This window comes from Phoxinus phoxinus (assembly GCF_949152265.1).
Source record: "Phoxinus phoxinus genome assembly, chromosome: 4".
Lineage (NCBI taxonomy): Eukaryota > Metazoa > Chordata > Actinopteri > Cypriniformes > Leuciscidae > Phoxinus > Phoxinus phoxinus.
In genome coordinates this window covers 33,155,865-33,279,483 of record NC_136879.1, presented here as the reverse complement: position 1 = coordinate 33,279,483, position 123,619 = coordinate 33,155,865, and the positions used below count along the sequence as shown (strand labels likewise).

The window sequence follows — 123,619 nt, the reverse complement described above, 5'->3', positions numbered from 1 at the left end:
GCCGTTTCCAGGCCCTCATAATACAGTATACCAAAATGACCTTAAATCCCTTGAACAGGAATGTCCTGGAAGTTAATGGTGGGAATTCTAGTGTTTAGGCTTTAGATTTCGAGTGCACTGTTGATGTGAATGAGAGGCCTTTAATCTGGCCTGACAGGAAGGGACATGCATACTGTATCCAGGCTGAGCGGAGACTCAGAAAACTGATGAAAGACTGCTGACATAAAGCCCACACATATTGGCTCTGGACCGATAGAAAGCTGTATCTGTAGCTGCCTGCCATGTGTGACATTCATGTAAATATTTTTCACAATGTGTTACTTCCATAATGAGACATATTTCAGAAAACTGTTGGAGTAGGAGTTTATGTATTTTCAGTCTCCGGAGAGACGATACTGTTTTTGACTAAATTAGATCAAGTGGGATTACTGAAACAGTTTTGTTGTCATCTGTCTGTTTAAATTCCATCATTGATTTCATAAATGCTGCTGTCAAGATTCTGAAGTCAGGTCAGGTGCAGCTGATGATCATTATTGTTTTAAGTGTTATTTATTTTCCTGTTTCATCTTGCACAGTCAGATTCGACCATCATAATTTGTCAAGGTCAAAGGACAAGCTCTGAAGCGCTCACCCCAGGACTGCGATACGCTGTTGTAACCACATCATGGCTTCGACTGCTAAGCTGTGCTAATCCTATTACACACACTTTCATCATAACCAAAACATCTCTGTTAGATCTCTCTTTTATAGCACCTTTCCTCACTGCCAACAAAAGAGATTTGCCCTCTCAAGCCGTCAGATGAGGAATATCAGTAAAACGCTGCGATTCAGTAAAAGTTTTTTATTTTATTTTTTTCAGATGTTGGGAACATCTCCAGGTATTTCTTTAGACACTTGAAAACTCTATTGTTAGAAATATCTATTTAAAGGTGAAGTGTGTCATTTCTGTGGCCCTAACATCACCACCCATACATCATGTTTCTTTTTTTACCAAAATATATTTGAAACATACTATAAATATTTCGTTAACAACATGGTTGAAAGAAATATATTTTCCAAACAGTATATTTTTGTTTAAATCTTCAGATTAAAAAAAAAAAAAAAAAAAAAAGAACTACCTGGCAATAATTGTTATATTTATATTATATTCTTAAAATTATGTTTTAGACAATATTTAGATTTTAAATTGTGCAAAAATTGTCAATTTATCTGGTAAAATAAATAACTAAAATATGGTTATTAGTATAAATATTGTACAATAAATATTAGCAATATATTTTCTCGTTTTATTTTTTGTTATCAAAATGTTCAAATGAACTTGAAAAAAAAAAAACTGTTTCAAACAGGTTTCCCCAAAATGATGCCATCGGTTGAGCCAAAGCCGCTTGGGATATTAAAACCACACAGCTATGAACTGTCTTGAAAATGGAAGCTTATTTTAATTAGTCTCTGCATACATGTTAAGCTGAGAAAGCAGAAAGTTATATATATATATATACAGTACTTAAAAGTAATGGGGTTTTATATACACATATATGATTTTATTTATTTATCAAAATGTGTCATTGACTTTTTATCTATATATTTTTACATATAGATGGTTTTATATATGACTAGTAGTAGATTTTGAAAAAAAAAAGAAGAAAGAAATTCGGTTGGGGTGGCACCTGGTGTTTGTATGAATGCCATTTGTCTGTTCTCTCATAAAAGCTCACAGATTTAGTTATTAAAAAGAGGCCAAACAAACAGTGAGAGTGGAAAATCTGCAGCAGATGGTCAGTGGAAGATTATGCATGAACACTTCACAGCTGACCTCTCCACGCCGCTCACACAGCTTATCGGAGAGTAGTTTTAACATGACCGTCAACACATTCTCTATGAAACTGCTGAGCTTGCACTGTAATTTCTGTATGTGTATTACAGCACTGACGGTTTCCACTAGATGCGTCTGTGTGAGAATATTCATCACCTCCCTCTGTTGTGTCAAATGATTGTCTGTGCCACAGATCAAATAACACTGCGTGCACTCCAGACCGTCTTTACCTTGTTCTAATCTTCATTTGTTTTAAAACAATGTAGGGAAACCATGGAAAAATTAGGTCAACAAAAAATATTAATATTAATAATAAAAAACATTTAAAACGTTAAAAAGTCAATGTTGCTATTTAAAACACTATAACATCCAAATGAATAATTGTATAAAATATAGGTACAGGAACAATGCATATAAAACAGAGATAATCTAAACCGGTTGTCACTATTCCCATACATTATGAATTGAATCAGTGTGGAGATTGTGCTCATAAAGTTTGATAACGTCCCACTCAACAAATTAGCAGGATTTTTCTTTGCCTGAAAAATCCATGGAAAATCTTTTCTTTCAGAGAGGCAGAGAAACCAGTTACCGCCTCTATGTTAAAGAAATGACGAGTCACAGTTGAGAGCACGTGCTGTTATGACTGTCTGCCTGTGAGAAAACCTGCCAACAGGGAAAGGTAGAGAGAAGCGGTTGCCAGGGTGAGGAGACTCTTTTCCATCAAGCTTGCTTCTGATTGGCCGGGTCCTTGTCTGAGGGAAAGGAATTCTGCCAATTGGAAACAATCAATGTCTTGTTGCTGGGTCTAAGCCATTCCACAAAGCTGACATTTATTGGCAAAGGGTTTTGCCCCATAAGTTTAAAACGAATACACTCAGACTCTTCAGCTTATTAGCGGAATTACTTTTCCAGTAGGAAACCTACAAGAGTCTATGAGGCTTTGGGAATACAGGGGCTCTTTTACCTCGCAAAGTGATTTAAAAATCTGTTTGTTTTTTACTGAGTTTGGCCCTTTCTGATAGCCTAGATCTAACTTCGAATTCAGTTATAGACTATACAGAGCTTGCAACTATGAATATTTCCTTGGATACTCCGTAAAACTAGCTTGAAACATTTATTGGGACATTCAGTGTCAGCATAAGTAATGCTGTCTTTATCAAATCTAAATTTAGTTATTGCTTGTTAAAAGATACGCTTTAAAGGGGTAAGTAAACCGCTTTGCACTTTAGTTACAAGTGAGGAATATTGGCTCTGTTTACATATTTTATTGAACTGGAGCCACATGACAGACAAACCCTCCCTCATTTAAAAAACCGAGCATGAATAATAGTCTCCTTTGGGTTAGTGTTTGATGTCACATGACTCTTTCTCTGGCTGCTATGTATTGCTTGTTGACAGACTCTTGTGCTGTCGTCTGGGCTGCTGTGGTTAGACAGCCATGCTGATGAAGAACAATGCGTTTTACAAGGCCTTTTGTTGGCTGACCCCCAACATCCCGCTTTCCATTTTTCTTAATCTTAGCACAACTTTGACTGTATTTCTTGAGGGAGACCACCAAACACTTATAAAGACTATATTTACAGGTGAATCTGACACAGGCTGTCAAGAGTATGTCTAGGTCATATTTTATTTCCTAATAAGAAAATGTAAAAAACTATGACAATAATGTCATTTTCATTGGCATTATCTTCATTATCTTCCCCTTCCCTGAAATGTAAACAAAACAAAACAAAACAAAGATATTTTATTTAAGTTTGTATATATGGTTTAAATATAAAGTATATAATCATTGTACTTGTAGTATTTGTAAAATGAAGAAACAAGACTTATCATTAATGTCCTGCAGTAATGAGAATCTAATGAGAAGAATCCTTACCTCGGCCCTCCCGTTTCAGTGCCATATGTTGTCAATCCACGTGGACGTTGAAGTGTACAGCTATTTCGTTGTGTCACAGTGCAGAGTGCAGACGGATGATAGCAGACAGCATTTTAGCGTCAAAATAAACCAACACTGACTGCATTTGTCTGGCTGTCATTTTAGCCCCCTGGCTGCTCTCTCGCTCCGAGACAACGACAACTACGATTACATGATGTTGAGATAGAGCGCCCACAATTATGCAGCACATCTCCAATCAAATGTGGTCTATGCGGATTACTCAATGCAAAAGAAACCTTCCAGGAACCAAAACTGACAATAAGTAAACAAGCTTTCATATTGTAATGAATTAATAAGCAGTAATCTTGGTCTAATGTGAGATGACAGTGTATCTAAATGTCACCCACACTCATGCCCAGGGCTACCAGACTGAAACTGCCAGTTGGGCATGAGTAATTGAATGGGGGGGAAAGATTTGAAACAATAGATTTTAATTGCATTAATCCGTTGCCTGTGACAACAATGAATGGGGGGCCGGGAGATGGAAATGGGCTTCCCTACATTTATAATTACACTTAAATCAGAAACGTTGGCCTATAATTAGGCAGCAGAATTAAGGTTATAAAGGCAGACCTCCAATTAATCCAATCCGCAGGCAGCGTGTCATATTCGCTAATAGGGAAGGTCTTATTATGGCAGGTCAACAGCGTTTGAACTAATATGATGCCATATATCAGTTCATTCTTGGAGGGTCTGATGTTTTTATGAGACTCTGCTGTTGTAATTCTGTCATCTGAATGAGCTGCACATGTGCACAAGTCACGTGGAGGGTGGGTGCGTTTGTGGATTGAGTGAGCAGGCCGGCCTCTGTTTTGGGACCATTGTCTGTGTGTGTGTGTTTTTGTGTGGGTGGGATCTGTAGATCCAAAGACGGAGTACATCTGGAGTTGTGGCCACATAGCGGAGCCAGGCGCCAGAGCTTCTATCCATCTGCCCTTCCCTCTGTCTGTTTTCTTGCCTCACATATGCTTGCACATGCAGGACTGCCTGCAACACGCGTGCTCTTTCCATGCAATAAACCAAATCCCTCAAGAGGCTTGCAATGAGTGTGTGAAACAGATTTCAGGTGATGCCGCTTGGAAAGGTAATGTCACTATCGAAAGGGCTGGGAATGTCCACAAGAAAGAACTATAATCTTAGTCAGTTTTTTTAAAAATCAGGCTTTGGTAAATCATATTTATGACATAAAATATCAAAATGATGACATACCAAGATATTTATTAGATTATTATTTTAAATAATTATGAGTTTTTAAAAATATGTATTTTAATTTTTCATAACTATCTTATTATTTAAACTTCAATTTAGACAATTTCAACTGTTATAATTATGATTTAGTATGTCATAGGCTAATTTTCACTTTTTTGTCTTTTTTCCCTAAATGGGCTTCCATAGGCTCGAAGAAGCATAAAGAAATTAGCCTCACTAAAATAATTGTATTATTAAAAATAAAACTTTATTAATTAAATAGATTAGAAAATTAGCATAGTATTTCTCAGAAGAAGTTTTCACAAAACTGATTATAAATATTTGAAGAGAAAAAACAGTTTTTTTCATTAAGTCATTCATAAATTAGATGGGTACATTTACACTCATTATTCAAGGTGTAAGGAAAATATGTCATTACATGTTACTTCATAGTTTCACCACATGACATCCTTAGAGTCATTAAATGTAATGTATCTTAAAAATTATAGTTTTTTCAAAGCAACATGAAACCAATATTAATACAAAGAGCTTTCATATCACACATGGAAAGAAAGTAAAAAATGTCTCTAAATATTTGACAAAGCTCAAACGTTTACTTTCAGCCTGGCGCATATGCCTGCTAATTGTTCACAACTTTTTTAATCAATTCTGACTGAGTTTTGGGAACAGATCCAGTCCGTCTGTTTCTAATTAAAACCCATCCACGTGTTTCTGAGTGGATCTGCAAGAAATCCATGGACGGCCAAGCCCACACTATTGTCCTGAGTGACAGGCTGAAACCTCCATCTTTTACTTCGGGAGCTATGATTACAGTTCATTTGCCTTTGCTGCACAGACATAATGTGATTATGAGAGGGACTGTAATCATTGTCATGGAAAACTTGGCCAAGATTTCCATGTAGTGAAGAAATAATGAAAAGTTCAAAAGTAGTTCTGCACTGGTGTGACACATATTATTCTTTTAACTCACATTATTCTAGGTGCCAGCATTAACTGGGCTCATATTTGTCTCTTCTTTGAGTCAGCAAAACCAAAACAGAGGAAGTCACTGAATGCTCAGTGGGGCAAAGAGGAAATAGTCGGAATGTGAAGAAGAAAAACCCACAAGGGGAGAGTAAATTACATTGAGGATCCTTCCAGAACCATCTCTCAGGATGAGCACATTTAAGAGGCAACTGGGAATGTCATGATGAAGAGGAAAACTATCATGCTATACTAAGCTGCTCTGTGGCTCAACTCAGACAGGCAGCTCTAAATCACTGGCCTTTAGTGCTTCTCATGTCCAGCTATAGGACTTTTGGAGGGGGTGAGAGAGACGGGTTGCAGTTTAGTAAGCTAGGGTGGAGGAGAGGGGTTACTCCACGTTTTGGCCCCATGCCTAGGGCTCAGGAGGAAACCTTCCATCACCAGTGTGCCTCTCCATACTGCTGTGCCTCAATGCACAGTGTCGGATTTCAACACATGGAGCACATTATCCCCTGCGCTGACACAAACCTCCATGCCCAGTTATGCCCCACCAAACCTTTTTGTGTCGTTTGGGGCTTTTCATTGTTTTCTGTGCAAACAAAGATTAAATTGAATGTTTTGAGTGGCAGGAAAGGGCAAAGGTTTACTGGTGACAGACAGTAGTTGCAGACAGTGAAGTTAGTCAACAGACTGGCCGAGACAATAATTCGCAATAATGGGAATTCCAACTGCTAAAAGGGAGTATCTTGTTTCAAGTGTCACAGCACTGGGACTCTCTCAGACTGTGCATCAGCAAAAACTACATCTCAAAGCAGTGATTCTCCTTTTTAAGGCCTGGACCTAGACCATTATTCTATACAATATTGGATAATTTATTCTGATACTTCTATTGTAATCATGACAAAACTGCTTGTTTTTGAGTTTTTAGTTAAACATGATTACTTTCATGATTCAAAACGTTTTAACAATTGCATGTTCTTCAAATAAATACAATAGCATATATAAAATACATTTTATTTTATCATAAATGCTGTACATCTTTATTTTATGTTTTTTATGTTATTTAATTAAAAATAATTGTAATAATCGTGCGCCCTCTTGGAAGTCTTCCGAGGACCCCCTAGTAAGCATCAGACCACTGGTTGAGAACCACTGTCTTAAAGAATGTAAGCAAAGTGGTATTAATGTAACAATAAATCTGGAAACTAGCACATTTGTTACATATGATACAGTTTTAAAAACAATATCAGGACACTTGTCCATAGTAGATTATGCACTTTATTATTACAGTAACAGGCTATAACCCTTACTCAAAACTCAACAAAAGAAGTTTGTGATCTCAGTAACTCTACACCTTTGTTTCTCCCACTTGAGATTAAAATGTAAATGTGCCCCTAGTGTCAGCAAACAGAATTACAAAAATAATGCTTTCAAAGTTTTTTCTGAACAGATCTCACTGACTATTGGTTGGATAGTCCAATTCCAAACTGAGGAAGTGTTGCTGTGTCCGTTTTTGCTCAAACAAACAGAACAGTGTTTAAATGGATAAACCGAAAGACAGACAGACAGAAAAAAATGGATTTACAGACAGAAAGACAGATAGATAAACAGACAGAGATATATATATATATATAGAGAGAGAGAGAGATATTTAGACATATAGATACATAGACATATAGAGAGTCAGACAGACATAAAAGATATATAGAAAAACGGATAAACAGTCAGACAGATAGACAGACAATGAGATAGGCAGGCAGACAGAAAATTATATATATATATATATATATATATAGATAGGCAGATATATTAATACAATAGATAGATAGATAGATAGATAGATAGATAGATAGATAGATAGATAGATAGATAGATAGATAGATAGATAGATAGATAGATAGATAGATAGATAGATAGATAGTAGGGGCACGAGATCTCGCAAGACTAAAATGTGGAGTATGACCCGTGAGGGTGAAATTAGCATAGAATATGCCATCGCAACATTCCTCCACTGTCGTTTAGCTGTTTTTTTGTAAACTATTGTAAATGTCTGCTCTGCTCATCCTGCACGAGTTGCAGTGGCACAGTGCAGCAGGAATCACAGTTCACTGATCGCGTGACGATGGCGGAGGATTAATTGTGCAACAGAGCCTAAGCATCTGACAAATGTCTTATCTTGTAGAATGCACGCTCAGCACCGCCGCTCCCTGTACACAGAGTATGTGTGATCGCGAATCCGAAAGTGAAAGTAAAACGCGAGCTCCCTGATGCGGTCAAATTAGGCTGCATACATACAATAGCCTGTCTCCCAATATCAAACCTATCTCTGGACTGTGTAGTTGTGGCTATGGTCTCTGTTTTGGTCTCTGTTTGCACTTTAAATATTAAGAGAGTACTTTTATTATGGTTGCACTTACACTTATTGTTGGCACTTAATAAGACTAAGAAAATGTATTTTTGTTATTTATAATGATTTTATTTCTATGATTAATTTGTGGAAAAGGAGTTAAATTAGGAGGTCACACTCAGCCAACCAGAAGTTCTGGAAGCTCATAATTTATGTTCAGTGTATTCATGTACAGTAAGGTATGAAGAGATTCATCTGAAATCACACAGGAGAGAAGCCAGTCAGTTGAGTTTGTGGCAAAACCTTTTCGGTGCTTGTATATTGTTGTTCTTCAATGCATTTGATAATTCAACTGAAATGACATTCATTACAAGATGATTAGTTAAAACATTTCAAAATGCACCTGGAGACTATTTTTCCAATCTTGAATTTTGGATTCTAAGGATTTCTATATTTAATATTGTGCAATATCTCGTCTCTTCTCGTTCTCGTGAACCCAATCTCGCGCAATAAGTGTCTCGTCACACTCCTAATATATAGACAGACAGACAGACAGACAGACAGAAAATGAGATTGATAGACAGACATCACAACACCTGTCTGTAGGCTGAGGGTCATGAAGGCCCTGCGGGGACATAGTTCTCTTTCACCTCTCTCTGTGTAATAAGAGGTGTGGTGTTTGATGTAATCAGTCAGCACAGAATGCAGTCTACTGTAGGTGACCGTGGGAGAGAACAGCGGTGAATGCTGCCGCTGCCAGGACTCTCACTCAGAGTGAAGTGCAAAACAATCCGGGTGCCATCTTTAATGAAGGCAGGGGGCGGCCGGAACGCCGGGATAAAATGAGGAGGATACAAAAGTGATGGACGTCATCTGCTCAATGCTCATGAAGCGTGTAATTATACCAGCAGTCTGCTAATGCCAAACTCCTGCAATTACTGCCATTGACAAAAACAATCATTTAGAGAAAAAGCGGAAAGACACTCACCTGTGAGTGAAGGATTTTTTTCTCAACCTGTTTCCTCCTGTTATACATCTAAGTCCTGTATCCTGTTTCCCTGTGTTCCCCACCTCTGAAAGACTTAGAGAGAATACGCTCTGATCCATATATGACATGCTGCCACAAGTAAGGAGCAGACATGCATATGTTAACATAAAATCCAGCAACATGAAAAAAGTCTTAAAATATTTTGGTTGATTGATTTGTAATATTTATAACTTATTATTTCATTACTTTTCATGGACCTTTAAAAAAAAAAACTCTTAATGTATTTTTACTACACACATATATAAACACACACACACACACACACATACACATATATAAGCGTGCGTAAAAATGTATATACTATACATATTGAAATGGCTAGTGACTATTTCACTCTTAACATCTTAGGCAAGGTTAACAATTAAATAATATATAAAATGCATTTGAAAAGTAGCAAATCGTATAGATATGCTTATTTTCTATCTGATTGTTATGTGGTAATATGGCCTTTTCACTATAGAGTTTAAATGCATGGGTGTAAGTGTGTTTAGACTGGCTGCATTGACAATGGAGCTCACTGAAAAATAAGCTAGCATGACCAATTTCACTAAGTTATTTTTACTGCCGTTATGTGTTGTTTGGAGCGAAATCCACTGTAAATGATATGATGGTGTGCAGTAATAGGGATCACCTTACCTCACGTGTAAGGCCTTGCAGATTTTACGATCTGCCATTTGATATTTAATGACCACCCCCTCATAACAGTATACTGGGATCAGAAGGGTCACTGTGCTTGCAGAACAACATATTAAACAAACTGCTAACAATAAGCTGTCTTTTTTACTTTACATTTGCGATGCAAAAAAATATTCAAAATAAAAAAATATTCAATATTATAATCTTTATGGAATGCACTGCTTTAGCAACTGGAGAATAAATTCCTTTATTTTATAAATAAATAAACACAAGCTCTTGATCGTGATAATCACTTTCTACGGGGTAAATGAGAAGATCCAATAAACAGATAAATTCTAAAATGTTAAAGCCTATTTTCTGTACATTAAGCAACAACAAAAGCAATGCACATAAAAAAGCTGTAATGAGTTTGAGTGTAATGAGTGTTTTGCCTAATATTATGTGACATCACCCATATAATCTGAATATCAAAGAAAGTGGTTGCAGTAAATGCTGATTGTTTTTCCACTGGACCAGCATGAAACCAGTTGTGCAGCTTTACGAAAAGTGAAAAAGAACAGCACTTATTCGAAAGAGAAATCTTTTATACTGTCGCTTTTGTTTAATTTGAATGTTATTTCTGAATACAAGTATTCATTTCTTTTCTTCTTTTTTTTTTTTTTTGCTTTGAATGGTAGTGTACTTTTTTGAGCATTGTTCCATTACAGCATGACAGAGTAACACAAACGATGCAGAACACTTCTGATATCAGATTTCAAAGCCAGAAAAGAGTGAAACAAAAGAAATGTGCCTGATTGCCGTCCGGTGCGCCCGGCATCTCTGCTTACGTGACCTGTGTCAGCTGATCTTATCTGTGAGATACTTGATGCTCTCAATAAGTGATATGTCAAGGACCAGTGAGAAATGGCACCACAAGACTCTAATGGCCCCGAGGGGGTGTAAATTTCAGCTTGATGGAAAGGGGGGTCTGGGCTTCTAGTGAGCTGCTGAGGTTGTAGTTAGGAGCTCTGTGTAGAAATTGAATGATTTGAGAAGAAGAGCAGTAGTGGTGACAAACCCCTCCCTTTAATCAGCCATTACCCATATTCCTCCTGGAGGGGTCGAAGGTGACGTGTTCACATGGCCCCAGAGACAAATAGGCCCATCCAACAGTAGGCCTTGAGCACACGAGCTCCACAATACCGTCCTCTTCTCTCGGAGTCCCGGGCCAATAAAGTTTGTCTGCTCAAACAGAAGTGTTTACAGATTTGAGCCAGTTCCAGTAGTTCTCGCCACCCACAGAGCTCTCACAATAAGCAGAAGGTGTTGGGAGCCACAGGGCAGGAGAGAGTGACGTAACCTGATCTGCTGTTCGCCAGCACGCAGGCAGATTGATTTCAGCCTGCAGATGGACAAAGTGCTCCATCAATGAAAGGCCTTCCGTCCAGCTGGCCGCCGCTGACCCCTCACCCCCAGCGAGGACACTCGTCTTTGCCTTAACACTTCTTAGAGAAGTGGCACATACATACAAACTCATTAGCATAGCCACAGGCTATCCCTTTATTAGCAACAAGTAAAGCCTTATTTTCTGGTTTTGGAAAAGTTCTGCTTATCTTGTTTCAGGTCTGCTACGAACTTCCTAACCCAGCTGGAATGGATGAGGGGGTGTATTTCTGGAGAATAGTACCCTATTGCAGTAGTTTTCGAACTTTTGACAAGGACCCAAATATGATGATCACCTTGCAAAGGGACCCTCTTTTTAAAATATAGAGGCAGCAATATATTTTATGACTTATTAAAAATAGTATGTGTGCTCTTGTGAAGACAACATTTGGTGTTTACATTATAACTGAAGAAATGGCAAAAAAAGTATTTAAAATATTATCTGGAAAATTATTATTACCGGTAACTAAAATTAATTAAAAAAAAATATATATATTTGCTCCAGTGGACATGTATGGTAATTGATCAATGTCAATGGGTTGGGGATTCAATGTCAAATGGGGAAAACCCCTTTGGTACATTTAGAATGTATCATTCTAAAAATGGTGAGAATTGAGGGACGTAAAAGTGATGCAGAGATGACGCTTTTATTATTTAGGAGTAAGATATTTTATTGAACAGATAAATTGTATGTAGCTCTCTAAGAGTTGATTGTAAAGCATTAGCTATTGTAAAGGCTCATTTTTTTATGGTTGCTGTAACCGCTGTGCTGGAATTCATTTTCAAGTTAGTACAGTGTCTATTAAAGGTAAAGCTACAGTAACGTCTTCAGCTAGTCAGCTTGAGATCCTTTCTAAACTGGTTATCTTTTAAGCCTAGTTGTGAATGTTTTATGAGCAGTAGGAAAACCAGTCATGCAAAGCTGAGGCACAACCAAAACAATGATTTTTAACTGCTGGAGCGCCAAAAGTGTACCTTTTTAAAGAAATGTTGTCTGAACTTTACATTGATCAAAAAAAATACACGTCACAAAAAATGTATCACAGTTTCCACAAAAATATTAAGCAGCACAACTGTTTTCAACATTGATGATAATACGTTTTTTGAGAAAATCATCATTCAGTCAGCATTAGAATGTTTTCAACTTTGCCATGACATTACATTTTAAATATATTAAGATAGAAAACAGTCATTTTAAATGGTAATATTTTACAATATTGCTGTTCTTTATTGCATTTGCACCTCGTGAGCATAAGAGACTTCTTTCAAAAACATTAAACAGTTTACCGGCACCAAACTTTTGAACGTGTGTGTGTGTGTGTGTCCTCTCTCCCAAATAGAGGGAAATGACAGGGATAAATTGGATGATGACAGTAAGTGACAGTTGCAGATTTACCTGTCTCTCTCTAGTCAGCTGTAACTGATGAGAAAATCGAATCAGTGATAGTGAAATGGGCAACTGTGGTGAACTGATTCATGCTGAAGAGAGGCTGGACATTTACTGGCATATTTAGATGCACCTTTACACCCTGCAAGTCTATGACTCAGCTTTTGAATGCTTTGAGATTTATCCTGAACTCAGAATAAATCAAAGTAAAAGATGAATTGATGATAGTGAATCTCCATCACACCACTTCATGTAAAGCCATGTGCACTGTAGAAATGATATTCTCACCATACAGTGTTGTTTTCTACCACATATTCTGACTTCTGCTGTATCTAGTCACGCATTCATCAATCAGTTCTGTACTGTAGCACACTCGATAAGTGCTGGGGGTGTGATGAAGATTCGCTTCTGAACTGCTTCATGAATAAAATACAGAAACATTAAAGCCCCAAAAGGCATTAACTTCATTATGCCAAACACACATTTTTTGGCAGTTGTGTTTTTCAAGCTTCAGGCCAATTTCTTTTGAAATAAAGCTGCAATCCACCAAAAACTACATCATTTATTACCCTTAATAATGGCCATACATCCCAGAGCCTCTTGGAAACATTCACGTCAACTGCAATCTCAGCACTACACCCCCTCCCTCCCCCATGTATAGCAATTTTCCACACATTATTTTTCTTTCTTTCCCTGTGCTTCTTCTGAAAAACTAAAATACAGATAAAAAATGATGTGTAGTGAAGCTTGCAACAGCATTACCCGAAGGACTTGGCTGTGCTCCAGAGACAATTCTGATGAATTAGAGTGCAGTGAGAGAAACTGCATGGAGGAAGAGGAGTTCCTCTTCTTCTGTTCCTCACAGATATTGCTCTCCAGTGTTGTTCTTATCAGTGCTGTATTTTCTTATGTTAGAGGGAAATTTCTGTAAAATAAAAATGGTTGCTTTGCATTTTTATCCATGTAGGTTGTGATCTATGTATTGATGATGTGATGAGACTGAGTCTGTGGACTCTGGGCTCTCTGCCTCAGGAGCATTTGGAGGAGCTTTAGGAATGCGCTAAAGGATGCCAGTCGGGCCAGTGCGTTCAGTCAGATCCTTCAGGTCTGCGCCAGAAGCACTTGGCAAAAACTCATAGTCTGCTTGCACAGAGTCCAAACTGAACCCCTCTTTCTGCTTTAGATAACTGGTTAAGGCTTAGAATTTCAGGGCGCAGCACTATAAACTGCTTCTGAAAGGGATATATTTATATATCAGAAATACAGCGAGAGATGTTTGCGTGCTTGAAACTGATTTGAGTTTAAGCATTGTGATCTCAACGCCCCTCAGGGTCAGTGAAGGTGGAGTGTGAATTTTGCATGTTACTCACTCATTACAAGGCAGAAAATCTGCACGCCTTAATATGAGCTGACAAGTGAGTCATTGTGTGTGTGTGTGTGTGTGTGTGTGTGTGTTTTCCCTACAGTCTTTGTCCACTCAGAGAGAAAGTGAACTTGATCACCCTTTAATCCTATAAGCATTATAATGGCCTATTAGAGGTGAAGACACATGATTGTTATTGTCATTTGAGACCAAGGAGGTCCACAATACCTGTCCGTTAGCATTTTTAATGCTCTGTAAACCCTAAAACTTTTTTTTATATTAAGACTTACTAATACAGTACGTCTGCATGTTTTACTAATTCGTTCCCTCGTTTTAAGTGAATCGTGCACACAATATATTAATTTGTTCCGTCGATTTACCAAATCGCAGCCACGTTGTAATAATTCGTTGGCTTGTTTTAGTTAAAAGTTTTAAATGAACTTGTTTTAGTTCTAGATCTGCTGAAACTCATTAATTTTAAGTTCAGCTTAATATTAGATAAAATAAGATTAGATTAGATAACTTTATTAATCCCTGTAACGGGAAAATCATTTTTCACCATTGCGCATTACAAACAACACAAATAGACAATTGAACATTAAAAACAACAACGAGTACATACAAAAAATACACAACTTCATTAAAAACTGCAGTAGGAATACAATACCTTCTAAATCGCATTGTAGAACACTTGAGGCATTACTAATCGTCCACTAAATGAGCTTTAAAGTCCACTGAAGATACAGTGCAGTGGATGAACTTTGTAAAATTTAATCATTTTTTATTTTGCCCTTGTTCTCTTTACCACAATGACCTCAAGTGAATCAGGATTAAGGCCAATAACCAAACCAGCCTTTCTAATCAATTTATTAATCCTATTTTTATCATCTATTCTACTGTACATCCCCAGCAGAGCAGAGCACTGCATAAAACAAAACCATGACCATGATTCCTTGATATAAAAAACACATAAAGAAGCTTCCTACTGACACGGAACTCAACTTCCTCAAAATATATTAATTTATGTAGTTCACATAACGTTTTCTATCCAATACTATGACCTTTTAATAATATTTGAGTGAAATTAACTAATTTCATTTAGTTATTTGCACTGTTCGGTTTTACAGTCTGGCCAACAATGGAGAAAGACGCTTTGCGCCCCCATAACAGTGTAGTTACAGTTTCTACCAGCAGGGGCGAACTTGTTTGAGACAATATGAAGTATTGTTTTGTATTCCAATATGAGGTATCATCAGATACACATCTGAGTATATCCTCACGTTACATCTGTGGTGCTGAGTGAAGTTAATGTGCCTTCCTGCAATCAGGACCATTCAGGAAGTCTCGAGAGGTCCGGCAGGGCTGCAGAAACTGAGCACAGGAAGTGAGTGATTGATGAAGTGTGCTTTAACGTGGAGAGAATCTAATAAACACTCATTCGCCGCAGCACACATCCTGCACTTCACACAACTGTGGGGGCCGCTGCGAATAGACAGGAGAGCTGAGTGGACAACTTTTGAAGCTTTATCACCCATGCCAGTAAGAAGTGCCTAAGTAAGACGAAGCTAAAGCAATCATTCTCCTCTCTGAAGATCAGATTGGATGGACTGGCTTTGGTGTAATGGAATGACACTGAGTCAGTGAAATCTCGGAGAGATCAGTGCGGTTTCCCAGCTCGTGGTGGTCTGTAGATCACAGGCACTTGTGTAGCTCAGCAAAGACAGGTGCTGTTAGCGATAGCTCAGGACGCTGCATCTGTGCTGACAGGGAAACTGTCCCGCTCGGCTGTAAACCTGGAGCAGGTTTGGAGGCTCCACTAGCAGGATATGAATAGGGCAGGAAGTTGTAATCCTAGATCACAAAATTGCCGGAGTCGAATCTGACCTGTGAACTCAACAGTTCTGACAGACAGAGGGTTAAATGACAAATGGAGGGTAGCTGAGTCATAGTGAGTGACGTAAATGGAACGGTTAAGGTAGTCGTGTGTTTAACCATTTGCCAACTAAACCTTCATAATAGTTCATTTACTCTGTCTGTCTACCGTTAGCGTACAGCACAAGTCAAGTATGGGAAGTTGTATGTCATTGGTTGTATGTAGACTGATAAATACAAACAAAGAGTGAATTTTAATTTTTATTTTTTTAAAGAAGTCTCTTATGCTAACTAAAGCTGCATGTATAAACAATTTACAATATTTCAACAATATTTAAAATGAGGGTTTCCTATTTAAATATATATTTTAAATTACTCCAATCTTCAGTGTCACATGACCCATCAGAAATTATTATAATATGCTGATTTGCTGCTCAAGAAACATTTCTCATTATTATTATCATCAATGTTGAAAACGGTTGTGCTGTTTAATATTTTTGTGGAACCCATGATAATTTAAAGAATATAAAGAACAGCATTTATTTAAAATAGAAGTCTTATGTAACATCATAAATGTCTTTGCTATCATTTTTGATCAATTCTGAATAGAACATTATTATTTTTCTACCCTGTTACACCTCTTAATCAATTGTTTATTTAATTTTGATGTTTATGTCATATTTATTGTCAGAAAATAAAATTTTCTAACAAATTTTGTTAACAGGGTGGCAAAAAATTAAGACCTCATAAACATAAATGTAAAACAAAAATATAAATAAATCTTTAATAATATTTTCATGCCACTTTTGATTAATTTAATGCATCCTTAAATAAAGGTCATTTCTTTTTTTTTAAAAGAAAGAAAAAAGAACTGACCCCAAACTTTTGAATCGTAGTATACATCTTTGTACAAGTGGTGAACTCACTTTACCCACTAATAAAGTTTTATGAAAAGTGTATTTGGTTACCAAGGAGACCGCATTATCGGTGAGGAGCTTAAGATGAAATATGAGATTTTTGATGTGTGAAGGAAAATCAAGAATAAAAAAAAAAATCATGAATTAAAAAAAATATATATTTTATTAATTTAATTTGCATCATCGAGCTGTAATGTGTCAACTTATGCAAAAAGTGTGAAAATATTTTTTAATTTTGTGTATTTAGGATACATTAAAATCTAGCTATGAAAAAAGTCAGTAATTTTACTCCAAAGATGTTCATGTAATTTCCACCACCATCATTTCCACCACAGTCAATGATGACTTGGGATGTGGGATAAATAACATTTGTTTATGATTATGCAATATGCATAGAAATAAATTAATATTCTCCTTTGATTCATGCGTCTTCACTTTTGGACCTGTTAGTAGACAAATGAAATAAACTTATAAGAGTGTTAAAAGTGGATTTTAAGGGAATTTAATTCTATAGCGCCAATATTAAAGATTCCATATAACTTGTTTTTTTTTTAAGGAAAGACATTTCTGGGTCATAAATGTATTATAAAATGATGTAAAGACTTCAGTAATGCTAGTCTTGGCACCTTCAGAACAGGGTGCCACATCTTTAATGAGCTCATTACAGCCGTGATCTGACTGACGACCATACGCTAAGCTCATTTAACCAGTAACTTCAACTAGCTTTATCCTTCGTGTCAGCCAGAAAACAGGCCTCGCTAAACACACTCGCACAGCCAATCCGCTGCTGCCGCTGATGTGTTGCATCGTGGCAGAGTGTGCAGAAGCATTCATAATTACTTCAGGAGTTAATTAATTAGCATAAGGGCCAGTCTAGTGGGCGGAGGTGGCACTCTGCCTGTCACGGCACTGAGGCGAATGCTAGCGACTGCAGCGTGCTGGTAATGAGCTCTCTGCTACGGAGAGATAAGCCGGTTACAATTCACCCAATTACACACTGGAAGAGCATGCGGAGGGTCTGGGCTGTTGCTCTAACACCTCGTGTGCGATCTCGCAGGCTAGTGTCCTCTGCACCCTTCTTTGGGACGTACGGAGGGAGCGCATGGGCCACGCTGCTACCGTCTGTGATCCCGTCATTAAACATGTTAGCATTCACCTTAGGCGCAGGCGGTGCATGTGCCCTGTCATGATGATGCTATGATATTTATAGACTTGGAGAAACCAGAACGTCAAGCAACATCATTAGGATGAGTCACGGGAAGAAGAGACGAGAAGAGTAAATGTCAGTGGACACGAAGGATGTGCAAATAAAATAAAAATTTCAAACGATAAACTATTTCTTTGAGTTTACTTGTGGATTCACTCTTACTTTGTGGATTAGGTATTATCCAGGATGCTTTACTGAATAAAGATCTCATATACTACTTCCATAACATTGAATTTTACTCCTTTCAGAGAAATAAAATAGATACAAATAAGATATATTTTAGATGTGTTCATAAGGTATGGTTCTAGAGCACATACTGTACGTTTGCGTTGACATTGAAACGGACATTATTGACAAGATTTTACTATAATTCAAAAATATCTGAATTATTCAAAGACAATGACAAGAACAAAATAGTTTAAAATATAATAGTCGAAGGTTACTAAACAAATATATTTATAATTTAAATATAATGTAAATAGATTGTTAAAGATTTTTACGCTTCTGTAGCTTTTTAAAGAAATTATAATACTTTTATTCAGCAAGGATGAATTAATTTGATCAAAAGTGACAAAGATAAGATTTCTGTTACAAATAAATGCTGTTCTTTTGAACTCGCTATTCTCAAAGAATCCTGAAAAATATTAAGCAGTACAGAACTGTTTTGAACATTGATAATAAGAAATGTTTCTTGAGCAGCTAATCAGCATATTATGATTTCTGAAGGATCATGTGACACTGAAGACTGGATTAATGATACATTTGAAAATATATTCAAGTAGAAAACAGTTATTTTAAATTGTAACATGATTGTATTTTTGAGCAAATAAATGAAGCCTTGGTGAACAGACTTCTTTCAGAAACATTCAAAAATCTTACAGACCCCAAACTTTTGAATTGCACTGTACGTAGCCTATAACTTTGTTTAAAATGCTATCAACATGTCCATGCTTGAATGTTTTAGACATTGAAACTATTACATAAATCAGGACTCTATAGAGGAAGCTTATATGTGAGATTACTAGGGCTGAGAAGAGGGAAACATTTGGGATTCTCATTTGGGATTTCTCTCTCATATGGGCAGGACAGCACAGTTTGAGACATTAAGACCTCTTCTGAAACTCTGGAGGAGGCTCATTTGAGATTACTAGGACCTTTTTCTCAGGAGACGCATCTAAGCGGAAGAGTTTTCTCTCCATTTAATCTAATTTCTGACTAGGAGAAACAACAAGATATTGAGAGATCTAATTTGAGCTTTTTCCCCCCCTACTTCAAGGACTTTTATTAAACTTTTCTGTCTATTGTATCATGTTCCCACTTGTAGCATTGGATTAAAGAGTACTTATAGCCCAGACAAGTGCGGGATTTGCTGTCTAGCCACTCAGTGGGACACACACACACACACACACACACACACACACACATGTGGACACACAGCTGCAGCAGTGCTGATATAGCTGGCCTCTTCTCTGCATGTGATTCAGTGTTTCGGGCTGATTAAACCGTCTAGCTTATGTTTCATTGTCACAATGCGTGAAACACAACTCTTCAACCACACACAACTTATGTTTTCATTACTGTATTGCAGACACGGTTAAATCCCAAATGGGGACTTGGCTGAGATGAATCATTTACTTGAAATTCAACAGGTTACATGGTTAGCCTTTTCAGGCGACAGATTTTAATTTAGACAAAACTGCAATGGGAGGCTCATGGACATGCACAATGATGTTTCAGGATGGTCATTTGTTCATTTGGCATCAAACGGTTTGCATTTCAGTGACTACAGTATGTGAAGCCTGCAAATTAACCTTAAAACCACTGCAATATATTATTCCAGAATAGATTCAACATGTGTGTGTGTAGGAGGAGGGACCTCCTCCCTTCAGTCAACATCAGTCTTGGCCCCTTAACTTCAGCACTTGGTTATGAAATAAAGGCAGAGAGACTCATAAATGGAGCATTGCTGGCAGCATGTTACACAGCACACCTGCTGCCCGTTGGACCTTGTCATCATTGTCATAAATTAACTATTGTGTTTTCCCGTTTCGCTGATTGCACTCATGACGTGTCCTAGAGTTTTTGTAGCCTTTAAGGTAACACAGCTGCTTTAATATAATAGTTCAATAGACAAGAAATTAATTCTTGAAATATGCGTGCAACAATATCACAACAATATTGCCAGCTACTTTATTTTTGCTCCACAAAAAAAAAAAAGTTCCTAACAAAGCCAATGAAGAATTACACGTTGTGTGTTTTGTTCATGTATTAATCAGTGTTTTTGAATGAATTGGTTGAGTAAATGATTCAACAACTCACTCTTTTTCTTGTTTCTAAATTGGTAAATCAGAAGATCAATGAATCAGTGTTTATGAATGAATCGGTTGATTTGAACGATTCAAAGACAGTAATTTGCCATCAAGAAAAGTTGCCACCTACAGGAATATGGAAGCCAATTTGCGCCATATAAGAAAAAAAATGCTTTGGTAAATCATTATTGATAATAATAATTGAAATTGAGATACTAAGTCATGAAATTGTCATAATTATAAGAACAAATTATGATGAATATGAAATTATGAGAAAAAGTCATGACAAATATTTGAAATTATGGAATAATTCAGAAATAAAAAGTCAAATGTGAGATACTAGATTCATAATTGGGATAAAAAGTAAAAACTGACGTACTAAATCATAATTATGAGATGGTTGACATTGTTTGGCATTAATATGACTTTTTATCTCATAATTATAACATATTTCATAATTTTGACTATATATGTCATTAGTTTTTTTGGCAAAAATTGGCTTCCATATAGTCATAAGGATGTGAACTACAAAAAGTGTCGCTGAAGTGTCGTCTTCGTGTGTTCTTGCATTTCTGTTCTCCTGCGTTTGAATAGAAGTGAATGAAGCACGAGGCTATGCCCAATTCACCCTGTTACTCAACGACCGTGACCCATTTTGTAGCACTGTCACTTCACATCCCATTTCCTGGATACTTTTATCCCATTCAACACCTTTAATTTGCAGTTATTTTGACGTATAAAAGCTTGAGGCACATAATGTGTCTGTCCTCACTGTGTTATGACATAAAGTTCAAATCAATTTCCAATCTATAGCTTCCTAATCAAACACGCTCTCTTTTATATTCCACTCAGAAAACATCTCAGGTTGTTATTATGGCAGTGTTTTATATTTGAGTAATGCTTGAGTTTATATTGAGAAACTGGTATTTAATTGCAGAATTTGGTATTTGAGCACAGTTGAAAAATTGACATTTAGTTCACACTTGAGAATATTTTTTCATAAAAAATTACTATAGTAAGCTAAAGTGTACTTTTTTTGTGACAGTGTAAGACAGATTGATTAAAAGAACCTGAAAACTTAAGATAAATTAGCAAAACTCATTACTCTCAGTGTAATCTCATTGCTGTACAGGAGAATCTTTTTTCATAAATTAAATGTTGCTGTTGTCATGATGCTCTGCACATTTTCTTTCGGCTGTCCTTGAGAATCAACAAATATTTGTAAAAAATAATAAGCATCCTTTGCATGGTAGCACACCTGAGGCTAAAATTATCTACAGGTTTGAAATAATTTAAAAAATAGCTTAAAATTGCACTCTGATAAACCCACAGCACTCAGAACTACACAAACCTCAATACTGAACATCTCCGCGCTCCTCCATCAACATTACACACACCCACAGGAGTGATCTAATTCTTTTGTGTCTGCAGTTTGGTCCTGCTGCAAATCAAATCTGAATGCTTGGAGGCATTATCTAAAATACTTTTCAATAACAATGGGCGTCAATCATTTCTCATCATGTAGATGTTGTCGTGGGTTGTTGGAGGTATTAAACCAGCTTGAGAGAAGTAATTTCAGTGATTGTACTGGATGCTAAGCTTCTTTTCAGTACTATATGAGGAAAAAAAATGTATTTATATATTATGTGTAGCTGGAGCCATGGTGTGCTCACATTTGGCCTGTTTTCGGATCTGTCTGTAGTTTCCCTCTTGGCAAAGTGATAAAGATAAATCTGTCAAAAATCATATTGTGTTTTTCACCATTTAGGCCAAAGGCTGTACATTACAAAAGCTTGGCTGTGGGTTCAAGAGTGAGGGCCATGTGTTCACTGTGTTGCATCAGCCATGTAATGCGCAGCAGCAGTTTACTTAAAACAAACTATAAAATGACTGTTTAGGGTGTCTGTAATGTTCTCAGCCCTCTTACTGTACATGCAAACACATACAGAACACAAACACAGAGTCAAATGACTGCAACATGTGGTTCTGATCAGCATATGGTTATACTGTAGCCATTAAAGGGATAGTTCACCCAAAAATTTAAATTAGCCCATGATTTACTCACCCTGAAGCCATCCTGCTGTAGGTGAATATGACATTCTTCTTTCAGACGAATACAATCGTAGGATCGAGAATGTTTGAAGCCCAAAAAAGTTGCAGGGGGTTAATAAAGGCCTTCTGAAATGAAGCCATCCATTTGTGTAAGGAAAATACCCATATTTAAAACTTTTATAAACTATAATCGATAGCTTCCGGCAGACACCACACACACACACACACACACACACACACACACACACACACACACACACACACACACACACATATATATAAATATATAAATAAATCTAAACTACCGGTACTAGCCATATATAAAACCATCTATATGTAAATATATATAGATAAAGAGTCAATTACACATTTTGATATACTAAAAATAAATCTTTAAGGAAATAAAAAATTACTATTATTAAAATTGACAAACTTCTTCGGACTACTTGAAGGCAGAATCATTAGAGTAAAATACTTTATCCACAGTAGATCTGAATGACTGTTCATAGTACTTCTTTGCACTTTCATTTCATTTCATGATTAGTATTTGCACTTATACTTACAATTCTGGCAGACTGCTGACACCAGCAAAATGAATTATTTTTACAGAAAAAATCATGAGATGGTGTTATGTGTGTTTGTGGCATCCTGACAATTTGAGTCCAAAATGAGAAGGTATAAGAAGAAAATATATGAGTTGGACCTGATGCATTCTGGGACATGTCATCCACAAGTTCCCTGTTACTGTCAGAGAAGAGATGTCATCCTGCTGAGATGTCATCTCTCATCTGACTCCACAGCCTACAGCGTAATGACAGAGCCTGTGAATCCATTAGTGCTGCCGATACCGATAGACTGCACTGACAAATGAGCATGTGCTTGATATGAGCGCTTGGATGCCAGAATCTGTCCAAGTGAAACACTACAGCTCATCTGTTACATTTGCATTTGCATCATTAACTGCTGTGGAAGTTTAATTCTTCATTCAACTTTCTTTTAAAAGACTGTTCTAGGTTCAATACAAGTCAAGCTCTGTAGATGATGTCGATAGCAGGAAACCACAGAAAATCAATTTGTAAAACCCGAGCACAAAAACTGTTTTTGCAAAGTTCATGACCTCATGCTTTAATAAACAGTTTAATAACAGTTTTGGAAGAATCACAAATGACCAGACTTGTCTCTTAAAGTTGGCAGATGCTTGAAGAACGAATCAGGGCCGTTTCTTTCTGACCAAACTCGCTCCCTATTCACATGTGCTTGTTAATCTTAAATTAACCCAAGCATACAGTATATTCAATTATTAGGGCCCAAGCCCTGAAAGGGCGCAGAGCCCTATTGTTCTTCTAAGGGTTTTTTCTTTTTCTTCTTCTTCTTCTTCTTCTTCTTCTTTATAATAAATTTTTTTTCAAGGTTTTTGCCACTTTTGGGGGCCTTAACGTGCTCAAAAACTCTTGAAACTTTGCACACTGTTCAGAACCCGCGGCCATTACAGCCGGACTGAAGCTGGTACCCGGGCGTGGCAGGGGGGCTCGACAGCGCCCCCTGGAACGGGGTCCGAAAACTTGGTCCATAAATCAAACACGCTTGCATGAAATAATATGAAACTCGGTACACTTATAGATCTCATCGGTTCATATATCCTTCATGCTCTGACTTTTTACCCCAGCCCAACAGGAAGTCGGCTATTTGGCGTAGTTTAAAAAACACATGCAATGGAATTTAAAATACTCCTCCTAGACGATTCAAACAATCACCACGAAACTCGGTGTGCATGAAGTCAAGACATGGAGGATGAAAAGTTGCGAGGGGATTTTTGATATCTCGAACGGTTTGGCCGTGGTGAGGAAACAAATTTATGGCAAATATTGGAAACAGGAAGTGTGTTATAACATCCTCATACATTAATTGATCTTGATGAAACTTCAGCAGTGTGTTCGCTGTAAGAGGGCGATCACATGGATGTGACTATTGTGAGTCAAAGTTATAGCGCCACCAACTGGCAGCAGGAAGTGTGTCACTTTCAAAATGCTTTGAAATCACCCTCTTATTTTTACCCGATTTGCTTCAAACTTCATCTGTATAATGTAAACACACGACAGATGTAGACCTGTGAAAGGATTATTGATATCTTTAATACTGTCGCCATGGCAACGCTTTAAATTTTTATATTCTTTTTGGATGCATTTGAGGCTCGTAACATGCTTCAAATTACATGAAACTCAACATGCATTTGACATTTATTGTGTAATAGACATGTGCGAAGTTTCAGAAACGGGTGTGGTAAGGGGCTCAGTAGCGCCACCTTTAGTCAAAAATGGGGTATTAGTTTTACCTACAGTAACCAAACTCGGTACGTATATTCTTCTCTTCGATCCGGACAACTTTCTAATTTACAGTCATTAGCTCCGACCAACAGGAAGTCAGATATTTTGGTTTGAATGTGTACTGTTTGGAGCATTTTCCCTCTGCCCCTCTGTGTGTGTGTGTGTGTGTGTGTGAGGAGGGGGGCTAGTTTAGTTTAACCATTTCTCTGCTGTGTGCAAAATCTCTGGCACTTTTGAGGGCCTTAACATGCTCGAAAACTCTTGAAATTTTGCACACAGGTCAGAACCCGCGGCCATTAGAGCCGGACTGAAGCTGGTACCCGGGCGTGGCAGGGGGGCTCGACAGCGCCCCCTGGAATGGGATTCGAACACTTGTCCGTATATCAAACACGCTTGCATGAATTAATATGAAACTCGGTACACATATAGATTTAATCGGGCCGAACAACTTTCCCTGGGTCAAGTTTTACGCCAGCCCAACAGGAAGTCGGCTATTACGGGTTGATTGGAGAACGCTTGCTCTCGCATTTGAAACACTTCTCCTAGAGAATTCATCCGATGACCACGAAACTCGGTCAGCATGAAGTCAAGACATGGAAGATGATAAATTGCCAGGGGATTTTTGATATCTCGAACGGTTTGGCCGTGGCGAGGAAACAAATTTATGATTAAAAAAGGATGCATAAAGTGTGTTATAACTTAGTTATAGTTTTACCTACAGTAACCAAACTCGGTACGTATATTCTTCTCTTCGATCCGGACAACTTTCTAATTTACAGTCATTAGCTCCGACCAACAGGAATTCAGATATTGTGGTTTGAATGTGTATTTTCTCTCTCTCTGTCTCTCTGCCATTCTGTGTGTGTGTGTGTGTGTGTGTGTGTGTGTGTGTGTGTGTGTGTGTGTGTGTGTGTGTGTGTGTGTGTGTGTGTGTGTGTGTGTGAGATTTTGGTTGGGTGACAGTTGTAGGTTACAGTTTGACAAGAGTTTATAGTTTAATAAAAGCACAATGTTGTGTTTCATTGCGAGTGTACACAAATATAAGGAAACACTTTGCATTTTGAATGATGGTCTGTATGAACAAAATGACGGAGTATGTTTTTATGTCTCCATTGTTCGATCGAGCCTCACACACACACACACACACACACACACACACACACACACACACACACACACACAGCATTCCAGCATTGCAATCTTGACATCGCAGCATGTTCATTATAGCCTTAATAAAATATAATAATAAAATAGTCAACCTTACATATAACAATTACACTGCTCTGTTTAAATAGTCATTTGTACAGTTTGTGCCGTTCATAGTAAGCACCGCTCCACTGTGATGTTTCCAAGCACATTTTTGCGCATTTGAAGAGGATAATTTTTCTATATTGGAACGTGAGTGTACAAAGTGTACAAAGTACAAAGCCTATAAAAAGAATAGTTTAGCATCCAAAAATGTTAATAATATATATATTATTATTATTATATATATAATAATATATATGTTAAAAATAGGGGGGAAAAAGAATTTACATAATATATATATATATATATATAATTAAAGCTGCAAGCAGCGATGGAGGGCCCAAGCCGGTGGCACCGCCACCCGGTGCCTTTAGTTCCACTAAAGGCACCAGGGTGGCGGTGCCACCGGCTTGGGCCCGCAATCGCTGCTTGCAGCTTTAATTATATATATATTTGTTTAGTAATATTACTTAACATTCTTAGGAAATTAATTAACGAAAACAAAAATATCACATACTGTAGCTAATGCCTTTTTGCCAAAGATTTTTCAAAAGAAAATTGGCCAAGACGCTCTCAAAGAAAGTCTCTAAAGCTCACCTAGGTTGCAAAAGTACAGTAAAATAGTAATATTGTGAAATAAATATTATTATAATTTAAAATAACTATTTTCTATTTTAATGTATCACAGGAATGAGTCATTTACTCCTGTGAGGCAGAGCTGGATTTTCAGCATTATTCCAGTCTTCAGGGTCACATGATCCTTCAAAAATCATTCTAATATGCTGATTTGCTGCTCAAGAAGACATTTATTATTATTGTTATATATGTTGAAAATGAGCTTTGCACCGCTTATTTAAAGCATCTTTGCTGAATAAGACTATTAATTTAATTTAAAAAAAATCTTACTGACCCAAAACGTGTGAAAAGTAGTGTAAATAATATTCTAAAATGAGTGAAGAGCAATAAATACTTATACAACAGACTGTAAAAAAGTAAAATTAAATAATATTTTATGGCACAGGGTGTTACATGGTAAAGTGTGCTGTATAGATGCAGTTCTTGACAAAGAGTCGCTAACAACTCGGTTATTTACATCATATTCCCTCGCTTATTATGTACTGTAGATGTCAACACAGAGGTAAAAAAATAATACTGGCCCCTGGCATGAAGATTTCGAAAAAAAATATTATTCGCTATACTTGTGAAAATAATCAATGGATTCCATGTTTTCCAACATTTATAATTCAAAATTGATGCTGTTTACATTCTGAAGTCTTGACGTATAATGTTTCCACTTGAGTCTCCATTAGCTGCTCTGCTCATTTTAGAAGTTGGGAAATCATCATTGCAAAGAGACGTTTGAAGTGATGGCGACACCCAGTCAGATCTTCTGGGTCTTTGTGTACGCTCGGACCATTGACTGCCAGCAGTTTGTTAACAGACATATCACACAGTCAGGGACAGGCGGCCCCAGACAGCTGTCTCATCCGTCTTCAACACTGTTCCAGCACACATCGCTGATGTCCGATCTCCCTTTTCCCAGGACACATGCCTACAACTGAGGGAACTGCTTGTTAGACCGGTGTGTGAGACAATCTGCTGTGTGGTAGAAAGTGAGCGGGTCAAAGGGTCGAGACCTTGTGGCTGACCAGCAAGTGAATGTTTCACTCGGCACAGTTGGACTCTCAGCAAGTTTCATCTCTTATCTTTTGCACTTTCTCTGACACACTCGTTTTTAGGGGCCAGGTGGCTGCCAGAAATATTGTCTTTCCTGAGTCCCACTGTGGCATTTACATTTGTCATTGAGCACAAGGGTTCGGTTTTCAAGCATAGTGCGGTCTTTATAGCTATTAGGGGATTATTAGGAATAAACTACAAATGAAGGATGCAAATCCGAGCAGATCTCACATTTACATTTTAGCCATTTTGAGGCAAATTTGTATGAATTTATAAATAAAAAAAATTCATGAAGTAAAAATTCATAATGAGAACATACAAATTAAAGAAAATTTTGAAACCATGTAAAATACTTAAGAATTGCCACGAGTGTTGAAAAGAGAGTGGCTGTATCCGAAATCCCACATCCGCTTGAGTAGGTACTTATTTTGAATAAACAATTACTTTGCCACAGCTAAAAAAGTATATTCTATATAGTATGAATATGTGTAGTATGAATGTAATCTGGACGTAGTACATTCACCATGTTGTCATTATCATGTGACCTACCGCTTCACTGCCATTCACAAATGATAGTAAAGTGTCCATTGTATGCACACTTTTCAGAATCTCGCCGGAACTAGTAGGTCATACAGGTACGTTTTCCCTACTCTTTTATGAGTACTGTGAATTTGGACATACAGTACTACTTTTGTCACATACTGTTTTTCGCCTACTATGTAGAAGATAAGTATGCAATTTCGGATGCAGCCAGTGTGTGTCGAATTGCCATGAGAGTGTGTTGAACCGAGCCGTTCTGAGTGACAGAAAAAAATGTGAGATGCTGGGCAGTGGAATAAATAAAAAAAGCACAAGATCTAGAGAGGCTTTTTTTTTACTTTACACCACATTTTTAAAATGCATGTCATGCGCAAGACGCCGCAAAAGAAGTGTGCACAACAGTCAAACGCGCCTGTTATTGTGTATGTCTACATAGAAAAACAATGGGAAAGCAGTGCATGTGTAATGAACAGACCCTAACTGAACTATTTAATCAATGATCATGTTTTTGCATATTTACTGAATAAATATTCTGCAGTGGCTTTACTGTGTGAGTTTTTAATTCGTAGGCCTACACTTTTACTTTTTTCCTTCCAGTAAAATATCTAAAAATCCTTAAAGATTGATTTAATGAAGAAGCAACACTGCATAAGACATTAATATGGTAATTACTTCAAATTGATTAGATGTTAAGGTGAGTACATTAAATATACCCTGAAAAAAAACTGGTATAGGATTTACTTTGAAACACTCAGAAATTGCTAGAAAATGTCACAAATAATTGCAGAGAAATGGTAAACACATTGAATTAAACATGACATTTTGAAATAGAAAAACTGAAATAGTATTTTCTTGTAAAATATTCTCTGAAAATTTTAGTTTTATTTACTAAAACTTAAAAAAAACACATGTTTCTGTATTCTTTCATTTTCCACTTGTTTTTAACTTGTTTATTATGTAAAACAATTGAAAAAATGCATTTAATACACTGGTATTAAAGATATATTCCTTGAAAATAAGTATTAATTTATTAATAGAAATGCTTAAGTGACTGATGCTGTATAAACGATTTTCAGTCTTTTAAAAAAGTTCTTAATCGGCCTTGATGGTTCGAAGAACCCTCTTTTGGAACCTTTATTGTTAAGTGCGTAGATTTTTTACTGAAAAATAAGACAAAAATACTAAGACTATGGTTTTATTTGACATTGTACAGTGCATAGTAATGGGAACATGATCTGTACATCAGCAGATGAGGGTAGGGATGGTATCTAGACAGTGTACCCTGTTTTGAGAAATGAGACACTGATGTCTGGGCAAATACAACAACTCAGTCTGTCTATCCCAGTTTTCCAGAGTGTGTGTGGGAATGCGGGTATGTGCGAACGATCACAGACGTGGTCGCTGATACGCCTTGACAGTGTTTTGGCAGAACAGTTCTGCCATGAGCAAACACATTGAGCTTCAAATGCGGGGCCTTTGTGCTCTCTGCAGGGCCGTTCCTCGCTTTTTTGTGTTTCTAGTGCTACAGGCTGTTCAGGCCCGTCTAGATGTGCTCTCATCAGCAGATCTGGCTCCTGCTATCAGTCCAGCTCCTTTCAATTCTGTCTCTGTTTTTCTCATCCGTCTCAGGCCTCCAGCTGATTCACAAAACTCCCGCCCACCGGGCCCAGCTTGGCCAGCACGAGCGGCCCAATAGCCAGAGGCCCAGCGGCCCTGCGGTATTTCCGCTCTCTTTAGTGAGGTATGACACATGTTTTTACATACTGCATGAGAAAGTGCTCGGCTCAGTGTGGGAAACACACATTCCACACCCTGTTGTTGACCTGCACGAACTCACACACATACACATGTCTCAGCATTGACTTCAGCCAAAGGAAGAGGAAGTCTGACCTGCTCAGCTGACAAGGTCACACACACACACCCACACACACATATATAGACATACACGTTTATGTGCTGGGAACACAGATGCAAAAGCCCCTGGACACATGTGAGACCGGCCATGTGTTCAGTGTGGAACATGATACACAAAGCGTGAGAAGATTGAGACCAATCTAGACATCGCAGAGGCTTAGGAGACAAAGGATTTAAATTGTTTGTTTGTTTTTTTGTTTAAAAAAAGTGTTATTTTACATTTAGGTCTAATTATTACATTTCTGTACCTGAATACTACAGTTAGACCTAACTTTATTTGTAACTTTGTTATATTGTATTTATCTTTTATATTATACTTTTTTTATTGCTGATCCAAAAAATAAACCGATCCGTGACTCAAAAAAAAACATAATATCACCCGAACCATGAGCTTTGTGATCCATTGATTGAACCACTACCACCAGGCGAAACTCTTGATCGAATCACCAAGCACACTCTCCATGATTTTAGGCATCATTCATATCTGTATATCACAAACAATGTGGAATTAATATTTATATGCAAAAGTTTGTTCAAAGCGAAGTCAAGCAACAGCAGGCAGATTGTGCATGCTAACAAGCTACACTAAAACAGTTTTAACTGACTAGGAAAATCATACAAGTTTAATTTCTTATAAAAACAAATAACTTTTTTGTTAAACAAATAACAAATAATCTTCATGAGTTATTGCAAAATGTGTGCTGTTAATGCAGCCATTAATAGCAGTGCATTAAAGCGCTCAGTCACGTCATCATTTTGGCTTCTGAAGGCAGGCAGATGGACTCTGAATGACTGTAGGTGATGATGCACTGAAATGAATCTCACCCTCAGCAATACTGCAAATGAACAATTGGCCAAGACGCTCTCATATTTTCCCTTCTTTGACAGTATGATCAGTACGCCACTAATAATCTGCAGAAAAAGGTGTCAACAGATCAATTCAGAAGTGTTTTTATTGCGCCTTTCAAAAGCACCAGTAAGAACAAAAGCTCTGTGGCACTGAGGAGTGTTGTTGTGTAACGAACAATGATGAATTAAACATTGAATCAAATGAATCAAAAGTGAATTAAACACTGACAGCCTCAGATAGAGCTGTGTGCATTAGAATGAGGTCATTTCTGGCAGAGGCACGAATTCAGATATGTTCAGTTGTGCGATGTGTGGAGAGAATTGCACGAACAGAACTTCACACGTAAAGAAACGCTCTCTCTATTCCTCCTCGACTCACGCTGTGCATTAACCAGCATCTGGCCTTTAATTAGACCCATCGGCCAGACGGATCCAGGTTCTTTAATAGAGGGCGAAACCTGCCTTTACTGTGATCTTAACGCAATTATAACTGACAGAAGCACTTTATCGCAAATGTAAGAATGACAGAGGCTGATGCAATAACTGTAAACATTTAAAGGAACAGTACACTCAAATGAAATGCTTTGGCAGGCCCTGGAAACTACATGCTTTCATTATATAGAAAAGAACAGTTCAACACTTGAGCATAAAAAAATGGTTGACTTTAAAAGAATATACTTAAAGGACAAGTTCGGTATTTTACACTTAAAGCCCTGTTTACAGATCGTATCTGATGAAATAGAACGGTTAAGATTAAACTTTGGACAGATGCTGCTGTCGCGAGAATTTTAGGTTTATATCGCTTTCCCCCCTCACCCCCACAATGGTTGTCTATGTGCACTGGAAGATTCCTTCCTAAAACACATTAAACTTTCGTTTACAAAGACGTGAAACTCACCGAGTGGTCAGGGGTGTTCACTGATACGGTTCCAAAAAAAATCGCTGAAAAAGATGCATTCCAACAGGTTTTATCGTAGTTTTTGTCCAACTCCATGACTTGTATTGAATGTGCTGTGTGAGGTGCGGTATTACTCCGCCGCTGGAGTGTCTATTATTCAAGCTCTCAACGGAAGAATCACGGGTGTGACACGTTTGGCAAAATAGGTCCACAAAAGCTAAATAAACCTAAAATTCTCGGGACAGCAGCATGTGTCCAAATTTTAATCTTAACCGTTCTATTTCATCAGATACGGTCTGTAAACAGGGCTTTAAGTGTAAAATACCGAACTTGTCCTTTAAGTGCGAACTGAATGTAATGTTTTGGGCACTTATCTGTAATTAAATAAATAAATGTATTATAGTTTAAATGTATATTTAAATATGTTTGTAATTACACATTTGTAATGATGAAATTACAAAATATATTTACTTTAAATTAAATATCAAATTACATATTACACACATTTTACACATTAAATTTTTAACCAGGTACTTTTACATGTGCTTTATTATGTTAGTCAACACATAAAACATTTATTCTTTGAAGAATAATTAAAACATGATATAAAATGTACTTTTAATTTGACATATACGACAAAATTAACTTTTTTAACTGTGTACTTACGGCACCATTTTCAGCAAAAAACAGAAAAGAATGTATGCGTTTTGACTCGTTTGGGGGCCTGAAAATGCAAACTTTTGAAAGCGGTCTCTGTGTAAACTCAAATAAGCGACAGGTACTATAAGATTTTCTTCTTCCTGTTCCTTTTTTTTTGTTCGTTCATGCACGTCATGAATGAATGAATGATTAAACATTTATATATGACTTGTGCAATAAATAAACAAATAAATGTAAAGTAAACTACTAAAACGCGCATTTTTGAAAACGGTGACGTCACACATACGTATTATATGTTCAGTTCAGTCTACAAGTGTGTCTTTACAAAGTGACAACACTAACTACAGCAGAATACTGCATTTTTAGTCTTTTTCACGGATCTGTTTGAACGAGGATTGTTTTGACAACGTTTTCGCCTGTACGCTACAAACGCAGTAAAAACGTTGCCGTTTTTTAGTACATCATTGTTGTGTAAACGTACCCTTAATCAGAAACTGAATACATGGTTATACACAAGTGAATAGAAATTAGTCAGATTAAGAATAAAAAAATCACTTGGTAATAATATACATCTAAATGCAGTAAGCAGAATATGTTAAGTCAAGTAAATAAAGTAAGATAAATTAAGTTATCCACGTTGTGATTAGATCAGCCCTGTTTAGGTTTTAGTTTGAGTGACAGGCTCTTCTCGTTTCATTATTTTGCACGTAAATAGGAAAAGCTTTCATATTAATTTGCCAAAATAGATAAACCTTTACATAAATACATCTGGATGGCCACCGGGCAGAACGAGTGCATATGCGAGTTCGAGTATGAGGAGGAGAGTTTGGCAGCAGGCCCTGATGTCTCCAACTGACCTCATTCATCAGCGCAGACAGGCAGCCGAATGCATTAGTGATGTCATAGTGGCATTACGCATCACTGCTGCAGGGAACCAATGAGGCACAGAAGTAAGAGGAATGAGATCATAATCAGGGATAATATATGATCAGCCCTCTTTCTTTATTCCATACTGTGCTCTTTGACACTGAATGTGGCACATGATGCATCTTAACCAGCTGAGGACTCATTCCTTGACGTATGGCTCCACCTGATGTGCCTAATGATGCAGGACTCATAAATGAGCTCTAATGCAAAAAAGAGTATTATTATTTTTCATGGGGTCTTTAGGCAGTGTGGGAAGACAAATTTTGATTTGCATTGCTCGGAATTCGTTTTCTTCAATGTTTGAAGAAATTATATATATGATTTTTTTTTTTTACACATGAAATTCCCTAATTGCCAAACTGTGCAGTATACAACAGAGACAACAGTACTGTATCCCACAATGCATTTGGTATTGCATTTTCATTAACACACACACACACACACACACACACACACACACACACACATATATATATATATATGCAAAAGCCTCTAAAAGCGTATATATATATATATAATTTCAGATCTATTGAATTTTCTATCCATCAAGGACCAATGATAATAATAATAATAAATGTTTCTTGAGCCCAAATCAGCATATTATTATGATTTCTGAAGGATCATGTGACACTGAAGACTGGAGCAATGATGCTGAAAATTCAGCTTTGCATCACAGGAACAAATTACATTTTAAAATATATTAAAATGAGAAGCATTAAAAAATAAATATTAAATTGAATTATTATAACTGGGTTTTTTTAATAGTAATAATCATTTATGTTATGTTTTCCTATATTTTTCATCAAATAAATCTAGCCTTTGTGAGCATAAACATTACAAAAATCCCAAAATTATAATTGAATTATAACAATATTATTTAAAATACATAAATATAAATATGTTTTTAATAATAAACATTTATTTATAATAATAAAGACTATACTTGGTGAATGAAATGTAAAGTTGCATGATCCATTTGTAACACAGCCTCTGCTTTTAAAAGGGCACCCACAGAGACATATAGCAGATGCTCTCTTTTCATCTTTGGGGCCCCATTGGGAGAGTCGGGATGGAAGGGGAGAGTGAGAAACAAAGCACGAGGAGGGGGGATGTATGTATTGTGTTGTGTCATGGGGTGATGGTTGTGGGGGCAGGATATATTTTGATGATAATGTGGCACACTTCTTGTATGGAGCGACCCCAGTCTTAGATCAGTACAAAAGGGGCCCGAACCCCACCGGACTGTGTCTATCAGACCCTTTACAGGCAGAGGGCGGGTCACGAGCCAGCCGGTCCAGGGCCCAGAGGCACGGAGTCCCACCGCTCTGCCTTATGGGCCTCCGCGTGTCTCTCTGTGATTTGCATCATAGCTTTTGTTTGTTGCTCCCCCGTGTATAATTTGTGCTGCCATTATTCAGCGTCTAGATTTTGGTAATTCTAGAACACAAGACTGTTAGTGTAACGGACAATCGGCTGACACATGCACAGGTCTCACTAAAGCAAATGTATAACACATCTGAGTGCAGTGTGGTATGTAGACCTACACTCTTAAAAACTTCTAAAAGAGGGTTTTCGCAGTGATGCTAGAATCTGTTAGGGTTCCCAAAGAACCTTTGAGTGAACAGTTCCTAATAGAACCAAAGTATGTTAAAAGTTCTTCATGGAACCACAGATGCAAATAAAGAACCTTTATATTTAAGAGTGTATAGCGAACGCATATATGCATCTGACTACGTTTAAAACCGACGCTGGGTATTCTTCAAGCAGTGATGTCATTAGTGGCTATGTTAACACATCAAAGACCAGTCAATGGTTTTAACTAGCATATGCCAACAAAGCCAAAACTAGGACTGAGACTTAAATAGCAATTTGCATAAAAGTTATTAAGCGTCATATATTAGGAACCTTTCTTTGTTTGGAAATCAATAGTGCGGCTATAAGATCACACTTGGTAGCAGCTGGTAAAAGTGTGAAACCTTTCCCTGAGGATCTCCCAGCATCCCACTGGGAATGTCTGGTGCCAACCGCCCTCTCTATCGCCCTCTTGTGGCGGGAGGAGATAGAGACCCTGTAGAACAGAGTCCAGTTCTTTATGTGCCTTTATTTTTTTTAGCATAATGGGATTGTGCCTTTTTCATGATTGTGTCTTTTCTATATGCTCTTGTGTACATCTATGGTGGAAATAAAGCTATATATGTGTTGTGTACATACTTTGTCACAACGAGTGGTGCAAGATCATCACCTAGTGTTGTGAGATGGAAAGTTTTAAATGTTAAAGTAATAGTTCACTTAAATGAAAATCCTGCCATCATTTACTCCCCCTCAAGTTGTTTCAATCCTGTATGAATTTCTTTCTTCTGCTGAACCCAAAAGAACATATTTAGAAAAATGTTGTTAATCAAACCGTTGATGGACCCCATTGACTTCCATAGTAGGGGAAAAAATACTATGGAAGCCAATGCAGATGGTATAATATTATTGAAATTAAAGGCCACTTAAGTGTACTTAAAGAGAGTATACCTCATGACTGTCTCTTAACAGTTGCCTACAGTACATAATCTGCATATAAGTTTCTGCTTTCTCTGTACAGATGTATAGGCTACTACCTACTTATTAACTATTGTTTTACATTTTATATTTCTTATTTTGGTACGTTCTTACTGCTTAAGGAAGTTTATGCTGAATGTCACACAGATATTGTAAGTTTACCGCAGACAGTAATTATGAAACTATGCTGTTCAATAAATGAGTACAAATATGACTCAGTATGAGTCAGTATGAGTGCAAGCAGCGTTCTCTGTAGAGTAACCCGGATGCGTTGAGAATAAGAATTGAGGAGGTAACAGTTCAGCCATGACACGTGGAAAACAAAGGGTAGCCTACTTTATGTGAAATTTTATATGCACAAATTGCAGAATAAGAACATATTTTCTTTGTGAAGTAAAGCCGAATCCTACAATATTGTCAAGCTGAACTTCCCTTTATATATTGAAAGGGTGTGTGTTGGGGGGTTTTGGTAGTGTGTGAAAGCGGGTTAGCATTAGCCTGTGCATCTGGTGTTGTGGGCAGGCCACAAGTTTCTGTTTGTTTTGCAAAACATGATCATCATGTGGAAGAGTGGTGAAAAAAGGAACAATGTTTGAGTACTATCTAGTTCGTTTAAAAGTAGGTTACTGTGGAAGTCATTTGCAAGACAAATATGTGGGATGGAGGACCGCAGATCGATCCGACTCACTGGTGGCTTCTGGATAGTTTAGTATAAATATTGGAATGCTACGGTCATTCTTAAGAAATGTTTTAGTAATTGGAATTATTACTGATCCTAAGAAAATGTTGCTTATCAGTTCTCCACAGAATTTCACTAATTTACCTCTATTTTTTCTCTTCTTTTCAGGTCCCAGTTCAGTGTGAAGACACTGATAAAGTGCGTATGATTTATGCAAATAGAGAACTATTAAATATTTGCTTGAACGCTATATAGACAATGTGTTATTACTCTGCAGATTTCAATCCAGTGTCAGGATGACCAATTCGGGCTGAATGCTGAAGTGGTTTATGAAAACGAATCATTTCCCTTACGGAGGTGCACTCCATTTGTGACTGGCTCATATCATGGGTAAACCTTTGACATTTACCTGACACAGATACACATGTTGTAGATGTTCAGTTTTAAGCCTATTGATTGTGTATGGTACAAAATATTCAAGTGTAATTAGTTATTTTCCCCATAATCATTTGTAGGGTAAGAGTTACTGGGCAGAATCACACTGGTAAGTAAATTCAATATTTAATATTCTCTCTCTCTCTCTCTCTCTCTCTCTCTCTCTCTCTCTCTCTCTCTCTCTCTCTCTCTCTCTCTCTCTCTCTCTCTCTCTCTCTCTCTCTCTCTCTCTCTCTCTCTCTCTCTCTCTCTCTCTCTCTCTCTCTCTCTCTCTATATATATATATATATATATATATATATATATATATATATATATATATATATATATACATACATACATACATACATATATACATACATATATATATATATATATATATATATATATATGTATATATATATATATTTAAATTTTCTATATATTATATTTTACATGACATTTTGATAACTTCAAAGTAAATATTATATATAAAGTAGTAGTAATATATTAAATCTAAGTAATAAAACTGGTGAGTAAATGAATTATTTAATATTCAATATATAATTGTGGCGAGCATGACGAGGCCGAAGGCCGTGAGAGAATGTCGCGAGGCCGGTGGCGTGATTACTAATGAGCGACACCTGCGCGACGCACCGGTCTCGATCTCCACTGTCGTCGCTCCTCCTTTTATGCTTCCGCTCCTCCGTGAGAGATACGAGACCGGTGCGTCGTGCAGGTGTCGCTCATTAGTAATCCCGCCAACGGCCTCGCGCCATTGGTCCTGTCCCAAACGGCACACTCCGGACTTGTGGACTTCCTCAGAGTCCACACTTTGGTGATGTCATGTAGTGCAGACCTTTAGGGCCCTTGGCGCGAGTCCAATATAGTTCCCACGTCCCTGTCTGGTTGTTGTTGGACAGGAGAAATCAAATTTTTCACACTCTTGACGTCTTATTTCCATGTCAACTACACAGCCTGCTTTAACAGTTCTATATTTCGATATTGTGTATGCCACCTGGGCATTAGACAATAGATACATCTTGCTTATTTAAATGATGTATACAGTTGTACATAATAATACATAATGTTCCATTTGAACTAAGATTACAATTTTAACTCATAATGAAAATGTGCATGAGTTTCAGAAGAATTTACAGGTTTCAATATTCACACTTCGTTTAGCCTACATTTGACTCAGTAAAGCCCTGACATCCGGTTCTGTTTATTTAATGATTCATAATGTGATCGTATTATTCAACGCGCTATTATTATGTTTGATTCTTTCATGGCCCTCGGCCTTGTCCTGCTCGCCACAATTATAATATATAATATTAAACATATATAGAGACTGTATATATAGTACTGGTCAAAAGTTTGGAAACATATTTTTTTTTAATGTTTTTGAAAGAAGTCTCTTATGCTCATCATGCCTGCATTTATTTGATCAAAAATACAGAAAAAACAGTAATATTGTGAAATATTATTACAATTTAAAATAATGGTTTTCTATTTTAATATACTTTAAAATATAATTTATTTCTGTGATGCAAAGCGGAATTACTCCAGTCTTCATCATCACATGATCCTTCAGAAATCATTCTAATATCAAATGTCAAATCTTTATATATATATATATATATATATATATATATATATATTAGTTTTAAAATAATATATTTAAGTTAAAGTAATCTTGAATTAAGTTAATTTATAAATATGTTGTTCATTGTAAATTCAATTTAATTAATGTTAATTTATACAACTTGGAATATTAAAACATATTGGTAATGAATATTATCTTAAATTCTATACAACTTCTTTTAGTTGCATTAACTAATGTTAACAAATCAAACCTATAATAAAACATCTTTGTGTCCTGAAGAAAATCTTTTATTGTAGGCCTACATTTTGTGTGTACTATACGTATTCTTGTGGTATGTATTGTTTCCATTTGTTTCATGTTTCCTCAGCTGCTGGTCAAGTGCAGGATTCATTTGCTGTGAATGGACAAATCAGTGCAGCTGCAGGCTTCTCCACAAACACAGATGATATGGGTGCCGCCAGCCAAACGTTCACAGACGGTGAGAAATGTCTCAAAGTCCAAACTATCAAAATGCAACATAAAACACTTTATATTGATGTGATTTGTATCAAAGACTCAATAACAAAAAGGCTTGATGTACCTTGATGTGGGTATTTCTCCAGGATTCTTGGCATCCGATGGCATTGGAGACAACGGCCATGAGCTGATGAACGGAGATGAACGCTATGAAAAAGAGAAGCGTGTGTATCCAAAGGGAAAGAAGAAAAAGCCAAAGAGAGGGGGAAGAATGTATCAAATTCACAATTAGAGTAAAAAAAAGCTTAATGTAGCATACAATATGTATGGCTACTCTATTTCTATAAGCTTAAGTAGTTAGTCAAGCTTTAAGACTTTACAAACTTTTAATCTATAACGCTAACTATCAATTCTACTGTATCTAAAATGATTAAATGTATAAATAAATAAATAGTAAAAGTGACAATGCATGCTGTCATTCATTATTGAAAAAGCATGAACTGATACATACAGTCACTCCTATTACTTATGAATGAGAGAAACTACAGCGCGCAATATGGCGTAATACATAAATATGGCCTTCTAAATCACCATTGGCTGGTCTAGCCTGAAAAATAAGCTTTTAACACTATTTGAGCATAAGAAACAACATTTATGGGACAGTTCATTTCAGATTTTGTTGCTGATTTGAAATATGTTATTTATTAGTGAGTTGATGAATAGGTGTATAGTAGATTTTCTTCTGCAGATGCGGTCTTTCACTTCTCTATTAGGCAAATTCCACAATGAGTCGTTCGCTGGGCTTGGTTACTATAAAAGCTGTTTTTGGACGAATAAGGAAGTTTTCAGTTCTGACATTTACAGGATATTATTAAAGTTATGACCTCTTATATGTCAAAAGCTCAAAGAAAATTGTATTGCTCTATTCATGACCCCTTTCAGAAATAACTCCGCAACATGGGTCTACTGTCAATTTAATTGAACTCTTACCGGAAAATATCTGCACAGTTTGTTTACTTATATAACTGATCATAACAAGTCAGCAGGAATGCATCACTTTATTTGTCAGTCAAAACAATAAATGCAAATAAGCAACAAACTGGTTTTGACAGAGGAACAGAAATCGAAAATGTAAATGACCCAGCCTATCATTCTCAGATGAAGCCATCTACTGTTCACTGGAATGCCATTATTATTTATTAAGAGTACAGGGCATATTTCAAGCAAAAGTGTTTATTCTGTTTACTTCACTGTGGTTTGGTTAGACAGGAAGGGATGGGTGAAATAGGGAGGTTTTCTTTTCCTGTTTGTTGGAAAGGATGTGTTCTATTCCACAGCATAAGGAGAAGCGGAGGAAGAGACCGGCATGAAGCGAATATCAGTCCCGAATGGACGTAAATGAAGTGAACTTAATAGAAGTGAGTGAACTTTTCAGAAAAGTTACAAGAGAAAAACAAATTCCGTTGAGTATTCGTTTCGGAAATGGAAAGCTGTCCAGATCCAGCTATGAGAACTTCCCGTTATGCCACTTGTCGCAGAAGGTAGGAGAAAACGCAACGGCAAATACTTCTTATTCATTTAGTGTCATTAGAATATGAGAAGATAACAGTGATTTAATTTGTATTGTAAAACAATGTATATAATATAATGTTGATGAGGGAATCACAAGTGAAAGTTAAATCACGACTTGACGTCACACACAACGTAATGACGCATCACGCAAATACTTCTAAGGATAGTAACACAGAAAAATGGCGTCTCCAAATAACCGCAATGAAAAGGTAAAATTTGAATACAACCATGTAAGCTTACAAATTTGTTTGTTTTTTCAAAATTGGAGGAGGAAGGCCTATTGCAAATCTGGCCCTAAATCTTTTCTTTAGGGCCCGAGCACAGATGGTGTGAATTGGAGGAGGAAGGCCTATTGCAAATCTGTTCTTAAACGTGTAGGAAATGACCGGTATTTTAGCGTTAGATGTCTTCAGTGTGGCGTATACATGACCTTGACTGTCAATACGCATGGTCTCTGCCGAGTTAACTGCAAGGTTTTAAGTCTCTGGGTAATGTTAAAAGTGATGATAACTATTGTTATGAAGCCATTTTATTTGTTATAGTCAAGACGTAAGAGGTACTAACATATTTAATTTAATATTAATTTATTTTATTATTTTATAGTAAATAAAGCAATAGAAAAATTATTGTCAAAACTAATCATCAAACATTTATGACAACTACTCCATTTGGTTCATTCCTTCTGAAGCATCACAACAAACATAGTTGCAAACATTGTAGCTTTAGCATTATAGCATTTTAGATGCCGTGACCTTCAAATGACGTTTATATTTTGTAAGGCACCTATTTTATTTTATTTTTTAAATTATCTTTTCTTTAGGGCCCGAGCACAGATGGTCTGATTCCCTATTGAAATTGCTTAGTTTATTTATTATTTTGGCTATGATGTCTTGGATGATGTCACTAACATTGCACGCGCAAAAATTGTCGTCTGTAATAATAGGGCCTCAAATATTAAGAGCAACACAAGTTTTGGAAATCATAGAGTAATTCATTTTTAAATATATACTTTTAATCATCGTTTTTTTTAACTTTATAAAGTCTTACTTTCTGCTTCAAAAAGTTCTGAAATGTGTCTTTGTGTTATGTATACATTATCTATTATTTATTGTCCGTTAGTACTGAAAACCAACCTAATTCCATAGGCTGCTGTAAATTGAAGGGCTTTGTATGTTTGTGCTTCATTAAAGGTTTCAGTTCAGTGCAAGGATAATCCAAATGGCTATGGTGGGGTGGTGGTGATAGGAGATGAAACATTTCCCTTGGCCTCAAGCTGCATCCCAGTTATGACTGGGTACAATCAGTACATAGCCAGGTAAGCCTTTCAAAATTCATTGAAAAGATGCCTTAAGACCTGTTTACTCCAATAGTGTTAGCTATAAAGATAACTATATTAGCATCCACACCAGTGGATAATAACATTCTGTTTAGTGTTTATTACTGTCAATGTTTTTATTGTTTATCAGTTGAAAAAAAAAAAACTTTCAGAAAAAGTGATTCCAACAATATCGTTTCTGTGCCGTTTTAGTTGTGGTGTGGACTCTATTCTTTTATATTTATAAAAAAATATTAGAACTATATCTTTATTGTTATTGTTATAGTTATCATCCATTGTGTAAAATGAGCCTTTATAGATTTATCTGATGCAGGCTATTCTACAAACCACCATAGTATCATCATGTATTACAAACAGTGCTCAAGTGTTTAAAGGCTTTAGGGGGGATACCAAGGCTAAAAAGCAGATGTTACAGTGTGCAATATATGCTAATTGCAAAATATTTGCTTTCTGATCCTTTCTGTTTTCCAAAGAATGGACTATGAATGAACTTAATTTTTTTGTGTTTTCAACAGGTGTGGAAATCAGTCCCGTGCTGAAGTCTTAATGCAGAGAATCGGAATGATGATAAGATTCTCATTTATTTATCGGTTTGTTTTCTTTAATGACTTTAGCTCTTAGAAATGTCCAAGTCATTTCAAGTGCATGTCTGTTCACTATATATTTGTAAACACTTGTAATAAAAAGCACCTTATCTGTTCCATTTCAGCTCGAGTTTCTTCCAATGACTCACATTCAACTATAGTTCACATGGTCCCTCTTTCAAGGTGGAGAAGAACGTACGACTGAAGGGGGGAAATAAAAAGTCATTTCATTAGAAATGCACGTACGAAAGATTCCCTGTGCTGTTTTCAGTACAGGCAACATGCGAGAAGTGGCGGTACGCAAGAGCACTGGTTCCAGTCAACTCCTGAAAATAAAAACTATATAAAAAAAATACTCTGTGAACTGTCTTTCTAATAATGCAATGCAGTGATTTACAACCACCTGTGGTCTCCCAGTGGCTTACATTATTGACAGTATAATGTTGAAATTAAATTTCATGAAATTAAAATTATGTCTTCATTTACTCACCCCCAAGTTGTTCCAAACCTGTATACATTTCTTTGTTCTGCTGAACACAAAGAAACTAAATGAGACTGAATATATTCCCTCAGGAATCGGTCATACATGACTAAAATCAAATAATTTAAGAAGGTAAAGTTCGAAAACATTAAAAGTGTAGGCCTAAGCATACATAAATAACAGACTGACATACAGCTTGGATCATATCATACGTCGTCATCCGCAACGACGTAGGCCTTACGACTGTCTTCTGATGGGATAGTGATGAAGCTAAAATATCTGGGATGGTATTTGTACTAGTGCAAAATATAGGTTTTACACCCTGCAAGTTCAAAGTATAAGTTTAATTAGTAGCTACACACTTGAAGGGGATTGTAAGTAAGCTACCATATGTTTTTGGGATAAAAAGCATCAGTAACATGAAAAAAAGAATTACGCTGACAGACTGACTAGAAGGCCTTTTGACTCATCTAAACAAGTGCCACGTGCGCGCAGTCTGTCATCACGCAGGTGCCGCTGGGGGCGCTGTTGCCAAAAGTAATTTCCCCTCCTCATGGGATGTTCATTGAACTGCATAGAACGACAGAAGTGTGTGTTTACATTCTCAATATTGTGTTAAATACAGAATACATTTTGTTTTCACTCATTCCTTTAAAAAAAAGGTATGCTTAATCCCTGTAACCGTTGAGTTGTACGTTAACCTATTCATCAACAGGAAAAAAAAACATAAACATCTCTCAACAACTGCGTTAAAAACGACATCAAAGAAGAGGAAGGTTGTACATTTTTCCTGATCAGACATCATCTGCAGCATGGATCGTCTGACGTCTTTTGGAAGTAAGTAACGTTACCTTGTTTAGCAAATCTTCTTATCGAGGGAATATAACGTAATAACTAACGTTACCTACATTTTTACGAAAAAGAAACAGTTCGTTCGCTATTAAAAATGACTGAGGTAACGTTAACGTTACTACCATTGTTGTTGGCACTGGACAATACCGTGTTTTTTTTACCATGCTGTTTGAAATACCTTGGAGTATGTAAATACCATGTTTTATGAATATAGTTAGTAATCATCCACCACCACCAAGGTTTATATTAATGTACCATGGCATCTGACACCATCACTGTGCCATGGTGACACCCCAGTATTTGCAAGATAAGTTGTAACACATAAAAAAAAACGTTAGTGCATTAAAATGAAAATTATATTTGAAAATAAAATTAAAGTAAAATTAAATTCCACACAATTCTCATATATATATATATATATATATATATATATATATATATACATATATATATATATATATATACATACACATGTTGTTGATGACTTCATTCTGTGAATCATGCAGATGATCCTTTCGATAAGCCTCCCTGTCGTGGATGTTCATCATATCTAGTGGAGCCGTACATTAAGTGTGCTGAATGTGGACCGTCACCTTTCCTCCTGTGTCTGCAGGTGGGTCACTGGATCGAGAGTCCCACTACCGTCTGACTGAATACCTCACATACTGCACACACTGTTACTTCATTGTGTACTATATGATTTGATCTTTCTGTTGCAGTGCTTTACAAGAGGATATGAGTATAAAAAGCACCAGAGTGACCACAAGTATGAAATCATGGTAAAGAGCAGTTTGGATTAAACTTATTACATGTAATATAAAATGTTCATATGTAAATAAACATTTAGATTTAAGATAGAAATTATTAGTTGTTTTTTTAATGTTGGTTAAACTGTATATGTACTAATCTTTTTTTTGTTGTTGATCAAATTGTTTAATTCAAGTTTTAAATGGAACATTCCGGCCCCCATAACTAGTATCCTGTACACTCTTGTGTTCATAAATGACATCTTTACTGTGATCTGCTTTCTTCTAGACCTCCGATTTTCCTGTGTTAGACCCTGGCTGGACCGCGCAGGAGGAGATGGCTCTTTTAGAGGCCGTCATGGACTGTGGTTTTGGCAACTGGTCAGTCTAGTTATTTTTCTTATATCTCCAACTCTACTAGGGCGCATTTAGGTATTAATGTTGTTGATCAGTGTTGTTTTTTTGCTTAAACTGTTCTTCAGTATTTAATGTATGTTTGAATATGCCATTAAAGAGTTATTAAATCATTCTTATAAAAAGTGCAATTTAAACTGTGCAATTTAAATGTTTGTATACAAATTTGTGGTTAACCTTTAATATTATAATAACGTAGCCTACCAACAGACAAGGTTCCCTATATAGTTTACAGCTTTTGTTGAGAGAGATTGTTTTTCCTTGAGAAAAAATGTATGTACTGTATCTGATATATTCAGATGAATCGGCATTGAACCAATATTGAATTGCAAGCTTGTGAATCAAAATTTGAATGCGTGTCAATACCCATGCCTACCAATGACCTCTCTGGGTGTTTCTTCAGGCAGGATGTGGCTTACCAGATGCGCACCAAGACCAAAGAGGAGTGTGAAGGCCACTACATGAAGAACTTCATCAACAATCCTCTGTTCGCCTCCACTCTGCTCAATCTCAGACAGATGGAAGATCATCTGTCCCGGTCAGCAGACACTGCCATTCCTTTTAAGCGTAAGTGAGCACCAGAAACAAAGTTACTGTTGTGTTAAAATATGCACACACACAAGGTATAAACAAACTAAAAGTCTAATCAGTCCAGTAAAATTTAATTAAAGGTACACTATGTACAATTATCGATAGTGTCAATACATCATCAGTCCTTATTCTAAAGCGTGTTTTTGTCTTTACCCTGATTCACTATGGTAAGCCTATTATACGTGTTTACATTTTATGCTGGTTTTCGTGGGAAATTGTGTACATGTCTCTCGTCATATCTGTAAATAGAGAAGAGTTGCTCTGGCTACTTTAACCCGTGTATGGTGTGGTAGTCGCATAGGTATGTTGTCACAACGAGCGAGAACGGTTGAGATGGAGACACTAAATCTTGAACCTTTGGGGAATCACCCGTTTTAAACAAACGCATAAGCAATGTAGAGATGGTGGGTTGTTGTTTTTTACTCAACATTATTTTATTGAACAGATAAATTGCCATATGTAGCTCTCTTCTAGAGTTCAGTGTAAAGCATTATCTATTGTGAAGGCTCACTTCTTTATGGTTGTTGTAACGCTGTGCTGGAATTTATTTTCAAGGAAGTACAGTGTCTATTAATGGGTAAAGCTACAGTAACGTCTTCAGCTAGTGATCCTTTCCATCTAAACTGGTTTTATTTCTTAAGCCTAGTAGTGAATGTTTTATGAGCAGTAGGTTAATATCTTTCACTTTTTAAAGTTTATTAAGAACCATATTTATCCGCAGGCGCACAGTCACACAGAGCCGAAGCACAACCAAAACAATGTTCTTCCACAAAATACATCGATACTGACTTTTTATGGAGATTTTGAATGTAATATTTACTCTTTAATGTCACCCTGATCTTCTTTTAATACACTTAATAAAACACTGTGTGCAGGTGAAAAGTCTCAGAGCTCAACAGCCCATGCAGGCATTGATTTATCACTTGTTTATCAGACTTTGGCCTGGCAGATGAACAGCATAAATTCTAGATGTGCTTGTCTGTTTCATTTGGTTTATAAGATGGCAAACAAACACACACACAACATTCTGCAATGTTCAAATTGTGGCGATGATGTTTATTTATAATATATAAAATATATTTTTAGGTAAGGGTTTCGTCTTGTCTCTTTCAGCCACTGATGATCCTCCAAGGCCTTCATTCGACTCTCAGCTGTCTAGAGATATGGCTGGATACATGCCGGCGCGAGCTGACTTCATGGAGGTGAGTGATCTACAGTTAATGTGCTGTCTGTTGAGAACAAATTCATTCATACATTATTAAAAGCAGCCTCACTCTTTTCTCTTTGTCTCTAAAATTAGGAGTTTGATAATTATGCTGAATGGGATTTGAAAGATATTGACTTTGTTGATGATGACTCTGATATTCTTCATAGTAAGTGCAACAATACAAAAATATGAATCAATTCTCTCATTTTACTGAAATGAAATGTGGTTCTCACAGTGATGCGCTATACACTCCTTAGCGACGATCTATCTATCTATCTATCTATCTATTATATCTATCTATCTCTATCTATACACATACATACTAGCATTCAAGTTCGGGGTCAGCAAGATTGCGCAAAAATGCTATAGTAATATATATATCAAGACAGAATTTGCATGGATTAATTAGTTTATCTTTTTGCAATGTTAATGAAATCACAGTGTAGTTAAAGCTGAGTTCTTGTTAATTTCTTTTTACCATGTTTGTGTTTTTCAAAGCACTCAAGGTTGCAGTAGTGGATATTTATCACTCCAGACTGAAAGAGAGACAGAGGAGAAAAAAGTAAGTAGGAAAAACACACGTTGTACTGCCATAAAAAAACCACTAGAGGGCCACATTAGACTATTACATTATATAAAAAAATCAAGCATTCTTTATATTTCCATTTAAACATATGTTTTTCAATAAACAGAATATTTATAAACAAAAATATATGCTATACTGTTACAAATTGAAGAATTGAATCAAATTATCACATGCACATACAATTCACTGAAATGCATTCCTGGAATTTATCTGGTGTGTTATTATGAAACCTAATCCATAGCAACTGATCAGCTATCCTGATTCTTAGCACAACACAAACAGCTCTAGTGGTAACAGTAACGGTGTGTAAATCAGCATTAATGAGCCCGGCTTGTGGTATGTGTGCGACTGCGAGGCGAGCTTGACCTCAGTCGTGTACTGAACTGGAGCCGCAGCTGTCGTCTGAGATCTCCTGCAGAGCGGCAAACAGACCAGTGACCCGCCGCTTCCACACAACATCTGAGACCACCACACCAGACACGCACCACGAATGAGATGCTTTTAATAAAACATAGCCCTAAGCTGAGAATGCCAAGCGGGGTTCAATAAAGCGGCAAACCAAGGCTGTGCATTACAGTGATTTTACCATGGTTAAGTAAATTTGATTGCCTTCCCAATGCAATTAGTTCTTTATGTCTGTAAATGCCGAGAACAATATACTGTACATGACACTTTAATCAATAACATGGAATGTATTTAGAAGTGTTTTAGGCACAATGTGAAGCTCCCTAATGATGGTAAAGTCACTAATGCACAGCCTAAAGTGGCGTGTTACTTTAATAAAAGGAAGGCAACACCAACATTGCATTAATTAATTTAATAACAATAAACAATTCTACCACTAAGTAATATACAAAGGTGCCAAAAACTACAGCATGAAATATGTCTCCTACATCATCTTTTACAAGTAGGAATAGGTCTAATAAAATATATTTTTTATTATGATGTTAACATCTATGATTAATTACTGAAAAAAATAATTATAATGTATATTGGGGTTGGTATATTGCCATTTTTTATGTCAAGTCTCTTCTACTCACCAAGGCTGCATATATTTGATCAAAACTATAGTAATATTGTGAAATTCTTAAAATTTTGTATGGTACTATATTATTTATTTGTGTGATGGCAAAGCAGAATTTTCATAATCATATACAGTTGTAATCGAAATTATTCAACCCCCATTGCAAATCAGGCTTATTGGCAAAATGTACAGACTTCCAGTTTTTTGCAATGAACAAATCAAACAAAAGTAATTGAAATAGATCAACACAACAAATGTTTCAAGTGGTTTCCCTAAATTCAACTGAAAACTGCTACTTTTAATGCAGTTTCTAAGTTATTCAACCCCTTCATGGCAAACATTTTTAGTACTTTAGAACACCCTTTTGCTGTTATGACCTGCAAACGAGATGTATAACCAGACAGCGGCTTCTGACAGCGTTTCTGAGGAAGCTTAGCCTATTCCTCATGGCCTCCGGCTCAGTAATATTCTTGGGTTTGCGTGCTACAACCGCATTCAAATCCCAACAGAGATTTCCTATGGGGTTCAAGTCAGGTGAATGTGATGGCCACTGTAGACTCTTCCAGGACTTCTTCTGCAACCAAGCCTTGGTGGAATTTGAGGATTGTCCTGTTGGAAGGTCCAATGACACCCAAGCTTCAGCTTCCTCATTTACGGCATGACTTTTTCTCTCAGGATTTCCTGATACTTCAATAAATCCATCTTGCCTTCCACACGCTGCAGGTTCCCAGTAGCCTACCAGAGGATGCAACACAGCCCCAGAGCACCACCATACTCAACTGTAGACAGTGTTCTTTTCAGCATATGCTTCATTCTACTTCCTCCAGTCATACCTCTGATCCATAGGGCCGAAAAAGTTCCAGTTTTGTTCCTTCTCTCCACAGAACAGAATCCCAAAAACTTATGTGGCTTATTTATATGATTTTGAGCAAATTGGATACGAGTCAGCCCACTTTTCTTGTGCTTTTGGGTCAGTAGTGGTGTACGTCATGTGTTCTAGCTCAAGCACACCTGGTGCAACTAATGAAGCCCTTGATTAGTTGCGTCAGGTGTGCTTGGGAGAACACCTGTTTTGCAGATTTGTGTTTTTGAGAGGGATTCTATTCAGAGAGTCGAATAATTTTGAGACTGCAGAAGTGATTAAAAGTTGCATTTTCAGTTGAATTTGAGGAAACTACTGGAAACATTTGTTGTGTTGAGCTATTTCAATTACTTTTGTTTGATTTGTTCACTGCAAACAGCTGAAAGTCTAAAATTTGCCATAAACCTGATTCGCAATGTGGGTTGAATGATTTCGATTACATATGTATGTATGTATATATATATATATATATATATATATATATATATATATATATATATATATATATAATTTACGCACACACACACACATATACATATATATATACTTAGAGTTAGTAATGTTTAAATTGTTGTCTTTTAGGATCATTCGAGACCATGGCCTAATCAACCTACGCAAGTTTCAGAGTAAGACTTCTTTTTTAAATTCATGCTGTTGTGCATCATATTAAAGGGGTCATGACATGAGAAACCAAATTTGCCTTGATCTTTTGGTATATAAGAGGTCTTTGTACCATTAAAACGTCCTGCAAGTTTCATAGCTTAAGACGTCCTCCCCATTATAAACGAATCATTTATTTAATCAAGCTCTAAATACAGCTCGTTCTGGATCCATGGTAAGAAGTGACGTCACGGTACGAAGTGACGTACCAGCGTTTGCATAATGACCGCCTCCAGCACAAGACAGTTACGCTTAAAGCGCAAGACAACTACGCTCACTTCGTATATCGTTGTCGCGCCCGCGCGCCGCGCGCCTCACAAGTGTTCAGTGGACGGACAGCGAGTGGGTCTGTGTACAGGGAAATTACGATGCCGCAGATGTGCTGTTCCTGGCTGTGGACAAACCGTTTATATACTGTCTATGGGACAAACAACATCTTTGAATACGCTGCGAAAGATCCAGTCGTCAGGGAAAAATGGATGCACTTTATTTTTTGTTATTTTTTGCGGACGTCTCAGTCACGGCAGTGTTAGTTTAAGCGTTTGTTCTATACATTTTAAGGATGACTGTTTTGAGCTTTGCCAGAAAACTGTTGCTCAAAGATAAGTCCGTGCCGTCTATTCTGGGCTCAACAACGACGACGCAAACTGTAAGTAATGTATTTAAAACTTTAAACTACTTTTTAAATACGCTGAAAGATCCAGTCGTCAGGGAAAAATGGATGCACTTTATTTTTTGCGGACGTCCCAGTCACGGCAGTGTTCTATACATTTAAGGATGACTGTTTTGAGGAAAAAATCCCAATATGATGCTTGGCTTTGCCAGAAAACGGTTGCTCAAAGATAAGTCCGTGCCGACTATGGGCTCAATAACGACGACGCAAACTTACTTTTTACCATGGCTAATATAAACACATTTGTATAAGAGAATCTTGAAAATATGTCGCCTTTCTAGTAGGCCTACATGTGATAGAAAATTAAAAATGTTGCCTTTATCAATGCTGCATCTTCTAAGATGGCCTGTCTGTGCATGCATTTTTGTCCGTGGTACACCCTATCATTTCATTGGAATCAGTTAAATAATGTTAAACTGTTAGCAAATGAAGCTATTGGATAATTATGCAACAATAATCCGTTTTCAAGTGTCTCGGGTTAATTTTTTTTTATTAATTCAAAATAGTTTCACTTTCCATGTGGACACGGGCTGATCCAGTCTTCGTTGTTGTGGTGATGGTTCATTTTCCTCTGATTCTGGCTCAAACATAATAAGGTTTTATCATTGCCAGAGCCATCGCTTCGCATGCATCACCCGCTATTAAACAGTTGCGCCGAATCCGCAAACTTTCTGGCTGGGGGCGTTAATATTGATGCATAGGCACTGACGTTAGCCAATCATAACAGTGGGCGTTAACACTGAACTCTTAAAGGGGAAACACCCCCAAAACAGACTGTTTGAATCAGAGGATGAGAAACAGGGTGGGAAAAGGTCATAAATCACTACATTTTAAAAGTTTTTGGTAAAAAAAACTATAGTAATACTATAATTGCACCTAAGGGAACATAATAATAAAATAAAAAAAAACATGTCATGACCCCTTTAACCAAACGCTCTTGCCATCTCTTGTACTTCATTTATATGATCAGTATGTGAGGCAATGTTCAGAAGTATCTGCCACAAGATAACTCTCCCTGACCCCCAATAACATGAGCCATCTGTGTAAAATGTTTACAATGAATGCCCGAAATACTGCGATCCCAGATCAACACTGATCCCAGAGCTGTTTTTGCCAGCTGTGATTGCTCCCCTATGAATAGTTTGGCATGAAATGAACATTTCGAATGTAATGACAAAGGAGATTGCATCTTTCGAGTCTTTATTGATCCAGGCCCTCTGCGCACTGTGTGGCTTCTCTCAGTAAATAGAAGCCCATCCCTGACTATTTCCCACTGGACATTACGGTTGGCCAGCTGGTTTCGATAGGAATACTCTTATCCAATTATTTCCTCTTCACGCAGCGAAACAAACTGGGAAATCCAATCGGGTTTGCGTGTTTTCCTGAGTCGTATTGAGTATTCGTGATGCAAGCAGAGCTTTAAGTCGTTTTTATTTATCTATCGTCTCCCAGCCGCCCTCCTCGTCTCCATGCACTCTCAAGACAAAAGCGAGGCGATAGCTACCGTGGAACTGCAGCCTTGTTGTCATGGAGACTGCAAGAAAGTGTGTGTGTGTTACGAGTGATAATGGAAGCAGTGGCCAAGACCTGATGGCTCGCAGCGGTGTTGGTTTATCCCCAATTCAAGAGAGCAAGACAGCTTGACCTGGCTGTGCGCACACCAGCCAGTCTCGTATCCCATCAGCCACTGCTGCATGGAGGGCACTGATATTGTAGTCTGATACATCTTTAGTGATGTATATACGTGTGTTTATGTGTATATATATATATATATGTATACAGTATATATATAAGTGACAGGCAGACGTGTATGCGCTTGTTTCTTGGTAACATCACACCATAGTGGAGGCAGAATATCACACCTCACGCTCACCCACATAGCAGCTTTCTGTTTCTCTCGCTCTCGCTCAGTAGCAGCAGGATTGATCGCTGATAGTGCTGCTTACTCAACCCCTTTCAAGGGAGCTGAGCTTCAGTGGTGGGTGAAGAACCATCAGGGAGACTTTCACAGGGCCGCGTGGCACAGCTGGACTCTTGATACATCGCTGTTGGCATTTGCTTCTCGAAGAAAGCCAATCAAACGCAGTTTTTCTGATGTAGCAGATTTGCTCTGTTCCAAAACCACAAAGTCCTAATAACGAGTGGGTAAACCTGGATTTTCTTTAAACCTTATGTTTTCGAGTTGGTGGCATATCAGTGAGAAAACATATTGGACACAATGGATGCAGTGTCTGTATTGATGGTACATTTTTTATAATTAGTGATTTTATTTTCCATTAACAATAAATCTATCTAAGTCGCATGTACAAAGTACTATATATAGTATTGTACATTGTAACACAATATATAGCGATTCCATTTACAGCACCTTCATAAATTGAATAAAAACATAAGCAAAAACACACCTGACCCAATACGCATTCTTCATACATCATTTTGTAGGTCTTGTTGAATTTTATGCAGAAAAGGTTCATTGCCATCTTGCTCCAACATTTGAACGTAATAGACTTTCTGATTAAAGGACAAGTTCGGTATTTTACACTTAAAGCCCTGTTTACAGATCGTATCTGATGAAATAGAACTGTTAAGATTAAAGTTTGGACACATGCTCCTGTCCCGAGAATTTTAGGTTTATTTCGGTTTCCCCCCCCACCTCCACAATGGTTGTCTATGGCCACTGGAAGATTCCTTCCTAAAAACACATTAAACTTTCGTTTACAAAGACGTGAAACTCACCGAGTGGTCAGGGGTGTTCACTGATACGGTCCCAAAAAAAATAGCTGAAAAAGATGCATTCCAACAGGTTTTATCGTAGTTTTTGTCCAACTCCATTGACTTGTATTGAATGTGCTGTGTGAGGTACGATATTACCATAGACAGTATATAAGATGGACACAGCGACCCCATAGACTTCAACGGAGAAAAGTGAAGCCCATTTGAAGCACTCACTTCCTGATCGCCAGGCGAACTGCGCAGGCTCAAACTGAGCTTGAACACGTGAGCAACGTGTCTGACAGCTGTCAGTCTTCTAGTAGCTGTGCGGAGAGAAATCTGAATCATTCCCTTCCGAATCTCGCAGAGACGGAGAGCGTGAGCATTAGCTGTCCATGAGCTAGCAGTAGGATCAACTTTATCACTCTCTGTGGGCTTCTCCCTTGACTTTATCGGACTTAATGGCTCCACGTCCCCCCGATTGCCTGCGAGCTTCTCCGCCGGTCTATACGGTAATTTCTCTACAGTGCGACAGAGAGTCGCGGGAGTTATGACGCAATCGTTAGCCTATTTTTACAAAAACGGCTTCTACGGGGCCATAACGTAAGGTACAAGGTAATGGAGCCTTTTATACATTGTCGAGTTTCTTTAGAAATAAATAATGGACAAATGGAGTCTTTGGACGCCTCAGATGTAAAGTTATTCGCTGTCAAAGTGACGCAAAAATGAATGGGAGTCAATGGAATGCTAACAGCGGGTGAAGTTCTGCTACAATGGCGGCGCCCGCGGAGGCTTCAGTTTCCGGCGGATGGATTACCCCCTTGGATATTACTCCGCCGCTTCTTCTTCTGCTTCTTCTGTGTATTCAATGAAATGCCAGCGGTTTGCTTGCAATTGGCAAAGGTGCATTATCGCCACCAACTGGGCTGGAGTGTCTATTGTTCAAGCTCTCAACGGAAGAATCACGGGTGTGACGCGTTTGACAAAATAGGTCCACAAAAGCGAATTAAACCTCAAATTTTTGGGACAGCAGCATGTGTCCAACTTTTAATCTTAACCGTTCTATTTCATCAGATACGATCTGTAAACAGGGCTTTAAGTGTAAAATACCGAACTTGTCCTTTAAGACTTCCTAACTCATAAATACAAACTGCATCTCTTATTTTGTCAGTTCTGGAGAGGCGCTATCCCAAGGAAGTGCAGGACCTTTATGATGTCATGAGGCGCTTTGCACGTGTGGTGGGACCCATAGAGCACGACAAGTTCATCGAGAGTCACGCCTGTGAGTATTTAATCCTCTTTTTGCGCACTTGATGTATAGGATGTCATCAGTTTGGTCTATACTTACTAGACTTTAGTTTTCTTCCTCAGCTGACCTAGGATCAGTCTAGCCCTGTGTTTTGTGGTTTAATGAGCATGTGCAGGACAGTTGGGGTTAGATGAACAAGCCCCCATGTCATTCATGAGTTCAGTCTGTCCGCCCCAGTATCTGATCTCTCTCTCTCTCTCTCTCTCTCTCTCTCTCTCTCTCTCTCTCTCTCTCTCTCTCTCTCTCTGTCTCTCTCTCTCTCTCTCTCTCGTTGACAGTGGAGTTTGAGCTGAGGAGGGAGATCCACAGACTGCAGGAGTACAGGAGAGAGGGAATTCAGTCCTTCTGTGGTAAGATGGAAGTTCATTCAAAAGCAACACAGCAATGATTTAGCAGAGTATTTTACCATAAAAAGGATTATCCATATTAGCTAGTCAGATTTGCAATCTGATCTGACCCGTGTCATCTGGACTGTAGGTGCTAAGGTGTATGAGAGAGTGAAGCGCACTCGAGAGGACGAGCGCAGGAAGAGGAACGTGCTGTGTGACGTCCTGCAGTACATTCACGATGCCCGTGCTTGCCAACAGTGGCTGCACAAACAGGCTGCCATGTAAGATCACTTCCTTACTGCCACCTTACTCACTCAAGAAATAATACATTAAAAGTAACTAAATAATTAAAAAAAACTATTCTGCTACCAATCCAAAAAAAATTACATCAGAATGTTGTCCTGTCTGTTTTTGTCCTGTCTACTATTTTATACCAAAGTACTTGTCTTTTTTTCTCTTATTATCAATCTGGGCGGCAGTTATACATTTTAATGTATTCCATCTGCCTATGTTTAACTGGATAACTGGACTAACCAGCTGACCAATTTCATGCACATCATCTCAAATGATCATTCTGAAATGCCTGAGCCATGATTTGGTTTAGTTCCCTCCTAGAAGCGTCTTACCAATTGAGTTCACAAACACCATCATCTGAACGCAAGATAACATGACAGCTTTTATTGTGTTTCATCTACGCGCTCTAAGTATTTTATGATAGAGGGGGAAAAAGCCACAGTGGCTTTCTTGATTGCAGCTACTTGCATTTTTATTGCAGATATTCTGCGCCAATTTTCCTGGAAGTGACGATTTTGGTCACTTAAACACGAGATTGAAGCTCCTTTATTCACAAATGTTTTATGCAATATTTTGCACACTAGTTCAATTCGCAACTTTGAATGAACACATAGCATCATCATTTACAGCATCATTACTCCAGTCTTCAGAGTCACATGATCCTTTATAAATCATTCTAATGTGGTGATTTACTGCTCAAGAAACATTTCTGATTATTATCAATGTTAAAAACAGTTGTGCTGCTCAATATTGTTGATACAGAATGTTCAAAACAACAGTATTTAATTGAAATAGAAATGTTCTTTTTCGACATTATAAATGTTTCACTGTCACTTGTGATCAGTTTAATTCATAATTTCTGAATAAAAGTATACATTTCTGTCAAACAAACAAAAAACCTTACTAACCCCAAACTTTTCAACAGTATTGTGAGACATATCAAAATATATATATAAAAACAGTTTTTGTTATTTGTATAATAACTGTCATTCCAGCATGACACGATAACTCATACTCAGTTCTACTACTTTATTGCTGCCATGAGGGCTCTGCTGTTTATTTCTAGTGTTCTTTCTTCTGCTGTTTTATTGGTATCACACATGTGATTCATGTCTCTACCTGCCTACTAGTCCACAGTGTATTCTCATTCAAACAGCTTTGGCTGTCAGTTTGTTTGTGTTTTTGTAGCTCCAGCGGTAGCTTCACAAAATTTGATGTAGATATTCAGCAAAAGTAGACAAAGTAAAAGTGAATGATGAATCAGGCTCTCTATTTATATTTTATTTAGCTGAGAACCCCAAGAGCCCCAGCCCGTCTTTCAGAGATGTTTCAAAAGCATTTGTGTGAGGATGTTTTACTTTGACTGTGTTTCTCTCTCACAGCGACGCTGGAATCACTCCTGTGGTCACCACTATCACTACCTCAGGTACAGTGCTGCCTATTTCCTCCATTTTTCACGCTATGTCTCCTCTCTTCCACTCAGGTCTCTTGTTGCAATCTTTGCGATGTCCTCTTCAGCCGTGAAGCCGCAGGCTCAAACACATTAATCTTTTCTCTGAGATGCACTGCTGTAAATGCGCTCAACAAAAAGGAAGCCACTCACATCTCTTTGTATTTCTCTCTCTCATACTTTCACATTTTGTCTCCTTTTGTCACTTGACTGCACAACTAGGACATATTTAAATGCATATGAATCTGATCACACTCTGACTGCATACAACGTTGGCTGATTCTGATAAATAAGTTGAGAAATCAAAGCATATTTCTGATTAAGCAGACATTAGTTTATTTTAAATTAATTTATTAAATGATATATGTAATGTATTTAATATTGCTATAGACCACCAGTCAAAAGTTTAGATATTTAATGTTAAAATTTAACATTAAAAGTTAAAGAATTTTCTATGTTGTTGGAAGAAGTATCTTCTGCTCTCCCTGGCAATTATTTGATTAAAAAATACAGTAAAACAGCAATATTGTAAACAATTATTACTAGTTTTTTCTATGATAATATATTTTAATACGTAATTTATTTCTTTGAATTTTCAGCATCATTACTCCAGTCTTTAGTGTCACATGACCCTTCAGAAATAATTCTAATATGCTGATTTGCTGCTCACGAAACATTTCTTATTATTGTCAATGTTGAAAACTGTTGCGCTGCTCAATATTTTTGTAGAAACTGTTATACGCTACCATTCTAAAGTTTGGGGTAAGTAAGATTTAAACATAAAAATTAACATTTAAACATTAATTTTACATAAACATTATTAATTTATATAACATTATATTCCAAATAAATGCTGTTCTTTTGAACTTCTGTTTATCAAAGAATCCAAAAAAAAATATTTAGCATGGTTTCAACAAGATTATTAAGCAATAGAAACTATGTATATTCAACATTGATAATAATAAGAACCATTATTAATACCAATAATAGAGTTGAGATTGATTATTATTATTATTATTATTAAATTCAGCACAACATTTATTTACTCCGTGTTATAAACGCTGTAATGCACAGCACAGCCCCTTGTGGCTTATTGCTTCACTTGATTATTTCTTATTGGATGATTGCAACACATCTGTCGCTAACAGTGTCAGCTCTGAATAGTCTCGCTCTGATCCACAGGCAGAAGAAGCGCACCTCCTCTCAACCTAACAGGGCTGCCTGGCACTGAGAAACTCAACGAGAGAGAAAAAGAGGTTTGCAACTCGTGATTTTGCTACTGGCACAAGCTCATTTTGAAGACATCTGCCTAATTGATGGGGTATAATGGATCCTAAACGATTCTGTCATCATCTCTCTCAGTTATGTCAGGTGGTTCGTCTGGTGCCTGGAGCGTATCTGGAGTACAAACAGGCCCTGCTGAACGAGTGCCGGCGGCAGGGGGGTCTACGGCTGGCGCAGGCCCGATCGCTCATCAAGATAGATGTCAACAAGACACGCAAAATCTACGATTTCCTTATCAAAGAGGGCTACATCAATAAGGCTTAGTGATGACTGAACTGCTGCAAGGACATCTGATAAATGAAGAATCATGCTCATTGTAGATCATTCATGTTGAGAATGAGCAATGAGAGATTTTAAGAGTACTGGTTGTATGTAGTTCGTTCAGTTATTAATTCCTCACACATCTGCACCTGTTTGTTGTTGAAGACTGACTGGGTGCTTCTTTGTTGTGTTTCTGGACTATATAAGTTGATAGTTGTGCACAAAAACTGCTGCTGTTTGTGCCAAGGAGAATCTGATAACACCACGCTGTAACATGAACACGTTTTATTTAGTATTTAATCTACATGCCTTTAAATTGTCCAATCATTTATTGAAGTCTGAATTTTTTTTGATGATCATCTCAAAGTCTTAGAAGAACATGTCTGGATCACATTTCACTCCAAATTGAACAAAGAAATAGTATATACTTTTTATACTATTAAACGTATTGTGATTTTTTTCATGACAATTCAATACCCGACACTATAATTTAATAATATGACATATGCATTATATTTTGTGAGGACAAAATGTATATGTTATAATGTGAAATTAAATAGAATAATATATAATTATTATATTGTATAATATACAGACAATATTTATTGTAGATACTGCTTTGTTTTTACTGTAGTAATGATAATAATTACAAAACTAGTTCAAGTAAAATGACACTACACATTACATCAATAGGGAGAAATTGTCTTGAAAATAATTGTACAATGCATTGTAAATTTCTTTATCCAAGTCTCTTCAGTTTCTTAATGCAAAGTGTAATATCTTATTTTGTTTTTGTTATTATTGAGGTGAAATATGATCCTGGCAAGTTTTGTGAGACTCTTGTGTATGCAGAGTATGTTGTAATATTAGAACTTAATTCATTACACTTCAGTTATTATTTATGCATAATTCATTACAATTTTTATGCAACAGTTGTGTTAGAACTACTATAATATTTCAACACAAATATGTTCTGTAAAACTTGTGGCTAGTTTTAATGTGAAGGCTGAGGAAAAAGTGCTCTGAAATCTCGAGTGGCAAACTTTACACCAGTTGAGTGTGAAATCTATTACTGTCGCCTCTCGCTCTAGTGAAACGGCATGACCTGCGAGAACCGTGACTAACGCTAGCATTAGCACACGGATGACAGAAGCAGCAAACACCAGCCTTTAGAAAGCTTATCACAGAAGAGTATGGCAGCCTGATTAATGCTCCAGATCCCACCTTTGATGATAAGCCCCTGCCCAAATGAGAAAGAGCCCCGTGGAGAAATGCAGGCCTGTTTGATGGCTGGAAGTTGTGGGGTTTGGAATTGATGTTTTTATTTGTGTCCTCCTCATTCCTGTAGGTGACATTTCGCGAAGCATGGAGGTCTCGCATTAAATCGTTTTTGAATCTGAACTGCTTTCCGCGTGGCGTGTTTGTCAAAGTACGACGGCGGCACTCTCGTCACAACGTGCTATTGTTGAATTTTGTGTCTAGATTCACATTTTTCCATCTAAATTTCGTTTGACTTCCATTTCATTTGGCATTCTAGGCAGAAACGGTCCTCGTATAAGAGCGCATCATCAGACTGGGAATGCATGCTATAATGTCCCTGATCCGTAAAGCGTTTGGCGTGTGAGAGGACGGGCAGCAGAGCGGAAAGACAGCAGATTCTGGTGTAGGAGGTAGATCTGCTGTTTTGCATGCTCATTCCTTCATCAAACCACACTGGCCTGTCTTTAAATGAGATCTGATGCCTCCTCATGCACTCAATTTTCACCCACAGTTCATAGTCATCTGCATTTTAGTTCATTTCCATCCTTTACAGAATAATTCACCTATTGAATGGGGACTGAAGCTTTCAAACTAAAAAAAAAACTAAAACATTTATCATAAAAGTAGTCCATATGAAAATAAAATTTTGATCTAACTCACCCTCATGTGGTTGCAAACATTCATTCATCTTTGAAAATATATATTTTCAATGAGAACTGAGCAATTTCTGTCTCTTCATTGAAAGTCTATTCACTCAAAACTCTTGACGGTTCAAAAAATTCATAAAGACACAATCCAAGTCTTATGAAGAGACACGATGTCTTTATATGATGAATGGTGCAATTTAGCCTTTTATTCACATATAAACTTTGATCAGCAAACATCTAGCGCTCAAACATGGTAAATGGAAGTTCAAACGTACTTGCTTGAGGTGTGAGAACAAACAAGATTTCATAAAAAAATATCTTCATTTGAATTTGGAAGAAGAACGGACGTCTTGTGGGTTTGGAACGACATGAGGGTGAGACGTGAGTAATTGATGACAGAATTAACATTTTTGAGTGATCTAATCTTGTAACTAATCTTTTAAGTTCTAAATTCTGACTTGATAAATTGAAAGTCTTACGATAGCTTTGTGTGACAAAGGATTGAGTCAGTGAGTTGATTTGTCAGCAAATCATTTATTAGTATCGATTCATTTTAAAAGATCTGACTCAGAAGAAGAGTTTATTCACAAACTGGTCATAGCAGCTTCATGAATGCTTTACAGGATGGTGATGATATGATTTATTTACTAAGGTTTGTGGGGATGCATGTTTCTGGCAATGGATTTGTCGTCTTTTCCACGGCCCTCTGTCCTAGATTTATAATAATCACCTCCTAATCGTCTAATTTTTATGAAAATTGCATCAGTCGTCTGAGGGAAATGCTCTTAGCGCTGTTTACCTCCCTCTTTCTCTCTATTGATTTGAGGCTGTAAGTAAAGCACTGTTTCTCTACTAAGAGCTGAACCTCAGTGAATGAGCGGCGACTGGTGACTTCTTCACAACCAGGTACAAAATCACTTTCCAGACACTTCTCTCTCTCTGTTCCGCTGTGGTGGAATGAGTTTCCGACTTCCAGTGTCATTAAGAATTCAACCTGTTCATTCAATCAAGTCCGCACAGGCACCCTAAAGAGATTCAGTTGACTGGAAGAGTGTGGTACTCATTCAGTGCCTGATTAGAAATCACTAAATCGCTTTGTCCCCTGAACTGTTATTATGAACGTAAATGTTTTTTAAATTGTTACATGCAAAAAACACACTAAATTTTAAGTTGTGAATCGCACAAATCATGTTGTACAGTAAATTGTGAAATTACAAAATGTTTGTTCTTTGTGTTTTTTTAAAAACTTGAATTACATTTTGCAAGCTAGCCTAACTGTGCAAGCATTCTAGCTAAGCATACCGCTAGCATTACACACTCTACACATAACCTCAGCACTGCTTATCGCTGTTGATCAGGAATTATAAATTGTCTGATTAATACCTAAATGTGAAGTGCCATAAAAAGGTAGATCAGATTAGGTCAAAAGACCAGTTAAACATAGACCCGCTCCGACTGGTTTAATCGGTTTTTATTTTGGCAATTTGATGAATGATGCAAGTCATAATTATATTTTTGTCTTTGGAATAACATGTAAAGCAAATACTGTAGATTCGGGTAAAAACGGGTGCCAAGTAGAATGTCATCTATTGGAATTGACAAGATTTTGAAAATTGGTCGCTAATAATTAAAGCAATAGAGGTTGGCGAGAGTTAGAAGAAGGAAAAGTCATTTTGAAGGTGAAACTAATTATTACATTTTGACTTTTTTTATTATTTGAAGTAACATGCACTGATAAATCATTCACAATATAACCAAGAACGTGGTTAAGAAAGTAAATTTCACCTTTTTAAGTGTCTGCGCCATTGGCAAATGCTTCGCCTTTATTGCTAGGCAGCGATTAACATGGATATAAACTTGTCTTCTGTTGTCAACACTCACGGTTTCCTTGGAAACCAGGTCCGTGGCATTCTAGAGCTGTAGTCTGAAAGAGGATCGGCTCAAGGGAGGAGGGACGGCGAGAGAGTGGACACACACACACACTCCTCATACTGTTACACATGCTCATTGCTCGGCTGAGGAGTCATGACTGAGCTCAGCACTGAAGCTCTGCATCTCTCCTCAACGTCTTTTCACCCAACAAATCCTTCTCTAACTTGAGAATAAGCACCTTAATCCTCATTCAGACATTCAGTTTGTTCAATGTGTACTTGCTAAAACGAAACAACAATGGTGTTGTTGTAACTGAGCTCTTAACAGCACACTTTAGTCTGTACACAGCCAGGGTTTGTCGAACTGGTGTGTGTTAATCGGCTATACGCACGCAGTCCTGTATAAATCCGCTTGCTAATTCGTTACTTGGAGGCGGAGATGTCTGACATGCAGGGACAGCTGGAGCTGAGGACTGTAGTAATGTCATGGAGGCTGTTCACCGCTGCTAGCACAGCTGGAGAGACACGGGTGCCTTTGGGATCAGACACCGGACTGCATTAGCAGCTCTCTGGGAGGGAAGAATTGCGTCAGTAGCCAAAAATAGGCTTCATGTCTATTCATTGTTAATCCAATTCTGCTAGAATGAATATTTGTACCACCAGCAAGAACGTTGCCTTAATTGGATTGCAAATTAGGCTCCTTCTTACAGACATTGTACACTATAGTTTGTTGGGCATGGCCTACATTAGAATTTGCTCTTGAAATGATATTCTCTCAACCCATTTAACTTCTGTAATGTGACATCAAACGGGATGCTCACAAGAAGAACTTGCAGAGCTGGACTGAATTTTGATCATAATGGCATTGATTGCATTGTGAAAAGTGTCCATACTTACCAGACACCCATCATTTGAAACTCGAGATGTCCTGGGGATGTCAATGGAAAAGTCATTTCAGAGGCATTTTGATGAGTGATTATTGATTTATTGAAGTACATGTACTAATGAATCTTTGACAATAAGACTACAACTGTGTTTTAGAGAGAAAATTGGGTCATTTGGGATTTTATGTTGACTTAAAGCTGTGGTTCTCAATCTCTTTGACCAAACACCTTACAATAACCTTATTTCAACACACTACTAATGCAACTCAACCAGGCCTCATCCTTCTTCTTTTTTTTTTTTGCATATGCCTTGGGTGAGAATTCTTTTTATTAATCGGTATGATTCATTTGAAAAGATCTGACTCAGAAGAAGAGTTTATTCACAAACTGGTCATAGCAGCTTCATGAATGCTTTAGGATGGTGATATGATTTATTTACTAAGGTTTGTGTGGATGCATGTTTCTGGCAATGGATTTGTCGTCTTTTCCACGGCCCTCTGTCCTTGTTTTATGTCCTCTCACCACTTCCTAATTGTCTCATTTTTATGGAAATTACATCAGTCGTCTGAGGGAAATGCTCTTAGCGCTGTTTACCTCCCTCTTTCTCTTTCTCTCTATTGATTTGAGGCTGTAAGTAAAGCACTGTGTTTCTACTAAGAGCTGAACCTCAGTGAATGAGCGGCGACTGGTGACTTCGTCACAACAAGGTACAAAATCACTTTCCAGACACTTCTCTCTCTCTGTTCCGCTGTGGTGGGATGAGTTTCCATTGATATCGCCTTTTGCCTATGCCTTGGGTGGGAATTATTTAAATGAGGAAAATTGTGATGTGTACGTTTCCAGAAGTAAACTCGAGAGTAGTAAGCTAATAAGAGCTGTGCGAGTAAACCTCACTCCCATGGCCTCAAGAGGCACTAGTGTCCTCCATGTTTGCACACCTAATACCTCCCATGCCGGAAACACCGCTTCGAATCCCACTCGGAGCGGTGCGAGTAAGACCAGAGGGGTTACACATGCTCAAACAGCAACATTACACTCTGAAGAACGTTGAAAATGTTAAAAGCCTCTTTAAATAATAATTTGTTGTCATCTTGACCACCTTTGGAAGTTTGTTCAGGCCCCCTAGTGGGTCCCTGGTTAAGAACTACTGCTTTAAAGGAATGTTCAGGTTTTAATACAAGTTCAGTTGTATTTATTTTTTCAGAATGAAAGTTAGGCGGTAAGGGATCAAAGTCTGTTCATGGGTTGTACTGTTGTATAGCTTTGTGTTGATCAATTGAATGTTGAAAATATGTCTTTCAAAAAAATGCTGGTAACAAACAAACCGGACTATGGGTTGTGAAATTAGAAATTACAGGAGCTATTGAACGAACTGTACATGTATATATAAGCCTTGTTTACATTTGTAAAAATGTATTTACAGAAAACTTATATGGCATCATCCCATAAAGTCTATAATCAGTAGCCTATCTGAGGCATTTCCTTGCTTTGGTACCACAAAAATATATTTGTATCTCTATCTCTGTTTCTAAATCAAGCAAAAAATCACAGTATTGCACTTAAATGGAAGTTTGTGGGGCAAAGCATTGCACTGGAATAAACATCAAAGTACACAAAAGTTTGAAAAGTAGCACAACCTGACTTAAACATTATAACATTAATAGTTGCACACTGCATTGAATACCTCCCAAACACCATAGACTTTCATTGTGCGTTCATAACTGTAATTGCACTTTTATTTGCTTACAAACTGAGGGCCAAGACGAAAGGAAACGTGGCTTTGATCACGGCGCAGATGCTGTTGATAGAGCTTAACTTGTTCTGAACCCGGTACATTCAATTAATCCAGAGATCTGGTTACAGCTGTGGGCACTGGATCTGTGTGCTCATGGGCAAGATGTCTAGATGTGTTAACAGATGCCTGAGGCAAGGCCAAACCACCCAACTTCAGCCTGTCCATCTGAAGGGAGATTTTGGGAGATGGGAGAGTGTGTGTCTCTGGAGAGCTGGGATACTCTGGAGCTCTTCCAGCATGCCTGGCACACCACGTGTATTTCTGGTCCAGCTCTCACATAAGGGCAGTGGAATGGGTTTGCTGCCAGGTTTGAAATTCTTTCCCAGTGATTTAATTAAATATTGGCTAAATACAAAGAGATGAGTTAGCGTTGTCTTGGTGACAGAATGGCATCTGAACTCTGAGAATGTGTCATGGGCTTTTGTTTTCAGTAGGTCAGATATATGTTTATTCTCCTCGTCGAGTATGGTGTTGAGAGGCTCCATTTAGATCAGATTATGGCTTGTTTCCCAACAGCATCACAGTAAAGTTTCTGCCTCCATTTAAGCCAGTAGAAACATATTAAAGCTCAGTCTCACTGGAACGACTGTGACTCATCTGACATTTTAGTCTCATTTTAGTCTTGTCTCTGTGGCTCAGCCCTCTCTCTCTCTCTTTCTCTCTCTCTCTGTCATTTTCTCCATCTATCGCTGTTCCTTTTTGAACAATGATCATCCTCATGCCAGTGAGTATCACATTCCTCTCCAGCAATCATGTTTCCTCTAAACTGATTGTTATTAATGTATTTGGCTTCTCAGATGCACATCAATTACATTGTTTAGTAATATAATTGTTGCAACAGCTAACTAGCAACACAGATTTATGGATGTCATAAATGGTTTACAAAAAATATATGCTCAGTTTAACAGAAACGTGACTATCAAAGCACATAGAATATTTAAAATGGGGACCATATCATCTGGGAATATTTGGGATTGTGAAAGTTTGTCTCTATATGAGAGCTAAATTGTTTTAGTGGAGAAAATTAAAGTTTATTAATATAAAAAATTACGAACACCAGAAATATGCGTAGGTCATAAAGTAAATAAGGGTCCGTTTTGATTTCATGTTGACTTTAATGTCAATAGGATTGTTTTGTGTATGTTAATTTGTAGCTTATGCATGTACAGTAGGTTAAAATGATAAATGATAATAATCTTATAATTTTTTTCATGAAATAAGATTAAAAATATATAAATATGTAATATAGTGCATATATTTAGGAAAATGCTCTCTAGAGTTCATTTTTCTAGCTAACTAACATGCTGGTTGGTTGGCTTTACGTGACATTGTTCATAATCCCATCTTTCCGCAGTTGAAACACTCCTTGAACGATTACATGAGACATTTCATTAAGCTGTACTGTATCCTTTAACATTGCTTCTCATGTTTATTCATGTTTATTTGGTGCTGTAACTAGTAATACAAAAGAAGACAGATTGGCACGCCACATTAAAGAGCTACAAACTGTATTTATTGTTGAATTTTGAAATAAAATTGACAGAATTTGAAAGCTGAGACTTTTTCAAGTAACCTGCTCTGTCTGTCAGCGCTTTTTCAGTGTCCTCTTTGCTCTGCAGTGTTTTTTCAGTGCACAAGAAAATGGATATGTGACATAAGAAAGGTGTATATTGCTGAATGTTTTCAGCATTGGCAGCAATGTGTAATGTATAGCCTTAATAGCCTTAAATTAAAGCCACAAAACTTTGATTTTTACTTTCCTACACTCTCAGAAAAAAAGGTTTAAAAGCTATCACTGAGGCTGTACCCTTTCAAAAGGTACACCTTTGTACCTAAAGAGTGCATATTAGTACCTCAAATGTACATATTGGTACCAAAAGTGTATAATTTTAGTACCTAAATGGTACATTTTAGAACCTATTTAAAGGGTACTGTCCCAGTGCCAGTTTTTGTACCATTTTTCTGTGTATGGTCTTTAAAAGAAATCAAGATAAATGACATTATTCTGCATCCTCCTTTACACAAGCGGTATATATATATATATACACCAGTAGTTGCAATGCCTGCATTGTTCAGAGCAACAGGAAAGCAGTGACCCGCTTGAGCTCTCTCCCCAGCAGAGAGTATCAGGTGTGTCAATGACTCTTTCAGTCTTTGTCCTCTCTCTTTTCAAAATGTTCCTGCCTTTGACGCCACTACGGTTATCCTGGAAATCCAAACAGTACAGCTCTGTGTTTGCCTCCGAGGTGAGGTATCTCAAATGAAGAGTTTGAGTTCTGTGCCTCAAATTCTTGTAGCACTGTAACGGCAAAGCATCTCAGATTGAAGCTTAGCATTATTGACCTCGATAGGCATGACGTTTGCGTTTGAGAGATCATTCCAGAAACTGCTCATGCCAATGTGTTCTGGCTTAAGTGTTATTACGGTGAATGTAAAGTGTCAGACTCCCAGACATAAATCAACAGATGAAAATTAATTAAATGAATTTCAAGTTAAAATGATCTTCGTTCAAGCTATCATTATTCAATTTATAATCTGTTTGTGTATGAGTCAAGATTTATCCATTCATTAGATGGGTGGGCAGAGAAATAGAAATAACTGAAAATGATGTCATCATTTACACACCCTCATGTTTTTCCAAACCTGTATGACTTAATTGATTCCATGGAACACAAAATGAGATGTTCAGGCTGCTTTGCTCCATATGTAACGGGCGTATGCCAGCTGTGCATGTAAACCTCACTCCCCTAATCCCAAGAGGCGACGCTAGAGTCTGCGGTCTTTTGCATTCTTGTTAGCACGCTTCCCTCCCTTGCCAGAGACCCCGGTTGGGTCAAGTAGGACCAGTTACATTTGGTGCCGTGACCCAGGTGGGAGTGAGGTGTAGGCGGGGGTGAGTGTAACGGACGTAGACCAGTAAGATCTGTGTGTGTAAACCTCACTCCCCTGGCCTCAAGAGGTGCGCTAGAGGCTGCAGTCTTTAGTGTCCTTATTAGTGCACCTGTCTCCCATGTCCTGTGACCCCGGTTCCAAACCCGCTCAGAGTGGGTCGAGTAGGACGGGTTACACATAATAAAAATGTTCTCAGTACCACGTTATAATAAATTTCACTAAAGTTAGCATGAAACAGACTATGCTATAGTCTTTTCTTCCCTATTGTGACATCCAAATGAAACAGACCTTTGAACTAGAAAAATGTTGCTGGGACTTGATTTTGTTGGTGGGGAATTGATTGGATGGTTGTGGTTTACTAGTGGTCGATCTCATGTGACTGACAGGTTGTCCCGCCCTCGCGCCAGTAAACACGGCATCAGAGAAGTTATGATGTTAACTGTTAATTTGATTAAAGATTATGAGGGCACATGGAATTTTAAAAGTATAATGATGTGCACAGACAAAGCATTTTATTATAAATACTGCAATATTCTGTAAAAAAATATATAATTGTCCATTTTGATTTCATGGTGGCTTAAAAGAAAAACAACATTGCTACATATAAAACGCCTAAAAAAATCCTTACTGAGAAAGTCATGACAATTTCATGTTTTATTGGCTGTATTTTATGCAAAATACAAATTTTATGTTCCAAAGAAGTGAGTAAATAACATAATTCTAAATCATGAGTTAACAATTCATTTAAACGTCTTTATAATTTGACAATAGGAGATTGTGTTTTATTTGAGAAATGTACAATCCATAAACTCTGAAAGTTATGATTCGTTGCTTGTTCTTTATCTTTTTAGTGTTTCCTTTTAGTCCTATATTGACAAACAGCATCTAAAATACTGGCAACTGGTCTACAAATACAATTAATCCAACAGTAATTACTAAATGAGTTTAAAATAGATATTATATTCTGAACTCCAGTAAAATGACCTGTATATTTGCACCACCCTCATAAATATGATGTGCCTGAGGCTCTTTACATTTATTATAGTGGCGTAATTCTCATGTCCACATGATGTTTGTTGCTGAGAATGTCTTGTCATATTTGCAGCTGAGTGTGGATCGTGATGTGACAGTATGAGGACTGACTGGCTGTAGTGTTGGACGGGGGAGGCGCTTCTGTGCTCTTTAAGCGTATGTTTTCCCAATAGAAAATTTCCTGTTGTCATACGCACCATAGATACGCGCGCGCGCTCATCTCCATCACGGGGAAGTGCGTGGAGTTGTCAAATTTTACGGAATATTCCCGAAATATCAGATTGTTTGCGTGATAGATAGCCTACATTCTGCCATCAAGTGAATGTGTAACCCGTGTAAAATTTCAGAGGACAATGTTTTGTGTGTGAGGTAAGTTGAGTCTGTTCTTTGGTTCAGAGGAACACGAGTAATCTTGTTAAACAGAGTCTACGCTGATGTTGACGCAACAGTGTATGTCGCTTTTGTAATGTTTATGTCTTTAAATCTCGGAATGTAACGTATTTACAAGTGTGTTTGTCCGACACAAAATGTTATGCGTTTTCTGCTTCTATGAAAGAAAAAGCAAATGCGCAAAGTGAAGACAAACAGTTCGCGTGCGTGGAGCTAGTTGTAATTTTGCGTGATGTTTTTGCCATGTTCTCAACGATGCTTTAATAATTTTCCGTCACTAGACTTTGAACTACACTTAGGTCCTTTCAAATTGAGCAGCCAACAGGTTCACCGTCGTATCAGTTGTAGATATTTAGTAGTAATATTTCTCATTCAAATGCTTTTTTGGAAATGTGTCATGGATGCCATTGATGGAACAGGTTGCTGTGCGTGACTGAGTCAGACATGAAGCGCTCAATGCAACAAAATACGATCTACACTCATTCACTGGCATTAACCTCTTCCTCTCACCTCAGTGTTGACATGTTATAATATTATTGTCGCTAAGGTTTTCCAGCTTTCTTTAATGATTTTTTTCCAACAATCATGTTGTTCACTCTTAACAAATAACACACTCCAGAAACTCGCAGTTTTTACACCTGATAAAATCGAAATTAAATTAAATACAAAAAATTAATTTTACATGTCCAAATAAATATTTTACAACTCAAAATCATTGTATGCTCTAAACAAGCTATATCTGGTTTGTGAACAAATAAATATTTGTGTTGCATCTTTTAAAATAATTATGTTAATCACAAATCTGTCCAAGTGTGTTTTGTTTTATTGGTACTTTAAACCAAACTATATTGTGTAAAATTAATATTCATTTTGGGATTCAGTACATTTTTATGTATCAGTCACCTTGCTGTATGGATATCGGCATGGGTATCGGTCATTGAAAAACCTATATTTGTCGACCACTTAAATAATAATTGGTCGACCATAATAATTAGAAATTCACAGAAATGTAAAAATTAACAGTGCAATATAGTATTGTATTTTCTTTTATGATTATAGAAAACCCATTATTTAAGGAGAAACAGGACTGATAGACCTGTTAGGCAGATTGTCTGTTTTATCTCCAGCATAATAAAATGTAAATCTTTAAAATATTTGCATCTAAAGTGTCACTAAATCTTTATGTTGGAATCACTTGTTGAATGAGCATGGATTGTTTCATTAGGCCATTGACAAGATTAAGCTGGTAGAGTAAACACGGCTCAGGTTTAGTTTCCTGTTTTCCACATTTGGTGTGGAAGAAGGGCTGCCATTTTGGGGCTCGAGTTTCTCAGCAGGTGTCTCTCATTCCCATTAATGCTTGCGGAGGTGGAATCAGACTCTGGGAGTATTTCCACACACAGAATCCGAGACCTGCGGCACTGAATCTGTGATGTGCACTAGTGTTGGCAGATCCAGAGTCACACACTGAGTGATGAGTGCCTGTATGGGTGCGGATGAGGTTGACATAGCAGCCCATAACTGTCATGCCATGAATACGTGTGCACGCCACTCCACAGGTGGAGAAAATGATTTACTGCGTTTGTAGCAAAATTGCTTGCTGCCCAATGTAAAATACATTAATTTAAGATTAAGTGGTTTCTTCTAATTTACTTGTAATTTTAGTGCCTTTAGACATTGTGTTTTGATAATAAAATATAAGAAGCACACATTTATCTTTGAAGAAATAGTTGCAATGCATTTGCTAGTGCCGCTCTCATGTCATTCCAAACCTGTATGACTTTCTTTCAACCATGGAAAACAAAAGAAGATATCTTGTAGCTTTTTTTCCCCATACATTTTTCTCTCATACCCGAACCACTGCAGAGTGACTTTCATATTGAGTCATATGAATATCTTTTTAGATAGATCGTTTGTTCTTTTTTTTAAGCTTGACATCCATCGCCTGGTCATTTTCAGTTTTTCAAAATCTTTTCTTTGGTGTTATACAAGACTTGGAATGAAAGATTTGGTATGATATTTTCATATTCCTACAACTGCTTCATGTTTAGAAGCAATGCATTCAGCAAAAAGTAATGCAAAAAGAGCAGGCCTATGTCCCTTCATTTCCTCTCTTTCTTCTCTTCCCACTTCTATATTCACTTACTTGTATAAATAGCTGTGATAGTCAGCAGTGAGGCCTTTGACCTTACCAGTACTTTGGGTTGCTGAGATTCATCTTTGCTCTTATATATCAAGCCTTTATTCCTCAACACCTACAGTAGTCATTGGGTCACGGCACCAGAAATGAATCTTTTAAAAAACCTTCCGCTTCCCCTCCACAATAGTTCTTAAGGGGGTCCTTTTATGCTAATTTACAAGTAAATCGTTTTGTTTATGGGGTAATATGTTTACATAATTTAACTTTTTTTTTAAAAAGCTATTTTTTTTACAATTTACATTGTTGCCGCACCTTTTTTCACCTGCTGCTTTGCTTTAGTTTTGGTTTCTTTGTGATTGGTCTACCGCTTAGATCATGTGTTGGAAATGTAACACCCCTTACCATAACCAGCGAGTATCAGCTCTGAAGGCTTCCTGAAGTACTTTAAACACTACTGTAATGGTGTCAGTTTGGCAATATCAGTTCGAGTCTGAGTTCAATAATGAAAGTCAAGAAGAACAAGATGAACCACCTTCGCATGCACTACTTGTGCAGGACGTTTCACAGTGTCTCTTACATAAAATCTCATTTATAACATCTGACCTGCATCATGCATGGTTCAGAAAGCAGAAAAAATGGGGAGAACAACAATAGGTTATGGTTGTATACTACTGAGGAACAGTGTTAAGAATACATTTTAACCACTGTTTCCTCAGTTCGTCCGACTTAGGCAGGCCAAAAATAGGGGGTTTAGATTCGGGGTGGAAAAATATTGTCTCTTAGACATTGTGACAACTCACTACTAATGCAACTTGACCAGGAATTATTTAAATGAGAAATATTGAGATGTGTACATTCCTGGAAGAAAACTCAAGGCTACAATCGAGGCGTTTCGGGGAGTTCAGAAACAGTGTTTACTGATATAGAGAATAACTCCCTTTGGAGTGACTTTGTGCTTTGTAAAATTGCAGACCTTTTTCATGCTCGAACAGCAACATTACACACTCAAGAGTTGAAAGTAAGTTGAAAATAAAAAAGCACAACACTCAAATATGCACCAATGACATTCGTTCACAAGATAAGCAATAACAAATGACATGACGACATCTGAACTGACATCCCAGATCCGGCTCACATCTGGTACATGTGGATTCAATGCGGACCAGATGTGAGCCGGATCTGGGCCGACACTATGTTGCTGTCTGGGATGACTATGATGCCATACTTGATTCGAAAGCTACAATTTACCCAAGAACACTTAGTCACAATGACACTGCCCGCCCTTTAGTGTTAACAAGCCCATAAGCTGTGAAGAAGAGTCTGTGCGGCACCACACGTGGCATCCGAATTCAGTGATTTCAGTGTGAGAATTGAGTGACAGCCAGAGAGAAGAGAGACTGTGTGCCCGTTTGAAAGGATGGTAGAGACTGTAGATGTTATTGCGATCAGAGTCCCTTGAGAATGGCAGGCGGGCTGTTTTTCATTGATGTAGAGGAAGGCTCAGGGAGACAGCCAGCACAAACTGGGGCAGATGGGTTTTATTAATGCAAACACAGTATAGCAGACACAGTGGCAAAAGGACCATCAATTTATGGAAGTGCCCTTGTGCCCAGTGTGCATTTCAGGAATACTATCAATTTAATGCAATTCATTAATACAATATTTGTTTATTATTAGATCATAATCATAATTATCACATAAAAATATGACATTAACAATATATATATATATTATAAATATAACATTGTCAATTGATTAAACTCAATGAAATAAAATATATGGTGAAACGCACAGCAGAAGTGGCCATATAAAGCGTCAAGCCATCTGCAGCTCTGAAACACGGTGGGGAACTAGCACAGCACAGCTGCCGTTTGCACAGACATCAGATGTAATTCTAATTTAACATGATTGGTTTGATATTTGTGGCATACTATTAAGGGTCAGTCCACTGCAAATGATATGAATGTTATAGAGCCCTCAGGCATGACGCAGCACACAAGACATAAGTAGACCGTCTGCCTTTCAATAAAACATGTTGACGTCTGAAAGGTAGGCTGTAAAAACAGATGCTCTACACTCAGTAGTTGTCCATGCCTGCCAGCGACTCGAGCTCAAGAAATCGGAGGATGCAGATTAAAGCACACTTGGAATCCACAGGGGCTTCTGAGGGCCAAAATTGACGACTGAATGATTGTGTTACCTGAGAACATGATCGTTGGGTCCAGAACACAACCTTCCGCTGTGTGCTTCACTCACATTTTCAGAAGACAAAGAGTTTTTTCAGGCATGCCTTTACTCCGATCACAATGACATGTTTGTTGGTTAAACCCCCAAGGCATGCTAGAAATGAACTTGTTCTAGTGCATTTTGAAGTAATTTTATATATGTGTTAGTGCGTGATAGGGACATTGATTTTAAGCAAGTCTTTTAGCTCGGGGTGTAAAAATGCATGCATCAATCTGACAAAGAAAATTCAGTGCATCAATTATAATGATACTTAATTATAATGATAAAATTATAGTAATACTCTTTGCGTTCATTAATGGATGATTCTTCAATTAGGAGCACGTTTGACAAGAACTCTTGAAAAATGTAACTTCTTCATCCATGTTAAAACATTTATTGCATATCCCTGAATAAAGAACTGATCATGGCCTTGGATTAACCTTAAATATGCTGGTATAAAGTAATGGGAATTTTAAAATCTGAGGCAAAAAAGTTGGATCATCTTAGACTTGGACAACACAGGTTAATTAATTCAGGTCTTATTTAACCTTGATTGAGTCGTGTTTAAAGTTATTGTAAAATACTCTATAAACACATACATGTCACCTCATTACAATAGTATTACTGCACCAAGCATGCTTTCCATTGCATGTGTGATTCTTGGCAACCTTTCTGCTATTTGTTATCAATAAATTATTACATTTTTGTTGCTGTGTGTTTATTTTATGAGATCTTGCCAGGTATGCTCAACATGTTTCTATAAAGACAATAAGTCCACGAAGCTGTGGATTGCAGTGATTCTCCGCTCTGCTTCGTGCCTAACAATGCCCTTCACTTTTCATAAAATCACTGTAAACCACAACTTCTTGGGGCAAAATAATTTATTCAGATTGAACCAAACCATGACCAAATTTAAAGTTTCATAATGTATGGATTTTTTTTTAGTAAAGAATTGTTATTCAGTCAAATCATTGTCAGCTTTACAACTCCAAAAGGTGTTTTTCCTGTAGACTGAGGCACTGGGCTGCCCTCTTGTTCTGTGCGATACATCAAGCCTCTGTCAGACAGTGTATTCGCGTATAACAGGTTTCGAGCCTTGTTCTTGGTTTGATTAATAAGGGTTCTCCAGGCTCCAGTAAACACTTGCTCCGTATGGCCCCCACACTCTCGTGCACAGCTCAAGGGACGTGAGTCTGACAGAAGGGCACATCTGCTGGGTACATACAGCAATTACGTCCATTAAACCAGCATTCAGCCATGCTAATGTTGTTTTACCATCGTCGAAGAAGCTTCAGTCATCGACTCTTGTAAAGCACCTCTCTGGACTCTTAAAATGTCTTCAAATTCAAATGGACATATGACTCAAATGTGACGTGTGAACACTGCAGATCACTGATTGGTCAGAGAGAATCGTCACTACCAGCATCATTGGATTTGCAACACAAGACACCAATCCCACTAGATATAAATAGTCAACAGCCACCATTTGTTCATACAACTTTTTTTTAAACGACTTGCTTTAAACGACTGTTCGTTTGTGTTTGTCACGTTTACGATGATGTCACGGCAGTAGCCTATAGGCGGGGCAACTATAACGATCAGTCTATAATCCCATCCACTTTAAAACAGTAAAACTGTAGTAATTTCTGAAATGTTCTTAAAAACGAATCATAAAATGTCCAAATGCACACACAAAAATCCCTAAACGCATTTTATAAATCAGTTCTTGAATCTTAAATTCAAGCTCTATGTGAACAAGCGCCTCAATTTCACATACATGCTTTTCAGTTGGCGTACGCAAAAGAACATTTTCATATCATAATTTTTGCCTTTATACATCTAAATGTTCCTTACTTATGATGTAATCTGATCATATGAGCTTTTACGACTAACTAGAAGGTTATAGGTTCATAACCCGCAAAGGACATACGATGTATAAATTTTGTGCACTTGTTCTACAACAAACTACTTGTTATTCCAAACCAACTGACTTGTGTTGCTCTTGGTTTGTTTTAGGTGCACCCAACGGTCTGTATGATCTCATCATTCACTTTGAGATGACCACGGAGAACTGAAAGACATCCTGGCGCCACCTCAAGGTTTCTATTTCTCTGTCTCCTTTCTCCGCTCCTCTATGGGTTCCCGAAGTCAGGGGTTCTTCCACCACCAAGATCACCATCACCACCACCATAACCATCACCGCAGTTCAGTGGTGCCCACGGCTGTCCCGCGACTGGTGCCCGAGACCAGCAGCCTGTTGGGGGGCATCGCCCAGATCACTCCTTCCCTGTTCCTTGCCCGGGGGAATGTGGCATCCAACCGCAGCCTCCTCCTGTCCAAAGGGATTACCTGCGTGGTGAACGCCACCATCGAGCTGCCCAACTTCAACTGGCCGCACATGGAGTATGTGAAAGTGCCACTGGCCGACATGCCTCATTCGCCGATCTCGCTTTATTTTGACAGTGTGGCTGATAAGATCCACAGCGTGGGCCGCAAACGGGGAGCCGTCCTGGTGCACTGCGCGGCTGGGGTGAGCCGCTCCGCCTCACTCTGTTTGGCGTACCTCATGAAGTACCACAGAGTTTCCCTGGCCGAAGCTCACGCCTGGGTCAAGGCCCGCCGACCCGTCATTCGGCCTAATGGAGGGTTCTGGCGACAACTCATTGAGTACGAGAGGAAACTGTTTGGCAGGAACTCTGTGAAAATGATCCAGACACCATACGGTGTCATTCCCGACGTGTACGAGAGGGACCGCAGGACCTTGGCACCTTTCTGGGGCTTGTGAAGAGGGGTTTGGACTTCGGTTCAAGCGTAGAGGACAGGTCCGACAACCCATCTTTGACTCCATTGTCTTCCGGGCTCTCTCCGTACGTCCACGTGTCCCTTCTGCCAGAGTATAAAGCCAGACGGTAGTGCTTATGTCCATTTTCAAGAGGAAGAAGTCACTTTGACTGCATATTTCATGAGGTCAGGAGTTATAATTCATCCTTGAATGCTGAAATGAATCTTGGCGATGATAACGGTTTTTGGAGCACTTTGGGAACCAAGTGTAGTGCTGAGAATCAGAAATTCAAGACTTACAAAACGTAATATTCTGAGGATGCTGTTTCACTTTCGGCTGTCGTCTTTGTTGAGGCAGCAGTCTGATCTTGATAACTGGTAGCATTTGCAAATAATATATATACATATATATTAAAAATATATTATATTCCAAGGTGTATTTAAAGGTGTGCAGAAAAAAAAGTAAACAAAAAAAGACAACAGTTTTGGGAAGTTCTGTGAAGAGTTAGAAAGAAGCTGAAAAGTTTAACACCTTTGTAAACTATTTGTGTATATTAAAGGAAAATTTAATGAGCATACCATAAACCCTGTGTTGGAATCTGTGACGTCATTGTGAATACAAAACAGTTGCATTTTGAAAGGTTGAATAAATATGGCAGTCATAAGCAAGTAATATTTTCAATGAATAATATTTTGTCTATTTGGTCTTTTTTGCAATTCTACTCAGTTTTTAATTTTTAACTCAATATGTTTCTTTCCAATGTTTTCTGCAGTGAAGCAGTAATTATAACCGGAGGACATGAGTCTCAGAACTCCTAGCAAAGCTTTTACTAATTCATGTTAAAAATAACAAACTTCATGTAAAAGAGTCCAGATTTAATTAGTGTGATCAAATGAATAAAGGGTGTAAAATTTTAATGCATTCCTTGTGCTTTTTTCAGGGTTCGTTTTGTTTTTTTACTTGTTCTTTTGAACACTTTTTAATATTTACATCTTAAATGTGTACAAATTACAGCAATATTACATAGTTTTACTTGTTGATAAAATAATATATCCCTTTAATCTGTATACAGTACACGGCTGATGAACTGGCTGTTGTTAAATGGATGGAAGGCCTTTCTTCCATCTATGATACCTAAATTGTGGAAAATATTAATAAAATATGATACCTTAAATTATGATACCTAAATTGTGTAAAAGGTTCTAAACTAAAACAATTTAGTTTAAATGTTATATATATATATATAAATAAATTGTGTATTTTTACAGTCTTAAACACACTACCAAAGTTTAGTTTTCGTAATGAATTAAAAAAAAATTGTTTACTGAAAGGTTCTTTGGGAAACCCAATTAATTTTTTTCTTCAATGGCATTTCTGCAAATATTTACTTTTAGAATATTTATTTTTAAGTGTGTAGGAGCATGGAACAGAATTTAATTTCACTTCCTATGAAGTATGTAGAATGTCAGGATTAACAGGAAGTCTCATTAAATCGAATCCCTGTTGTTCAGCGAAGACTATGTGGATAAAGGTTATTAGTCACGTGTATAAAGACGAGTACAGAACATCATGCACTCTGGATTTGACAGCTAACAGCCTGTCAAAACAGCATCAAAATGTTGGGGAAAAAATAGATTTAAAGAAATCACTCTTCTTTTGTATGCACAGACTGGGACTAAATCTTAATGTATTTTTACAATGTTAAAAATTCAAAGTCTTGTACCCTTGGAAACTGTTGCCAAGGTAATATTGCTGTGAATGGCGGCTATCAGCGCTGAGTCAGTGTGAGGGACGTGTTGTTACAGGCTGGCCCTGATACAGATGAAGAAGTGCAGAGTAATCGCTCTAATGTGGGACACACACATTTCACATTTGTATTCAATACTAACATTCAAAGACTTTAATTTGCCCTTACTGGCTTCAAGTATTAACAGAAATAGAGACATACACGGACACGCAGGATCATTTTATTAGAAAATGCTCATAAATTAAGAATAATTAATGAGTTGAACTTGATTTATGATACAATGACAATAAAGAGCATTAAAAGACCATTAAGACCTCAGTAAAACACCAATGACCATCGTGTACACAAAACCATTTCTTTTGTATCCTCATCAATTCATTAATAGTGCCTCAATGAAAAGAAATTACTTCATTATGAAAGTTTAGAGTCATTCTGCTTGAGTCGGAAGAAGGGGAAAAGGCTTGACTTTGCATCTCTTACATTCCCAGACTTTTGAATTTCCTTCAGTGTCACACAACAAAGTCCTTTAAAAGCGTCACATCTAAATTCAGAACACTAAATATCAAAACATTTCAGAACAGCTCCCAGGCTTTGATGCGTTGGAAAAGATTCTCAGAAACTCACAAGCATTCAAGGACCGTTTCCAGACCCACTACAAAAGTGACTTGTGTTCCAGCACAACTATAACAGAAAACAACGACACATGAAAGAAAACACCAATGTCTAAATGTTTCTCTCTTATTTCAGTAATATCTGCAACACGTTTTTGATGCTTTCCAACGTTTTCCCTTCATTGTATTTTGGATTTTATATTAAAAGTCTAATATTGATAACATGCAGAACAGCTCCGCAGTGTTTCCTTCACATGGTAGAAAAATCAACAGCAAAGAATCAACCAACCAGACACATCTGTACATGACCGAGTCAGATCCAAAAAGGTAAAGGCAAAGACACATTTACAATATTTTAAATAAACTATTATTCAGTAGTACATCTTATCTGATCTTCCTACAGACAATGGCAGATCTAGATCTAGTTGCGTCCGCATGTTCAAGTGGCGAGAGCTGTACCGGTTGAAAGGCAAACAGCGTTAAACAGTTAAAGTGACTCCCATGATGCTTCAGGCGGCGGCTCGGGGTTCTAGAGCAGGTCGGGCAGGATGAGGCCCGGCGGTTTGGGCTCCACGCAGTTGATCCAGAAGTTAGCGCAGCTGGCGTGGTACTGGTGACCTCCGTACATGAGCTTAAAGTTGTCCGTCTCCGAATTAAAGGCCTGCAGAGGATTTGTGCAAGAAAAGGTGAGAAAAATTATTTTATAAAATAAAGTCTGACTTAATGATAGGGACAGGTTGTGGGTGATCTACTAGGATTTTGGCCTGGTTTCACAAACAAGGCTTAGATTAAGCCGGGAATAGGCCTTATTTCAATTAGGGCTTTGAAGTAGCTTTTATAAACGTGCCTTAAAACAATGGCACTGACACATTTTTTCTGTCTCAAGATGCACACCAGTAATGTGCGATTACAGTAAAAAATGCATGTTTGAACCGTTTTAACTGAACGCTAATTGCACTTAAGTCTGGGACTAGCCTTAAACCTTGTCTGTGAAACCAGGGGATTAAGTTTTTAAGGTGGGTTTAAAAGAATGTTCCAGGTTCAATACAAATTCATCTTGTTTTAATCCAATATATATTGGTATCAAGTCGGTTATCTACCCTATTTTTACATTTAGATTAGCATTGCGGTCATCTAACATCAAACTAAAGGTAATCTTTAAAAACAATCTTTAAAAGGTAAATTAATAACTAACACTGTATGAGAAATGTATATTCATTTTGAGATTTTCTAAGAACTACATTTAACAGTTCCTTTAATGTTTTGATGTCTAAGGGCACGCTTGCATGACAACGATACACTGGTTTAAACAAATGCGAAGAAAAACTTTTTTTTTTACTAATGTCAAAACAATCCCTGTTCACACAGATCCGCGAAAACGACTAAAAGCGCTGTTCTGCTGCCAGGCCAGTAGTTGGCGATGTCATTTCGTAGAGAAACACTACGACACAGTACAACATGTGACACAGTATTCACAAATTCACGTTTTTGTAGTTTAAATGGAGAAGATAATGGTATGTTTTTCAAAAACTTGCGCTTTGAATCCCATTTTCAAAAGTTTGCCTTTTCAGGCCGCCAAAACGCTGTTGTCGTGTAAATGAACGCCAAAATGCATAAAAAGGTTTCCATTTTCAGTTGAGAATAGTGTAGTGTAAACGGCCCCTAAATTCACTTGTCCCAATTGAAACAAATTTATTTATTTTTTTGGCACTATAGCAGAGAATATTTATATCAGTTAATTATCAGTTTTTGGCTATAACAAGAAAACATCACTTATCTGTATTGGACAGAATTTTAATAAACTACACTTATCACTATAAGACTAGTAATATTAAAATGTTAATTTACTAACCTTCTCTGATATATAATACAATATTTTAAACTTCTGTCATGACCATGTAAAGCCACTAAACACTGTGACCAGAAGTTCAGCTCATAACCAGAGTTATCATCATTACCTAATGCCTCGTTTCCACAGAGCGGTGCAGGACAGGACAGTACAAACGAGCCATAAAAGCGTAAACTTATTTTATTTTAAGTAATACAAATTTGTATGGATTTATTTTATTTCACTTAATGTTTATTTCAGCTTGTGGCCAATGCAACATCTCATATTAATTTAGTTCATGTATTAAAATTAAATATTAATAACTAAAACTTAAACTATAGACGTATTTACAAAAACAAAAAACGAATAAAAATGATGCGAAACAATTTCTAAAATGAAATTGGATTAAAAAATATGAAACTATAATAGTATATGAATGATACTAAAATAACACTGTCTGCCCATAATGTACATTTCTGAATGACATGTCAAAATGACCTTGTGAAACTCACTCAGTCTCGATTAGAGCTCAAACTGTATTGAACCCAGAAAATTCCTTCCAACTTGTCTCAACAAGTACTACATTCACCCTGCGTCTCCAAACGACATGTTATTAGACCGCACATTGAACTAGTCATATAGTATCTGACTGCAGGGTGGCGTATCACACACTTCATAAAACAGACAAGAGCTCAACCGTGTACTGACATCATTGTAGGATCAATAAAGAAAAAGAAGTGCGCAATCCTCCTACATAAGCTCTATATATAGAGAAGCGAAACAAGAACCCAGTGAACTTCACTCAATATATCGATGCGAAGCGTGCGTTCATTCTGAAAGTCACAGCTGTAGTTGGGCATTTGTGATACGGCCGTGATGATATGGATGTTATGCAGAATGAAGCTGATGCTGGAAGGAGAAATGACTCATGTTGTGAATCATGCCCTCCCACACTGATACTATGCACACGCACACAAACTATTTCTTCTATATTCTCTTGTAAAACAATATTGTCCTGTTTAAAGGATGTTTGATAAAAAGCTAAACGAAAATCAAGAGGGGGATCTTGATATTGGTCTCTTGTCAATTTGTTTTTACTTGTGTACATTCCTGTACAGATGATCTAGAAAAAGGGACACTTGCGACTATCTCTCACAGTTCAAGTTGTGCCTTTATTTCTTCTAATTGCAACTTTAGATCTCATAATGTGACTTCAAATAAAACAACTGCAACTTTCTCAATTGCATCACAGTGTGACTCTCGCAAATGACACTATTTCTAGTACCGTAATTGCGACTTTATCGCAAAAGACTTATAATTGCTACCTTATTTCTTGTAACTGCGACTAGATCGCAAAAAGACCATCATAATTGTGACCTTATTTCTCGTAAGTGCGACTATATCTGCAAATTACACTATTTCTTATAATTGCAACTATTTCTCGTTATTGCGAATTTATCTCACAGTTTGACTATATCTAGCAACACTATTTCTCGTAATTGCAACTATATTTCTCATAACTGCAACAATATCTCGCAAATTACAATATTTCTCGCAACTGTGAATTCACTCATCGTGTGACTTCATATCTCGCAAATCACACCATTTCTAATAATTTTGACTTTCTCGTAATTGCAACTATATATCTCAGTGTGATTGCATTGCCTTGTTTTAAAACAGTATTATTAAATTATAAAATATTTTATACTATTATTAAATACTAAGTCACTAATCATGTCAGGTACATGCATATATATATATATATATATATATATATATATATATATATATATATATATATATACATATACACATGCATATATATATATATATATACATGCATATATATATATATATATATATATATATATATATATACATATACACATGCATATATATATATATATATACATGCATATATATATATATATATATATATATATACATTATACAAAAATATGCAAAATGCATATATAATATCTTCAATTTCTATTATTAAATTGCAAAATCCATTGAATTAGTAATCTTCAATTATAAAATGAATTATAAAATATTTATGATAAAAATAAGAATACAAATTAATGTAAGATAGTTGGGAAAACCAAACTATAGTCAAAGATAAATGATATAGCATATGTCTGTCTCTCGGATGCACTTGCTCATCCCTGTACTAGGAAAAGAAAAGCAGAAAGTGAGAGAGTGTACGTGTCGGAGTAGACATCTGAACAATGCTGTGTGATGAACGGCTGATCCCGCAGTGTGTATTATGCGTGTGTGTGTGTCTGTGCTGCAGCTGCTGCACAAGCGCACTTGCTCTCCTCTCAGATGAACAGGTGGCTCAGAATCACTGAAAAGGTCATCCTAATTCAACCGACCTTGTTTAGCTGGCGGAAAGGTTAATTACTATCTGATTGCAAACACAGAGCGCATCCTACCTGCACAGATGACAACCCTTCTTACAACAAAGTCTGAAGGACAGTGAGGGACACTTCAGCTACATTCACTAAAGTGAAGCTTGGAGGAAAACAGTGGAATATTTACCCTTAATTTGGAGCGACTGTCTTTTGTCAGTGCCTGCAAGTAGCATAAACAAGTCAGCATCAGCGTTAGTATAGAGCTTTTTTCTTCTCTTTCTGTTTGGTTAATGAGGAAAAACTAGAGCACCAGAGAGCCCACAGTGGAAGAATGTGTCCATTTAAAGGCGGAAGCTTGTTGCAAATTAGCTACAGTACAAGACAAGAAAGGGCAACTGTGAAAACAATGACATGTAACTAGAGCTCCTAAGTATCATCAGAGATAGCTTTGTACCAATAATAGGGGTTGTGCAGAGCACCGCAATGCATATACAACCATTTTCTAAAATGTTTTAGGGTGCTTTCACACTTGGTTCGATTGCCTGGCCTGAACCGGAGTTTGATTGCTCCCCCTCCCCCTGCCGGGCGGTGTTCAGATTATATTATTTGGGTCCGAACCGTGTTGCGTTTGCGTCAAAGCAGCAGCTCTTTACCCCCGTTGCTTGGCAATGACGGCACAGGGGAAGGCGGCAAAATGGATAGCATTGCTCACCTCGCAACACATTTTTTGTATTTGAACCATTGGTTGTTTCCAACGCTTCAGTACGTAACGGCACTTGCGTCTATCTGCTGCGAATGTACTGCAAATGCTCTAAAAAGGCTGAAGGTGAGCAGAAATGAGATATAGGCCCTATACCAAATGGCATCCTAAGCACTCGCGGTCTTCCTACGAGTCCGCACTTTCATGACGTAGCACCGCTTTGACTGTCGGGAAGAAGTCTGCTGTGGAGCTCACATCACTGAGGGCTCGGCAAAAGTGCGCATCGATGGCGCAAATCGACCGCAAAGGGGGGCGCTCGGGAGCACCCTTTTAAATCCTAAAATGACAAATGGGACACCCTACGGTCTCATGGACTTAAAGCTGCAGTCGGCAAGTCTGGCAGATTGAGGGGACTTAGCCAAAATGTTGAATGTTTACGACTCATGCCCCTCCCCCACTACCACAGAGCACCCTCCCATCGAGTTTGAGCTCGATATTGTAACGTGCACGAGAGGGGGATCTGTGGAATGTGCACGAACTGTGATTGACAGTCAGATCTCGCACAACCCTGCGCTGATTGGACCAGAAGAACCGGGAGCGGTGGATTTTTGCAAAACAAATAACAGGCTCAAGGTGGAGGTAGAAGCACGGGTTTATGTTGTTCTGTCGGAGCATAGTGTCGGTTTCAGTGAATATGATAAAAAAAAATCTTGCCGACTGCAGCTTTAAGGGACACGTGCACACGGCAGACCGAAAGTGCATATGAAGTGTGCCATTTTAAGACAGGGACATACATTCTCTCGGCTTGCAGAACGCATGCATTTGGTTCGCTCTTGCGTTATTATATCATTCGATCCGCACCAGAGTTCGCTTGGAAGCGGACCGACACACATCTTTTCAGCAGTCTCAGTCCACTAGTTTGGTGCGCACCAGGGTTTGGGATGACAGCGTTCAGTTACTCAAATGAACCGCACTAACAGAGCAATCACACCAGGGTTCATTTTAATAGAACCAAACATGCCAAGTGTGAACACACCTCTCGTATCCTCAACAAAGCTGCATTTATTTGATCAAAAATACAGTAAAAACAGTGCTATTGTGAAATATTACAATTTCAATTCAGCATCATCACTCCAGTCTTAATCGTCGCATGATCCTTCAGAAATCTTTCTAATAAGCTGATTTGCTGCTCAAGAAACATTTCTTACTATTACCAATGTTAAAAACGGTTGTGCTGCAAAAAATAAAGAAATCATTTAAAAATAATTAAAAACAGTTGTGCTGCTCAATATTTTCATGAAAACCGTGAATTCCTTTTAAATTTAGGATTCTTTGATGAAAGTTCAAAAGAACATTTATTTGAAATTCAAATTCAAAACTGTCGATTCACTATTTAACTGACCATGACATTTCAAAGACTGTGGCAACCATTTATAAATGCAAAACTAACAGGTTGCATGTTTTTTTGTCTGCAATACTTCCATTAAATTAGCTGCAAGGGCACTAACTAGCTTGTTTGTTTACCAACCATGTCATGGGAGGACGTTCAAAACAACAAGACTTCTTACATGTTTTGCTTACATGTATTTTGTGAGCCGATAATGCATAATAAAAAAAGCATAGAGGCCGAATATCTAATCAAAGATCGATGAACTGCGGTTTCTGAAATCTGAAACATTCCACTCTGCCAGAATTCTTATTGCGTTTGAGACGGCTCCTGTATGGCATAATGTAAAAGGGCTAAACTTTGCTGAAGTAGATACAGCATAAATACAAACTAATGGCTTCCTTTCAACAGCTACTTGTTATTGTTTTTCACATTAGGGGCAACCAGCTGTGCTACAGGTACTTGAATTAAATAACCTGCCATCTATTCCAATTTTAGCATGGATGCACACCTCACAGAGTAAGGGTTTTTAATAGAACGCTGTATTAGCGCGACATTTAAGGCTGGAATATACACTACATGACTTACATTCTGAACCGATTTAAAAACACTAGGCATCATACACTTGTCGACTTAGTCAATGTAGTGTATGGTTCCCAGCTTAATTACAGAGGATCATACACTACCAGACTTTCAAATCGTTCTGAACAAAAATTCATCATATTATATTTCTGGACATACAGCATATAATCTAAACACTTCTAAGCAAACATTCATTCTGAATGTTGTTTACTGCACACATTCTTTTGAGAATCTATAATTACTTATTAAAAATGGCATACTTCACAAGACAATTAACTATATCAAAACACGTAATTGTCTCTGCACAGTTAACTATGAGAAAGTATTAAAAGTATGCCATTCGCAGGTTGACTCGGTGAAGCATGTAACCAATGGGACGCTTTCTAAACGCTGTTTGTTGGAGTGGTCTGATGCATCTAGCTCAACAAATGGCGGGACTACACGTAATGAGAAGTTTCGCAGGAAACCGAATAGATTGTTTGGGAAACCTGATGGATAATCTTTATTTTTGCAGTTCAATTTGGTGATGCTAGTTTTGCAAAAACCTTTACAGAGATCACAACTTGAATTGTGTGGTTAGCTAGATACATTGGAAAAGCAAGCCAAACGCTTCAAGTGGCTAACCTTAACATATAAAATATTTGGTAAAACATTTGAATTTTTTTTTAGAAATATAAGTTTCTGACTAAGCTTAATTTTATGATAATTAGTTATAATATAAATGTTAAATAATTGTAAAATTGTAACTATTTTATATTAAAATTAACGTTCAAAAATTTGGGGTCAGTACTTTTTTTTAAATTTATTTTTATTAGTACTCGATGCATTAAAATTTAACAAAAGTGACAGCAAAAACATTTAGAATGTTACAAAACAATGTTTCTATGTCAAAACCTTTCTTTAAAGACTCCGTAAAATAAATGAATCATGGTTTCCACAAAAGCATTAAGCAGCACAACTGTTTTCAATATTGATACGAATCAGAAATGTTCCTTGAGCAGCAAATTAGCCTATTAGAATGATTTCTGAAGAATCACGTGACACTGAAGATTGGAGTAATGACGCTGAAATAAATATATATATATATATATATATAAATATATATACTTTTTTAAATATTACTGTTTTTCCACTATTTTTGATATTGAATGCAACCTTGTTGAGCATAAGATACTTATTTACAATAAATAAACAAAAACTTACCAACCCCAAACTTTTGACTGTTAGTGTATATACCATTTTATTTTAGTTTGCATTGCAAATCTATGCAAAGTGTTGAGTTATTAATGCACTGTTGCCCATTCCTGCAGATAAACCCTGTTAGCAGATGCAGCAGGATCACATCCTTCCCCGGCAGGGACAGAAACTGAATGCAAGCCCAAGGTCAGCAGAGTGAATCCACCTGTAGCCCAACACCCCCACATTTAAAAACATCTCATCCCAGAGATGCAGCTCCACCTTCAAAACCCTGATTTCATTCGCCCCAGACAGTGCCGCTGCGCCCCAAACCCACCAAAAACGTAATTAAAAAGCGGGATATTAATCGGATGTCAGGAGCAGACGGAAACGGCTCTATTAATCTGCGGCGGGCTGGATGTGTTCAGCGGATCTATTAGCACCTGTGTTTTTGGTTGCCGTGACTGATGACTGAGCTGCATCTGCTCCTCAGACATCCGTCCCATGATTCCTTGCTGCTCTGAGCCCCTCCTTCCCTGATTGCACTCTGAGCAATGTTTACCCCTTATTACATCAGCAACCCTTGACCGTTGCATTAATGTGAGGGAGATTCAGGAGGGTTTCAGTGAGACGAGGAATCTTAATGAGCTGATTGGCCATTATATGTTAACAAAGTGACAATTACGTGTTTAGACCAGTAGAGGTTTGGATTGTGCTTATGAATAGAATAATTAATAATTAAAAGGGATAGTTCACCCAAAAATTGTAATTCTGTCATTTAAGTCCAAACTGTTTGGTAAAAAAGTCTATACTAAAATAAAAAAATTAATGAAAACAAGAACCAAGTCAATTTGGTAACAGCATACCGTCTGACTGACAGGTGGCTTCTTTTTAAAGTCATAGTATTATTGACGTCAAACTCGTGACCAAATATAGTGCACAAGTCATATGGAACTCTTTAATGCTGTTTTTATGCCATCACTTTTAATTCACTTGCATGGTCTGGAAAAGAGCAGCTAGGACATTCAGCTAAAAATATTTTATGTCCCATAGAAGACAATAAAAAATAAGGGTTTGTTGAAATGAAAGGGAGTAAATTACAAAAAAATTTGTGTGAACTATTCCCTTTCATACGATATTTCATTTGACCCATACCACTTGTTCTTCACCGCCCCGGGGAGCCAAAATGACGAATACATCACCTATTTGCCGCCTGCCTCATGCTTTTTGGCCGTCAATCAGACTCACTGGCCTCTTAGGCAATACGAGCTCGACATGAAAGATTTCTGTAAATGCTCAGAAAACAGGAGCTAAGAGCTCATAGCCAAATTAAACACCTAAAGCTACTTGAATGAAAGCGTGGCCTTGACCGAGCGTCTGTAGATTTAGATGCATGAGTCAGAGCGCGCCTCTGAGAGCTGTTTTTGGCAGTCTGAAAGGAGTTGAGTGGCTAGAGGTGAGTTCTGGTCATTTTGGCAGCAACACACGGGTTTGTCAGTCTGACCCCTACAACAAGCTGCAAATTGGAGTTGAGGCAGTTCAGTGAATCCTACTCTTTTAAACAGGCGTCCAAAAGTGTTCTCGTTTTTCTTCTGTAAAATTGTGAAAAATCAAAGAAATAGTCAGGAGGGATGTTTTTGTTGTTGTTGTTGTTTTTTTTTATGGGAAATTTAAAGGGATAGTTCACCCAAAAATGAAAATTCTGTCATTAATTACTCACCCTCGTGTCGTTCCAAACCCGTAAGACTTTAGTTTATCTTCAGAACATGAATGACCCTCCATTGACAGCTATGAAACTACCACTTTGACGCTTGAAAAAGTTCATAAAGAGATCGTAAAACGAATTTTCTGAAGAGACACGATGGCTTTATATGATGAACAGATTGAATAGGCTTTTATTCACATATTGACCAGCGAACATAAACAGAAGCTCAACCGTTATATTTTCATAATGCTTTTATAGTGCTTTTGAATTCTTTCTTTTTTTGAACCAATAAATCTCTGGTTGACATTCATTGTAATGGTATGGAAAAGAGAAACCAGAACATCCTTCAAAATTCCTGTTTTGTGTTACACAGAAGAAATAAGAGAGGTTGGAACAACATATGGGTAAATAAATAACATAATTTTCATTTTTGGGTGAACTATCCAACATAAAATTCAATAAATTTGTGTTTTGTGTGTTGCCAATGATTGTATGCAGATGTGTGTGTGTGCTTGGTGTGTACAGACCTTGCTGCGCGAGTCCACGTTGAGCAGACACACTCCGCACGCCAGTTCTTTGGCATTCTTAATGCCGTGCCTCAATATACATGAGGAGAAGTCCAGTGAGCACTCATCGGGCTAAAGAAAAACACACACAATCATCATGAATTAAAAAAAAAGCATTTGGGACTACATTGTGATCTGAAGTTTGAGTGACAGCGATTTGTGTGGAGGATGCAGAGGCTACTGAACCAGTCCATCAACCTCACCGCAGTTGATTGGCCCTGCAGATCAATACATCAGCTACAGAATCTGTCCAAAACAGCACGATCCGAGCAGAGACAAACCCTCCACTCTCTAACCACGTTCATGTTTATTATGCTTCAGAGCGTTTGTGGGTTTTCGGCAGTGTGCCTAGACTTCATTTTCCCAAGCTGATGTTATCTGACCGCACAACTCTAATATTATCTTCTGGTAACGATATTCTCCCATGAGTACACTGCAGAGAGCTTTGTCATGCAATTTGTTCACTTTCCACAGATAATGTATCTCATGACTTTGTAAGTATGTATAACGATTGTAACTTTAAAGATATATACAAATCCCATGATTTTTGTAAGAACTATGATATATGCATTGAAATATTATCGGATAAGTTCAAATTTTTTCATTAACTCCTGATATAATTCTTTCAAACTCAAATTGAGTTACATTTTATATGATATACTTTAAAACTTTTGTAAATTAATTGTTTTATGTTTTTGTTTACTGACTATCTGTTATAAAATAATATTCTAAAATGGTTTAAGCTGGTTAAAGGTAGGGTAGGAAATTTCAGAGAGGCTAGCATAAGCTCGTTGTTTTGCATCAGGAGGAACTGTAAAATGTGTCTGTTGTTTGTTTGCGGCGCTTGGTGACTGACTATCTACAACTCTGCATAGCCTCATGGGACACATTGATGACATGCAATGTCTTTTGGGCCGAATGCAATGATTGGATAAAATAATTTTTGGGTCCTGAGACTTCTACAGAAGATGTCAATTTTTTTATATTTTGACAACTTCGAGTATTGATTGCTATCAGGATGTGAAGAGTGTTTTAAACTACCGGTAGTGTTATTGCCTACCCACTTCAAGTACCAACACTAAACTGGTTAAGCTCCTTCAGAACACACCATTTGTTGAAAGAAAAAATAAATTAAATTCATTTTATATATTTATTTAGGCTGTATTTTGTACCACATTTATAGAAGTGTCTACTGCTCCAGAGCTCACAGCTCACATAAAGCACAGTTTACCTCAGTTATACTCATCCTAAATTTTAAACCAACCAATCATCTGTTAAGCATTAATCAATATTTGTGTCTTACTGGACTCTACTAGACTCTACTGTTCTTACTACAAGATCTGGTATTGTTTATTTGGTAAACTCACAGTGATGTTTGCCAGCGACATGAAGCCCATCAGGTTGTTCCACACACGGCTGATGTCTTTAAGTAGCTCCTGTAGTTTCTCCGAACAAACGGCCGTGGCTTTGATACCCAGCTCCACGCGCTTGGTTACGCGATACACTTCCACCACACCTGATATATACACACACAAAAAACAACAACATTTATGTCATGTAAAAAACTTCCCAAACACATGAAGAACACACTTCAATGAAATGCAAAACCAAGAGTGTCAATGAATATAGAAATATGCTGTGATAATGATAGTTGTGATTGCTATGGCATGAGAAAGGCTGGAGGCTATTCATCATTGCAGTCAACTCAAATATGCTCTTCCCTCCTAAATTTGACACTAAAAACAAAAGAACATGTGAACAGTGAATGAGTCAGTTTTTGCGGAAACAATATTCCAGTTTTCTCTTGCCATCATTACTATAGCAACCAAAGTGAAAGTATTACAGATATTGATAACACTGTGTGGATTTGTGTGCAGTGCGAACAGACCCTGTGCATAACCAAACAGGAAAAACAATAACCCGGCGGTGGCGTTCCCAGCACTCCCCAGTGCTGAATGTCCTTTTAAGCTGAACCCATTAGAGCGGCCCAGAATAGTTGCTCTGCTCTGTAACACTAGCCTCCCCCGGTCAGACCCACAATGCCCTGCTCTGTCTCCAATCACAATCGCTAGAGCCGGATCAAAGAGCTTTAACGGTTGGTTTCTATGTAACAGCAGCACCCTGTGTTCCCTTACAGCCAGCATAGGCACGTACAGCTCATTAAAGCCACCCTGAGTGTGTGTGTGTGTGTGTGTGTGTGTGTGTGTGTGTGTGTGTGTGTGTGTGTGTGTGTGTGTGTGTGTGACTACAGAAATAGGAAGCAGATAACCAGAACACCTGGCCTGTCTGTTTGACGGAAGACTGCAGGGACGCATGAGGAGCAGGTATGAATGTGTATGAAGATATTGTGTGACATGGCTGATCTTATGAGATTTACTGATGTCTGTTATGATGTGTAATGCTGGAGTGTGAATGTAGTCGTAGTCTCACCCAGGAGGTACTCCATCCCCTGTGCTGACTGGATGACCTCTGTGCACACTGTGGAACTGCTGATGCTATTAAGGGTGTTATTAGCAGTGTTGATGACCTGAAAGGGGAAGAAAAGACATCGCTGTAACGTGGCCATATTTTACACTATTCCCCGGTTTCACAGACAAGGCTTAAGACTAGTCCTAGACTAGCATGTTTAATCGGTTTTAAACGAAAGTAACTTGGACTAACATCTTCAAATGTCTGTGAAACCAGGCCTAAATGTCATAAAAGCCAAAGGGGTACATTGTACTGATAAGTAGTATTCGATATCTTTATTTGCATTTTGCAGAACACAGTAAGCCATAAGGCCCAGACACACTAAACCAACAAAAATCTAGATGCAATGAAAGCCAACTGTGGTGTCACCTGCATTTAAGCCAGTTGACCTTGAACACACCACAAAGAATAAAGCCAAGGGCCAACTAATGCAAATTCTGCGTCTCTGTTAAAGAAGAAATGTCTCCATACCAGCAGGTGGCAGCAGACTGTTATCATCAGGACTGTGGATGAACAAACCATAAACAAAGCAGCACTTGTTGTCTAGACTTCATTGTTTGCTTGCGTCACTTCTGTTTTCCTTCCAAAATCAACAGCCAATCAGAGATCCCTTTTACCGTTGGGCTCTGCCGCCAATTCAACATGCTCAATCTGCCGAAAATCCACCGCCCGGGGTCCAACTAGAGCCAATGGTGAGGAACACACCGCAAAAACTACACCGACATGCCTTCAATGATGGTCCGACAGGTTTGGAAAAGGTAAATCATGAAAGATTTTTCTTTTTTGGGTGAACTAGCGCTTTAAAGAGACTGTATGAGTTTCTTTCTTCTGGTGAACACAAAATATATTTTATAGAATGTAGGTAACCAGACAATTGACTGTAGCCATTGACTTCCATAGTATTTTTTTTTTCCAACTATGGAAGTCAATGGCTACCGTCAACTGTTTGATTACCTACATTCTTTAAAATATCTTGTTTGGAAAAACATGAGGGGGGAGTAAATGATGACATAATTTTCATTTTTGGGCGAACTATCATTTTAAGTAGTAAAAAAGGGGTGAAATTATGAAATATGTACACAATTTATGTTTACTTTTTTTTTTTTAATTGCCAGCCTGAAATAGTCCCTTTAGTTTTCCCGCACCTAAAACAGTCCTTCTCTGTAAATCCATTACTTTTTCCTCTAACAAGCCAGCACAGCACTGCAACAACCAACAAGACATGTTGGCAATCAAATTTATATGTAATGATCATAATATGGAACAGTTTCTAAAATGCTTCTATGAAAGATTCATAAAATTCCCTCTTTATAAATCAGTTCATCTTAAATTCACAGCAATGTGTACAAGCGCATCAACTCCACCTACAGAACGCCCACAAATATCCGTTTATGGTTCAGAAAAGTATGGCACTCATCATCAATAGGCAAGGAAATCCAAGCACGCTCTCAGAAAATGTATGTGCTTGTAGGCATTTATTATTGTTATTTTCAGGAAATCATTCATATAAATAAATTCATTTCAGTGATGTAATTATAACAAAGCAGTTACAATTTGCACATATAATTATAGTAATGCACATCATTCCATAATTATGAATTATTCAAATTACTGGTATACGAGCACCAAAAAGTTTGTACGCATGCTCTTCAGTTGGCGTACGCATAAAACATTTTCACATCAGTTTCTGCCTTTATAAATCCCTATTTGTTCCTCACTTAGGATGTAGGATAACATATATGGAATTTAGGACCGATTGCATGTGCATTTTATAAATAAGGCCACAGGTTTATATTTGTGACAACATTTTGGGTTCCAAAATCCTACTCTGTATAACTCTGTCAGTCAAAACATATTTGATATTTAATATAGTGACCTCTAACAACCAGGCAGCTTTTGCTACTATACCTTTGAAACAGAATTTAAATGACCTCTGATGATTGGCTATCGTTACTGCTTGTGAAATGAGCAACTGCTGAATCTATGATCTGGCTGAAGCAGTCCTCAAGCAATCAGATCACACTTTTAGTTGATTTTGGTATTGTGATATCATGATTCTAAGTCTATCTAGACTTTTAAAGTGTATACAAAGCTCTTTATGAATGCGTGTATGCGTCGAGGTATACGTTACCTGCAGAGCGCTCTCCAAACACCTCTGCCACTCGTACGCATATCGCTCGCTCTCCTGCCAGGAGTGTTTGGACGAGAGACAGTGGGAGAAAAAGATGAAACTGAATGAGAGCTTTGTTCATTGAGAAACCTCAGGCTGTATTCAACAAGGAGAACCGGTCTGTGTGCTCAAAGAGAACGAGGGAGGAGAAGAACAGAGCAAGTGACTGACCTCCACCTCTCCTGTGAGGTCCTTGTACTTGTCGCGGATGATCGGCAGCGCTGGTTTTTCATTTAAAGTGTTGGAGCGGTCTCTGAAGGGCTGCTCAGGGGCAGGAGAGGGGATGGACCGTACAATTTCTTTCTCTCCCAGACTGTGGCTACGCTTATGGGAACCTTTGTACAAATATAGGGGTCAACGACAAATGTGAGTGTACACAATAAAGAACATTAAACAACTAGGTTTAAAATGAGTGCCAAGTACTCTTTGTATTCTTGTTGGACTCATATGAAAGTTTACATGAAAGTAAAAAAAAATTATAAATTAAAAACTTTTACCATTTGCAAGAAAGTTTCAATTTAATGACTGAAACTGATAATATAGTAGAATGTTATTTAGAATAAAAAATGTAATATATATTATCCAAGCTAAAAAAATAAACTATTAAAATGTTTTTGGTCATTGAAAATCAAGCTGAAATAAAATATAAATATTAGACAAACAAATTAGAAATAGAAACATTAGAAACTGAAACAAGTTGGAAATACTAAAATTACTAAAACTGCAATAAGTTAAATGAAAATAAATAAAAAATTAAGGATGAAAGCACATTACATTACTAAAACTTAAAGTAAAATTAAGATGAAAACTAAAAATATAGTATTTTTTCATATTTTAAATTAGTTCATATTTTTTATAACAGTATGTAAATAATATAAAAATAACACATCATGAGTCATACCACAACACTAGCTTGTAAAACCTTGCCTTTTAATTTCCTAACATTTCCTGTTTTATGGGTATTTTTTATGCATGTTGATCGCACCACGTGACTTTGGCGGACATATAATTTAATTATTTATTATTATAATTGTATAAGGTTTTGTTAAAACATTTTTTTTCAAAGAAATAATGGGATTGTCAAACTACTTTAGGCGTTTCAGTTAAAAAAATTAAATCTTAGTCAAGACAGGTCATGTGACAAAGGGGATGACGCATCTTACCCCATACTCGTTCTATATTTTAATTGTTGATCCTGCTGTATAATTAAAACTTTCCGAAGCACACAAACTGTCATTGCTAATCCACGGTGGGGCCACAACACAAACCACAAACACCTCATTTGCAACAAATGATAATTATGTGCAAAAGAGCAGCATAGTAATACAGACATACATTATTCATGAGGCATCACACAGTCAAAATGGCACGAAAAGCATGCCGTGCACACATAAGCAAGGAGACGGACAGCGGCACAAGCAGCTCATGTGACGCAGCGACAGGTAAATCACCCCCCCGCTGAGAACCACATCAGTCTCTGCATGGTTTCAGCCGCTAATCCATTCCTGCACAAACCTCACTCCTCAGATTAACTGTCTGATAGGAGGTCGGCAGAGGAGTAAACCCTCTTTTGTTTGAACAAATGAAATTTAGCGGATGTGGGTGGGGATCAATAAGAGGCAAATAAGCTTTTATGTCATTGAGTAAGTGCTAATGCATTATTGGGGAGCGAGGATGAAAAACCAAAGTGATGAGGGATTTGGGTGGTGATGTTTATATATTGACGTTGCCGTGCGCATCAGATGCCACTCTGCCATCTGTTGACTTTCAGAGAGAATGCAGCTGTGGAGATACACTGGATCCAATGCACGCATTGGGTCTCATTCACTAATAATTGCGTGGATTATTCCGTATTGGTACGCACATGAGAACTTGCTCTTAACCTCATTCTAATGTTAATGAATTTGGATTATAAATGAGGGACCGAGTGCCCAAGGATAGTCATTTGCATAAAACGTGCTTTCGTGTTTCACAAAACCAAGTTTCACACCCTTTCGTCACTCTCAGAAAGCCTATGATGCTTACTCTAAAGATGGGTTTTCTTCTGAGCACGTGCAACAAGATCCTTGAAAAATGCCATCCTCAAAACCAGTTCCAACACAATAAACACCTTTTATACAGACCCAGATTACAGAGCTCTCATTTGGAGCTGTACATGCATGAATCAGTGTTGTTATAGAGAGAGCTATAATGCAGCTTTTCTTACCGTTTCACTGTATATTAAGAAATATTTCAGATGCATCGCATCATAATGCGATTATAAAGTCATCTTGATTAATTTAGAATACATTTTTGTACAAAAGTTATTGGTGACTCATGATTTGTTTGTAAAAACATTTTGTATGCAGATTTCATACACAAATTCCCTTAGGGAATGAGATCCATTTGCTGTCCCTCTCCGGAGGCTGCATTTGTCGACTGCATACGTCATTGAGGCGGCCTCATTTCAGAAAAGTAATATTACATTGCAAAGTCAAAAGAAATTACAACAATTTACACTTTACAAGAAATAATGGTACATTTTCTAATGGTTACTTTTCTGAAATGAGACCTCCTTGATAATGTATGCGACCGACAAATGTCCTCTGTAGGACGCAGCCTTCGAAACAATACAGCTACCGCTATGCTAATATTTGAGCATAAAATATTGTGATGACACTTACCCTGCACGGACAAGTCAAAGGTGGCGAGTTCGTTCTTGATCATCTCTTCGCTGGATTTGACCTTGGTCTGTGTGCTGGCCTTCAAGAAATCTGACTTGCCAAATTTGGGCTTGTCTCCTTGGAATGCTCCAAACTCATCCGTCATTTCGCCCTGGTTGCTCTCTGCCTCTGTGATTCCAGGAGGGGAGTCGGATTTCTCAGAAACCGTGCTGGCAAAGTCGCCAAAGTCGTCGTCGTCATCTTGGCCGGCCTGTTCAATGGAGCCAAAGTCAGCGAAGGCTTCGAAATGGTTTTCAGCGGTGGAGCCACCGTCTTCGATTGGGAAGGTGGTCACCTTGGCAACGGTGGTGTGGGTGATGTTCTCAGAGCTCCCGAAAGATGTCTCTTTCCTATGGACAACAGCTGAAGATGGCAGTCCACCAAGAGACTCTCCCTGGAGTTTCTTTCCTTGACCAGATGGGAGATCGTCCTTGTCGGACCAGTCGTAGCTGCCCAGACTGCTGACGGCGGACGTGCCAAAGGGGTCAAATTTCAAATCATCAGACTCTGTAAATGACAACATGGAACATTCATGAACTTTTAGGTTTCAGTGGCTTAAAAGGATAGTTCGCCCAAAAATTGTTCACCCATGTCATTCCAAACCTTTAAGACTTCAGTTTATCTTCGGAACACGAATGAAGATCTGTTTGATGAAATCTGAGAGAGAGCAGCTACACAACTACCATTTTGACTCTAAAGCTTTAAAACTAATCCATATGAATGGAGTTGTTTCGTGCAACTATTCTGAAGGGACTCGATCACTTTATATATTGAACAGTTTGAATTTAGACTTTTATTCATATATAAACATCCATCAACCCACACATCAGTTGTGGTAAACGGAAGCTCAAGCATATTCACTTGACTTGCGAGAACCAATGAGGTTCAGGAGGAGCAAGTACAGTTGAGCTTCGGTTTATGTTCACTGATCAATGTTTATATGTGAATAAAGCCTAAATTCAATCGGTTCATCATATAAAGCGATCGAGTCTCTTCAGAAAATGTGGACTAAACCGCTTACCGGTAGTTCATATGGATTCGTTTTACAATCTCTTTATGAACTTTTTGAAGCATCAAAGTGGTAGTTGCATGGACTGTCAATGGAGGAACAGAAATCTCTCAGATTTTATCAAAAGATCTTCATTTGTGTTCCGAAGATGAACGAAAGTCTTACGGGTTTGGAACAATATGAGGTTGAGTAATTAATGACAAGATTTTTAATTTTTAGGTTAACTTACCCTTTAGAAATGTTTAGTACATTTATAGTTTCAGAACAGTTTAGCAGTTAAGTACTTTCTTGTTGTAGTATAATTTTAAAACAGGATGTTCCAGGTTCAATAAAAGTTTAGTTTTACTGACAGAATCTGCATTTAATTGAAGCAGCATTTATAGTAGTAATACTTTCAAAAGTATATGAACCATGGCCATACAAAAACATGTGTATTTAGGCCATCAAGTTGTCTAAACTGCCCATTTAGTGGTGGGACTACCATTCTACGCTCATAAACTTCTGGTTCGGATTTTATTTAATCTCCACCAGTGGTTCTCAACTAGGAGGCTGGGGCCAATAGAGGGTCTCAAGATGACTGAAATGTATTTTAAATGAATAAATTATAATAAAAAAATAATAAAAAACTCCCAACTAAATTTAAATGCTAAAAAACATGATATTAGAATATAATAAAAACAAATAATAAAAATATTTAGTTTCTCTCTAAATAACTGTCGTCTTCAATTGAACAATTCACAAATCATGGATGATTAAACATATCATCAACACTCCTAGTTTCGGTCAATAAAAAGTTTGAAAACAAACAGCTTTGAAGAAATACCAGAAAATAGCCAATATCAGGGAGTCTAAAAGGTTGAGAACCACTGATCTAAAGTCCCTTTTTGATATCCACATTATGTGAAACTTACCATGTTTACCAGCTTTCCATGGTCAGCAGCTGAAAGACTGGATTAGAATAAGTGGCTTTATAACACTCACGTTAACGCATGTGTACATTTTGGAGGTATATTTCTGGAACATGTATTTAACATTTTTTTCAGTGCAACCTTTTGCCCTACAGACTTCCACTAAAATGGCATATATAGTGCACAATACTTTTTTGACGAATGAGTTGTAATTATTTGTTGTGGTGATAAAGACAGTGAATAAGACAGTGAAACTTACAATACAGATTCAACTTAGTGTTGAACCCTCAACTTTCTTTATAAAAGAAGGCAAACAGTCTTTAAATCTCTCCCCTTTATCTAAATATGCTTCAAGTTAAAATTGCATTTTTTTATTTTTATTACAAAATCAAGATTTGTAATTATTATTAAATATATAGTGTACATATTATTAAGCCTTAGGGGTCTTTCAGACTGGGCCGTTTGCAGCGGTTCGAGTGCAGTTAGTCTCGGGTTCAGCATCCCGGTGCGCTCCGTGGTCCGCATGACAGCTTTCACAATACCAATTTTCACCAACTAAACTTTACATTTTTTTGTTTACTCCCTTATGCATTAGGTCAACAAATGGCTTAAAACCAGACAAGTGAAAGTGTCACTATGTCTTGGTTACGGATTCAGGATGGTCTCAAGTGCTCCCTGGTCATGATGAATTATTCCTGATATCGTCATATGATAAAACCCTGGTTCATTAACTAGAGACTTCGGGCACACAAAGCCACTCTAATGATTCCCGAGACCTTATCTACATCCAGAAGTCATTCTGAGCCGGGGAAGAAACGCTCAACTTCTTATTCACTAGATTGGGGTGAGTGACATCTGTATATGAGGATTGATGAATGCTTTTCAGATTTGTTACTCGAAGTAAAACTTCCTTTTGGAAGGTCAAAAATAACCGTGTCAGCCATTCTGCACCTCTCATTTTTATAAAATGAATCAGTTTTGACTATTTTTTATAAAAACGCAACTAGACTGACTCACCAAGAGATATGTTTGCCAATTTTCTGGCTTTCAGTGTAGTGATGATGTGCAATCATTCACAATAGCATACAATCATCCACACACTGACAGACTGATAAAAGAACTGCAATGCTGCATTGTGCTGTGCACTTTGAAGCTACGGCATGCACTCATTTCAAATACAGATAAATAAGCAGGAACTGGCTTCATTTTAAGGGGATAATGTTGATTAAAATGAAAAAATTTGAAAAAACACGTAATTTTACTGAAATGTATAATTGATTGGCAGCTCTAGAAAAAAAAACAATCACATATGCATGACAATACCTAATTCCCTCACAGATGAGCGGGGCACGACTGTTCACACACTCAATCCATTTGTGAAATTGACAAGAAGCTGGTGCAGTGTGATAATTCTGATGACTAAATCTGCTTTGGGTGGCAAGATTGAAGGATGGAGAGAGAAATCAAGACGGCACGCATGTCTGCTGTACCATTGTTCATATTTATTACGACAACATTGGCAGAGAGAGAAAGAGAGAGAGGTCACAAAATTCCATGAAAGATCTTGTTACAATAGTCTTGCCAAACTAACAATTAAAAAGTTTTTTTTTTTTTTTTTTTTTTTTTTGCATTATAAGAATACAAGGGCATGCAAAGTCAGAAAAAGCAGAAGTGAGAAGGAAACAAAAACAAGACAGAAAATCCCAAATCCAGATGCAGAACCCAGCATTGAGAAGGCACATTCACAGATTAAGATTAGATTAGTTCTCATTGGTCAAAGACACACTGTAGTCGGACTATAAAAGGAAAAAGCAACCAGAAATAAGGGAAGGTGATACAGAACATTTAAGCAAAGATCAAGGTGATGCTAATATTGGTTTTATGCAGCTTATTAAAACCCTTTTGAGAACCTGAGAGCGTTTACGGAGAGACTCGTTCTTAAATTTTGTGATAAATTGGCAAGCCACCACCCGCAACAACTCATCAAAACTTCAAACTAGGGCTGCACAATTAATCAAAAGAATAATTGAGAATCCGCTTAGGTCTGCCCTGATTAATTGTGAAAAGCGTCAATTACAGAGTTCAATTTGGGTCTACTACTATTGAGTATTGTAGTTTGTAACCAATCAGTGTCCAAATGAATGAAGGGGAATCAAAGGTGCCAAATTAGTCACTCACAATGTACACTGCAAGCAAGTGACAAATCTAAAATGCTCCCATTTAATGTCAAATATTAATTAAATGATTAATAAAATTATAAAATTATGTATTTATCTAATTGTATTAAGCAAATACAGTTGAAGTGTACCCGTTCTTGTCTTAGGACAACTTTGTTGATCCACTTCAAATGTTGACTACTGTAGTTCTTTGATTTAGATGTGTAGCCTACATACAAAATTATGGCATGCAGTTGCCCCAAACAAAATTATTATATTTAATTAAATTCTATCAATCAGAATTATTAATCGCTATTTCAATATTTTGTCATAATCGTGCAGCCTACTTAAATCCAGAGCCAATTCTTCTAAATGGACGTTGCTTCGCATCACTCTATTAGGTGCTCAAAGGGTTAAAAGAAACCAGATAAATCTAGCCTATCAGAGCATTTATTGGTTTGAGTGACAGGTAAAGAACGACAAAGAGACAGCACCCTTTTTCTCTCGCCATCCTGTACATCTCAGTAGTAGATATTTTTGACCCACACGAGTCAAAAAGATAACAATTTCATATCACGGCAAGCAGTATTCCTCATAAATACAAATAATATGCTTTCTGGCATAAATGCAACACAATCAGGAGTATTAATCAAGTCTATCTATATTCAAAATAAATAAGAGCTTATTTTCCTGTAATAAAAATACACTATTAAATTTGCATGTATACATTTCCATTCTTGATAAAAACAACCTATTTTGTTAGTATGCCAGAAAAACTGACTAATCCTACTAATTGTTTACTGCATGTATATACTTGTCAATTTCACAAATTGAAGGCTGGCACACACTGGTGCGGAGAAAAGCAAAGTTAGAAAGAGTTCCACCTTCAGTTTGGTCTACGAGAGCAGACGCAGACTCTCACGCACCGCAACAAACCTGAAGTAAAGTCACCTTCTCATGGAAAGACCACGAGAAGCGCTCTGGCCTGGAAAAGAGATAGTCTATGGTGGTTAGCTACACATCCAAGGGCGTAGGGCAAGTGTTGGGAAGCCCAACACTCTCGACCTGCTACAATATTTATGCTTGGGCCCTAGAGGTGTCCAGTAACTGAGCAAGAAGCATTTGTGTACGATGTAACTAAAATCAACAGTGTTTGACAAGTTTTAGGTAATGATGACAGAATTCATTTAAGGCAAAAGGGATTCCTACAGACCTCAGTCAGAGTGGAAGGCAAGTTTAACACGACGCATGAGATGGAATTACAGTTCATTCAGTATGTTATATTCTTAACATATATCTGGTTGCTTAACATTCAGCGGACAAGAGACTGAAAATTGAGAGGAACCACATTTCTTGAAAACACTGGGTTGTGATGCACTAATACTAAAATTCTGGTCGATACTGGCATTTGATTTGTATGTTCATATAGCCAAAAAGGATAAATAGCTGATATCAAAGGATATATGATTTTGTTTATTTACCTAAATAAACTGTAAACACTACAATCAGTTTAAATAAAGCGCACTAAAAAATGTGCTAATAAAGTCTCAGCACATAAATAATTTATAAATAAATTACAGCTGAAATAGTATTTCTTGTCAAATGCTCTCCAATAATCTTCGTTTATAGCATTACATGATGACAAAGCTAAAAACGAGAATTAAATATCCAATATCGACTGAAACCGATAAATTGAAAAATTTGTAATATCGATATAGTACATCGATATTACATCATCTCTAGAAATACACGTAGTATCTCTAAAATTAAACGTGACCTAAGATCTTTAGAGAATACAACATATTGAACAAACTACTTCCATCCCTCACGGCCTTGTTCTGCTCAAGTCTAAATACGGCTACTAAATATATCTACTACTACTATATATAAATTATGATGAAAACCTCCCCTTCAAATATTGAATCTGCAGTCATTTTAGTGGCTTTCATGTGAAGGTACAAGAGTCAAATCGGAGAGGTCAGAGCTTTCATTACATTTCCAACTTAAGTTTGACATAAATGCAAATGGTTTCTACTAGTCAAAAACTGGTAATTACTAGTAAGAAACGTGTAATTATAGAAATTCTGACAAGGTGTAGCAGCAGTCTATTATTTTCAGGGTCTGGTTGTTGGCTCTGGTGAGACCACACAAGTGTATGGGAACTCTTCCTACTGTGCTTCCTCATCTCCAACCAGTCTGTGCACACGAGGGCTGATATGACGGCTGACTGAATGAAACACCGTGACTGTGTTCTCACCCTGATACATGATGAAGATGAATGATCAAGGGAGCACAAGCACACATTTGAGGGATGCATTTCATGCAGACCAGACAACATGAGAAGCGGAGAATGAGTGTAAATAAATGCTGACTGACTGACATTAGGAAAAGACCGCTGATTACAAACCGGCCGATCAGGAGCTCCTGCCAGTCACGAGGCCTCTAAGGGAAAATCTCAGTAACTTGGCGCCCCAATGTGCACTAGTATCAGATGCCTGAGGTATGCAGCTCGAGTACAGGGCAGCCAGTTCATGCTTGTGTGACACGACTCGTGTTAAATAAGTAGTGCTTTGTCATTTTTGCTTATGTATGCATCGAGGTTTCTCCATGCACATGCAAACACGGATAACCATCACATGAACGGATACATGCAAAACAAGTGAGTCCAGAATGATATTATTAACTATAACACCTTTTCTTTATAACCAAGAGAGCTTTGATAGAAAGGTGGAATTGTGGATCAGATTAAGCAGAGAAATGTTAAGCTCATTTATCATGCTAAGACCTAGTTGCCCGCAATGGAAAAAAAGGCTTCGGTGTCATTAGCATATTAATCTGGCAGTTTATATATTCCATTTGAAATTCTGATGAGCACAAAATGGCTCGGAGTCAAAAATCTGAACGAATGTAAAGCCAGACGTCTAGTGTTTGCAGAATTCAAATGAATATTGCCATCTTGTGCAATAATCTTTTGTCCTTTCTCATAATCGTCTAATCAAAGATTTGAATGTGAACATTATAAAGTCAAATGTGAACATTATAAAGTTTGGCGCTGCGCCAAAAGCCCTTTTTGTTATATCCCACTCCAATCAGTTTAATTGTTGTCTGAAAAGCATGAAAAAGCAATATTTACTAATTCCAAATCAAAACTTTTTGAGAAATGAATTACATTTTTGGAAATTAATTGTTGGATCAAATTAAAATATATATATTTTTAGGAATTTTGGGGAAGTACATAGTGTCAAACACAATGTGCAATAATGCCTGTGTCAGAAAGCACTTTTTTTAATGTTAATTTTCACTTAAACTTATTTCCCCACATAGCAAACTACAGTATGTGGCATTCACTATATAGTAGTATGATTTCAGACACAGCAAGCATACTGTATAAAATACACTAATGCCTTCAAATTCATGTTTTAGACATTATCATAATGCCTCTGTGTTGCATCTCACGGAGTTCAGTATGTCCAGATGTAAAGAATGGACATGTGAAGCAAAATTTCAAATTTCCTGTCCAAAATTTTCTTGCCACATTACCTATTCATTACCTAATGCTATTCTCATTCTCTTGTCACAGTAAGTCAATACTACAGCAACTGATGTAGATATAACTACACCAACTGATGTAGATATTACTATGGCAACTAATGTAGATATTACTATGGCAACTGATTGTAGATATTACTATGGCAACTGAACAAATGGATCTGATTTTATCAGTTGCAAAAATACGTGGGCAATCAGTCCTAAAAGAGTGAGAAATTAAAATTGTAAACAGCTTTTGTGCGCTCTTCATGATTTGGATACAATGACAATCAAAGCAAGGGAAACTGGGTAACTAATGATAGATGGCGACAATGACAACATGAACAGACGGACGACAGGAGAGAAAACCAAGTCACGAGCTATTCGAATTAAATACTGTATATAAATGTGCTTTCGTAACTGCCTGATCACCTGATAACACTAGGAGTTGATAAAACCAGTTATTGTGCTGTTAGCAATAATACTAATCTTATGAGACTCAAATTCACAAGCACAAGGTTTGACTGGTAAAAAAATAATAATATATAAGCTAAATTAAATAAATAAATACATAAATAAATATAAACAACAATAAATACTGTAGGTTTACAATTGTGCATGATTAAACTGGAAATGTATATAACTTTGATGGGAATGACGGCACGTTATGATGTGTAGCAAGTTTTTGATATGTAACTATAACTCAGCCGCACTGAACACACATACAGTGTTCCAACCGGGTGTCTGATAGGGCGGTTGTTCAGCCTTTGAGAGGCCTGAGCGGTCTGAGCATGTATGACATAGAGAAAGTGGCGAAAGACAGAGTGGGCCAGACTTCACCAGAGCAAGCGTACTAATTCCTCACCTGCAGCTGGGGGTTGATGCGACGACAAACCAGGGAGATCTAGAGAGCTATCAGACATCACATGCTTCAGGTCTCCACCCATGTCTGATAACTTCATGTCTAGCTGTACTGAGAGTGTATCCTCCGAGTCCTCCTTCCCCACGCTGCTGCCCCCGATGGACGGGAGGTCCAGGGACTTCACAGAGGCAGTGTCCTCTTTGGCCTGCTTGAAGGCGGCCACTTTGTCCACCAGGCTCTTGTCAGACGCGCCCAGCGCTGTACAGAATTTGGAGGACTGGAAATCCGCAAAGTCGTCATTGTCACTCTTGAGCGACGAGAAGGAGCCCCCACCACTTTCTTTGTTATCGTCGTAGGCCAGGCCACCTTCAAGAGAAAGCTGCTTGAAGACGTCATACTTATCGCCGCCGATTTGTTGCCGCTGCTGGGACGTCTCTGCCTGGATCTCGCCGCCACAGTCTCCAGAGTCACTTTTTTGATCTCTTGAGCTCCCGAATGCCATGAAGTCAGCAAAGTCATCCTGAACCACTGTCCCGGCTCCTCTACCTTCTACAGAGGTGGCAGGAGCCACTTCAGAGGATGATGAGGAGCCAAAAAGGGCAAAATCGCCAAAGTCATCACCCACTACACTGGGAGGTTTCGCGACTGTGGAGGGCAATACTAGGGATGGAGGTGCTGAAGGGAACAGATTGAGTTTGGAGTCGGCAGTGGAAGTGGGAGCAGGAGGAGCCATTGTCGTGAAGAGGTCCAGGTCTGCCATGTTGAGAAGATTTCTAGGTTGAGCCAGAGAGGACGGCTGCGAATGGGACAGAGACTGAGAAGAAGTGAAAGGAGGAGGAAAAGTTGGCTGGAACTTGGCCTGGTCCGGTGGGTCTAGTGGAGAGACGGCGTCGGCCGTTTTAAAGTCTGAAAAGCCATCGTCGGCACTGACAGACTTGAAATCAGCAAATCCCTCCCCTGCGGAAAAAAACAAAAAAGAAAACAATTGAAGAGCATGGCAAAATGCATTTCACACCAAAACAAAGGACAGAGAGGTGGCACGGCACAAAACAGAGTTTGCCTACAAGTCGCTCAAAGCCTCATTTCACAGGCCTAAAAGGAGAAAACTGGATTAGCAATGCTTAACAAGCTGCATTTGACTGCTGAAATGAAATGGAAAAAGGTGGCACAATGAAACGACTTTTACTGTGAAGACAGAAATCAACCTGATGGAATATATCACATATAACAGCATTTTTCAGTCTCAGCACATTAACACCACCATATACAAACAAACACACTCAGGTGCAACCACAATCCATTCTCATTTCATTTAAAGTGAAGTGTCAAGTGCAGACCAATCGGAGATATTTGGCCATTTTGAGATTGCCCGCTTGGCCGATTAAATTACTTACAAAATTTACTGACAGCCTAGGGCTGTATATATCATGGCAGCAATTTATCAACAGAGATTTTGCCATACCATATCCATTACAGCACGTAAATATATCAGCACACTGCAGGACTGCTCAAAGTCATTAACACGTTTGCAGTCACTATATTGCATTTGATCAAATACTGGCATAATATCAGAACATTAGCTACCATGCTCTCTCAATATGGGCCAATGAAAACCCATTTTGATCGACCACTAGAAGTGAACGACACGCAGATGACTAACTTTTCTACAACTTGATCTACAGAATGAATCAAAGGCAGAGAGAGTTCAGAACAGAATGGGAGTTTTGGAAAAGAGATCACTGCAACCATTGACTTACTGGCTCTCTCAGAGCTGTCCCCACTGGATTCTGCTCTAGTGAGACAGGGACACGCACACATTCCTACATCAGTGTATGGGGCCCTTCATGAAACTAAACACACTATAGGCTGGTGAAATTGTTTTTAAAATAATTTTGTGAATGCAGATCTGTGTTGTATACAATGCTGTCAAACATGCATCTGCTTACCAACTGGTTTTCTGTCTGAAGGCTTCTCAAGCTCTCTGAAAACACTGTATTTGTCCCCTGAATCTAGAACAAAAGAGAAACACAGTGAACAATGCCAGTGTGTAGAGGCAGTAAAGTGTGCTTTGTATATAGCAGGAGCTGGAAGGTGGTGATAAATAGCAGGATAAATTTATGCAAAACACGTCTGTGAGCCACACAGTAATTCAAAGTCTTATCTCAAATGCATTTAGACAAGAGAATCTGTCTTTAAAGTTAAACTGATATGACAGCAGTCTTCTGAGAGATCTGCCGTCCTCAAAGGGCTAATGAGAGCTGTGTGTGTGTGTGTGTTACCTGAGACAGGAGCTGTGGGCTCTGCAGGCTGCTCCACTGACAGCTGTTTGAACACTGCATATTTATCAGAGGAGGAGGATGATGAAGATCCTGACACTGGAGTCAGCATGGCAGGAACACTGTATGAAGCAGACAAAACATACACGAGTCAATATTAAAAGATCAAAGTGCTTTTACAAGCTACAACATTTTCAAAACGTTTACAAGTCAAAACATTATATTCAGTTTGAGATTTTTTTTTGATCGTTGATGCTGTTAACTGTAAACTAAACGCATGAAGTCTTAGGGCACAATCCTAATTTGCATTGGGATTTAGTGTCCCAAATCAAGACAAATTGAAAATAGCATGTCAAAGTTGACAGATACACTATATCAATTTGATTTTGAGAAATGAGACAGGAGTTCGCAACATCTTGAAAGTGAATTTAAAATAATACATTTAGCTCAATGTCAATGTTTAATATCACAAACTGTTTGCATTTGTGTGCAGTGTCTGTCTGATATCAAGACAATTCAGTGATAAATGTCTCTCAACTGAAAAGCATGTATATTTCCGTTTAAAAGTTTGGGGTCGGTAAGATTTTGAAAATAATTGTAAGGAACTTCACTTCCAGTCTTCTTCAGTCACATTATCCTTCAGAAATCATTTTAATATGCCGATTTGGTGTTCAAGAAACATTCCTTGTTATCAATGTTGAAAACAGTTATGGCTTAATTTTTTTTTTAAATGTATTTTCTTTATGATTTAGTGACACCAAGCTAATTTTCCATTGTCATTAAAGTATGTACATTCAGCTCAAGTTCTCTTCTAACAAAAGTCTGTTTCTGCCTTCACCTTCACCTTCCCCCCTTCCCCCCCGTCTTGGATCACTTCACTCATTACAGAGCGATATTCCTGGTACAGGAGAACACCGATGCGCTCACCCTCACTTCCTGTATTATTCTCACCATTCTCATTTCCACTGATTTAATTAGAGAGCTATGTGACACATCCAAGCACCAAAATATTCTTCTAAAACAAAGGATCTTTTGTGCTCAGTGAGGCTGATCGACCGGTGAAGGCCGCCGCACTCGGCAAATACACTTTCCAACCTCTCACTCCCTGCTTTCCACAATTACCTTTCGCCATCTTTTCCCTGGGAGCATAAAATCGTGCACATGTGAATAGAAATAAAATGGGATGAGATTATCAGCTGTCCATTGAAATGGGTTCATTAAAAAAAGAAAGCGGGAGTTTAATTGTTGCGCCGGGCGGGTTATTACAAGCTATTACAAAGCAGAGCGTGATTCCATGCTCCAGATGAGCAACCAGAGTCTGGAGGAATCAACAAAGCATACAACAATATCATAAACTACTAGAGATGACAGGATGCCATTTTACGATGCATTTCTCTAAGCTGTTTGCATTACGTATAAAATATGCTTTCACGGGCATGCAACAATATGCCACTACTCATAAGGAAGTAGCTTGATGAAAAGCGGCGATCGTACCAGCTCTGGGATGATGATTTCATGCTGGGGAACGCTCCCCCTGTCTCTCCTTGGAAATCTGTGAATGAGTCATCTCCAGCTCCAGCTTTGGGGGCTTCCTGAAAGTCCTGGAAATCATCATCATCAGGCTTGGTAGCCTAAAGTAAGCCAACGAAACAATCAATCAGTTTTGAGATAACAGCACACAGTTATTATCTGTAATAAAGTGTCTAATGTTAACCTGAACTGGAGGGAAGTTGGTGATGAAAGTGGCTGGTGGTTGTGCAGCCGGGTTAGGGGTCATTCCCATGACAGGTGGCGCAGTGACAGGCATGGCCATGGACACGGGCGGCTGGGTCATGATAGGCTGCTGGTGCTGAGGCAGGGCAGCATTAATGGCCATAGCCATGGCGGGTAGATTGGGCACAGGCGGGGAGGGGAACTGACCCAGGATGTCCAAACTCATGACTGTAAGACCACTCTAGAGAATACAACCATAATATATAACAAAGGAGTTTAGTTAGTAGTAAGTCATTCAAAGCAGCTTAAACCGGGTCCACGTTGTATTATTTGGCCACAATTTTGTTATCCAAGACAAATTTCAGGCACGTCAGGTCAATTGTTTGTTCGTTTATTATATTTTAAACGCAATGTTAGCATTCGAGGCTATTTACATGGCAAACACAAGGTAAATATCACAATCCATTTCAATAAAACATTTCATCTTGACATAAGATGGAATATTTCAGAATGCATCAACCAAATGTATTTGAGATTTTCTATGTAAACATGTTTCTGAATAAAAGCGTTTTTTAGCAGTATCCTAAAAATTACAGTCCAACAGAATATGTTTAACAGACAAAGGAATTTGACACATAAAGGAGAAACTTCGCCTGGCAATATAAACCCATGTGCAAGTCTTGAGTGACCCAGTCTGCACCTAGTAAAGACGACTTGGTTGAACTTACACTATGTGCACTGTACGCATACCCTAGCGTACACAAAAACTGAAGTATACTTTGGGCTTAAGAGTGACAGAGAGCCAATTCATTAACAGAAATTCATCAGGGTCTAAAAAAAAGTAGTGTCAGGAATTTTATGCAGTGTAACTGCGCCTACAAGCTGTCAACAGAATGATGGGATCAAAGTTTAGGCTAGGATTTATATCAAACAGTCTGACATAAGATTGTTGATTTTTGTCCTAATCCAAAAACACTTGAACAAGCTAATCAAGGTTTTCATAATTACAGACAAATGGGCTAAATTTGGGATTGGTAGTCAAGCCTACACGACACTGGCCCTCCAGGATTGGAATCAAAGGTTCCTGCAATACACCATACCACCCGTTAGCCAAATGACTATAAAAAGAAGTGTTAAAGTAGCATGATATCGTCAATGATAAGTAGCACAGATCTTCGAGTGCCGACTGATAAATGCTGATTACTGACAGCCATTAAGCTGAGGTATGAGGCACTGCTATAAACACAAGACACTCAATTAAAGCTGATATTCTCCCTACACATAACAATGATTTAGTGAGCTATTAGACAAGAGCGCTTTAATAAGTCTCGTACGGGAATGGTGAATTTACAGCACGTCTTTCATCAGGGAGACAAAAAAAAAAAAGCAGGGCTGTCAGACAATAGACCTCCTTCTCCATCCAGATGTCTACTTTTCCCTCTGCCAAGAGGCCGTCTGATTTGTTCGCCTAAAATATTCATTAAAGTCAACTTCCATTTTCAATGCCATTGCTGGCATCCTCCAGAGCTTTTCCTTTTTTATTGCTTTTCAAAACAGAGGCTCTGGAAGAGTGGCTCTTTATTGAGCTTTTAAATTTGCATAACAAATGCATTAATAGTGGAAGGGTCCCTTGAGTTGCTGAAAGAGCTACGGTATCTATTCACGGGACTGTAGCTGCCAAGGGTTGCAAGAGAAGATAAGGAGATCCCCAAACCTCTGGCCTTAAGATCCACCTAACAGAATATGCACATATTCCATTTTTGGAAATTTTGGACTTTGAGATTCAAGTTTTTACCTGGGCGACTCCAATCAAAGCCAGTACGGTGTACAGCTCTTCCTTGGTCAGCTTGCCAGGTGTGGTTCGGTTGGCCAAGGCCCAGATCTGTCCAAGTGCTTCTCGTGGCAGACCCGATGAGATCAGAATTGGGTAGAGTTTGGCTGTGTCAATGCCTGCTGGTGTCATTGTGAAGTCAAGGACCTTCTTGAATAACTCTGTGAAGAGCAACCATTTGCAATTAGATATTGGGATATAAAACTTATCTTGGAAAACAACAAAATCACATGAAATCCAAAGATATCAAGAGCTTATACCTGGGATGAGCGAGTCATTGTACAACCAGGCTGGCACCATGGGTTGCATGTCTTGTTGGGGGTAGACGCCTACGCCTGTTTGTGATGGACATGGAGACAGTGAGATGTTGTTTTTGGACTATTAAGCTAAGAGTGATTGATCAAGCATATATCCCACGTGATTATTGCACAGTCAGACGTCCCCCACACCTGCTGTCGGCAAAGCCCAGTGCGGATATACTACTGACGCCATGCACAGACACACTAAAGACTCCCATTGTTTCTGCTGTCAGCTCAGTTGTCTGGAGCCGAGAGCTGGTGGGTTTGCAGGACAAACAGATTGACAAAACATACAAAGAATTTGCTTTGTACTAGCGCTGACACTCATCTCATTATTTGCATTGCCAATGTGTACACTATGCTAAAACTTTCCTGTGGTGAAATAAATTAGGCAAACAGATAAAATGAGGCTACAGCCATTAAGTCTCCAACTAAGCATCATAAGTAGTGAAACATCAAACAGGTCCCCCTTAACGAAACCAGTGGGCTCAGCTGACAGACCAAACCAGGAGTATCCAATCCTAATCCTGGAGGTCCACCTTCCTACCAAGGGTAGCTCCAATCCTAACTAAACACACCTGAACAGGGTAACCAAAGTCTTTAGGATTACCAGAAATGTCCAGCAAGAGTGATGAAACTAAACCCTGCAGAAAGATGGCCCTCCAAGAGCAGGACTGGACACCCCTGGATTAAACAGACATGTTACACTGAAAAATCTAGAATCATCATTACAGGTAAATTGGAAAATAAGGAAGAGTGAAGATGGGAAGAATCACATAGAAGTGGAAAAAAATATATATATAGCACCCCGCTAAGAGATGAAGCCCAGCATATACGAGTTAAATCACGCACATGCACAATTTTTTTTTAATTACGTGCACCATTAGTAAGATTTCCAGGACAGAAAGAAGTGCAGAAGATTTTCAGAAGATTTCTTCATCCAGTTGAGATTTTCTTTGTCATCTTTATCTTATTCTACTTTCCCATTAGTCTTTGAACATATTTCATGCTCAAGAGCACATTGTCTTCAAAGGTAAAGCATCTAGGCCAATGAATTTTCTCCTGTTTAATGCCTTGGCTTTGCATTACCATAGACATCCAAGTAACCAAATCCTTCATCTCACTTCAGCTTTTCATAGAGAACTGTTAGGTATAAATCACATTAATATTTCAATAAAGACTTTATAACAAGAATAAGATAAGAAATCAGCCCCTCTAAACCAAGCACATCTCATAATGATTAGCAAACAGAGGCAGGGCAGGAAGTCTCGAGCTGCAAGCGGTGTTAATTTTGAGAAGCTCGGAAAAGAGGCGGGACTGAAACCAGATGTTTTCTCACCGCTGACATTAGTGGGCTGGACGGGCGGGCTGTCTGCCACAGGGGGCGACTGAGCTGCGTCCAGAAGCTTAGGAGGCATCTCAGTCATGAAGGCTGAATTGAAGTCATCTTGGGTTTGGGCCCAGTTTCGGGATCTGGTACTGCTGTGAAACTGGGCTGTGTGTTGAGCTCTCGGACTCAGCTCAGACAGAGCCTGTCGTGGCTTAAAACTAACCTGGGCCTTCTTACCAGATGTCAAATCGCATGATGAGAACATCTTCTCCTCCAGAGAAGGGCCTGAATCAGTTAGGAACAGAGGCCATGAGTACCAAACATGACTATTTTGTGTACAAGAAGTTCATGACCGTTCCATCCATAGTCACTGGATACAAGATATGTTCTATTGGAGATATGAAGCTGCCTAAGAGAGTATACAACAAGGAAGCTCACTGGGTTTTGAAACAGATAATGTCCAACTATGACTAAACTGCTTCACTTCACTAGTCAAAACATCTAAGCGAGCCAGGTAAGTAACCAACGTCAATGGGAAAACAGCTTCATTATAACAATAACATTTATCTTTACATTAACTATTCTAATTACTGACCCCTTTCACAAAGCCCGGGGTGAAACAAGAAATGTTTAGGCATGATAGAATTGTCTGGCAAATGTTAAATGCCTTTAATATTGTACTAACATCACAAAATATTAAGCCACAGTCTGTGATATGCTCCAGTCCAAATTAAATTAGTTTCTGTGGTAACAGACATCATTCATGACATAAATTCTGTCAGTAGAGTTTAACTTGTTTTGAACCAGTAATACTTAAGCACACACTTCCATGCAGGCTTCACTTTGAGGCTTATCAGGGCGCTGTCACAATCAGCATTGTGTGCATGTGCTGGGGTTCTGATATTACTCCAGCTTAAATTATAAGAGCATATGGGACACCATCTGCAACCTGACATAACTGAAGGGAGGTGACGGTTGAGTCAGAATCACTGTGCAAATCTCACAGATGGTGACCATCATATCTGAATCAGAAACCCCGACAGACTTTTGACTCTACGTCAAGAACACAGCAAGCTAGCGTTTATGGGCAAAAAGGTCCTAAAGAACTGGAAAAGGGTATCTGTTAACATTCACATTCATCTCAATAAGAGTTGCTTGGCTGGCGCATACAAACCCAACTTCCAGTACACAACTTTTTTTCTGAGCCCATTACATGAGCTGTAAATGTGAATGATCAATCGATATAAGAACTGGTTTGAGAACGGAATCAACTAGCTCACTGAAAAACACCAGGTCAAAAGAACAATTCATTCGCACATTTTAAAATAGAAATTCATTTAAATTGTAATAATATTTCACAAAATGACATGACACTATTTTTGATTAAATAAGTGCAGTCTTGGTGAGAATAAGAGACTTCAAAAACATTTTAAAAATCTACCGACCCAAAATTTCGAATGGGCTACAACGGAGAAACAAACACTGAGGGGCCGTTCACACAAAACGTGTCTTTACATCTAAAAACGCGAGATGCAGCGCTCAGGAAAGTTTTTTTTTTTTTAAATGCAGCACAGAACGCAAGGGTTTTGAGACTCACTTCGAGACGTGATGCAATAACAAAAATAGCTAAACAGCAGAATAGATAGAAACTATTTTTGACACGGGGAAAAAAGAAAATAAATTGCACCAGCTATGGCATTTGATCAGAGGACGCCAGGACCGAAATCCATTTTTGGTTCACCCCATCCTCCGATACAGATATAAATACAGGGAATACCATCAAGAGCTAAAGCTAGTTGCATTAAAATACAACTGTTGTCATAGTACACAAAATGTTGCAACGCTTGCCCCGCCTCTGGGGTTTTCTGATTGGTGCACTGTTTTGAACTGACATTGATGAGTGGTGCTGCGTGTAAAAGTTCAATTATTTTATCTTGACACGGCGTCTTAAAAAAACGAGGCGTTCATGTGCGAGATGCTGCAATAGACACGATACTTGAACATTTAAATAGAAAAACTATGGAAAAGTAGCACATTGGAAAAAAGCGTTCTGGGTTAACTGGCTAAGTTGTGTAGTTATGGCACTGACCCCTGGGTACGAGTTCTAACAAGTGATGGTATGATAGAAAAAGAGCGATTGTGAGAGGGGCGTTACCTTGGAATGCAGTTTGGGAGCTGGAGATGACAGAAGAGTGTTGGGTGACAGGTGAGACAGAGAGGGATGAAGGGACAGTGTGAGGAAGAGGAGAGGAAGGGGGATGCTGGCCAGGCCCCAACTCTAATGGCTGGCCAACTTGAGCGGCTCTTAGTGAAGGGGAGGATGGAGGGAGGGATGAAGAGGGGAAAGAAGAGGAGCCATCAACGGGGCCTTGCACAAAGTCACTAAACTCATCGTCGTCATCGGGGAAAGCAGGAGGAAGCGAGTGAGAGGTGACAGAGGTATGAGATGGCGATGAGTCTGCAAAAACCAAACAAGAGAGTGAGACAGACACAACGCACATCATGAGTTATGACCACACAAAAAAAAGAGAGACAGTTTTACAAAGAACAACAGGAAGGTACTGAATTTCATTAGGTGTGGTGCTGGTGTTACTGTTAACAAAAACAAACTCAACCTTTCAATGATAATGTCAATGGAAACTGAATTGTTGTATTAAAATGAAAAATGTATGAACAACTACTGACAGGGTCCAAAATTAAAATCGATCCTATTTATTTACTTGACAATCATTTCTGGTCTTACTGTGAATGATTCACCGGTGCATGTTATTCCAAAGAAAATGCTTGTCTTCCCTTTTCTGCTAACATCACTTAGGCCATCCATGCTGATGGATAATGTTATACAAAAGCCAGCATTTAAGCATTCTTTTAGTCTCAGAAAGTCTCATTCTGACTGCATTCTGTTATGGAACATTGATTTCTCACCATCCAATTAATTACCGCCCACATTTTTTCATTTAATATCCTGACCTGTTTTGCTCAAAAATATGTCACATTAACAATATAAATCAGGATGTGAACGTTCATACCAAATCAGAGTAAAAGTTGGCTTTGGTGTGTGATTAAACAGTTACTTTGCCAGTTGGCTTATATTAACAAACTGAACAAAATACATGGTTTAGGTCCAATTTTAAGAACGACAATCTGACCTGACTGATGACATGCATGCAATTCAAATCCAAGAACATTCTAAAAAAAAAAAAAAAAAACATTCAGGAGTTTGGGATCAGTAATATATATTTTTTTAAATAAATTAATACATTTATTCAGCAAGGATGCATTAAATAGTGAAAGAGACAGTAAAGACATTGTCATCTCAGAAATAAATTACATTTTTATATATAAAAGTTATTTTATATTGTAATAACATTTCACTATATATTACTGTTTACTGTATTTTTTGAACAAATAAATACAGCCTGAGTATAAGAGACTTTTAAAAACATTTAAAAAAATCTTACTGACCCCAAACTTCACATTAAATGATTCAATGATTTTAGCCGGTGATAAATATTTTTGACCAGTTTATTTTTTCCAATTCAGCTGCAAATTGCAGGGGTGGCAAAAAGTTAATTTTGGACCCTGATTACAAGAAAAAAAAGAGACAGTTACAACAGTTAACTAGAAACACTGTGTGATATTAAGCTATTCTGCAGGTGTGAGGGGTGAAACTGCAAGAGTGTGAAGGTGGAGGATGTGTTATATGGAGGATGAGGAAACAGCAAACACGCAGTGGAAAAATCTGGAGAGCCTCCTGGTGGCTGCTGGGAAGAAAACAGCTGTTTGGCTCAATGAAAAAGGTGTGGTGTGTTTGTGTTGAGAGAGCAGAAATGCTTTTAAAGGAGGAAAATTCTGTCATCATTTACCCACCCTCATGACAGTCCACACCTGTGTGTGTGTGTTTGTGTGTGTGTATATATATATATATAAGAAAATAGCACAAACAAACAGCATCCAGTACAATTCTTCAAAATCCTCCTTTTGTGTTCCACTGGGGGGCAAGTCATGGGAATTGAAAGAAACAGGGGTGAGTAAATGATGACAGGATTTTTATTTTGGGGTGCACTATCCCTTTAACAGTGTGTGAGTGTGTCCCTGGTAATGTCCTTCAGCTCTTGACAGCCACACTGGCCTTGTCAAAAGCTGTCTGAGCTGTGACCCTTGACGTCATGAGCAGGGACTTGAAAAACAAATGGCCGGAAGGCAGTCGGGCAGCTGGAACGCGTCACTGGATGTACCTGGTTTCTTAGACTGTGAAGACGGTGTTGGATGCATCTTGGCATCCCTGCTGAACCCATCCAGATTTCCTTTGATGGCCTCTAAGGCATCGTCACGACTCTTCTCCCCAGTCTGTACAAAAATAGAAGTTTGGAGGAGTTGATTTCCAAGAAAAAGTATATAGAAAGACAGACACAGTGATATAGCAGAAATAATAACTCATTATTATTATTATAATTAACATCTCCTGCAGCTATATTGTCTATCAAATACCTTATTTGGATGGCAATTTATGATTGGAATATAAAGTGGAGAATAATCATGATTAGGTTAAATCAGTGGTTCTCAAACTGGGGTACGCAGACAGAAGGGGGTGCGCGAAAAAAATGCTGAGTTTTGCCATTCATTTAATTCTACCCCAACTTAAAATAACATTAAAACTGAGCATGTATTTCTAGCAGGTAAAATGCCGTAAATACATGACATCCGATCATGGATGGATGGATTTCATATAGTTTTAATTTCATATTTAAAAGCATCACTTTGTTTTGACCATCATTGCATATTACTCTAATAGTCACAACAGGCCTAATATTTAGAAAGTAAATATGATCAGTTGTTTATGTCATGTTGACTTGCTCACTTTGGGTTTGACGCTGCTCAGTAGACGCAGTTTCTGTTTCTGCTCCTCAAACTGTCTTCTCTTTCGATCCTCCTCCAGCATCCGCTGCTGCTGCTCCAGACGTTTTCTATGGACACACACTAATCAGAGACGAGTTCTGGCATGCAAACAACTTTCCGGCAGCGGGAATATGTAAAAGGCTTACTGATGCTCCTCCGCCATCTGCTTCTGGATGTCCACAGGGAACTGTGGCCCCGGGCCCCTCATACCCATGAACTGAGGCTGACCCATGTACTGCATCCCGGGTGTCTGCATGCCCATTGCCATCCCGCCCTAGAAACACGGGAGAAAGATATTTAGGACATATAACGATTCTGAAGTTCACATTTTTTATTGTTAATGCATGTCTTAGACATTTCAAAAGTCCATCAGAAACAGAACAGACCTGTATTGGCATGGCACCAGGCATCTGTGCACCAAAATTCATTCCCATCATGCCTTGCATGTTGGGCTGCATGACCTGGACCATGGGGAAGCCCTGCTGCTGTTGCTGCTGCATGGGCATCATTCCTGCCATTAAATAACAGTTTAATTAAAAATGTAAAACAAATTGACAAATGTAAAACCATTTAAAAAAAATCTATTTAAATGTTATAGATGTTTTATTGGAGAGACATATTCAATACAAAATTATCTAATGTGGAAAGATGCAAAATACAGACAAAATGTCAGCAGTTTACCTTGCGGAGGTCCAATGCCCCCTCCAACAGGGTACATAAAACTAGAACAGAAAAGACAGGCACATTCAATATTGTAGTCATTTACCAGGCTGCCCATTTCCAACCCCTGAAGCTCATTTCAGTGTCAAGCTAATGTCTTTACTCTATCGCCCTCCACATTCAAGAGACGACTAAAGGCAACCAATTAATCATTCAACTGAGAAAACATTTATGAAAACAGCCGAAGTCCATTATTCTGGAAGGTTCTTGCCCCACAGAGGAAATCAAAATCATTCCAGTATTGGCCCTTCGTTAAATTGTTTTCACAGCTAAGAAACACATTTACAATAAAACAGAAATAGATTCATTTTCCTTATGGAATGAAAGCATAAAGTAGCATTTTGCAAATATTGTTATGATCAGAGGAAGATCCTACAACAGTAAATGTAAAAACAATCATTGCTCATCTTCAATAAAACAAATTTGGTACTAGTTAAAGACTTTGCACCTGCCAAAATTTTCACGAACAGCCATTTTGGCAACCTAACATATTCGGCTGAACAAGCACCAAAAAAAAAAAAAACATATTTGGGGTCTTAATTGTAAAAGTAACTCATCGAGAGTTGTTGTGTTTGCTTTTGCAATAGTTTGAAATGTGGGCTAACACTCCACTGAGGCTCTCTGGCACAAAGCGATCTGTCTGTGTGTGTTGCATCTGTTTGCCTGCAGGCTCACAGCTTTACAGCGCTCACAGAGACTGCGATACAACAGAGGGAGGAGGAAAAAAAATAACACACTGGATTAAGGCAGATTAACATTCAAAGAGAGATCTGCTGTGACATCAGGGTGGGGAGATCACATTTATCCACCATTTTAAACTGTTACTGCCAACATCCATCCATCCATGAGCCAACACGGTTATACCCACAAAACCTGAGATTGAGCTTTTCTGACAGGATTTTTGTCTTTGAGAAACATGTAAACAGCAGCTTTGATACAGCATACTAATGGCTGTCTAACATGTTATGCAGAGCCATTTACCTCCTATAATAGTCTATACAAGATTTTCTCTCTTAAGTCTAACAATACTGAGCAGAGTTAAGATAAACTGGTATAAGCACAATAAAAAAAATGTATAAGGAATACATTTGCAAACCAATATAAAATCAACACAATCAAGTAGCATTTTAACATATATAAACATATGAACCATTTTTCATATCAAAGATTTGAATGCTTGAATAGGCTATTAGTTCGATCTAGAATCCAATGACATACTGAAGAGCTGCTTTTCCCATTGGACTTCCACCAAATATCCCATCTCATGCTATGATAGCAAAGTGTTTATCATAATAAACTAGGAAATCTGTGATTCTTCAATTCATAAATGAGTTTCTTTGTTTTTGCTAACAAAACAATCATCTCATATTTCTTGTACACAGGCAATTCATTATTGTTTAATATAAGTATTAGGGCTGTCAACACATTAGCTTTATTCATATAAATTAATTTCAGATAATTATTTGCTGACAAAAGCTTTTTAAATTAAGATAATTTGACATTGTGGTAAGAATTTGTAAATTATTGAATTTTATGAAGTCAATAATTGTTTGTTTGTTACATTATTAACCCCAAGCCTGCATTCTGTGTGCTTCTACTGCAAGAGAACAAGCAGCATTAACATTCTGCAAAATATCTCCTGTCGGAATATCAACGGCAAAGGTGTTGCCGCCACCCTTTTCCTTCCTATTGTTTTTTTTCCACAGTTTTCCTACGAAAAAAAAAAATTGTGACGTATCATAAACCACTGCATTAACCAGTAACACTCAATACTTCCAAACTCACTGGAAAAACGTGCCTGTGGTGACATTACTGCAAAATTATTTTATGTGGCTTCTTGCAGGTTTCATGTCACTTTTAAAATGTCATGAAAGTGTTCATGAGAAGTGTCCAGTGAGCTCGGGAATGAAACGTAGTTCACCCAAAAATAAAACTTCTGCCATCAATTAATCACTGCTTTCGAAATTCATCTTCGAAATTCATCTTCGAAACACAAATCTTATGGAAATCACAAGTCTTAAGGTTTTGGAACAACAAGGGTGAGAATAAATTAATCAATGATAATATTTTCATTTTTTGGGTGAACTATCCCTATAATGCTCTATTATTGGGTCTGAAAATAACACACTTCCGACTCTAAACCTGACTGATAGTGGAAAACAAAAGCAAACGTGAGATAAAAACATAGGCTCTCTTACAATATGGCTTTTCAATCCAACTTTCCAACCAAACAAAACTTTAAATGGGATATAAACTTCAGAAATGTCCCTAAATCCTTTTTAAGGTTGTCACAGATAACCAGCTCTTACCTTCCGAATGGATACGGGAATTTGAGAGCTGTCAAACTGCTTTGTGTTGGGTCTGTGAGGCTGTGCACTGGGCCGGCAGACTTATTTATTTAGTCACTGACTTTCACACAGAATAACAGATTGCATCCTATGACATTGCTGTCTTCAGTCTTTTTTTCTGAACTCTCAGACCTGATAAGCATCTTTTGGGGTGTTGGCAGCAAAAATACAGTTACACCTGTTTTAATAAGCTCCCTATGCCCTCCACTGCAGCTGTCTGAGAGCCTCGGCCATATGGAAGATGCCCATCACGGCTTTAGCCACCAGACTGGATCTAACTTCATGGAGCTGCTGCTTCTGCAAACTACTAAATCCTGTCACATAAATCAACCAAAAAGAGCATCATAATATAACTTTTGCATTGTTTACTTCTTTAATATACAGCTTTAGAAGGTAAACAGCATTTCATTTGCATTACATCACTTTAGCCTGTTCCTCGTCTTACAGAAGTGGCAAAACACATGACTGTAAATTCAGAGTGTATGCTGTTGAACTTTTATTATATTGCCAAATAAAGCAGCTCTATGTAGAACCCTGTGGTTATTTAGTTTCACGGCAGGTATCATTATTACCTGATGCTGCTCCGTTTGAAACTAGACATTCATTATTCAAGCAGTTCAGCAGACTAAAGCCCTTTAGGTAAATAAAACATGAAGTTGGCCTTTCCATCCATTCTGACAGCTATGTGCTCTACTTTATAAAAACGTAGGTACATTTATAGTGCCTTACTGGCCCGATATCAATATTTGTAAGCTCAATGACACCCACGAGGGCGATACTATGTTGATCCAGTCAACTATATGAAACATGAAAAGCAGCAACTATGAATATGAGCTGTCAAGTCACCAGATCACATTACAGACCTGATGTCTCATCTCCAAATATACATCATATGCTAGTGGTCAGGGTGTCTCTGGTCTGGTCTACCAATTCCTTTACCTTTAAAAGCCTATATACCAAAACATCGCAGAATCTGACATGTATATCAGCTACCAGCAAACAATGAATATTACCCTCTATCATTAATATTATTACATCATTAATATTTTAATCACACTTCAGATGCATTTGCACACGGGTGAACATTCAAATGTAAGTTTTGTATATTAACATATTGTATATTAAAAATTAGCTTTTTGGAATCTTGGATTACTAATTGAAATGTTAAAAAAAATTCTGGACATCAATAAAGAAATTATATATTTGGTCAGAATGGACACTTCAAATAGAATATTTGGGCATATTAAAATGCTCTGAGTGGATGCTCCATTGCTTTGATTGAACAAAACCAAACATACACAACACAAACAGTGTAGTCCGATTCACGAAAAAATTCCTCTTATGAGCCAGTTCCTTTAATCGCTGAAAATACTCTCCGAATTTGTATTTACCAACCTCGTACCAACCTTACAAATGCTTGAATGAATTAACTCACTGAATCAACATTTGACTCACTTACTGAATAGCATTTAGGAGCGGTTACTCCTAAATCTGTGTGAGTAAAATAAATTCTGTTGTTCACAAATTTTCACAGGCAAAATAGTTATTTGAATAGGAATCCACACAATCCGAAAAATTTCCAAAAGCACTTTGTAGAGAAAAACTATGCACCTATAGACTTAATAATACGTAATACACCTGCGTATGACGTCACCGTTTTCACAAACTCACCTTTCTGTAGTTTACACAGAGACAAAACAATATCGTTTTCAAAAACTTGCACTTCCCATTTTCAAAAGTTTGTGTTTTCAGGCCCTCAACATGCTGTAAAAATGTAAATGAATGGGGGGGAGGGAAATCAGTTTTTAGTTGAAAAAGGTGTTGTGTAAACGGACCCTAGTTATGTCCTTCTCGAAATGTAGGGGTCGCTTACACGACACTGCTGTTTTGAAAACGGGATTCAAAAACCAAGTTTTTGAAAACGATATCGTTATTGTCTCCACTACAAAAACGTTCATGTGTGAAAACGTTGACGTCATGCACATGCGTATTACGTGTTCAGTATAGTTGTAGTATTTCTACTCAAAGTGACATCGCTAACTACTGGCCTAGCATTGCATAATACAGCGATTTTAATCGTTTTCAATACACTGTTGTCACTTTGTACCACAGTGTACTCAAGGTTCATAAAACAGTATCATTACTGACTTATTGTCTATATGACAACGTGAAGTTATAGCATTTAAAAAGAGGAAAAAAAATGTCAATATATAAAAATATAAATACATGAATGTGTATGTTTTAATACTTGTATTGTCTATAACGTTACATGTACAGCGAAGGTGGACAGTGCTGCAAAACATTTCAGTATCTGAGAACAATTCTGTAGGAAACACTGCGATCGAATATAATTTTAGAACGCCATCAACGAACAGAACGTTCGAACAAACCTATGAACACCACCAAAAAATGCTGTCTAGGTGGGCAGTTCACTAGGTTTTGAGACACGGTCAGTAAATATCCATTTCTGGGTGTTAGTCAGTCTGCTGACAAGCGGTTTAATAACGTTTGGACATCAATATCGTTATGTATCAACGTGTATGGCAAAGAAAAAAAACACAAAGAAGAAATAAACTAATATGAATGTGACAGATGATCATTCTGATGCAGTATGACAAACGTCACATCACCATCACAGCTGACCAGACTCAGCCATTAACACCGCAGACGTTACGCTAAATAAAGTGAAACTGCGGGATCAACGGATGAATTTTCAAACAGACACGCGAATTAACACATACTGACTTCGGAAGGCGTATACATGTAGAGAAAAATAAATAATAAAGCGTTAAAGTATGAAATTCTGTACCTGCCGCCTCCCCCTGTTCCGGGCCGAAGCGCCATCTTACACAGCTCAATGAAATGACGTCATCGCTGAGAACAGACATGCGCCACTTCCGGGGTCACACCAGTTGCGTCACCAAATCTGATGCATTTATTTTCAATACTTTTTTTATATACTTATTTACAACGTTTTACTTTTACCTTTACAATTTGAAAAATATTTACTATATAATATAATAATACACTTTAGTCCTTTTAATTTGTAAACTTTTATATGTACATGTAAAGTATTGTATTGTGTGTATTTTTTACACGTTATTACCATTTCTAAATAGCACAGTTTTGCCATAGAAAAAAAATATCAACAAAATATCATAGAAAAACACAAAATATCATAGGAAAAAAAAGTCATGTTCTGACACCTGCGCTCATTGCAGTTCCTATAATTGCACAGGCGGTGGCGCCATTGTAGTGTTTGTCCCAGATATCGTAAATGAGCTCTGGATTGTCCCAGGGGGCGCTAAACGTCACTTTGGCCTCCACGAACAGGGTAAAAAACAAATACGGGCTGAAGAGTTTTTTATTTA

General features: G+C 37.8%; 5 protein-coding genes across 15 annotated transcripts; 4 read left to right on the top strand and 1 right to left on the bottom strand.

The window, feature by feature from the left end:
• Positions 1-33,369: 33,369 nt before the first annotated feature.
• On the top strand, positions 33,370-39,688 carry LOC306997526 (uncharacterized protein; the record flags this gene model as incomplete). Its single annotated transcript, XM_079610829.1, has 7 exons — positions 33,370-33,441; positions 36,328-36,363; positions 36,919-36,948; positions 37,028-37,140; positions 37,266-37,294; positions 39,138-39,248; positions 39,373-39,688. The coding sequence occupies 7 exons, from the start codon at positions 33,370-33,372 to the stop codon at positions 39,516-39,518; spliced, it is 537 nt and encodes a 178-aa protein (XP_079466955.1). The 3' UTR covers positions 39,519-39,688.
• An 831-nt stretch (positions 39,689-40,519) lies between these two features.
• Positions 40,520-43,184, top strand: LOC306997934 (uncharacterized protein). Its single transcript, XM_079611542.1, has 4 exons — positions 40,520-40,767; positions 41,989-42,113; positions 42,650-42,724; positions 42,844-43,184. The coding sequence occupies exons 1-4, from the start codon at positions 40,615-40,617 to the stop codon at positions 42,860-42,862; spliced, it is 372 nt and encodes a 123-aa protein (XP_079467668.1). The 5' UTR covers positions 40,520-40,614; the 3' UTR covers positions 42,863-43,184.
• A 495-nt stretch (positions 43,185-43,679) lies between these two features.
• Positions 43,680-60,306, top strand: tada2a (transcriptional adaptor 2A). 2 transcript variants are annotated; one of them, XM_079611526.1, is made up of 16 exons: positions 43,680-43,787; positions 43,915-44,036; positions 44,558-44,664; positions 44,771-44,830; positions 45,087-45,178; positions 45,615-45,778; positions 46,916-47,004; positions 47,103-47,175; positions 47,508-47,571; positions 50,064-50,107; positions 54,698-54,808; positions 55,114-55,185; positions 55,313-55,445; positions 56,841-56,884; positions 58,091-58,164; positions 58,271-60,305. In XM_079611526.1, exons 2-16 carry the CDS (start codon positions 44,012-44,014, stop codon positions 58,454-58,456), a joined length of 1,338 nt encoding a protein of 445 aa, XP_079467652.1. In that variant the 5' UTR covers positions 43,680-43,787; positions 43,915-44,011; the 3' UTR covers positions 58,457-60,305. The 2 variants fall into 2 exon arrangements, with proteins under 2 accessions (XP_079467652.1, XP_079467651.1); XM_079611525.1 differs by having other exon boundaries at positions 43,755-44,036; positions 58,271-60,306.
• An 8,756-nt stretch (positions 60,307-69,062) lies between these two features.
• dusp14 (dual specificity phosphatase 14) lies at positions 69,063-76,510 on the top strand. Its single transcript, XM_079611536.1, has 2 exons — positions 69,063-69,203; positions 75,607-76,510. The coding sequence occupies exon 2, from the start codon at positions 75,725-75,727 to the stop codon at positions 76,373-76,375; it is 651 nt and encodes a 216-aa protein (XP_079467662.1). The 5' UTR covers positions 69,063-69,203; positions 75,607-75,724; the 3' UTR covers positions 76,376-76,510.
• Positions 76,511-78,323: 1,813 nt separating this feature from the next.
• synrg (synergin, gamma) lies at positions 78,324-123,128 on the bottom strand. 10 transcript variants are annotated; one of them, XM_079611166.1, is made up of 24 exons: positions 123,058-123,128; positions 117,862-117,902; positions 117,567-117,691; positions 117,327-117,454; positions 117,143-117,248; positions 116,520-116,631; positions 114,437-114,739; positions 112,291-112,566; positions 110,913-110,987; positions 110,617-110,813; positions 108,823-109,062; positions 108,603-108,739; positions 107,112-107,230; positions 106,779-106,841; positions 104,836-105,789; positions 96,331-96,876; positions 93,839-94,002; positions 93,629-93,682; positions 91,459-91,555; positions 90,396-90,544; positions 88,990-89,100; positions 88,311-88,349; positions 83,100-83,132; positions 78,324-79,391 (listed from the first exon to the last, which is right to left on the bottom strand). In XM_079611166.1, exons 1-24 carry the CDS (start codon positions 123,090-123,092, stop codon positions 79,260-79,262), a joined length of 4,236 nt encoding a protein of 1,411 aa, XP_079467292.1. In that variant the 5' UTR covers positions 123,093-123,128; the 3' UTR covers positions 78,324-79,259. The 10 variants fall into 10 exon arrangements, with proteins under 10 accessions (XP_079467292.1, XP_079467296.1, XP_079467293.1 ...); XM_079611170.1 differs by lacking the exon at positions 112,291-112,566; XM_079611168.1 differs by lacking the exons at positions 78,324-79,391; positions 83,100-83,132 and having other exon boundaries at positions 88,128-88,349; positions 96,331-96,580; positions 96,665-96,876.
• Between the last annotated feature and the right edge of the window lie 491 nt (positions 123,129-123,619).

What these genes read in the sequence shown, in the direction of transcription:
- LOC306997934 (XM_079611542.1), top strand. Translation starts at nt 40,615, where the DNA reads ATGGACGTAAATGAAGTGAACTTAATAGAAGTGAGTGAACTTTTCAGA. An exon ending in TATGCCACTTGTCGCAGAAG is followed by an intron (nt 40,768 to 41,988) that starts GTAGGAGAAAAC and finishes GCTTCATTAAAG; the next exon opens with GTTTCAGTTCAGTGCAAGGA. An exon ending in TACAATCAGTACATAGCCAG is followed by an intron (nt 42,114 to 42,649) that starts GTAAGCCTTTCA and finishes TGTTTTCAACAG; the next exon opens with GTGTGGAAATCAGTCCCGTG.
- tada2a (XM_079611525.1), top strand. Translation starts at nt 44,012, where the DNA reads ATGGATCGTCTGACGTCTTTTGGAA. An exon ending in TGACTCTGATATTCTTCATA is followed by an intron (nt 47,176 to 47,507) that starts GTAAGTGCAACA and finishes TGTTTTTCAAAG; the next exon opens with CACTCAAGGTTGCAGTAGTG. An exon ending in CTGCACAAACAGGCTGCCAT is followed by an intron (nt 55,446 to 56,840) that starts GTAAGATCACTT and finishes TCTCTCTCACAG; the next exon opens with CGACGCTGGAATCACTCCTG.
- dusp14 (XM_079611536.1), top strand. Translation starts at nt 75,725, where the DNA reads ATGGGTTCCCGAAGTCAGGGGTTCTTCCACCACCAAGATCACCATCAC.
- synrg (XM_079611164.1), bottom strand. Translation starts at nt 123,092, where the DNA reads ATGGCGCTTCGGCCCGGAACAGGGGGAGGCGGCAG. An exon ending in CTCCCAAACTGCATTCCAAG is followed by an intron (nt 112,567 to 114,436) that starts GTAACGCCCCTC and finishes TAACTGATTCAG; the next exon opens with GCCCTTCTCTGGAGGAGAAG. An exon ending in GGGGATGGAGTACCTCCTGG is followed by an intron (nt 90,545 to 91,458) that starts GTGAGACTACGA and finishes TGTATATATCAG; the next exon opens with GTGTGGTGGAAGTGTATCGC.